Source organism: Anastrepha ludens, chromosome 2, assembly GCF_028408465.1.
Source record: "Anastrepha ludens isolate Willacy chromosome 2, idAnaLude1.1, whole genome shotgun sequence".
NCBI lineage: Eukaryota > Metazoa > Arthropoda > Insecta > Diptera > Tephritidae > Anastrepha > Anastrepha ludens.
Window position 1 is genome coordinate 164,411,251 of NC_071498.1, and position 117,713 is coordinate 164,528,963.

Consider the following 117,713-nt stretch of genomic DNA (forward strand, 5'->3'; position numbering starts at 1 on the left):
AATACAAAAACATTTAAATGGAATTATTCAAAATTGATATACAAATGCTATATAATAATATAAAGTAATGAACTCGTAAATGTGTATAAGTGTAAATCTGAAACAGATAACCTTGAAGTTTATGTATGTTATAAATAGTTATGTATGTTTCCAAATATTTCAAACTCCAATTCAATTCCCTTACCTATACTTTTTAACCATAAAATTACACAAATAGACAAATAGTTATAAGCATTTCCATCGCGTAATTTCTCCATTAAGCAAAAACGAACTGTTTTCGTTAGTTATTTTTGGCGCGTTTTCGCTGGCAGCCCGCCATTTCGCCTATCAGCTGGTGAATCGCATTCAAAATCCCATAAGGTGTGAATGCTGCCAAGTTTTGAAACGTCCTCATGGGCGCGCTCTCTTTCAAAATGAAAGAGTTTCTCATCTTATTATCAGTGTTCGGACTTCTACCACTAAAGTGTTTTTTTCCGAAAATTTGAATTTCTACCACTTTTACCACGCAAGCTTAAAAATCTACCACTTTTTTCAACTTTTGAAGAAGTCAATCTTTTTCACACACTATTTTCCAAAATATTATTATATGTTATGAATTACAATATTATATTAGAACTTTTATTCTACTAAAAAAAGAAACAGGGCTGGCAGCACTTTAAAATATCGTCAAATACTTTGCGCAATGAATGATGTTGGCAACAGTGACGTTTGACACATAATTTTGCGTCACTCATTTAATATTGTTGCGTTTTCGTATTTGTTGAAGATGGAGAAATTCCTAAAAAGGTAAACTTTTTTAATATTGAGATTTGTGTACAGAAATATAAAATACAAACTTCTTTAGAAAATATACTGCAGAAAACGTGCCTGCAATGACTGAGTCGTCAAATAATAATGAGCCGACAAAAAAGAAATCTAAGTACAATCAAAAATACAAGCAGGAATGGGAAGATGGTCGGGAATGGTTAGAAAATGCAGGCTTTAAAGCATTTTGTAAATATTGCAAAACGTTTCTTGCAAATGATGTAACATTATTAGACCGGCATGCTAATACTAAAAAGCATATGAATGGCGTGAATGTTAATGAAATAAAAAACGATCTACTTAAGTATTATTTATGCCTATGTGACGAATTATTAAAAAGGTTTGACTTTAAAAGCGAAAGATTAAAATTACTTGAATATTTTAACCCTTTTAAAATTCAAAAAGGCGATATGCCAACTATTTTACCCTTGTTTAAGGAATTTCCATTTCTTGGATTTTCGGAAGAAATATTAAACAATGAATGGAGATCTTTCATTGTTTTCAGCAAAGAAAAAACTAAAGATATATTCGAAAAGGATATCTTTCGAGGATAGAAAGCTTTAAGCAAGGAGGAAAATATTTATAGTGAGTTTATGTTTAGCAATTTAAGTAAGTATATTACATGTGCAATTTGGCAGTTTTGCCACATAGGCAGCCGAACGTTTGTTTTCAATCGTGAAAATTATAAAAACCGAAAAAAGAAATGTGTGATGGTCAAGAAATATATATTCCTTCCAGAAACTTAATACGTTTTCGCAATAGCTTCAAGCATATAGATGGAAATTTTGTTCCAAAAGCATAAGTTTTTTATATTTATATGGTTATAATAGCTTTAAAAAACTGAAGTACAAATTTTTTTTACGAAATCTTATGTGAAATATTATATTTATGTTTGTTATTAAATAAATAAAGCATATTTAAGTTTTACCTTAAATCTACCACTTTTTTCATAAATCTACCACTATTTTTTTTAAATTCTACCACTAAACGAAAAAAAAGTCCGAACACTGCTTATTAGCTATGATGGTGACATTCGGTTCAGTGGTACAAAAATGAGTTTTGAACAAATAGCTAATATCAAATTTTGTTTTAAAATCGGTAAAACGTTTACCGAGACATTTGAATTGATGGAAGCAGTTTATGGCGATGACTGTCCATCTCGTGCCAGAGTTCATGAGTGGTTTACACGTTTCAGAGATGGTTGTGAGGACATAAATGACAATGAACATACGAGTCGCCCGAAATCAGTAATCACGGAAAACTCCATCGAAATTGTTCGTAAATTTATCAAAAATTAACCGAAATCATTGTTGAAATTCGTAGAATCGCAGTTGAATATCTCCACAACATCGATTTATCGCATTTTAACTGATCATTTGGGCTTACGAAAAGTCTGTGCACGTTTTACTCCGCACAAGTTAATTGAGGACCTAAAATTGCTCAGAATTCAACACTCGAAAGACCTCATTAAAGAGACGAGAAAAGACGAGAACTTCCTTTACAACATTGGAATTGGTGACGAAACGTGTTGTTTCCAACATAAACCCGAAACTAAGCGTCAAAGAGCCGAATGAAAGGCCTCAGCGAAGCCATTACCCAAAAAATCGCGTTTGGCGATGTCAAGAATCAAGTCGATGCTCATTTGTTTTTACGATTCCAAGGGAATTGTCCACAAAGAGTTCGAGACAACGGGCCAAACCGTCAATGCAATTTTCTATCTTGACACTCGTCTAATTCATCCTGAATACCGCGAAGGAGGAGGCTGGCGCTTATTGTATGATAATGCACCATCTCATCGATCCACTCGAGTGACTGATTTTTTGAGATCGGATTTTAACCATCATTCACTCACAGTATTCGCCTGATATGGCTCCCTGTAACGTCTACCTATTCGAAAAATTGCATTTGGCCATGAAAGGAAAACGTTTTGCGTCCGTAAAGGCCATCTAAAAGACTTGTACCGGCATCCGGATGGACATTCCGGTCAATGATCTGAAACATTCTTTCGAAAAGTTTTAGATCGCGCAAAACAGTGTATCGAGGCCAGAGGGGACTATTTTGAATAAATAAACTCGAAGTTATCAGCACAAAGCTCCTGTCGTTTCTATTTTAGCTCAGTCTTGTTTATTTTGGACTTCACCTTGTACCTATGAAGTAGGTGTGGTACTTAGCTGATAAGCTACCGCAATATTACAGAAGTTATTTCGCGTTGAACTATCGTAGGTATACAGACAGACCACAACTTGCTAGCGGCACACGCATACAAGAGAGGGATTACAAACAACGATATCTGCAGATTTTGCAATGAACTGAAAGAGAGGGAGACGCTGGAACACCTTCCTTCCCTGCGTTAGCTAGAACCAGATTAAAATGCTTAGGAGCTCTACAATATGAGAAGTTAGAATGCCTCTCGGGGTTAGAGCTTCAGAGCTTACTTAGATTCACAAAAGGCGCAGGCTTATTACAAGAAGCCTACAACAAGGAATCGTCAGGTTCAAACTCCATCTGGTACCAATAAGAACCAATAGGTCTATGTGATGGCTTTCAGCCAGCCCGGTCAACTTAACCTAACCTATTTCGTGCCGAAGTTGTTGTTTGAAAATACATATAAAGGGTTTTTTAATAAGGGCGGGTAGATGTGCAGAATGTCAATCGTGGCGTTTGCTGTGTGGCACGTATTGCCGTCCTCCTGGAACCACATGTCGTCTAGGTCCGTATGGTTCAATATGGGCCATAAGAAATTGGTTATCATCGTTTTGTAGCGCTCGCTGTTGCCGGTGACCGCCTCACCAACGTCGTTTTCAAAAAAGTACGGACCAATGACGCCGCCGGCCCAAAATCCACACCCAACGGTAACTTTTTGAAGATGCATTATTACCTGGTGAACCTCGTGTGGATTGGTGTCGTCCCATATACGGCAATTTTGTTTGTTAACACAGCCATTCATCCAAAAATGCGCCTCGTCACTAAAGATGATTTTTCGCCCAAAACTGGGGTTCTCTTCCAAACGATTCGAAGCCCAGTCAGCGAACAAACGGCGTTGTCTATGGTCATCAACTTTGAGCTCCTGGGTCAGTTGGATCTTGTACGGGTGTAGGCCCAAATCCCGACGCAAAATTCGCCAAGTTGAAGTCTGCGAAAGGCCAAGTTCTTGTGCACGGCGAGGAATAGACTGCCTCGGGTTCTGCTGTACACTTTCACGGACCGGGGCAATGTTCTCGGCTGATCTTCCGTTCCTTGAACGTACGGGTGTTGGCTGATTGTTTACTGACCCGGTCGTCTCAAATTTGGCCACCAAACGGTGAAGAGTCGACTTTGAAGGGCCACCACGTCTACCGAAAAATGGGCGCAATGCGCGCAACGTTTGCGTTAATGAACACTCATTTTGATAATAAAGTTTTATCATTTGAACGTGCTGTTCAATCGAGTAACTTGCCATGATGATTTGACATAAACAACTGAATAATAAACAAAAGATTTGACAGATGTCTCCAAAACAAAATGGCTGCCACAGGGCGCCAAAATCGACCCGCGCCAATTGAAAAACCCTAAAGAAATTTAGAGCAAATCTTACTCGATAACTTTCTTGTTCCTTTCGCATGCAAACTCTTCGTCAAGTTAATCGAGCAGAGAGATAGCGAGCGGAGAAATTGCGAATAGAAGAGTCCCAATAATGAAAGGTCGTGCAAAGTTTGACAGCTGATTTCGACTGTCACTTAATCCATTGATGCAACTTGGAAGTAAAGAAAGAAGGGTAATACGTTTATCGTAAAAAATTTAAAAAGGTCAATGTAAACCATATAAGAGGGTTTATGTAATTTTATGATAGGTACTTAATTATTTATATTTTTCCCCCGTGGATTTGTCCATGGGATGAAAAGCCCCGGACCTAACACATACGGGTTAAAATTTCATGATATTCCTTAGTTCGTGAGTTATTGTGCTGAAGTGACGCTACTTTTGTTATTTTTAAAACAACGGATCAAAAAGAATTTCCTGTTTTAATTTCACACTGCTTCTTGATGGAAAAAAATACCGTTCAAGCGAAGCAATGGCTGGAAAAGTGTTATGGGGACTCCACTCTATCAGAGACAACAATAAAACGATGGTTTGCTGACTTCAAACGTGGTTGTAGAGACACCGATGATGCATAATGCAGTGGATGTCCAAATGAGGCGGTTACTCCAGAAAATATCAAAAAATCCACAAAACCGTTTTGAATGATCGAAAAGCGAAGGTGCGTCAATTAGCTGACATCGGAAAGCTATCAAAAGAACAACTTGATTTTATATTGCATGAGCATTTGACTATGAGAAAGCTCTGTTCAAAGTGGATGCCGCGTTTGCTCACTGTTAACCAAAAACAAGAACGTGTTGATGATAGCAAAACCACATGAATCGAACATCAAATTGCCCCCACATCCACCGTATTCCCCGGATTTGGCTCCCAACGACTACTGGCTTTTCGCAGACCTTAAAGAATGTTTGCCGGTACGAAAATTCGCTCGAGTGAAGAGTTTATCGCTCAAACATAGGTCTATTTTGACGCAAAATATAAATCGTTATATAGAAGTGGTTTGGAAACGTTAGGGCGGATTGCGTTGTTCTTTATGGAAATTACGTTGGTGAATAAAGCTAATTTTTAAGGTAGTAGCCCGGTGTGACGGGTTGAAAAAATCGAATTTTTTTTTTACATTTTTCGGAATAAAAACATCTTAAAAATATACTATAAAAATTTCAGACAGAAATTTTAATTATTTTTAAAGTTATAGCTAAAATAAGAGAGCGCACCGTAGTGTGTATGAAAACGTGTGACACCCAGCAGCAGCTGTTGTCGAAACTTTAAACGCGTTTTTCTCAAAACCATGTTTTCGAAATTTCGGGGAATCACTGACTCAAAACTATTCAACAGATTTGGCTAAAAATTTAACCCGTTATTCTAGACACACATATCTACATCACGGACCTTTAAAACATTTAATTTTTTAATAATAAACTATTTAATTTAAACAATTTATGAAGAAAAAAATTAGATTTTGAGAACTTTTATCACAAGTCCGCCATTTTTTTTATTTTTATGTATATTTTAGGTTTGGGACCTAAAATAAAGTCTACATAATAATAATCTCTTTGAATGTTTTATTTCAGATGACTTTGGAAGGCTGTGTGTTTCCCCGAACCAACTCATATTTTTTTTAAGGACTCCACTTTGACGTCAAAAATTTTAAACAAACTAATATAAAATTAACTTAAAAAAAAATTTTTTATATACTTCAAAACACCAATAAAAACATGTAAAAACTTTAAAACGATCGCATTTTTTTCTTTTTAAAAAAGATTCATGAAAAAACGTCGAAATTTCGGTCGTTACACCGGACTACTACCTTAATAAAAAAAAAAACACGCATTTTCTTGTGTTAGGCCCGCGACTTTTCAGCCCATGTGTTAATATAATATAAAATAAATATTTAATCATAATCAATCATTGTACATACTTTTCTGAGTTTTCGACTTCTAGCATGCGAAAAAAACATAAATATATTTTAAAATTTAATTTGTGTTTTATTTATTATTTGTGGATTCCTAAAAAAATCACATCAATGCCAATTATTTGTATACAAGTGAGTCTATCGAATGCGAAACAGTTGCAGCATTCCTTCTTCTTTATGTTATATTTTCGTTTTAATTATTTGATCTTCCCAATATTTAGTAGTAACAAAATGTTTGCTAACTTTACGTAAAATGCTAATATTTTTCGTTTTTGGGAATGATCGTTTTCATTTGTTGTTCTATTTTTACAATACGCATGTAATTATAATTATTTTCTTTTGTCTAATTTTGAATCGCTACTTAATTATTATATTTTCGAAGGGATCCTCTTAACAATATAATTTTGCGCTCAATACTAGCTGTAGCTTTTCTACATATACATATGTTTCCTGATAAAAAAAACGGTCGTTACATATACATATACGAGTATATAAATGTATTAGTTAAACAGTTGAATAGAACCGCTTGTTTATGTGTATTGAGATGCTAAGCTAGCAAGTCTAAAATTTGGTAATTTTAACATATTCAGCAAGATGGCATCACTTTAAGGCGTTCGAAAGCTGATTTTTCGAGCTTTTCACGATGATCGGGATGACTGATTTGTATGAGTTCATAGGCACGTTGGCGCATATTTTTGCCAAAGAGCGAAGCGATACCATACTCAGTGACAACATAATGCACGTGAGCACGGGACGTGACCACACCAGCACCTGAAAAGCACAAACATCGATAAAAGACTGACCATGGGTATGCAGTATAAATGACTAACCTGGCTGCAAAATGGGCACAATCTTGCTCTGGCCCTTATTTGTTACGGATGGTAGTGCAATGATGGGCACACCTTTGCCATCAAGTCCTTCAGCAGCACCACGAATAAAGTCCACTTGACCACCGAAACCCGAAAAGAAACGTGTACTAATCGAATCGGAGCACACTTGACCAGTTAGATCGACTTCAATGGCTGAATTGATGGCAGTCATGATTGGTTGCTGCTTAATAACGCTAGTATTGTTCACATAATCGATTCCGTACATTTCTGAAAGAGTTCAAGTTTTTTTGATTGCTGAAATTTTCCATTCTTTGCTCACCACTCACCAATGAAGGGATTATCATTGACAAAGTCATATAAAGCTTGATTCCCGATCAAGAATGAGCCGACAATACGTCCCTGATGCATCTTCTTTTTGCTGTTGTTTACGCAACCCTTTTTCACCAATTCCACCACACCGTTGGCAAACATTTCCGAGTGAATACCAAGATCCTTGTGGTTATGACAAGCATTCAACACAGCATCTGGAATATTACCGATACCCATCTGCAGCGTGGCGCCATTGCAAATCAAATTATCGGCAATCAATTTGCCAATTTTGTTTTCGACTTCGCTTGGTGGCTTGCCGCCATGTTGTGGCAGAGGTGAGTCGACTTCCACGGCAAAATCGAAGTGTGACGAGTGAATGCAGGCATCGCCAAATGTACGTGGCATTTGCTTGTTAATTTGGCCTGAATATCAAAAATTGGAAACCCTTTTTAATTTAGTGTGCAAATAAAAAAAAAAAGTTGACTCAATATTTACCAATAATCAATTTTGAGTGATTGGCGGCAGCACGCACACAATCCACACTAGTACCAAGCGAACAGAAGCCGTGACGATCTGGTGGTGACACGTGCACGATCGCGACATCGGGTCTTACGATGCCCTTGTAGAAAAGTTGTGGAATTTCGTGTAGGAAAATCGACATATTATCACCACGACCCTCGGCTACGGCCTTGCGCACATTGGCGCCCATGAAGAAAGAGTTGGAGCGAAAGATATCCTTGTTTTCGGGCGCACAGTAATCGGCTGGGCCTTCGGTGTGCATGTGACATACGGTGACATCTTTAAGATTTTTTTCTTTGCCGTGCTTTGTCATGGCTTTGAGCAAATCGATGGGGGTGGCAGCGGCGCCGGAAGCGAAAACAGTGTCACCTGAAATATAAAAAGGAGAAAAGTTGTACAATCAAAGTGCCAATGAAAACTTAACTGTTTATTGTAATTTGGTTTAAAATTTATTAGAGTTACCGAGATATTTATTTTTGTGGGAAACTAAAAAATATTTCAACGGAAAGTTAGTTAAATTTGTATAGAAGGTGAGATTAAGGTTCATTCGAGAGCAGATGTTCGCCAGGCTTCTTTTCCAGTTTGTGGTAGTCGCCCATATTAAGTTTCATGGTAGAATTTAGTAATCCCACAGTTGGATTTTTGATTTAAGATTTATGAGAAGTACAGGTGAGTGAACATAACCGGCTCAAGACGCATCAGAAAGGCTAGCGCGAGCAAGGATTGATCGCTAATCCGAACGTATAGTGCACATGAAGACGCCAAAAACGTTAGGATAGAGCAAATGGAAGATGAGAATTTTTTTCGAAGTCTGTAAGATGCTGATTTTACTAGCTGGCATCCTGTAAAAAAGCAACTGTTGACAACGAAAATGCGCCAAAAGCTTAATATTGAGCAAACAACACCAAAATTCGGCTTTGACTGCTGGGAGAAAAGTGATTTTATGAGCCTAAAATTATTATTTTTGGTTCAGATGCCATATCGTACGCAAACAAGCGAACCGGTGAACGCAATAGGGACGTGCCTGTTCAACGTGCCGTTTTTAATTTATTGCATTGAGCAGTTACCGAAGGTCAAAATCGAGTAAGCGATTATCGCGCCATCCAATAAGAAGATACCATAGGTTACTAGATGAAAGTTTAATCTCGTTGATTGGCGTTTTTGTGCAGGCAAATTAGTTCAGATATTTTATTAAGACGCAAATTTTGTTTCAGAAATAGGTATGACCTGATTATAACTCCGACTTAAAACCATGGAGAATTTTTGACTATTTTTTAAGGATTTAATGAAGAGAATACGTAAGTTTGGTATAACGGATATCCAGAGGGGACACTATGCATTTTAATTAAAGGGCTAGGCCTTAGTCGAAATTCTAAAAAAAAACGCTTTGTTTTTGCTTAAGGGGCTACATATGTACGTTCAGAATTTTCAAAAAATCGATTTTTTTTTATATATATTAGTATAGTATAGTATCTTAAGAATATACTGTGAAATTTTCATGCGGAAATTTCCAATATTATAGCTTCTACATCCCATTCACTAGGTAGGGAGCGGTCCGCGCGCTCCTGTAGCTCAAACTTTAAAGTCGTTTATCTCGAAACTACTTTTTTCGGCACGGTCTGCATGATATCTCAAACAGGTTTTAATATTGTTCGATGCGGTTTTTTTTTTAAATATTCGAAAGTGTTTTCTCAATAGATTTGATTTTTAATATTTTTATAAAAAAATTTTATAAACATAATTAAAGTGTGACATTTATGACGTAAAACGCATATTTTTATTCTAAATGCCGTAAATTGCAAAATTTTCGAAAATCGAAATTCAAAAATCCGCCTCAACAGACTATAACTACAACTTTATTTTACAAGAAGTTTTTTACAGGTCCGTTAACATTTTAAGGAGAAATGATGCAGACCGTGGATCAACTTTTTTCCATTGTGCTTTGGGTCACGTGATTTTTTATATACTAATTTTTGTAAAGAAAAATTAAAATAAATTTTTTTATAAAGTCTAAGTACTAATAAGCAATGTATAAAGATTTTTTATATTTATTTCCATTGTTATCCCTTCTAAAAACAGTTTTTCTTTTAGCGCATTTTTGGCGCTTCTGGAAGTATGAAAGAGACATAAAAATTATGTACTTTAAGGTTTAAGGCGACAAAAAATCATAAATACTGATATTGAATTTTAGCGTTGCCTAAGTAACGTCTCAGAAACATTAAACACATTTTCCAAGTCAGCCGAACTCATCAATTCCAAAAAATCTTGAACGATTTACTTGAAATTTTACCTGTACATTCACAACTCCTGGTTTTTTATACACTTTTTCCAACCGGATATCATATTCGAAAATAAATGCCATGAAATTAGCTAACAGATTATAAAAAAAAAATCATTCCAACAATATTTCTTTTATTTAACATTTTAAGTTCTCAAGCTCTTAAAAAACACCCTATACAAGTTCAAAGATTGATAATATTTATTCTGAAAAAAAATTGTAACAAGTTAATTATTACAGTATGAACTGAAAAAATTAAAATGATTGAAATGTGCGCTTGCAAAAAAAAAGTAAAGCAACAACAACAGCAATTGGTTGGTGTCCGGATTTGTAAGCCAGCTGTAGGGATGTCAATCCTGGCTTGGTTGATACGAGTTCCGAAACAATTTATTACTTTCTTCAAGTTAAATTATAGACAAATACTTGCTAGGCATAAAATATTATTGAAAGAAAGTAGACCTTAGTCCAAATTATAGACTTTTCCCTTTTTGATAAGCAAACAAACAGTTTTGCGTAGAATTTTTGACCAAATGGGTTAGGGGTAGTCAGAATTTTCGAAAAATTGGATTTTTTTTGCATTTTCTTAAAGTATAATATCTTAAAAATATTGTGTGAAAATTTGATATAAATAATATTTTTCGAGTTATTTGACAAATTACAAAGGGCGCTCGGTGATGGAAACTTTAAATGCGTTTTTCTCAAAACTATGTTTTTTGAACTGGTGATCACTGTAACTTAAAAACCGCTTAGTAGATTTCAATCAAATTTATACTGATTTTGAAAAACATAAAAACTCGTGCCTGATCTAAGGATTTTTTTTTCAAAAATTTCGATTTTTTTTAACAATTAATTGTCGGTTTTTTCTTGAAAATCTGAAAAATATTTCCTGAGGCCACCATATTGTTAATTTTGAAAAACAAAAAACTTCGATCAGGCACAAGATTATCTATTAATAAAACTAATTTGTCTTGTCCGATTGATTTTAGATGAATATCCAAGGACTTGTGATGATCACCGCAAAGGACTTCTGGAGAAACGGACTCCACAGAAATAGCCATAACTACAATTATAAATTTTTTGTTTTGAAATTTTGCTTAAGTCAAGTCGAAACAAGATGTCTTAATGCTATGTTTTTTTTTTTGGTAAAATAAAGGAATTGCCTGTCAAAAAAAAAAAAATATATATTGAAAATAATCATTTTTTCAGGTCTCTGACTAACCTTAACCCCTTAAAACTGTTTTATGGTCCAACTTTAGCTCCTGGACGATGCTACGACTACTAGCGTGCCGATCTACTTTGACTATTTCTGTGATTTTATCGACATTATCGACATTTTTTTAACTTCAAAAATGCCTGAATGAAATCGTCGAAACCAAAATCGCACGTAATTGGCTATTACAGTATCGGGCCATTAACACGATTCACAATTTCAGCGGCTTTCAGCCTGGCTTGTATTTTCACCTTTATCAAAGAAAAACTGTAAAATGTACCGAACTTTCTCTTTGTTGATTTCCATTGTTGACACCCTGTAACTCACAACTGAATGGAATAAACAAAAAACAGCAAAATATTTTTTTGTTAGTGTGAGATGTCATCTTGACAACGAACATAAACTTTAAACTGTTTAATCGATACTTTACGAGATATCGATCACTACAGCCATCTACCGAGAAAATAATGGATTTCTTTTCCTTCTAACTAATATTTCGTTTGAAGCATAAATTATGAAATTTTAGATAATAAATCGTTTTCATAAAAATATTTGATGTTCCATATCTTTCAATGTTACAACTCTTAGAATCATTAGTTTTTACCATAAATTGAAGTTTTGAGAAAGTATAGAACATTTGTCTATTTGAGCGATGTTTCCACGTCTAAACTTAAATAAATGCGATTAAAAAACATATTAATTTAGATATAAGCTAGTTCCAAAGGCAAACCTCCGAGTGTATTTCTGCGATGAAAAAGCTCTTCACAAAAATTATTTGCCATTCGGAGTCGGTTAAAAAGTGAAGATCCCTCCATTTGTGGAAAAACATAACGAAGCATAACACAAAAAAAGGGTGTTTTTTTAGAGGTTAGGTTTTCAAGTTGGCACTACTTTTTTCGTAGATGGTCTTTTTGACAGCTGTCACTTGATTTATGCTCAGTTTGGTTTGCCATTTCATAATGAATTGACTTACACCTGAACAACGTTTGCAAATCGTGCAAATTTATTACGAATATAATGGTTCGGTTCGCGCGACGCATCGCGCGCTGCGTCCAATATTCGGTCGACATAATCGTCCATCAGAGTCATTAATTCGATTAACCATGGATCGGTTTCGCACCACGTTTGCTCTAGTGGATAATACGCATCCTCAGAGACGTCGTACAGTGCGCACCGAAGACGCTATTGCTGCGGTGGAGCAGAGTATCGAAGAAGACCCGAATGAGTCCATCCGCCATTGCGCGCAGCAATTGGAGATGTGGAGATCTTGGTTTGCGGGCTTACAAAATCCAACTCGTTCAAGAATTGAAGCCGAACGACCATCAAGCGCGTCGCACGTTCGGTGAATGGGCCCAAAACGAGATGGCCACCGATCCCGATTTTCACAAGAAAATTTTGTTCAGCGATGAAGCTCACTTTTGGTTGAATGGGTATGTCAATAAGCAAAATTGTCGCATTTGGAGTGAACATAATCCACAAGCCATTGCTGAGACGCCGTTACATCCTCAAAAAGTCACTGTTTGGTGTGCTCTATGGGCAGAGGGAATCATTGGTCCATATTTCTTTAAAAATGAAGCCGGCCATAATGGTACAGTCAATGGAGAGCGCTATAGAGCCATGATTAATGACTTTTTCGTGCCTGAATTGGACGATGTTGATGTGGACGACCTTTGGTTCCAACAAGACGGCGCTACATGCCATACAGCCAACGCAACAATCGATTTATTGAAGGAAACTTTTGGTGAGCGCATTATCTCGCGCCGTGAACCTGTGGCGTGGCCTCCAAGATCGTGCGATATAACACCGCTGGACTATTTCTTGTGGGGCTATGTGAAGTCGCTTGTCTACGCAGATAAGCCCGAGACGATTGACGTCTTGGAAGAGAATATTCGGCGCGTTATTGCTGACATACGGCCCCAATTGCTGCAAAAAGTGGTCGAAAATTGGGCCTCTCGGCTGGAATTTATTCGAGCCAGCCGCGGCGGCCACTTGCCCGAAATCATTTTTAAAACACAATGGCAAACCCTTATCTTTATAATAAAGCTAAACTCTTGGCCATAACATTAAATTATATACGTTTTATTTCATCTTGAAAACCTAACCTCTAAAAAAACACCCTTTAGGAAGAAAAATTGGCCAAAAACCTAACAGAAGTGCACGCGCCAATTATTATTTGGTACAAGCTAAGCCCAGCTTTAAGAGTTTTTTTATTCATTAATTTTGGTGTGAACTAATTAAATAATATTCAACAAATTGTTATCTTTAAATTTCGGAATTGTTTTTTTAATAACATGGCATGTTGAATTGCCTCTACCTAGCAACCATTGCCGCTAATATTGCCAGCATGTCTACATACTTTGCAAACATATTATTATTTATTTATTAAAATATAATTAAAATCACAGATTATTCTAATGTAATCGCACTAGCGACCTGGGCTATCGGCTAAGCAACTGTATATGTATATGTTATGTATGTACATATGTAGTCATGTGTAACAGTCAAATGTAGAGGCAACAGAATGTTGTGATTTTATGAGACACCCTCCAACGGTAATTCATACATTGTAAAAGTGTTTGTAAGCATGTGATTGTAATTGCAATTGCATAAGAGAATGGCAGGGAGAGAAATCGGGTGCATACTCGTTATTAATAGCAACCGAAACAATCGCAGAACGCCATAAACAATGTGAAGTGAGCAAAAGTGTGGGCGTGGCTTGATAAGCTGATAAACCAACGATAATCGGTGACCAAATTACTCTAATCAATCGATTTATTTCGCCATAAATTGCATTGTATCTATATATTACCAGCTTATCAATATGAGCTTCGAATGACAATATAATTTTATCACACATTATGATATGTTAATAATACTAAATAGTCCAATTTGCATTCTTTCGTTACACACACATGCACATACACATAAAAAGTATTAGCTAATTAGCATATTTGGTGAGAACGAGACATGTGAGCGAGTTACCCCTTAATTCGCTCAATTACCGATTTACAGTTTGCCTGACGATAGCCCAGGAAGCTTGTTTGTTTTCACTTCTGTTACATTTCAAAGATAATACATTCAGTTCCATGTAAAATTACAAAGCAATAATGCAGTCATTGTATTATAATATAAGCAGGTCTTAGGCTAATTTAATTCTTATAATGCCAATTTATATTAACACCTGTCCATATAAGAACATCTTCCATATACACATACGAGGTCTGTTAGAAAAGTATCCGACTTTGTTTTTTCTTTCTAACACCTAACTAATTTTTCATACGCGCGCTTGCATAAGCAGACCTGTAACCTTCCTGCACATATGTGATTTTTTTTCCCGCCTGTCGCTAGCGTCAGTTGCTGTCAAGCAGTGTGAACGTAACAAGGTATTATATTTAGTGCTATCGTCGGTTTTTGAATACGTCTTGGTGACTTGGAATGTTTCCACTGTGACGACTGCATTTTGGTTTCCGGGTCGTACCCGTACACCGAAGACTCATCACCAGTGATAATGCTGTTCATGAAGTCAAGATCACTGTTTATGGAGTCCAGCATGTCCTGTGAGACTTCAATACGAAGTTCCTTTTGCTCCGCCGTCAGCAGCTTCGGCAAAAATTTAGCCGAAACTCTCTTCAAGGCCAAATCTTCGGTCACAATGGAGTGAGCCGAGAGTCACACGGCAATGACATGCTCATTTCGGCATATTGATGGCCGACCAGAGCGTGGCTCGCTCCCCGCCGATGTGCGACGGTTTTTAAACCGATTGAACTCCTTAATATGTGTGATGCCCACAGTATCGTCACGGAAAGCCGTCCGAATCATTCGAATGGTTTCCACCTAGCTATCGCCAAGTTTCTGCAAAATTTGATGCAGTAACGCTGCTCCAATCGTTCCGTCATTTAGCTTGTATTGAAAAACCGATGAGAGCACTAAATACCATGTTACGTTCACACTGCTTGACAGCAACTGACGCTAGCGACAGGCGGGGAAAAAATTCACATATGTATGTGCAGGAAGGTTACAGATCTGCTTATGCAAGCGAGCGTAATACCAATTTGTCAGGTGTTAGAAAGAAAAAACAAAAACTTGTTCTAATTCTGTCTACTTGGAAAGATTGCCCTGGCACGACCCTCAAACTCCAGTTTGCGGATAAAGAGATCTGTCGAAAGTTCAGAGAAATAAAAAAAATTGTACCATGCCCCTTGAAAGATTGCCTCCAAAGCCCTTATTGCACTTTGAGCAGCGATGGTAATCCCCTTGGCGAGAGTCACAATTATCAGTAATGCAAGTTGTTTTCTTTGTGCCACCGCGTCCTTCTGTGGATTTTTTGGGCTTAAGGGTATAAAAGTAACGAAATTTTTGGGCCATTGGACGAGCGATAAATTTATACGATTTTTTTTTTTTTTTTTGATTTTCGAAGATTGACAACAAACCTCCGCTGCTCAACTGAACTATTTAATTCGCTACTTACGTTACCTTCAATATTTTTCACTTATTAGTTCAAATGCAAGAGTTATCTGCAAATGAGCTGTTTTTGGGACCACTCAAATTTATACTTTATGAATCTATGCAATCAATAACGCAACTTAATATAACGGGTCCTATAAATTCACTACGAAACATTAACGCCATTTGTAAAAAAAAAACAAAAAAATTGTAATAATAGCATTAAATTTTTCTGAGCGGCACAAGGAAATCGATAGATAAAGGCAGCGTACTCATTTTGATAACCATATCTGTATACGACGAGTATCCATTTGATACGCTTTATTGCATTGCTTACAAAGTGGCTCATTGAGACGGTCAAAGCAGAACTGTATATAAACATAAATTATACTGACCGCTTCAAGCTGCAGTATGCAAAAAAAAATAATTAGATGCTTTCTAATAAAAAGTAGCAGACTGGTCCCCGACAGCCACGTTATAGTAAGCTCAAATAAATACCTCAAGCATTATTAAACTCGTTTACTAAAATAAGTGAAAAAAACTCGATTTTAGAAATGTTTAAAACGCTGTAAAATAATCATTTAAAAAATTCTTTCGCATCGATACTCGTTTGCGCCTGTCGGCTGGCAGAGCAAAGCAAGCAATTTTTGAAAAAGCCTTAATAACATAAATTGGCGACCTACTCTGTGGGCAAAAAGTAAGGTGAATTTATTTGTCAAACTTCGCGGGATTAAATTTCGCTCTAGTTATTTTTTCATGAGTTGGCAGCACTGTTAATAACATCTGGGTCAACTTTCATGTGCATGTCATTATCAGTAATATATTTACGCTTGTGTTTACCAAACGACCAATAGCGCATTTTTCGATTTTTACAATGTTTGATTTGATTGAGCAGAGAAGTGCCATCAAATTTTGTTTGCGGAATGAAATTTCGGCTGCGGAAACGCTTAGCATGTTGCAGAAGGCATTTGGTGATTCGACCAAGTCGCGGAAAAATGTATAGGTGGTACAAAGACTTCAAAGAGGGTCGAGAACGTGTTGATGACTTGGAGCGCTCCGGACGACCATCGACGTCAACCGATGACCAACACGTCAATAAAGTGAAGGAGTTAGTGCTCAAAAATCGTCGGTTGACTGTTAAAGACTTTACTGATATGATCGGAATATCAGAAGGATCTGTGAAAACCATTTGGGCCTACGAAAAGTCAAATCTCGTTTGGTACCGAAAACTCTCAATGTCTTGGAAAAAAGTCGTCGCATTGATGTGTGTGAAACAATGCTTTCAGACTATCAGGACAAGTTCAAATGCATCATTACGGGAGATGAGACTTGGATTTATGCTTACGACCCTGAAACAACCGACCAATCAAGCGAATATCGTGCTAAAGGCGAGACCAGACCGAAACGAGCACGTCAAGGTCGTTCAAAAATAAAGGTCATGATGACAGTTTTTTTCGATTTTCGTGGTGTGGTGCACTATGAATTCCTTCCACCTGGCCAAACTGTTAATAAGGAATATTATTTAAGCGTTATGCGTCGTTTACGTGAAGCAATTCGTCTAAAAAGACCAGAATTATGGGCCAACAACTCTTGGTTTTTGCATCACGATAATGCACCGTCTCACACGGCACTCGTTCTTCGTGACCATTTCGCCAAAAATTCCACGCATATCGCTCCGCAACCACCGTATTCGCCTGATTTGGCTCCGTGTGACTTCTGCCTATTCCCAAAACTCAAGAGACCACTCCGGGGAACGCGTTTCGAGTCGATTGAGAAGATAAAAGCTGAGTCGAAGAAGGTGCTGATGGCTATACCGGAAATGGACTATTTGGCATGTTTTGGGGATTGGAAAAATCGTTGGCATAAGTGTATTTCATCGAGAGGCGATTATTTTGAAGGGGATGAAATTGATTTACAAGAATAAATAAAGATTTTTCATTTTACAACCAAATTCACCTTACTTTTTGCCCACAGTATACAAAGTGAAGTCCAAAATAAACAAGACTGAGCTAACATAGAAACGACAGAAACTTTGTTTTGATAACTTCGAGTTTATTTAAGGAAAATAGTACCCTCTGGCCTCGATACACTGTTTGTCGCGATCTAAAAGCTTTTCGAACGAGTGTTTCAGGTCATTGACCGGAATGTCCTTCAGGATGTCGGTACAAGCCTTTTGGATGGCCTCTACGAACGCAAAACGTTTTCCTTTCATGGTCAAATGCAATTTTCCGAATAGGTAGAAGTCACAGGGAGCCATATCAGGCGAATACTGTGAGTTATTGATGGTTAAAATCCGATCTCAAAAAATCAATCACTCGAGTGGATCGATGAGATGGTGCATTATCATACAATAAGCGCCAGCCTCCTCTTTCGCGGTATTCAGGATGAATTAGACGAGTGCCAAGATAGGAAATTGCATTGACGGTTTGGCCCGTTGGTACGAACTCCTTCTGGACAATTCCCATGGAATCGCAAAAACAAATGAGCATCGACTTGATTTTTGACTTCTCCAAACGCGATTTTTTGGATGGTGGCTCGTCTGGAGCCTTCCATTCGTCATTTTGACGCTTAGTTTCAGGTTCATGTTAAAAAACCACGTTTCGTCACCAGTTCCAATGTTGTAAAAGAAGTTCTCGTCTTTGAATTCTCGAATGTTGAATTCTGAACAATTTTTGGTTTTCAGTTAACTTGTGCGGAGTGAAACGTGCACAGACCTTTCGTAAGCCCAAATGATCAGTTAGAATGCGATAAATCGCTGTTTTGGAGATATTCAACTTTGATTCCATGAATTTCAACGATGATTTCGGTTCATTTTTGATAAATTTACGAACAACTTCGAAGGAGTTTTCGGTGATTACTGAACATACGGGCCGTTCTTTGTCATTTATGTCCTCACAACCATCTCTGAAACATGTAAGCCGCTCATGAACTCTGGCGCGAGATGGACAACCATAAACTGTTTCCATCAATTCAAATGTTTCCGTAAACGTTTTACCGATTTTAAAACAAAATTTGATATTAGCTCTTTGTTGAAAACTCATTTTTGTATCGATGACACAAATATACTGACTCTTTAGACGCAATAACTTCACTTCCACTCAACCGAATGTCACCAAGCCTTCACTGGAAGTCAGCTAGGGATGTGCCTTCCAACGCAGTAACTCGTTAACAAGTTGGCGCCATCAAAAACATTTTTATGACGCCAGTCTTGTTTATTTTGGACTCCACCTTGCATACTAATTCTTGCATCAGACTCTTCAAAAAAAAAAAAATAATAATAAAATGCTTTGCGTTTTTCCCACAACCCACGTTTGTAGGAATGTCGAGGATTATTAGCACAGTTGGCAATACACTTGAAATTTATAATATTTATATGTAGGTACTATGTACTAGGTGTCATGCGTCGCCCGTGCTACTTTTAATATTGAATTCAAGAATGAATATTCGAATGCGTTGGAGAGATTGACTTTTAATTTATGTGCCTGAAAATTTTTTTATCGTGCACCTCCATGTATATGCTCATGGGGGCCTGCCAGTCCCTTCGTTGAGAGTTTGGTATTAGGAGTTGCGATGCAAAATACTGCCATATACCTATCTACCTCTTGCAAAATGTTTTGAATATTGTGGAATGCAGCGGAGAATATGGAACAATCCAGCTGCTATCGTCTACGATGAACGTTTTTACGTTCTCACGACAGCCGGTTCTTCGTTATCGGAGTGACCAGGATTTATATCCTGTAAAGAGCTGCCACTCCAGGAGCATTCCCCGCATATGTAAGGAAAATGTTTATGCTGCTACAACAACTACAACATTTTTTATAACCTTTAAGGTTATCGTTTTGCCGTTATCTTCTACAAAACGGGGAAGTTTCAAAGGATAACCATAATAACCTGTAATTATGTCAGCCAATAAAGTACGCGGATAACATCTCGACTATTTGTTTCCCATCAAACATTTCGATTCCTGGTTGTTATTGCCACTCGATCCATAAATCACAGGTTTCACTATTTTGTACAACTCTGGGACGGTAGCGGAATCAGGGATTCCTGCACAAATGATGGCATCAATTTCATCCGGCCTTATTTTCTCAACCATTCATCTTATCTCCAGTAACTTAATTATTATACCTTTGAATGCAATTTGTAAAATTTCTAATGCGGAACGGACTAGGATGTTAAATAAATTTTAAGGTTTGGTAAGAGGGCATTGCTACTAGAATACTATTATATTTTTTCTTATGTCTTCATATGAACCTCTGTGAAGCTTCGTTTCAATCTGTCAAATCACTCTTTGTTTATAAGCCATTTAGTATCGACGTATCACAGAATTTTCTACAATGGAAAAAGTCAAGTACCGCGCAGTGATTGAACTTTTATTTTTGGAAGGTTTATAGGCAAACGAAATTTAACGAATGTTGAAAGTGTATAAAAAACCTTTCGCCATCAATTCGTAAAGTAGAGAGATGGGTTGCTGAATTTAAACCTGGTCGTACAAACTTTGAAAACGCTCCGTCAAGGTCGTCCAAAAACAGCAACGATACCAGGAATCATAGAAAAAATACAGGATGTCATATTGGAAAATTGTCGAGTAATTGAAACAGATTTAATAGAAGCCCTAGGCATCTCATTGATCAGTGTAAGCAATATTTTGACTAAAGTATTGGGTGTAACACAATAGGTGCCGCATTCGCTAACAATGGAACAAAAACACATTCGAATGCAACATTAAGAGCGTTTTCGAAAGGATAAAGTGGATTTGGTGCGTCGATTAATCACTACGGATGAGACTTGGATCTATCTCCATGATACTAAATCAAAACAAGAGGCTAAAGTGTCATGTATACCTGGTTCTTCGGTTCCGAAACGATTTTGTGTCCAGAAATCGGCCAAGAAGGTGTTAGCATCAGTTTTTTTGGGATGCGAAAGGAATTTTGTTTGTGGATGACTAGCAAATTGGTAAAACAATAAATTCTGAATATTATTGTAACCTTTTAGACCAGCTGAAGGAAAAAATTCGTGAAAAAATACCCAGTTTGCAAAAGAAAAAAAATTATTTTCCATCAGGACAATGCAATAACTATAAATACAAAAAAAAAAAAAAGAATGAGTCGGATTGCACACCGTTCTAAAGTTTTAGCGTTGCATACATTCACAAACCAAATAATTTTTATTTATAAGAAGCTTTGCATAATCCTTTGTTAGACCTTATGACTACAATTTCAAAGTCCGCATGCACGAGTGTTCCACTGTAAACAAGTTTGCACAGACAAACTTAATAATCTTGCTACATAGTATAAAAGTACACTGTTACACACATACATATGCACATGGGTAAATACTATATGTGCGTATGTATGTGCATCTATTTCTGAATTTTCATTGGAGGTCTACAGTGACTTGGGTGTGTCTATTTTTAATTTGATTTTATATGAACTATGCTATCATTTTATTATTTCTCCAATAAGATTCTCATTGATTTTCTTTCTTTTTTGCTAAGATTTAATGGATTGCATTCATATGTATAATATATAAATTTTTCATATTTTTGGAATTATTTTTAAGTAAACTTTATAAAGGTGTGAAGTAAATTATTCAAATTTGTATTTTCTTTAAATTTTAATTTTTATTATTTTAATGTCTGTAATAATGCGTGTAATCTACATATAATAAGGAATACACACTGGTAGCCTTCCTTGTTATCGAGGGCGCATTCAACAACATCCCACCGCATACCATAATAAAGGCACTGCCTGATTTCGGGATCTCCGAGGCTCTGGTTGAGTTCATCAAAAACATGTTCATGAGCAGATTTGTGTTCGCAACCCTAAGGAACTCGTTGATCAAGAAAAGAGTCAGTAGAGGAACACCTCAAGGCGGAGTGCTGTCTCCTCTCCTTTGGGTGCTGGCAATAAATTTCTTGCTGAAGGGCCTAGAGGAGAAAGGGCAACATATCGTAGCCTATTCTTATGATGTTGCAATGGTAGTAAGAGGGAAATTTCCCAATACACTTTGCAAAATCATGCAGGATTCACTAAACATGGTTGAAAACTGGTCAAAAGCAAATGGGCTAAGCATCAACCCTAACAAAACTGAACTCATCTTATTTACTAGGAAACATACAATTCCTGAAATAACTCCTCCGACTCTGGGTGGAACGGCACTGCCATTTAATGATGAGGTCTGCTACATAGATCTAATAATAGACGAAAAAACAGATGGAAGTCAAATGTCGAAGATAGAGTAAAAAAAGCGACAATAGCACTCTACTCTAGTAAATAGTTAATAGGACTAAGTTCCCCTTCTATCGTATATTGGCTTTACACAGCGATAGTAAGACCAATCCTAATTCACCGCATACTAGTATGGTGGTCAGTCTTTGCATCTGTGGGGCCCTGAGGACCACACCCACTGAGGCATTAAAAATTATGCTTAACCTATTACTAATAGAGCAATTCGGTAAGCAAACAGCTGCCAAGTCAGCGCTCAGATTAAGTGAAATCGATCTACCCAGAACGAACTGTAGATGGTACTCTTCAATTTTAGAAAAATTCCGCTGCATTCCTGGTACAACGAATTTCTGTAAGACCAAGGATATCAACTTAGATAAATCCTTCGTCACAGTATTTCCTTCGAAAGAGGAATGGAATATCGAGCTTATTGTTAAAGTAAATTATATAGGGTAGGCCATGTAAAATTTGCTTTTTGAATCGGCTATAAAAAAAAACTAAGCAATATTTTTTCAAAATTTTTTTTTTATTTTGAAGATTGAACATTGTCATTTATGAATGAAAAATAATATCGTTCAAATGACTGCCACGACTGGCTATACAGTAGGCCATTCAACCCAATTTTTAAGCACATTTTCGATTGTTTCGAATATAACAGGGAACTCCCAGGCAGATGAATTTGCTCGAATCGATACAACTCTTGTTATCCAAGTGGATAAGTCGCTGATACATATGCCTATAGCCACTGGTAAACTACTAAACGATAGGGAAACCATCTTCAAGGTAAATACAAGTTAGCTCAATTTGCGAACTAAGCAGACAGACATGGCTGATATGGAACAGCGGTCGAGCAAAAAGCTTGTTAAGATTTAACAGGAAAGTTATTCGAAACACGATAAGGGTATTAACTGGTCATTGTTTAATAGGCAACCACGCCAGAAGGTTAGGACTCCCATACTATGATTTCTGTAGAAGCTGTCTTAGAACACAGAAGAAGAACAAACAGTCAGACACCTTTTATGTGAGTGTGAAAGCTTATCTACTCTTGGTACTCAAGTTCAGCACTCTTGGTACGGCTTTTTAAACTGATATAGGGGACATAGCACATCTAAAACTAACGAAGCTTTGCTCGTTTATTAAAGCTACCGGATGGTTTAAAAAGGAATCTATAGCGTAAATAAGTTCCAGTGGCATTATAATGTGTCTACGACAGGCCTAAGTGTGTCATGGCGACAGCCACCCTACCTACCTAAGGTCTGTAATTTGTTTAAAGGTTTAGAGGTAAGATACTTTTCTCAATAACTATTATAGCTCTAACCTTAACAACAATTACAAGTATTGTAATAATCTTAGCTTCTATTTTATTAAAAAAGGTATAGCAGATCGAGAAAATTGCTCCCCATTTGACGGCGGATTCGATCCGAAATCATCGTCACGTCTTCCGTTCTCCATACGATTTTTACTAACTGATAACTATTTTAGAATTGTTAGCCGATGTTAAATGGGCAAGTTCATCTATTTAATTTCCAATATCCGGGCTAACTGCCATAAATATAGCCTAATCAGGTAGCTAAAAAAAAAAACAAATTCTGCATCAAAAACTTGAAAGTTTTGTATTAGCGGGAGTCTAAACTTGATAAGAATCGATAAGCCTTTCTCCCGGTATGAAGCAGTTTATGGTGATATAAAATGGAATTGGTCAAAAATCTTAAAGAAAAAGTAGTAGAGAGTATTAAATGCCTTCGTCTATGTAAATATGTACTTATATGTATTTTCTTTGCAAATTATTTTAAAAGTTTCATAAGCCATCGCAAATTGACAATGACACTGCAAATTATGACCTTTTTCCCCTGACTGTCTTAAATTATGTACTATATGGCATACCATATGTACGTCATACCCGCTGAGTTGTCAAGAATTATTTAGTTTTGGCATTCGAAAGCATTTGTTTGGCAATACATAGAATCGCAACTCATTCCTTACAGTTTTTCGCAACAAATAAACCTGTATGCAAAAACTAGATATACATACATACATACATATATACACATGTGTTCGCAAAAATATCATTGAAAAAGAAAGGCGCGTGCTAATAACACTTATAAAAAATAAAATATAGCGATAAGGCCGAACAAAATATAAATTTCTGTACAGTGGTACAGCAGTGAACTTTTAGCTTGAAAAAAAAAAGTTTACAAACTTTCAATAGAGAACTCACTGCACCATATCTGCGCCAATTTGGTTTGATTGTTTGCCCTTATCTTCAAGGCGAAAAAATGGGAATAGACAACGGTACAACAAAGCTGTTGCACAAATGACTATAGAATTTAGCAAAAAAATTATCAACCTGTAAATAAGCGTGCTTTTGAGAGATTAAGTAATACTCTATCTTATAATAGGTTCACATATAAGTAGATTATCTACTTTTTCGAGCTTAACTCCCAATTCGTAATTTAAAAGCCAGATTACCCATACAAAATTGGTCACTCGAAATATGAGATTATTTCAGATTATAAATATACTTTTTGATACACATCCCTGAGTTTTCTGTGTTATCGATAATTATTATATTATTACGAATGTAAGGAGGAACGCCGAATAAGAACTAAATGAAATGGATGGCGGCAAAGCAAACAGGTCTTTAAACATAATTCTAATACAATTTTTGTTAAATATTATCAATTAGGGATTCATTTTACAGAAAAAAGCGTGTGTTCATAAACGTTTTGTCCTCTTATTACTTACTATAAAATGTAATATCGAATTTCGCATGCATATCGCTGCCATAATTTTTTGAAACCTCAGCAAACGTCGTTTACGGATTTCCTCCAATAGCCCAGTGAAATTAGGTAAAAAAAGGGGTCAATGATGACAATGAATTGAATATTTTAGAGTGACAACAAGAAGAAGATAACTAGCTTCCATTCGCTATTTCATTCGATTCACAAATTATTTTAATATCTAAACTCCCTTTTAATAAATGTATAAAATGCCATATTTAATGATAAATAAAGGTATATCTAAAATATATTTCCTTACTGTCTTTTTATTTTAAAATATAATTAAAATAGATAATCCAGAATTAATAATATACTATAGTTAAATTATTAAATATAAATAATTACTCTACAACTTTCATGATAGGTGAAATTATCATTTAAGCAATAGGAACCGAGATATTCGCGAAAAATCGTTTTTTGTGACCGGACGCGGACACAATAGCATTTGTGACTTTTGATACAATATTTAGGGCGACCAAACAAAGGTTTTTACCAATTTCCAGCTTATTATCTTTCATTCCGAGGTGAAACCTAATATGCCTGGGCTACAACTGTTTATTATTAGCAGCCAATTGCGGATTAAATTACCTATTCCTTCTCCTTGTCTTTTCTTCATATCGTTAATAACAACAAAATAACCAAAAAACACCGAAATATTCCACCAAAATAATTTTAATGAAGAAAAACCTTTCAAAACAGTCTTGACAGCTGATTGCCAATTTTGCAGTTAATCTGTCATATGTGAACGGGTAGATTAATTTTTGTGGATGTATTGCTAACCACTGCATATTGCAACAGTTCACAGAATTTCTCGAAAATCCCTTGGGACATGCTTCTTGCTTAAGGATGTAGTCTGGTCAAATACTTATTTTTTATAGATATTTTTTAGGAATTTTTTTTTTAAGAAAATAAAATGCAATAGTTTTCATTTTATAGTATGTTATTATTGACATCAAGTAGTATACAAATATAAAACTGGATCATTTCGTAAACGTTCAACACTTTGATGCGCGGCTGGCTTGAAAGGTGCCAATCGATCAGCTGATTTGCATTTTTAAGCACAAACCAAAAGTGGGTCATGTAGTGCAGTGGCTCGCAAAATGAAAGAAAATAAAGAAATATTTGAAGGTGCAAGCATTTTTTCCTCTTTTTTGACGCTCTGCTGATTTATTTTTGTAAATCCACTGCAATCAGCTGTTGTAATAATTTGACGTACAAACGAGATAAAGGAAAAGTACATTCACAGTTAAGTTTTAGCGCGCTGCCATTTAATAAATTGGCAAAACAACAAAATCTGAGTGATGGCTCTTCATATTTAGTTTCATTAAAGTTATCTTTTTGTGTTTTTTACGATAAGGGGAATATGACAATTTTGTTGTTACTCCAATAGCAACAGCATAGAAAGTCTCCATATATTTGTGAGGAATGCTACTGAAATGCCAGTTCTTTGCCGAGTATAAATAAGCGTCGTTCCGTTACAGCAGCGGCGACTATCTAAAAGAACGATCCTCACTTTTAAAAGCAATTGGCTGCTTGACAGTTTTATAGGTTTTAACCCGAAAAGTGCAGCAATAGAATGGGGTTCAAAAACTCTGCCATGAAATACCAAACAATGTAAAAAGTTTTTTCTAATGGCGCTCGCCCCTCAACATGAGAGAGCTCCTCATAAAAAACCATTTGCCCTTCGGATTAAAACTGTAAGCCCCTCCATTTTGCGGAAAACATTAATATGCACCCCATTAATAGGAGGAGGAGCTCGGTCAAACCGTAGCAAAGGGTATAAGCGACAATTATATGTATATAGGTTAGGATTTAAAATTATATACGAAAACAATAGAAAATAGCGCAAACGAGAGGAATAGGTTTTTTGAAATGGATTTGTTTATATTTTTACTATGTTACACGGACATGCATATGTAAATTTAGCGGAACTAAATTGTTTACATAACTTAAGTATTTTTATTCAGAATAGTTGACCGTATTAAATATCAAAAGTAAATTGAAAAATCATGTACATACATACATGCCATACATACTTATGTGCACTCATACTTTCATTCATGCCAGTTTGTTGAAAGAATTGTATAAGAAAATTAAACGCTTTATTGGTGTAAGAAATTGAAAGGAACAAAAGATAATGAAACACTGAAGACCTGCATATTCATAAATGGAGTAATCGTTATCACGAGCCATTTTAAGTAAGTGTATGTACGAACATACATATGTATATTAAAAAAAGTTTAGAATGCCGGTCAATATGTTTAATCGCTTATGCACGTGTGGTGGTTTGAAATTTAGTTGTTGTTGTTGTAGCAGCAATACTTTGAAATTTAGTATACACGTCTGGTGATGCGTTAAGACTCTGTGGCAAGCCTGAAAGTGTTTCCATATTATATAAGCGCGCATCTAAAGTAAAAATATGCATAATGTATACACACATACAAATGCAACTAACCATTGAAAAATGAACATTGCACTGGAGAATTGTATAATGCACATTTACAGTAGTAAAATTGAGTTAATATACGTTTTCTTACATATTTTATATAAATTGGAAATTATTTACAAATTATATACTCTAAAATGCAACTTAACTTTCCCAATCTGCGTATAAATATAGAAAAATAAACAACAAATTAAAAAAAGTTTAATTAACCCAATGTATGTACATTCTACTCCTAAGTATGTATGTAGTCAGTCACTGATAATGGAATGAACAATGGAAGAATATATGTACATATATATACGCATATATTAAATTTATTACAGAGTCGCAACACTCAGATTTGAATTACAATTAATTTACATAAATTTACTCTTCTATTTAAGTGAAACGAAATTTTGTTTTTACTATATTGCGTGCTACACAGAAGGAGTCCAAAGTGCAAATTGATTTGTTATTGTCAACCAGCGATATTTGGGAATCCTCATAAGAGCTAATAACATATGCATGTATGTACGTACATATATATGTCTGCAGATTTTTGTTGGAAGTACCTATTACGATATGACAATTTTCCTTGTGAAGCAAAATTTTAAGGACCTATGAGTAAAAATGTTTGATATTTACACGAGATCACGTGGATAGTTGCTCCCATATAAGGGGCATACATAATAATAAAAATATATAAATTTGTTAAAACTCAAAATTCTACTCGAAAAGCATCTAATTAGGCAATCAGTTGATTAATGCCTTTTAAAGTAGGAGCCAAAATATAATTTGCATTCAGTTGTAGTGCTTTTGGTGAGCGTTTTGTCTTGCTTAATTCAGTTTCAGTTAACATTCTGCTTTATTTGCATAATTTCAATATTTGCACTTATTTACATAAGCAAACCAATGCCCTTTCATCTACTCTATTATACTTTCTCAATGCCTTTCGCTGTCCTAGTTTGAGTGTTCACACGAAAAGTGTCAGCATTAAAGTTACATAACCTCCAGACGTCGGCTCGAATTCCGGCCCTTCCAGTGGCCAGCCGAACCTCCCGACCTCTTTCAAATCTATACATATTATGCATATATTAAATGATTTAGAGACCGCAGTGCGAAGCTTACCAGATTTTATGCATGCAACCGCTTCTTCCGGACACACAATATTAAGCTTCTTTTGCAATGGGTGAGTGATTTCTCTATTGGCGGTGGTGAAATGGTTAACCAAGACTGGAGCCATCTTGCATGGTCCAGGCAGGCGGTTGAATTGCTTTCCGATCATCATAGCCATATTTGTTTTTGTAATTTAGCTTTGGAAAAATTATTATTTGTTCCTTAATGCCAAAATATTTGAGTCGAATCGAAAGGCCACTATTTACTTTTTAACGAAGCCTTAAGCAATCACTGCTTTATTTTGCTAAATTTTATTAAACACTATAAATGAATTTAATCCGAATCTATAAATTTATGGACAACGTAACCACAAACTAATCGAGGCAAAAACTTCTCGCACCAACCGAAAAAATTAACTAAATTTGTGTGAAAATGCTATAGCACAACACTGTCGGAAAGTGGAGACTTGCTTCAATTGTAAATAGACTAAGGCGAATTTATAAAAAGGGGTAGCAGTGGTACAAAAACCAAACTCTTATGTAGTGTGTTATTGCAATTTAATTGTTAGCAAATCAAAGTTAGATGATTACTTTCAATGAAATCTACGAATTTTAATCAGAATGCAAGTAAAAAGATCACTTTGTCGTTTGAATGACCATAATAATACCAAGAGGGCAGAAAAAAAAAAAACAAATCAGCTGGTCTAGTTACTTCACCTTATATGAATTCGCCTTGGTAAATGGACGGCAAATGACGAAAGGGAATGATGCCACTTATTTCACATGCTAAATCAACAACCTAAATTGTTAATTAAGTGCTTTAAATTAATGAAATATGTTCAATATATTGAAAGTTCCTTAATTTATTTAAGTTATAGAAAATCTTTTTAGTTTTAAAATTAAGTGAGTGCAGCCTCTGTAGAAAATAAAAGTCAATACATATCAAAAAATCTTTTAAAACATCAATACTAAACCGATTGATATAATAAAAAATGTTCAACTACTTTTTTGCTATGAGCAATTAAAAAAAAATGTTTCTTATATAATTAAAAAAAATCGATTTTGAGCCGAAAAACAAAATTGCCGATAAGTCTTTAAAAAAAATTTTTTCGGGCGAACAAAAATATAAGTATCTCATTATTTTGACCAGAGAGCAACATATTTGAGTTACATCGAAATCGAAGAACATGAACCGAATAGCCCGGTTGAATTGAAATGGAAAGCATCAGTTGCAATTTGTCAAATACTCTCATCATTGGAGTAAGTTTTGGTAAACCACATACGGGGATTCACCTATCGAAATTCCTTTTCCTCACTTGTATCTTCCTCTTTGATGTTAACAATCTGGAGGTGACTGGTGCCTCAAAGCGTCATGCCACAAAATTTTCAATTCAGACTTTTCAGCATCATCGGTTCCTGTTGCTCCCACTGGAGCATAGGGCCTCAGTAAAACACCTCCATCTGATACTATTTTGTGCAAGAAGCTTGATTTCGTTTCAAGTTTTTCCTGACTTTTCAACTTCAGTTCTCCTCCAAGATATTTTTGGACGGCCAACCTTGCGAGCATCTTGTGGATTCCAACCCAGTGCTTGACGATAGATTTAATTTGCGTCCTTCGCGGCGTATGCCCAATCTACCTCCACTTCGAAATTTTATCATGTTAGCTACCGACTGCATTTCGCACTTCTAGATCATCATTACTTATGGTGTTGGACCACCAGACCTTCAATATCCTGCGTAAACATCTGTTCACACAGCTTTGAATTTTGTTTTCGATCCAATTCAGACATAGAACAAATTAATCATCTGGACCAAAAAACTTAAGTGTAATGTAAAAATGGTTTGCTGCTGCTGAAATCACCTGTCCAAAATTCAAATCGCTCCATGCACAAACACACTTCATCAGTGCAATAAAATTCAAACATAACATTTTTGTTTACCCCACAAGACTCCATATTTAGTTTTAAATCTATTAGAGAAAACTGGTAATTTTCCTAAATAGGATTTCCATAAATGTAAGCTGACATCTTGTCTAGAGGAATGTATGCGTTGATAAGTTTATACGATAGTAAAATAAGTTGAGAGAATAAATAAGATTGTATATTTCTCGTACCCGCCACTCAGTTCTCAATGAATTTGTGGTACTTAGATTTTGAGCTAACGTCATTTTGAAGATATGTATACATATATTTTATTTTGGTTAAACAAATTTTTGTTCTTCAATTTTGTATTCGTAATCGATCTCAAATCCAATTCAATCTTCGCAATCCTGTATTCAAGGCGTCTTCGATTCGCCCCTTTCGCCCTTCTCGCCTGATTCGCTCGCTATGTTTGGGCTTTGCTCTTGACGAAAAATTTGCATGTGAAAGCACCAAAAAAGTTATTAAGCAGGGATCGCCCCTAGCCATATTGGTTATACCTCATAAAACTGATACGACCCAGTATTTTCAATGCTTTGGCTGACAGTAAAGTATATTTTATGTATTTGAGTCGAAGGCGCCACATACGTGTCGTACGCCATGCGGAAAAGTACAAAAGTTGGCAACTTCCTACTTCTGCCGTACGTCAAGTGCGGCGAAAATTACAAATGTTTAGAGAAGAACAATTTTGTATCACACAAATTTGCAACGATGGAGTTTTTTATTATACCAAATTGAATGCAGAAAAAAATGTAATTTAAATTAATTGAGTCAATTCAAATGCACCCTTACTTTTTCAATAAAAGTTGGAAAGAGTAAAGCAAAGGCTAGGCTTTACAAAGTTGTCCTGAAATATGGGTGTGCTCCCCGATCCCGAAGTTATGGCCGCACCCACCGTCTACGACTACCATATATTATATTAAAACTCTCTTTCGCTACCATAAGCATTAAATTTAGTAAATTTATGCACTTAGCAGACTTCAGTTCTGAGTTTGTTTTTGAATTTTCGGGGGAAAGGTGCACTTTTTCTCTAGTTCGGCATGGAAGTAAGATAGGTATTCACAGTTCGTTACAAATTATTTCGCTATATATAAATTAGTTCCTCGTCGATCTATAAATATCTGCGCATTGCTTATGGTAAAAGTCAATATGATTTCTTGCTCAATTTTCATCGTTACCCATAAAAATTATTATTGGAAACTACTCTAATAATACTGCAATAATGCATTAACAAATCTAGCGCATTCTGGAAACGCAGCACACTTAATAGTTCTCCTTTTTCGATTATATGCGGCATTTTAATATTGCAATGAAAAGTAAATATCTCTTACTTTCGCAAAATTTTCACAGCAAATGTGAAAATAAATAAAATGGCTAAATTGTTACACAGAAACAAGATTTGCCTACGCCAGTAAAGTTTCACAACGACACCAGGAATTTATGTGAACAATCCTTTTTGTAACGAATTGTGAATACCTGAAATATTTAAATGAATTTTCATTCGGCGAATTATTCTTATCAGCAGCGTTCGTGCTGCCACTCAATTAAATTTGGACATAAGGTCTCCAAGTAATTTATACTAGGGCTAGACATCTCTCCGCTTCAAAATTTAATTCGTAAAGGCAAATTAGAAGATTTTTTGGAATTAGCACAAATTACTTTGCTTTTTGGACTTTTTTAATGTATGTTTGATATCAATTCCTCAATTTTTTGCATTTTTTTAATTAGTATTTGTTCACTCGCTAATTCTCATTTATTCTCTTTTTTAGAGGCAATCATTCTAATTCTTACTCTTTCCCTTTAAATTATCAGGTCGTAAAAAATATAATTAAAAGTAACAGGTTTCAGTATTTCAGAGATTTTTAGGTTAAGTTTCTTTCTTCGGATTGACAGAGTTAGCCGAAGTTTTTTTACTGATATCAGCAAAATATTGGGGTTAGTTTGACGTGTATTATTAGATCACAATTACTGGTAAGATTAGGTCTTATGGCCTTCATCTGAATATGATAGAGATGTGCACTGCACTAAGAAAAAATGGGCACTGATAAAGAGTATTAACATATTTCTGGTATTTAGATGCACGGGCATTAGCTGTCTGTTCGTTGGCTAAATGACGGTCCAGAAAATCAGTAATGGATTTCAAACGTAATAGAGTGATTGCATTATATTTGGCTGGAAAATTACAGCCAGCGATTGTTCGCGAGCTCGATCACCTTAAAGTAAAGAAAGTTTTTATTTATCGCACCATTACTCGTTACAATGATACTGGTAGCATCGCGAAACGTCATGGAGGTGGTCATCAAAATACTACAACGCCACGCGAATTGGTTCAAAAAGTGAAGAATGACTTGAGCGAAACCTCCGACGTAGTGCCAATCAAATGGCTAAAGAACTGAAAATATGTGACCATAGCATCCGCCGCATACTGAAAAATGATCTCAAAGTCAAGCCTTACAAGATCCAAAAGGTACAGTTCTCAAGTCAGACTAAGAGAGGGAAGGAGGTACTTCGCTTGACCGAAAGCGGTCAATTTCCGAACATTGTGTTTCCTGACGAGAATTTTTTTCAAATTAAGCAATTCGTGAACTCCCAAAACGATAGGGTTTATTTAACCGATCGTTCCTACGAGAATTTGAGCCACAAGGAGGCAGCACCCACCACAGGTAATGGTTTGGGCCGCTGGCACTGCAGATGGGCGCTCTCCAATCGTTTTCATGAAGCCTGGCGTCAAGGTAAATGCGAAATATTATCGGAAAAGTATTCTGGAGGCTGCATTGAAGACGTGGGCAGACTAACATTTCGATGGCAGACCATGAACCATTCAACAGAACTCGACACCGTCTCACAAAGCTCGAGTGAACCAAGAATGGCTAAAGAACAACATTCCGAACTTCATAACGTCCACACAATGGCTCTCAAATGCACCAGAAGCAAATCCGATGGATTATTCTCTTTGATCCGTTTTGGAGAGCTAGGTCCGAACTAAGAGATTCACCAGTCTCGAGGAGCTGAAAATAGCTATTTTCCGCGAGTGGCCCAAAATACCTGCAAGCCACATTCGGGCACCTTGGGACTCGTTTCTGGACCGTCTCAAGGCCATAGTCAAGACAAAATGTGGTCATATCGAACAAAAGTAAATTGATTCTTAATTTTGTATTATTTTCACACAAATAAATAGAAGTAGTTTTCTAAACTAAATCTATGACCTTTTTAATTTGTTACACTTTGAGTGCCGGACTCTGTATTATTACTATTGAATTTTTATTTTTTATTTTATTTCATTATTTATTATTGAATACCCAATAGAAAAATCTATATATATAAAAAGAAGTTACATTTCCTTGGTAATCTTATAACTCAAGAACGGGCTCACCTATCCAAACCAAATTTTTAGGCTTTGTTTGGACTATTCAGTAGATGGTTTGTGTTTTAAAATTTTAAGAATCGGATACCAGGGTCTCGAGAAATAGGCCAAAACGTGAACCCGGGTAACCCTAGGATGTGTTTGTACAATATGGGTAGCAAATGGAAGCTGCTGATGATTCTATAGTATAGAGTATTTTTGATGCCACTCCGTGACTAGGGTTTCGAGATATCGCCCAAAATGTGGACCCCGATAACTTAAGGATGTGCTCGTACAATATGGGTAGCAAATGGGAGCTGTTGATGATTTCTATAGTATAGAGTATATTTCATACCGTTCCGTGACTAGGGTCTCGAGATATAATCCAAAACGTGGACCCGGGTAACCCTAGGATGTGTTTGTACAATATGGGTAGCAAATGGAAGCTGCTGATGATTCTATAGTATAGAGTATTTTTGATGCCGCTCCGTGACTAGGGTCTCGAGATATCGCCCAAAATGTGGACCCCGATAACTTAAGGATGTGTTCGTACAATATGGGTAGCAAATGGGAGCTGTTGATGATTTCTATAGTATAAAGTATTTTTCGTACCGTTCCGTGACTAGGGTCTTGAGATATAATCCAAAACGTGGACCCGGGTAACCCTAGGATGTGTTTGTACAATATGGGTAGCAAATGGAAGCTGCTGATGATTCTATAGTATAGAGTATTTTTGATGTCGCTCCGTGACTAGGGTCTCTAGATATCGCCCAAAATGTGGACCCCGATAACTTAAGGATGTGTTCGTACAATATGGGTAACAAATGGAAGCTGTTGATGATTTCTATAGTATAGAGTATTTTTCATACCGTTCCGTGACTAGGGCCTCGAGATATAATCCAAAACGTGGACCCGGGTAACCCTAGGATGTGTTTGTACAATATGGGTAGCAAATGGAAGCTGCTGATGATTCTATACTATAGAGTATTTTTAATGCCCCTCCGTAACTAGGGTCTCGAGATATAGACCAAAACGTGGACCTGGATAACCCTAGGATGTGTTTGAACCACATGAGTATCCATTTCGGCAAAAATGTAAAGCACTTATGGATTTAATTGTGAAATTATATGTATTTGGGGAGGTGCGTTGCCATATGTACTCCATCGAATGGCAGAAGAGGGGATTGCCGCACGCACATATACTAATTTGGCTGGTACATAAAATAACTCCAGATCAAATCGATAGCCTTATATCAGCTGAAATTCCTAACCACACTGCTGATCCTGGGTTATTTCAAGTTGTCGTTATATATTACATTTCCTTGGTAATCTTATAACTCAAGAACCGCCGAACCGATTGACACAAAAATTTTAGAGTTCTTTTATACCTTTGAGGAGGTGGTTTGTGTGAAGTTTGATTGAAATCGGTGCAGCTATGATATTTTATGTGAGTAATGGTTTCCTCTCATACGAAATGCCTGTATGGGAAAAACAATAACAAATACACAGCCGCTTATGAGCGTTTCTGTTGTACTGTTGTGGTTGTAAGTGTATTATGTTAATATTAATTTTGGGCGAAAATATAATAAAAACTGGATCGTTCAAGGAACTGGAAAAACATTTTTAACTTTATTTATTTTAGCATAATTTATTTAGTGTAAAAAATTGAAATGGAAATTAAAGAATCAAAGTTTAATTACAAGTTTTTATCGGCTCTTTCACCTTACCTGTATATAGGTGACCACCACAATCAAATTTTAAAAAAGTACAGAAAAGGCTATTGTGACATCTTTAGAAAGTATGTTGAATGAAAAAAATCAACTAATTCAACTGTTTAAACATTTTACGAGTTCTATAAAGAAAACTTAATATGAAAAATTTCTTGCGATATAAAAAAAACATTTTATGTATGGTGGTGCGAAGCCCACTGGGTGATGCTAGTATAAAAATAAAAATATTTAACTTGCATTTCTTAAAAAACAAAACATTTGAAGCTGCATGCTATGCATGCCCGATGTCTTTACTGAGCCACTGTACATATGTGTTAAATTCGATTGAAATAATGCACTAAAAAAGAAAACAACAATTGTAATATGGTTTTAATAATTTATTTGTATTTTTGTATCGTTCTATTGCAAGCAGTACGCGATTTTTTGTACGTTTTTGCGATATAATAAACAAATTTTCATAACAATTACGGTAAAATGATAACAAATGTACATATTTAGTTTGCTTATAATAATATCTTTATGTATAGTACAAAATATTGCGTTAGTTAATAATCCATAACAACTAAATATCGCACACGCTGGTCACCTAAAACATGTTTAATATATGTATGTACTTATTAATTATTTATCCGACTAATTCTAAGCTAACTAACAAAAAAATTAGTTTTAAGATATTTGTTCAAAAACAGTTTTATGCGTTTCCGTGTCTTAAAAGCACGCGACTCTTGGTGAAAGGGGTTGCATGCTGACTAGTCAAAATCCAATTTTCAAAATCGAATGCTAATTTTTGGTAAATGAGTTTGTTCGAGCTGCAAGTAATTAAAGCTAAATGTGTAGAACACCAGATCCGGTTGAAGCACCACAAATTAAAGCTCAGCTTGTCTAAACTTAACTTAACTGAGGAAATTGGCAACGATTACGCAGCACTTGAAAGTTTTGTTTTTTGTATCTTCTGTTATATAGAAGGCGAATTCGCTAAAGAAGGTGGCACTAGGCCAACAGCAACATTTTGCACATTAGAGTGTAGCGTTAAAGTAGAGAACAAAGATGTAATTTATTTATTTAAAACAAATTGCGCACTTCGTCATTATTTTATTTAATTATAAAAAAGCCATTTGAAGACAATCTTCCATTTACTTGGACAATCCTCAAAATAATTATGCCCATATCAGTTCTGGTTGAATGCATCTATCGATAGCCAAGGGGCTGCTAGGGACCATTTTTTAATAAAGAAACATGTGGAAGAATTTAATATCCATTTGATAAAAACCACGTAGTTGAAAAAATATACGTGGTCTTAGGCGCATACCCAGCGAGCGCCTTCGTTTTTTGCAGAAGAAGTTAAAAATTCTTGGAATTAGAACCTTTGTGTGAAGGTTGAAGGCACTACCGCTGCTTAAAATTTTCAACTTCATCGACAACCTCACGGCCAATCAGGCCTAAGCCTGCGAACCAGCGAAAAAATTAGCACACCGATGTCCGTAAATAGCAGCCATACGAACTACTCTACATACCTATAACATCACGGTCGCGCTAGAGGTGGACATCGCGCTTGTGAAAAGTGAACTATACACGAATTGGCATTCAACTCAAATCCCACAGCTACGGAAATAGTTAAGAGCAGAAAGACTAAGTAACTTTGAATCTGTTCATAGCTGTAGTGACATTTAGTTGTAACCTTATGAAGCCGCACGCAGTAAATTTATTTGAATGCTCATTTAGTAAGACTAAAACGTAAACCGGTTGATACTGACTTAAGGGGAGCTGGTGGTCTAGAAATTTCAAAAAATCGATTTTTCGAAAATATAGTATCTTAAGAATATACTGTGAAATTTTCATGCGGAAATTCCCAATATTATAGCTTCTACAGCCCATTAACTAAGTAAAGTGCGATCCGCGCATTTCTGTACCTCAAACTTTAAATTCATTTATCTCGGCCTGGTGTTGTCAAAAAAAAAAAAAAACTATTCCACCGAATCGTCTGAAATCATCAATGGGTATCGCACGTACTAGAATCATATTATTATTTCAATTATTTCATATTTTTTTGATTAAAAAACTGGAAAAAACGAGATTTTTCGAGTGCCAAATCCAAAACCGCTCCAATTTGTGAATTTTTTTTATTCTAATAACGGGATGTAGCTACAGTCATACTGATTAATAACTTTTTTGGTTTTTATGTTTAGATAAATAGAAGAACCAGAATGGATAACACCATCCAGGTAAAATGGGAATTAAAATTGAAAAAATTTAATTTTTTTATTTCTGTATGTAAAAGAAGTTAAGTAAAAAGCCTAAAAAATTTAAATATCATTTTTAATTTTTTTATTGTAAAAAAAATTCCTGAAAATACCCTGAATTTTCGAGCTCTAGACCATCGGCACCCCTTAAGATGTTCGTTACAGAGCATCTCACCAGTCAACTGTCGATAAAGTTCGCGTGTCTACTATATGGATATATTTTTTGGGACATAATGTCGAATATGTCTGGGGAATGAGATGTCTCAACGCATTTTAAGGGAAGGATCTGTTTTTACTGGCTTTAGATTGAAATTTTCTAAGGAAATTCTGCTTCTATGACTGTTAGAAAATCGGCTGTTAATGACTTTTAAGGCTTTGTTAGCGGAGTCTGAGATTGCGACGAGTATTAAGTTGGCTAGATTATATTTTTAGGAACGCCAAAAAATCTTCTAGGTCGCATGGCCCTTCTATGATGTATTACTCAATATCTTAAAATAAAAAGCAAATAAATAATTGGCGCTTACACTTCTGTTAAGTGTTTGGCCGAGCTTCTCCTCCTATTTGGGGCGTGCGTTGCGCACAAACCCATTCTGCTACGGCAGCCGAAACTAAGGAGTTTAAAATTTACTTCTAGGTTTCTTGCGTTAAGTGTTACTTAACCGCTAACACAGCTCTCCAAACAACAGATTGGGTAAAATATTACGTTAAGTTATGTAAGACTAACTGAGCTCTAAGATGTATTTATACTTTTATCTCATTTACTTAGGCCTAGTTTTTCAGTGCGGGCTTAACTGTGGTAAATTTTGAAACTAAGTTTAACCCTTTTGCATTATTCGACGGAATAATACGCGAACAAAAACTCGATTAACCCCAAGAGCGGAAAAATCCGTAATAAATTATTTGTTTATTAAAACTTGAGGGAAATAAATATGTAATTATGATAATCCTGTAACATTCTTTTCATTAGAACAAACAGTAAAAGTCTTACCGATGCAAGGTTTTTTGAGCGCATTTCGAGCGGTGATGCAAAAGGGTTAACCCTGCAAAAGCGAGCTTTTAAAGTTACATACTTTAGCTGAAAAGCGGCCTTAATGGGTTAGAGGTAGCCAGAATTTTCAAAAAATTGGATTTTGTTTTATATTTTCTGAAAGTATAATATCTAAAAAATATTGTGTGAAAATTTAAAGTGAATCCGATAAATACTTTTTGAGTTATTCAACAATTATTAAAGGGCGCTCGTGCGTTCCGGAGCAGATTGCAAAACTTTAAATGCGTTTTTCTCAAAACTATGTTTTCCGAACTGGTGATCTTATCTTAACTTAAAAACCGCTTGGTAAATTCAATAAAATTTGTACTGCTTTTGAAAAACATAAAAAAACTCGTGCTTGATCGAAGGATTGTTTCTTCAAAAATTTCGATTTTTTTTTATACCATTAATTGGTCGTTTTTTTCCCGAAAATCTGAAAAATATTTCCTGAGGCCGCCATATTGTTAATCTTGAAAAGAAAAAAACCTTCGAACAGGCTCAAGATTATCTATTATTGAAACTAATTTCTCTTGTCCGATTGATTTTAGATGAATCTACAAAGAACTTGTGATGATCACCGCAAGGGACTGCTGGAGAAACGGGCTCCACACAAACAGCGATAACTTTTACAATTATTAATTTTTTTTTTGAAATTTAGCTTAAGTCAAGTCGAAACATGATGTATTAATGTTATGTTTTTATTTTTGTAAAATAAAGCAATTGATTAGCAAAAAAAAATGATTGAAAATCATAATTTTTTCGGGCCTCTGACTACTCCTAACCCCTTAAACTTGCACTGAAAAACTGGCTTCTAGTAAAAACTTAATCAATAGTTAAAGTGAGCGTAAACAAATTTACGAAGTTGAAAGGTTAAAGGTTGTGGCAGCGCTAGGATTGTGAAAAATCAAAATTCATTAATATAGAAATGGAATTATAGAAAATTATATTGGGCTATTCAGAAAGTAAATTCGTTTCTTCCCGACAGAGGATTTAATAGTATTTTTTCACAGCTAACTTCACACTGAAGTCGCAGTGTCATTATATGTTTTGACAGCTGATATAGCAAGGCTTGTGTGTGAATAAGTTCAATTGATTTTATGCAGTAGTTTTTGGTCGATGCCCTTTTAAATATCGGGAGCAATAAGCAGCATTTTCGACATATTTTACTTTTTTACTATAGAAAAGGTACAAATACTGTTCAAGCCGGAAAGAAATTAACCGATTTGTATGCAGAAGATGTGTTGACTGACAATACGCCAGTGCCAGAACTGGTTTGCAAAAATTCGATCCGGCAATTTTGATGTCGAAGATACAACACGTTCTGGAAGGCCGGGAGAAGCTGATAAACACGCGATAAAGGTATTAATTGATGCAAACCGGCGAATAACAACATGTCAGATCGGTGAGAGCTTGAACTTATCGAATTCAACTGTTTATGACCACCTGAAAGGCCTGTGCTTAAGATCATCTTTCATTTTCACCACAACCAAAAAAAAATGAAATTACTTTCCGAACAACGCAATAGAACAAAAATTATTTGCTTTTCTTTACAAATAGTTAGGTTAGGTTAGGTTACTCAAAGGTTGACGGTTACCTAACCTAACAAATAGTAAAAGTAACGTATTTCTGAAAGTGCTTCCGAAATTGTGTATTAAAAAATAGAATTTATTTTTGCAACGCCAATTAATTCTTTCCAATTTCTTTTTTGTTTTTGTTTTTCTGTTCAAAATGCGAAACGAAATTTTTGTATTTGGACGGAAACTTAATTTCTAGTGTATATTATTTTGATGTACGCGCACACATACATACGCATGTATGATTATTTATTGCATTAGAATAAGTGTATGTCTGTATGTCTAGTCAAATCCTTATAGTTCTCTATTTTCTACTACTAATTTATGACAATAAGATTTGGTTGGCTTAATTTTTTTTGTTGTACAAAAACAAAGTTTTACAGTGGCATTTTTTGTGTTTTTTTGTGATTTATGCTACAATACATAATTTATGTTCGTTATTCTTAACAGTAAATGTTAATTAAAATATGACTAGATGTATTTTCAGTACTATATGCATTTTGAGATTTTCCGATTTCCTTTCTCTGTATTGCAATGCGGAAAAGTTTGAAATCTTTTTTTATTTATATTGACCTGCACAATGCCATCACAAAAATGCCTGTGCATGCCGGTTAGTATTTGTTAAAGTGATAATATTTAAAATAAATAGTTAAATTTGAGATATTTTCAATGTAAAAATTCTGTACATATACACATACATATATAATTATGTACTTATATGTACATATGCACCATTTAATTTTGTGGTTTTTGTTGTTTTTTTGTTGTAATTAACAAAAGATATTGGCATTGCTTGTGAGTAACATAGTGTTTTTTCATCTATTTATTAAAGGGGTTTCACTAATTCTTATTGCAATATTCCTATGAAACTATTCGTTTACTTTTTCGTAGTATCAGTTTTTAGCTACACGGGATTTGGATAATATTTAAATCTACTGATATTTTTATGAACCTTTATATTTATAGAATATCTAGAATTCGAATTTAAAACTTCAATAAGTGAAAAATCACATAATAGCAATTTTAACTATGAAACCTACAAAAGAAAATACAACTCTGAGATTCTCCACTCATTGCTTGGTACATTTAAATGTATTTATATGATCCTATGATCAGTTGAAAACTGTTAAATGTTGTATGTATGCATATTAAATGTTTCAATCTTGTGTCCGGTACAGTTCATGGGTTCGATGTGTAGCCCCCCGCTTTTAGGTTAGACAAAGACTAGTGCCAGTTTGGATAGTTTAGAGGCAGGCATAAGCAGGCTTATAACCATTATTAATTATTTACTAATCTATTTAAAATGAATTTTAAATTGAGATGAAATGTTTTAATCTAATTTCTGATTAAAAAAAAATAAACAAATTGTGCTAAGTGCCCATTTACACAGAGAAACATTTTGAAGGGAAACATTTTGTTCGTGGGAGAAGGGCGGAAGGGGAAGAAATAGAGGAGTTTGTGCTCGTATTCGAGGTTTGCTTCATTTTAATACCTGCGAAAAAATGTAGGGAAGAGAAAACCGTCTACAGCCATCCAGTGCTGTTGATGCAGTGGAGGAGAGAAAAGGAATATAGGCTGGAGAATTTCTTTAAGCCATCCCCAAAGGGCACGCTAAGGAATCTCAAGCGCCTAGCTGCCAGAGCCAGACATTTGAAGAGAAAGTGCTCAACAGTCCCTTTCTCTGCAGGATCACCACAGCTTCTGCAATAGGGGTTGTACGGAATTCCAAGCTTCTCAGCATGAGTACCGATCACCCAGTGACCAGTGAACACCGCAATGAGTTTGGAATTTGAATGGTGGCGGATTGCCATCACTTTAAGCGTTCTCTTAATATCGTATTGAGGCCATAGTGTTTTTGAAATAGCACACGATGAGACAGACCTCCATCTGTCTTACGCTTTTTTTTTAGAAAGAAATTGTGAAGTTTCCCTTTAACAACGGTCAAGCGGACACCGATGTCTGAGAAGGGGACAATTGAAACCTATTCTGTCGACCCCTTCCTGGCAAGCTGATCGGCATTTTCATTTTCCTCTATATTTCTGTGCCCAGGAACTCAGATAAGGGAAATGTTTGCTGCACGTTCGAGACGTTTGAGTTCCTCCTTACAGGTGTTTACGAGAAGAGAGCTGCAATACGGCGACGACAGGGGCTTGATTGTCGTTTGACTATCGGAAAAAATATTAATGTCTCCCTCCCAACAGCGATCCCAAAGCATTTTGCATGCTTGCAGGATCGCGAACACATCTGCTTGAAAAACGCTGCTCCTTTCCGGCAATTTAAAGGAGACCGAATATTGGCTGATTTAGAGAAAATCCCCGCTCCCACTCCAGATCCATCTTGGATCCGCCAGTGAAAACAGAAGTACCTATATCCGTGCTGACTCTGCCCTCTTTTCAATCTTGCTTGTTCGGAAAGATAGCCCTAGCACAACCCTCAAAACTCAGTTTGCGGATGTAGAGATCAGTGCGAAGTATAGAGTAGGAAGGGGAGATCTGCTTCAAGATGCTACTATGTCCTACAGGAAGTTGCCTCCAGAGGCCAATCTCCTTCAACCAAACAGCGCTCTGAGCAGCTGATGGGCGCTCTCCAATCGTTTTCATCGAGCCTGGCGTCAAGGTAAATGAGAAATACTATCGGAAAAGTATTCTGGAGTTGGTTGCTTTGAAATCGTGGGCAGACAAACATTTCGGTGGCAGACCATGGACGTTTCAACAGGACTCGTCAAGAGCGTCTCACAAAGCTCGAGTGAACGAAGAATGACTAAGTTAACAGTTGACAGTTAAGAACTTCATAAAGTTCACACAATGGCTCTCAAATTCACCAGAAGCGAATTCGATTGATTATTCTCTTTGGTCCAATTTAGAGAGAAAGGTCCTAAAAAATACCTAAGACTAAAAGATTACCCAGCCTCAAAGCGCTGAAAAAAGCCATTGTCCGCGAGTAGGCCAAAATATCTGCAAGTCACATTCGGGTAGCTTGCGATTCATTTGTGGACCGTCTCAAGGCCATAGTCAAGCCAAAAGGTGGTCATATTGAGCAAAAGTAAATTGATTCTTAATTTTGTATTACTTTCACACATTTTTTACTTTGAATTGAATAAAAGTAATTTTCCAAACTAAATGTATGGCGTTTTTAATTGGTTACACTTCGAGTGCCGAATCCTGTCAAAGATTTTCTACTTGAAAATAAACCATTTAATAACTATTGTTTTAAATCAATTTAAGGCTCTGTTAATAGTAATAAATCGGCACTTAAGGCCTCAAAGATGTTAAGGCCAAGTTTCTACTCCATTTCGGGGTATGCGTTTTAATGTTGCACTACTAATGGGGAGTCCGGTCCTTACATTTTACGCCCCTTCAAATGATAGTTGATTTAAAAAAAAAAATACTTTTCAAGGCAAAACACTTTTAGAGGCTTGACCATTGACTGACGAGGCGCTAACGTATTTAAAAAAAAGGTAATGTTTAATGTTTGCAGTCTACATCGAACCCATGACCAAATACACTGCCTTAGTGCTCCAAAAAAAAACCTCTTAAATTATTTAGCTATAACTGTGATATTTCCTATACATACACATCCTCGTTCCGCATTGTGCACTAAATAACCTTCTAATTGATTATTATTTTTCTTGCGTATTTGTTAGTGTCTAAATTTTGCTAATTCAGTGTGTCTTTGGTGATTTGGTTTTAATTCAACTTTCATTACTCGATTTCGTCATATTCATACACAATTGATGATCACGTCGATCGCCCCATCCGCCGTTACCCTTACGCAGTTTGGTCTTCTTCACTAAACTTGCCGCTGTTAGCGATAAGCTGCGTGGAAACAGCTGTTTAGACTTACGAGCTATACGTAAGACTTGTTGCACCTTCGCTATCACTTGATTGGATTCACAGTTTTTCTTCTTGTGATGGACGCCGCTGAAAAAAAAATTGAAATTGAAATTAGTAAAAAGAAATTGCTTGTGTAGTTCTTCAAGTTATTTTTCATCAGTCCCTAGCTTACCATTCGCCAATATGGAAGACTCTTGGACCTTTAACGATCATTGCATGCAGCTTCTTCTGCAAGCACTGCTGGGACACATAGTGCAGCGACCAGTCCCAATTGTAATCGTCGTAAAAACAGAAATGTTGCGCGCACTTTCGTATGTTGGACCAGGTGCTGCGATTGAATGCGAAACCCATATTATGTTTACTACTTATCCAGGGCATCACTTCGACCTTTGTGGAAAAGAAAACAAATTATGTCGTACTCTCAATCGGACTGGCATTGATTTCTCTATATTTCTTGTACGCCTAGATAATATATTTGTATGTATGTAGCCAAACATTAAAAAGTTTCGAACTCTGAAGCATGTTTTCAATATATAAATATGTACATATGTACAGTTTTGAAAATTACTCGCATTGTTATAAATTATAATTAAACCATGACATTAACTAAGCATAGAACGAAAAAAGTGAATTGGATGCAAATGGAGGAAACACCGAGGAGGAGCAGCTCGAATCATGCAATTTTAAGACGAATATTTTAATAAATTCTTTTTTAAAGCTTAAGGCTAGCAATAATTCAATAATAAAAATGTGGATAAATCACGCATCTTACTAACTTTCTTTACCACCGGCAAAAACCATAAATATTTATCCCAGGACTGTGTACAGACAGACACGCGAGTTTTGGTTATTTTATGCCAGCGATTGCTCTTTTGATGCTAGCACCAGGCAACTCCGTTGGCTGTGAAACAATTGTCAAACTTAAAACTCAGTTTGTGAAGACTGAACTTAACTTAACTTAAGAAATTTGCAACGATTGCGCAATACGTCAATGTGTTTTTTCTTTTAGACTATAAAACTGTTACATCTGTTCAGTCTGACTAATAAACGGTGATCAGATTGGAGGTGCTTCTTCCAAAAGGGGGTTTTCGACACACCACGCGTGACTATTGTCAAACTAAATACATATTTTCTCAGTATTCATTGACATTTCATCATGGAAAGACTTACGCCTCAACACCGTTTACAAATCATACAATTGTCTTACGAAAAACGACGCTCTGTGAAAAGTGTTCATCACGCGCTCAGGCCAACTTATGGTGTACATAACCGTCTTACCGAACGAACTATTCGGCAAGCCATCGGGAAAATTGAGCATAATTTTACATTACTCAATGATACTCGACCGATTAGACCACGTATAGGTCGATGTTTGGGGAATATTGCGGCTGTAAATGAGAGTTTTGCCGAAGGTCTGGAAGAATCGATTCGGCGCCGATCTCAACCACTTGACCTACCTTATGGTACTACTTGGGCGATTTTACGCAAATATCTAGTCCGCGATTTGAAGCCGGCGGATCTTCCAAAGCGTCATAATTTCCGTCGTTGGGCTCTTGATCCGATGATCCGCCGATAATCCGAATTTTGTTCAGCTATGAGGCTCATTTTTGGCTTAATGACTGCACCAATAAGCAAAATTACCATATTTGAGTTGAAGAGCAACCCGAAGCTATTCAAGAACAGCCATTAAATGCATTGAAAACAACCGTTTGGTGCGGCCGATGGGTTGGAGGTATCATCGGCCCATATTTCTTCAAGGGCGAGGCTGGTGTCAATGTAACAGTGAATGGCAAATGCTCTCTCGCCATGATATACGACTTTTTGATGCCAGAAATTGAAGCCCGCGATCTTCACAACATTTGGTTCTAACAAGACGGTGCTACTTTCCATACAGCCGGTGAAACAATGGATTTACGGCATAGTCGTTTTGATGAGGAATTTAAAGTGCGTATCGGACCAGTGGATTGGCTACCAAGATCGCGTGATATCACCCCTTTCGACTATTATTAGTGGGGGTATATAAGGTCTAAATGATTTGTGGATGTTCTCCAACGAGGAGATTTGTATAAAACTATAAAAGATTGGGTTATTAAAGTTTTCCTTAAACTTATTTTCCAAAAATAGATAGAATAAGTAAAAAGTATCAGAAATATTATTATGTTGATTCTGTTGATACAGTTTAAAAACAAATGTAGGAGTTATTTTTTTGGCGAAGGTAGGTGAAATGGATGAAGTACCACTTGGCACTCCTGGCACTAAAGCGCCGTTTTGAAACTATTATGAGGACTCAACATTCAGCCGGATACCGATGATCGGGTAAGAGGTCAGTCTCCTTCCTGGCAACCTATGTCCTGGAACCCAGTTCAGAGAAATGTTACCTGCAGACTCAAGAGATTTGATCTCCTCCTTACAGGAGTTGACTAGTTTGGATCTGCACCACGGCGTCGTCAAAGCCTTGATCGCGGCTTCACTATCGGGTAAAATGTTAATATCTCCCTAGCTTCCGCGTTCCTTAAGCATTTTGCATGCTTGCAGGAAAAACACTAGCAGTATTCGACAATTTTAAGGGAATAGAGAAATTATAAATTGGATTTAGAGAAAACTTCTGCTCCGACTCCCGATTCCATCTTGGGTACGTCAGTGAAGACAGAGGTATCAGCTTCGGTGCAGATTTTTGGAAAAAATATTTTAAAAAATTCATTTAATTTATAAAAACTCCATTTCTGGAGTTACTTTCAAATCGGTTCTTTAAATTTTTTCGAAATATTTTGGCAGAAGTATTAAAATATTGGGTATTGGAATAAGTTTGCGCCCTCGTAAAAGAGGTGACCCTGCTTATACTATTTTTGTGTTCGCTCTAGTAATACTATATGACTTGAAGGTGTATATGTGAGGTTTCGATCGCAGTAGTTGACATTCCTTTGAAGCGTGAAGATCCTTTTATATCTGGCGTCAAAAATGTCGACGTTTGTCCCGAAAAAATAGCATTTGCGGGAAGTCATGCCTCATTATTACCTTTTAAAGAAAAGTGCAGCTGAAACGAATTGTATATTGATCAATATTTATAGTAATCACGCTCTATCAGAGTGGTTTCGACGCTTCCAAAGCGGCAATTTCGACGTGAGCTATAAAGATCACGAAGGGGCACCGAAAAAAATTCGAAGATACTCAACTACAACAATTATTGGATGAATGTGCATGTCGAGCTCTTGATGATATCTCTAAAGAGTTGAATGTCGACAGAATAACCGTCGGTAAACGTTTACACGCGATGGGGAAGAAGCAGATTGCTGAATAATATTGAAGGAGGCCGTTTGATGTGACAGGTGTTTTTTTTTGTTTTATTTATGGCAGCTATTTAAAGCAAACATAAACAATCGTTGACATCCGATTGGCATAATAGCCTAGACAGGGGAATGAGAATCGATGGCAACATTGCCGAAAAATGACAGTTAATTGTGAATGAAAAATAGTGAAACTTTTAAAGAGAATTACAAGAAGGACAGGATGCAATGCTAATTTGCACTTACACATTCGAAATTTCATTAATACATAGTTTTGATATTTCGGAGCAGTTTGAGAAATTGCAATTAAAGATTTTCTTTTAATGAATAATTATTTCTTAATATGAAAGCAACTATTTGCCGCCTGCGGTTCATCTTTTACTGACAAAACTATTCAATACGCAAATCAGCTGTTATCTAATCCGCGTAACAACGGTCTGTCACACTAAAATTTTAACTAGAATTAACTGCCGGTAATCCCGATTAATGTCGTCTTCTGCCTAAGCTATAGCGCGCTTTGCTCTAAAGGCAGATTCGCCGTTCTTGTGCGGGCAACTTTTCATTTGTTTTCAATAATTTCTAGTCCAAAAGAGTTAAAGAGAAAATGGCAATCTAATCATCAAGTTGTTCGGACAGAAAGTCAGATTCAATTTGATTCGAACTAAACCATATTTTTGTCGCACTCTCATTGAGGCAGAGTAAGAAAATTAGCAACTTAAAGTTTCTCGACAGGAGTTGTGATTCCGATTTAAAGCTGAACAAATTTCTTAGCTCTGATCCTCAAGTATACGACAGGCAAGACATCGCGCCAGCTATTTTGAAAAATACAGTTTTGATTTATGCAGCAACAAGAAAGTCTATTCATCCATCATACCAGACGACCGTTAATGCCACTTAATGCTTCTATTGCCCGCGCTCTAAGAGAATTTAATGATCTCTCGAGTTCTATTCCGCTTGAATTTACGGTGTCAAAGATTGAATTTTATAAATTTCTACACTTTTTTTAAAATCTATTTATTTAACTATTTGTACTAATTTAGCTCATCTTAGCTCTAAATGGTCTGTAAAAACTATAATTATGTTTTATACTCGAAGTAAATGAAAACGAAAACAAAAAAATAAACATCAACTTATTTTTAAGCATATATTTTTTACCAAAAATTACTCAATATATCCTAGCCTAAATTTTGATGGTTTAAGGGTATTTACATATATCGAGTTTCAAACAACAGTCAGTAGTCACTTTACTGCTTGCTAGCCACTAATTACTGACTGCTTACGAGTACAATCACTAAGTCCACCTATTTCTTATTTAAACTATTCTCTGTACTACACTTGAAAAAGTAAATATAATGTCCTTTTCCCTAAATTAATTTTAACTTTAGCTTTCAGCAAACAAATGTGCACATAAAATACGGATTAGTAGATACCTCACGAAATTTATTTTGTGTTGGTGGCTTGGACACGTGTGATATACGGTACACAACCTAAACAATTAGAATACGTAATTTAATATTTTATCCAAAAAGTTTTTTCACACGCATACACAAGTACACAACAAAATGGCACGCACACACATATACACGTATGTACACATATAAGTGATATAAATGATAGATTCTTAGGTCGAATTAAGCGGCGTACTAAAGTGGGAAACATGCATACATGCATACAAGCATACATACGAAGGTACTATATGAAAATAAGCGTTTCAAGTGCATACTACTGGCATAGTAATTAACTATTTTTATGGTAATGAGATTTTATGTGAAATAATCAGAAGGTTGATATAAAACATTGAAAGGCACTTGAACTTCGAAGCTTGATATTTCCGCTCCTACACCTGTTAAGTGCACCTCTTATATACTCGCAGACGTATTTATTTTGTCTTCACAAAGTGTGCACAAGGTTTCATAAAAAATGAAATAGAATAAAAAACCGGTTGCTTTATCCTTAAGGAAGAAACAAAAGGATAAAGGGCTAATAAAATATGGACGACGATAGGAAAAAAATTGTAATAAAATTATGATTTTCTCGAGCTAGAGAATATTTCGATTAAAGAAAAAATTATTGAAAAAAAAATATGAATACTGTTGAGCAAAATATATATAATACAGGGTACATACGGTACTTGAAGACATGCAATGTTAACCCTTTGGGGATGGCGCCGGTCGACGGGCGAGCGTCACTGAGGGCGAGAGGTATTGGAGTGCGCAGTAAAGAAAATAAATACGTTGAACGTTCTAAAAACTAAAGATTTATTTAACAAATTTTTCATAAAATCAAAAAATAATTATAATCAAACTACTATCGCTGCTAATGTTGAAAGCCTGAGTGGATTCCTTATTGCACGGATTTCACCCCAACTTGCCGAAGTAATGCCGTCATATTCCGTCTTATCAGATTCAAAGTAGTATTCGTTAGATCTAACGTATCATATCTAGGTCGCTTAGCCATCGTGCGTAGGATAAAATATAAAATATATAAAAAGCCTGATGTATCCTCTGGAAGTGACACTGAGAGACTGAATCGAAGAACTGAAATTCGTTCTGACTCTACCGTTGTCTCACATCGTAAGTTTACATTACAAGGAAGATAAGACGTCAATTAATTAATGGTCCCTAATGTCTTTGAATGAAAACGTGACTCTAATTTGGGCAGCTATATGCCGACACGCGTTCGGAACGGTAAACGGTTTGGGCGGCTATATATAATGCCAAGCCCTTTTGGAGTTACATAAAATCCAAGAAAAACTGCTCAAATATAGCTGATTCGGTTTGTCTTAAAGGGTCTCAGCTAATTCTATTTCTGCTGCTGCCAATCTTTTTGCTAAATTTTTTTCTTCGAATTTTATTTCAGACAATACTGATTTTGCCTTTGCTTATGAAGGTATCCTGTTCAACTTATATACTTTCATCAACTTTAGGAAATTTAATTTGACTGACGTTGATGTGATTGTTTAAACCAGCTTAAGCTAATACCGATGTTGACGGCCTATCGGTTATCCGAATTAAAAGTTGTTCTGCTTTGATTACGCCTTTAAAGCATATTTTCAACATGGCACTTTCTGCTGGAGACTTCATTGATGACTTTTGAACTTTGAACTTTTATTACGCCTATACTTAATATTGAAAATTATAGGCCGATTTCAAGCTAACTACAGTTTCTAAATTTTTTGAGTGTATAGTCAAAGACAAAATATACTTTGCTGTTAAAAATTTGTTATGCCTCAATCAAATTGAGTTTGTGCCTGGCAGATCTACGTTAACGAATTTAGCTACCTTAATGGAAGTTTGTTTGGATGTCTTTTAAAGGCGTTTTCAAATGGATGCAATCTATACAGTTTTTTCTAAGGCTTTTGATGGGGTATCTCAACCAATATTGATAGCTAAACTTGAGGGTTATCGCTTACACTCTCCACTTCTTGAGTAGTTAATTTCCTATCATAGTAAGAGACACTGCCTCGACACTATATATCTATCAATAATCAGTAAGCGTACTGTTTGTTGATTAAATAAATATAAAAATATATGGCTATAACTTCCCGAAACCATTATTTTTCTTTTTGCTCTTTGTCAGATAAGACATGGAGGACTGCAACTTATTTCAAGAAATGAAAAGACGTGCAGTTATCGTCACTAAATGTGCAAATCACACCGATTTAGAAATCTCTATTTTTCTTAATTGCGCCCGTTCATTCGTTCATAAGGTTCACCGTGAATTGGAAGCATCAGGCGGCGATGCAGAATCTGTTGCAAAACGTAAAAAACCCCATCCAATCTGCAGAATTCATTGAATAAGCTCAAGCGATCATTGACAAGGACTCTTCAAAATCATTGGGGCCCTTGCAAGGGAGGTTAGTTCTTCTGAGGGCCTTATCCGTTACGTTATGCGCAGAAGACAATTTATACCGTAGCAAACACGATAACAGTGAGTTATCCGATCAAACCGTCTTCTAAACAAAATTAAACATCCTGAAGCGACTGAGATGTTATGGTTTTTTTGTGACAAAAAATTTTGACCAAGACCAAAAGACCAACTGCAGAAATGACAGATTTCTATGTTTAAATACTACAGAGATTCCAGTTTTCATGCACACAAAGTTTCCAGCTACTGTTGTGGTTTTGGGTATTGTGAGCAACAAGGGAAGTGTCATACCACTACACTTCTTTATTCAAAGATTTTGAGTGAATTCTGCTACATATATTGACGTTCTGGGACAGTAGTGAACCCCTGCTTACCTTTCAGCAAGTCTTTGCTCCTTTTCTCAAAGCGATGACGACCCTAGAATGGATGGCTGAAAATTTCCATGACCACAACACATCGAACATATGACTATCCATCTCTACAGACCTTAATCCCCTGGATTACGACGTATGGGCCGTAGTTTAACGTGAAACCAATAAGCATTCTCATAACACCATATCTTTTCTGATGGTTAATATGAATAAGGAAACATGAAACGTTTCCCGCAGTGTCGCATTAAAACGACATAGTACTCAATGTACTTTACCGTTATATCATTAGGTGAACTTGTGTCTTCATTTTTACTTAGAGAGGCATAGCAAATTGGATATTGAAATTGAAGCCGTTTTTCACAAACCTTTAATATTTTTAGTTAGGACGTTCTTGCAATAAACGAGCGATACGTCTCGGGAAATATAAATTTCTCAAAGGTTGAAGAACAATGTTTTTGGTGTTTGTTCTGAGAGAAACGAACTTTTATGATCTGGGATTAAAACAGACATGCCCAACACTTGTGCTCGCGAACGAAAATAGCCTTTGTATCTTCAAGTGTACACATGTGGAGCTTATGTACTTTTACCGCACATGACAGATCGCGTCATGTTAGAAAGCAGTCGTGTAACCCCATACCAATACTTTCTACTAAATGCGTCTTTTTTTCTCCCGATTACTTCTTTGAGGAGCATAGAATCTTTACAAAGCTTCTCTAACTAAATGTGTTTTAACATCTCTAAAATTTCTGTTTTGACTTGATTCCATTTTCTCATGTGCGCACCTTCCAGTTTTTATAATTCATTTTCAAAATTTAATCAAGCAAATCGCGGATCGCTGTATTCGACCATGCAAATCGTTCGATAAAATGAAAACTGAGTTGCCAAACTACGAAATGATAGCTTATGTTAAGACAGTAATGGCAACGTTACCACCACAGTCGGTTTAATGTTACCCGAACGGCCGTATTTATATCCAGCCAAGGACTATCACTTCAGCAGCATTCCTCGTACATGTATGAGGAATGTACACACTATTACAACAGCAATAACAGTGATGGTAAAAAATTTGGTAAGGCAGACAACAGTAAAATTCGCGGTCTCTATCTGACATTTCTGTTTTAACAGAGCTTTTTTAACATCATCTGTAGAATGTGCAAATGTACGGTAATGTCTGCAGTCGGCTTTCGTTTGCAGCCCTCACACCATCACACACTTGACTGCCTGTCAAACTCTGGCCTGTCAAAAGCTAGGGGGAAGAGTGTTTTTACTTGTATTTTTGTACGTGAACAACGTACAATTTTAATCAGAATTACTGCGCCGGTAATCCCGATTAACGCCGCTGTCTGTCTAGGCTGCTTAGAACGGTTGCTATAAAAACCAGTCTCTCTAAAATTCCACCAAGTAACAGTTATTTTTACAGTAAGGTTATTTTTAAAATTGTACACATTTTAAAACGCCTTTGTTCAAATCACAAAATCTAATTTTAGAGTCTATTTGAAAGTTACATAATCACAAGTATGTTTGTGTGAATGCATTAATGTGTGAATGTGTGTAGAGTTCTTGGAATGAACCGTTAAAAGGAATGACGTCAAACAGTACAATGCAAAAGTAAAGTTAATACTTTTAATTTTTAATGCGACTTCCACAAACGCAACAACTCAAAATAGCACAGCTTTACATTTTCGTGCAAATGGCGAACAAATTAAAGTGAAAACTTGGACAGTTCGGCAGTCAGCAATAAAAATGGCGCTAAATAAAAAAGGGGAAAAGGAGAAAGCAAGAAGCAAGAAAAAAGGCATGGGATATTAACTAACAGCCCCCATGCCAACACACACATAAAAAATTCTCCACATAAAAATATACAAATAAACAAATGCATGAAGACCGCATAGCAAATGACGACAAACAGGCCATATCGATTAATGATTTAACTAATTTAGTTACTTAAATACAAAGCATACAAATATAATACAAATAATTGTCAGGGCTATATGACAGCATGGATAGGTTACTTTGTAGCTATTTTTATTTTTAGTTTTGTTTGCATTTTTTCTATTAGCCCAACTACCTTCTGATAGACAGAATACAGTGATGGTAGCACGTGATAACTCCACGATTGCTGTGCGGCGCTTTTATCTGTTGTGGTTGTGGTGGAAGTGGTTATGGTATTGTGGTTGTTAATGATGCGTGCGTTGTTGGTGTTGGTGATTGTATCACCGACATACACTTTTTCTTTATTATTTTCATTAAAATACTTTTTATTAAAACTATTCGCAGCTGATGTGGACGATGACGATGACGATGCGTGCGATGACAATTGCTGTGAGTTTCTATTTTTATTGCGATTATATCCTAATAAATTGCTGGAAGTGAGCAGCGAGGAAGCATATTGGCTGCTAAGGGATTTCTTATTAGTCTGTCGCCAATCAAAATATATATTCACAAATGAAACGATCCATTAAATTAATAAACAAATAAATTGGGGGAAGTATTTGTAGCGCAGTGATGTGTGAAGTAAAATCGAACGAAAATATATTTTTGTAATAATAAAAAAGAGAGAAAGAGAGAGAAATAGGTTAATGAGCTCAAAAGCAGTTTGAAAGCGTTAATTTTAATATGCGTTCTGTTATGTTGTTTCTTGAAAGAATATTGTTGAATATCCTTGGAAAAGAATAATTATTAAGCACCCTTAAGTTTCAAAATAAATTTAGTTTGTTTTTTGTGAAATTCAAATACTAAAACTTACTTTACTGTTATATGTATAGTAGTTGAATGTCTTTAAATATGTGCCCAGCGAGAGTATATCGCAGTGCGGGCATAGACTACCTATTGAAGACTGCATCATATCGAGGAGATAGAGAAAGTCTTCGGCTACGTAATGATCTTCCTCTAGGAACAATACCAGACCTGCAAACAGAGTTCAGTTTTCATTATTCAATACGTCACCATTTTCAATTAAAGTATATTCATAAAGTAAAGTATAAAGTATATTTTTGCATCGTAACCAACCTGTATGATAACGGGTCACATCCAATTGATCGAATACTCGATTCGCCTTCCACCACCAATGATGTTTGGTCTGTGTGAATTTCGCTTCCCTGTAATGGCCGTATAGGTCTGGGTACAGCGCATTGTTGCATTTTCGTGTTATGGCTCTGTTAAAAAGAAATTGAACAAAATTGCTGAGGAAATGGTAAGGATAGATAGAAAAAGTGTGATTGTTAAAAATGTGGCACTCACTGATCCTTTTTCATGTCACGCGGACAGTCGTTCGGGTCTACGCCGGGAAACTCATTCGGATGCGTTTGTATAGAGTAGGGATAAAATATCTGCGAAAAGGAAAAAAATAAATACACTGTTTTTGATCCAATAGTGGAACTTGAATGATTTCGTGTTTTAGTTACCTGAATCACCTTACAAAAATCTATAGTTTGCACCAAATCATTGATGTCATCGTCGTAATAGTCATGCGAGAATATTAATAAAGTCTTGGAAATATCCCTGGCCTGCGCCAGGCTAACAATCAAATGGCGTAGATAGGTTATACGTGTATGCACCTGAATTAAAAACAGAAAATATATATGTATTTATGTATTTCACCTAAAATAAAATGAAACAAAGTGGTACAGAAGCAAAAAAAAAAAATTATAAATTCTTTTAAAATAAATACATAGAAAACTAAAAAATAAATATATAAAAGAATATAAAAATATAAAAAAAAAATAAATATATAAAAAAATGAATAAAATAAAGTTAAGTGAAATAAAATAATATCCCATAAAATAAAAAAAAGAAAAGTAAAAATGTTTTAAAAGAAATAATATTATTAGACAAAAATATTAAAAAACAAAAAAATTACAATAAAACGAATTAAAAAAAATTATATTGAATAAAAAATAGTTCTAAAAAAATTAAATTAACAAAAAAAAAAAAAATCAAAGAAAGTGAGTTAAAATAGCAAACAAAATAAAGCAAAATGCAACAAAATAAAATAAAATCAAAATTCTTTACTAAAGGTGTAGTAAAATTAAAAAAAAATTTAAGTAAAAAAATTAAAATTAAATTAAGAAAATATAATAAAATAACAAAACATGAAATAAAATGTAATAATGAAGTGAAAATCAACTAAACTAAAATAAAATTAAAAACAAATTGTTTTAAAGAAATATTGGAATATTAAGAAGAAAAAATTTAAATAAAATAAAATTCAAGAAAAAAATTAAATTTAGAAAAAAAAGTTTTTAAAAAATATAGAAAAATTAACAAATTAATTAAAATAAAAATAAGAAAAAAATTAAAATAATATAAAATAAAGTGAGTTAAAATAATATCATATAAACTTAAATGAAATAAAATAAAATGGACTAAAATAAAATTAATTGAAATAATACATACAATAATATCAAACAAAAGAAATGAAATGAAGCAAACTGGAGCAAGATAAAATAAAATAAAATTAAAAATTGTTTTAAAATATACAGAAAAATTAAAAACAATAAAAATATTATTAAAATAAAATTAATAGGTCTATTTATAAGTTCGTGCGGTTTTACAACAGATGGCGTAACTTGATTATTATTCCATCGATCCACATTTCCAAACATTCATTGGAGAGCTACTGTCGTAAGGCACAAACGTCAGTATAAGTTTTTTATTTGAAGCGTAAACAACAATATTTTTACCACACTTGAAAATGTCGAATTTCGTGCCAAATAATGTGTTTTTGCGGGGAATTCTTCTTCATTATTTTAATATGAAGAAAAAAGCAGCCGAAAGTCATCGTATCTTGGTGGAAGTTTATGGTGAGCATGCTCTATCTGAGCGAACGTGCCAGAAGTGGTTTGCACGCTTTAAAAGTGGTGATTTTGGCTTGGAAGACGAAGAACGCGAGGGTGCGCCGCCAAAGTTCATGGATACCGAATTGGAGGAATTGCTCGATCAAGATCCGGCTCAAACGCAAGAAGAGGTTGCAAAAACTTTGGGAGTTGATCAATCAACCATTTCCAAACGTTTAAAAGCCATGGGAATGATCCGAAAGGTAGGCCATTGGGTGCCGTATGAATTGAAGCCAAGAGACGTTGAACGCCGTTTTATGGCATGCGAACAACTGCTTCAACGGCACAAAAGAAAGGGTTTTTTGCATCGAATTGTGACTGGCGATGAAAAGTGGGTCCATTACGACAATCCAAAACGTCGGGCAACGTATGGATACCCTGGCCATGCTTCAACATCGACGTCGGCGCAGAATATTCATGGCCTGAAGGTTATGCTGTGTATCTGGTGGGACCAGCTGGGTGTTGTGTATTATGAGCTACTGAAACCGAATGAAACGATTACGGGGGATGTCTACCGACGACAATTGATGCGTTTGAGCCGAGCACTGCGAGAAAAACGGCCGCAATACGCCGATAGACACGACAAAGTTATTTTGCAACATGACAATGCTCGGCCACATGTTGCACAAGTGGTCAAAACATACTTAGAAACGCTCAAATGGGATGTCCTACCCCACCCGCTGTATAGTCCAGACCTTGCGCCATCCGATTACTATCTCTTCCGATCGATGCAACATGGCCTGGCTGACCAGCACTTCCGTAATTACGATGAAGTCAAAAAATGGATCGATTCGTGGATTGCGGCAAAACCGACCGAATTTTTCACAAAGGGAATCCGTGAATTGCCAGAAAGATGGGAAAAAGTAGTAGTAAGCGATGGACAATATTTTGAATATTAAATTTGTAACCATTTTACGTCAATAAAGTTTCAAATTTCGAAAAAAAACCGCACGAACTTATTCATAGTCCTATTAATAAACTAAAGCAAAGTGAAATAAAATAATATCAAATAAAATAAAATGGAATAATATAAATTTGGTTTTAAAAAAATTTAGGAATACCAAAAGACAACAAAGTAAAAAAAAATTATTAAATTGAACAAAAAATGGTTATAAAAATTAAAAAAATAAATAAATTAGAATTAAGAAAATAAATAATATAAATTGAAGTATTTAGTATAAAATAAAATAAAGTAGTGACCTAAAATAATATCAAATAAAGCGAAATAAAATAAATCAAAATGGAACAGAATAAAATCAAATTAAATTAAATTAAAAATTAAAAAAAAAAATATAGAAAAAAAATTTTAATGAACTAAAAATGAAAATTAATAAAATAAAATAAAATGAAGTAAAATAATATGAAATAAAAAAAAATTAAAAGCAAATTGTATTGAATGAAAAATGGTTTTAAAAGTACATATTAAAAAAATATAAATATAATAAAATCAAGAATATACAATAATATAAACTCAAATAATATAATACATAATAAAACAAAAGAAAAAGGTAAAATAATATCAAAAAACTAAATGAAATTGAAGCAGTATTTCCGCGCAGAGAAAGAAAAACTCGTGTCGATGTAATTCACGTTTTTATTCTAACTGCCGTTTTTACATTTTTTGTCATAGCCTACTATCCAACGTATAATTGTACAAGTTCAAAGTTCCATGTAAGTGAACTATAAGAGAGTAGGATTGGTTTGCAGAGTTGTATTTAGAATTCAACAAACGCCCCTTCAAACCAAGCCTGTACATTTAAAAATTCAAGTTTACATTTCAATATTCATTAAGTTACAATTCTCAATATGCTTCTGCTTCCCCAACGCTTTGGTAAGTATGTCGGCTGCATTCTCATTTGTCGGAACATACTCGACCTCAATTTGTCCGCATTCGTGTTTCTCTCGTATATAATGGTATCGAATGTCGATGTGTTTGCTTCGTTTCTGCACCATGGGATTTTTCACCATAAATTGCGCACTCTGGTTGTCACACAAAATCAAAGTAGGGCCTCTTGTATATTCCAGGTAACCCAACTCATTCAACAGACCACGAAGAAAAACTATTTCTTTAGTACCTTGGCATAATGCTATGTACTCAGCTTCCATCGAACTTAACGCAACCACAGACTGCTTTCGCGACTCCCAAGCTATTGCTCCACCAGCCATTGTAACAAAATAACCTGTATAGGACTTCCTGTCCAAGCTGTCGCTACCCCAGTCAGCGTCTGTGAAACACACAAAATTCTCAAAATTAGCAGAAAAAGTTAATTTACCATAAGGTGTTTTCTTCAAATATCGAAGAACGTATTTTGCCGCCTGCATGTGCTCTGTATGTGGATGTGAGTTATATTGAGATAACTTTGACACCACATGTGCAATATCCGGACGAGATATGACAGCCAGATACATCAGCCCGCCAATAAGACTTTGGTAGTCCTTCGCCTTCAAGTCACTGCACTGCTTGTCACATTTATGAAGCACCGTGCCTGGAGCCCATGGAGTTGCCGCTGGTTTACAATCTTCCATGCCCCATTGTTGAAGAAGTTGCTCGACATATCGCTTCTGATGTATAGTGATGTCACCTCGATCACCATCCCGTTCAACTTCCATCCCCAAATAAAATGATATCTGCCCGCGATCGATCGCTTCAATGTATTGATTCAACGCCGCTATTATACTCCGCATCTCATGCTTGTTTGAGCATGCCAAGATCATATCGTCTACGTAGAGAGCAATAATGCTAACATTCGCATAACTACGACGAATATAAACCGATGGGTCCGACTTGCACCTTACGAATCCCATCTTCAGCAATATTTGCGTAACTTTCCGGTTCCATTCTCGACCGACTTGCTTCACGCCATATAAAGCCTTTTTAAGTCTGCATACCTTATTAACATTTTTCGAATCTCCAAACATGGGTGGCTGACACATATAAACCGTCTCCTCCAAATCGCCGCTCAAGTATGCAGCAACAATGTCTATGTGATTAACCAGCAATTTGTGTTTCGCTGCCAATGCCAAAATTAGGCGAATTGTTGAATGACGTACCACCGGAGCAAATGTTTCGCAGTAATCCACGTTGTATTTTTGTGCGCAACCCATCGCAACTAGCCTCGCCTTAAACTTCTCAGTTGAGCCATCCGGATTACGTTTTATTGCGAAAACCCATTTACAGCCGATAACATTTTTATGAGCTGGTCGATCCACCAAGTCCCATGTTGCGTTCCGCACCAACGATTCATACTCTACTCTCATTGCCTCTTTCCACCTGTCAGCATCTTTAGAGTTTAGCGCCTCACTGACCGTGTTCGGATTTTCAATAACAGAGTTCAGCATCTCCGGACCAGCCTCTGTACAATAGACTTTTCTTGGCCTTCCTACACCTCCTGTACGCACCATTCTTGGCCTTCCTCGCTTCCTCTTGTTATTGTTTACAGCAACAGCTTCCTCGTAATCAGACTCAGTCTCAGCTCTTTTGTTCACTAAAACGTTAGGACCATATATGCCATTTTCCAATGCACCAGTAAGAATTGTTTTTTTGTTTTTGTTTTGCATCATGGCATTATTTTCTGTAAATGTGATGACATTTCCACTCTCTGCAGCTTTAGCGATTGAAAAAAAATTGGAATGTAGATCAGGTACATACCAAACGTCTCTCAAATTAACAGTTGTGTATTTTGTTTTCAGATTAACCGTGCCCTTTCCGCGTGCCTAAACGCAAGCACCTGAAGCTAAAACTATTCTATGTTTTACACAAACAAGAGAACTAAACAATTTAGCATCTTTGCACATGTGAGACGTTGCGCCACTGTCGATTATCCAAGTCTCGCTCAAATTCTCCGCTTTCTCTACTAACGACCAAGCTTTATCATCTACGAGTGAATTATTAGATTGAAAACTGCACTGAGAACGTATATGACCTCTCCGTCCACACTTAAAGCACTTTATGTTTTTGTTGTTGTACCTGCTGGAAGTTGTGCTTTCGTTCGCTGTTCCATTTTCCTTTTGTCTTGTTCTGCTGCTGTTGCCGCTGCCAGCGCCTCTGTCGCTACCTACACCAACCTCACTCCTTACGCCTCTGCCGCCGCTGCTTTTATTTCGAAAAAATCAAACGCGTCTTTTCGATTCGTTTGCCGAAAAAGCCGTTTCTGCGCTACTGCATTTGTCGCCGTGCCTTTGCTCCTCTTCCAGAATTTTCGCGACGAGATTATCCAATTTGGGTAATGCGTCCCTGCTCTCGATTGCCACCACAAAATTTTCCATTTCGTCTGGTAATGAACAAAGCAACAAAATTGATAAAAAGTCGTCCTCCATGGATATGCCAACTTCTTTTAAGTCATCTACAATACAGCAGAACTCCTTCAATTGAGCTGAAAACTTCTCGCTGCTTCTGAATTGAAATCGGATCAGTTTTTTAAATAGGTTCACTTTCCTACACGCTGTATCTGCCTTGTAGAGCGTGTTCAACGTGTCCCATGCACTTTTTGCTGTGGTACAGTTTTTAATATGTATCAGTTCACTTGGCTTGACGCTCAACGTTATAGTAGCGAGAGCCTTCCTGTCGAATACTATCCAGATGGTCTTTCCAGGCTCCTCCTCCGGACACTTATCCACGACTGCACTCCACAAATCTAGAGTAATCAGTAAACTCTTTAACTGAATACACCAAGTGGTATAATTTTCCCCACTTAACTTTTCGATGTTGGCTAAAGCGTTAGCCATTTTACCGCGACTATTGCTTTTAACACCGGATAAGCAAATCAACCGAATTATTACAACTTCTATTTATGTATGTTGACCGTGAACTTAGAAACCCAAGTCGATACCTGGGCCCATAACCATTTGAAGCAGTATTTCCGCGCAGAGAAAGAAAAACTCGTGTCGATGTAATTCACGTTTTTATTCCAACTGCCGTTTTTACATTTTTTGTCATAGCCTACTATCTAACGTATAATTGTACAAGTTCAAAGTTCCATGTAAGTGAACTATAAGAGAGTAGGATTGGTTTGCAGAGTTGTATTTAGAATTCAACAGAAATAAAAAAAATAAAGTGGAATAAAATAATAACAAAAAAAAAAACATTAAAATAAAATAAAAATTAAAACAAAACAAATAAAATATAGTGAAATAAAATAAACTAACATAAAATGAAACAAAACTTGATTTGGAAAAAAATTTGAGTAAAAAAAAAAGAAAGTTAAAATAAAAGAAAATGCCAAAACAAAAATTTTATTCAATAAAAAATGGTCTTAAAAAATATTGAAATATTGAAAAATTTGAATAAAACGAAAATTTAAATAAAATTAAAAACATAAAATAATATTAATCAATATAATGTGTAACAAAAAAAAAAAAATATATATATATATGAATATAAATAAATAAAATAATACACATTTGTTATTAGAGACAAAATAACTTGTGGGTAAAGATCTAAAATAAGTAAGAATTTTTTCCAACCATAATACACTTTAACCTCTTCTAACGGACGCCTCTAACAGATGGGTATTTTCTTAGGGATGGGAACAAATTACCCTCTCTTGAGCACACACTTCATTGGGGCGAACAAAATTTTACTGACCGTGAGTGTTTGCCATCCCTTTTTGGAGCCGCAGTTATACATCTCGCTGTATTTCTTCCCTAGTCTTGTTGCCAACATTTTTTTAGACTCAGCTTTTTATTTATTTTTGTTTCAGCAATAATAAAATAATTACAACATCAAAAAAAATGAGCAATACGTATACATATATTAAATAGTTTAGCTGTATATACATATATACGTTCGGTAAGTTCTGGATTTGAGGGATATATATATGTAATATATATATATAAAATTGGCGCGTATATGCTTTTTGGGTGTTTGGCCGAGTTCCTCCTTCAATTTGTGGTGTGCGTTTTGTGTTGTTATTCCACAAATGAAGGGACCTACAGTTTCAAGCCGACTCCGAACGGCAGATATTTTTATGAGGAGCTTTTTCATGGCAGAAATACACTCGGAGGTTTGCCATTGCCTGCCGAAGGGCGACCGCTATTAGAAAAATGTTTTTCTTAATTTTGGTGTTTCACCGAGATTCTCTGTGAATTCCGAATGGTAGTCACGCACCAACCCATTCGGCTTTGATGGATACTGGGTTCATTAATAGGTTTTTCCTAACAGCGGTCGCCTCTACGGCAGACCCGACACATCTCAGAGTGTACATTTGCGGTGTAAAAGCTTCTCATGAAAACCCTAATAACTGCTCTTTTCTGCCAACTATAAATCGATAAATAGTCTTCTATTCGCTAAATAATTTTATGTAAGGGAAAAATTAAATTTTTTTCAAAATGCTTTCTTGATGGAGCTTTCGTTTCTTGAACTGAATTATAAAAGCTTGATAGTGTGCAAGGAAGGAAACGTCGTCTATTGTAAATCATTTTTTTTTGGCTTACAAAGCCAATCTGTATGCACAAAAATAAGTATTTTGCTTAATAAATAAATGAGTTGAAAGCGTAAAAGTTATTTTTTTTTTTTAAATCTAAGTATTACTTGTTTTTTCGATTCCTCCACTTGAAAGGAAATAAGTTGCACATTGACCCGTATTCAGTTGCGGCTGCACTTACACTCCACTCACTGCATCTATGCAGATATGTACGTATGTACTTGTGTATTGAAGCAATTTAATTCTAATTTTAATACACCCGAACACTAGCGCATTAGAGCAGTGCTTCTCAAACTGTGGTGCGAGTGGTATGCGAGCCATCTGAAGCTGAATGAAAGTGGGGAGATCAAACACAACACACCTGGAAAACTTAATGTGCCACTTCACCAGTAGAATGTGTTGCGTGGGAATATGAAAAAAAACTTTTGTAAGGTCCAGAGAAACTGGTGCCAAACAAAGCAAAGCATATAGTGGAATGTATTTTGGGTGAAACGTTTATTAAAAAACTCGATAATTAAAAAAATTGCAAACCTCGTTTGTATGCAGGAGTTGAGCAACTAAACGTTTTTCTAAGGTAAACTGGTAATGAATGGCACTTGTTTGATCCACATCGTATATATGTACATACCATACATGGTTTGGGAAAAAAATGAGAATCACTGCACCTGTGGCCAGAAGCCTTCAAAATTGACGAAAGTATCGAGAAATTGGACGATTTTAATGAACTTCGCTTAGGGGGTTTTTGGGGCGCTGGTTACAAATCTGAAGTTAATTAATCAAAATAGTGGATCTAATATGGAGGAGGATTTTTAAATACAACCATTTGATTTCAACTGGATTTAATTAAATTTCGTATGGAGGGGTTTTGGGGCGCTAATTACGAATCGGAAGTTAGAAATGCCGAATACAAAAAAAAAAAAAAAAAAAATTAATGGCGTATATTAGTGTTGTGTACGGGCCCTTTAAGATGGAAAATGAAAGTTCAATTTAAACTTAATAAGTCGATGATTACGAATCTGAAATTAATATTTGCCAATATTCAAAATGGCGAATCTAATATGGCGGACGAATTTTAAATACAATCATCCTATTTTAAGTTCATTTTGTGTAGCGGGGGTTTTTGAGCTTTAGTTAGTCAAAATTAGATGTGCCGAATACAAAAAAAAAAACAAAATTAATTGGGCATGCTGATGTTGCATACGGGCTCTTTGAGATTAAAAATGAAAGCTCAATTTAAATTTAATATGAAAAAAATAAGACTTTTTTTGTTTTTGTTATATTTATCACTTTATCTGCATAACGTTTTTTTATTTTTGTTTTTGTAATTTTAATAAGCACTCTAAAATAATAAAATAAAAATAAAAACAATGTCTCTAATAAAATTATACACTGCGTTAAAGAACTATACCGCTTCGCATTAAATTTTAATAAATTCTTAGCACATTTATTATACCAAAATTCAATGTGTAGCCGATACCCTAAATTGTTATTAAAAATGCTGGGGAAAAGTGTAAAATTTTTATAAAAAATTTTTGAGTTTTTTTAAACTTCGCAGTTTGAAGTTAGTTTTTCAAAATTCGTAATGCAATTTATGTTGTTTTTGTATGTAGGAGAATGTAATATATTTTCATAAAAAAAAAATTTTAATTAAATAAAAAACAAATAAATTGTAAAAACTTGTCTATAAGTCTTATTCCTTTGTTATTTAACGCAAAATATTTTATTAGGGAAAGATCAACATCAAAATCAACAAGAAATTACTTCTAATTATAAATATATGAATTGGTTGTAATAGTAAATATTTTGACTTTATTTAGAAAAATTTCGAGAAAAGTAAACCTGCCACGACATGCTGAATTTTTCCTACTTTTAGATGCACCCTGAAACCACTTCTGAAATCGCCTCCTTTCAACGGTCTTATTTGTTAAGCGCACCTCATGTCTTTTTTCAACCAAAGAACTCTCTAAATGTTACACCACAGCAACCAACAGCTGCACAGGGCCGCATTTCTATTTCTATAAGCGCTTTCGATTCACTACTTCTCCGTTCGCTTAATGAAAAATTTGTATGTGAAAGCAGCAGCAAAGTTATTGAGCAAGATTAGCCACTAGCGAGTACGGTTCTACCTCATAAAACTGGCATAATCGAGGTTGATAGAATACAAGGTTGCGCCTTCCGAATTCGCTGTGTCGTCAGGCTCCATGAATTAATAAAAAAAAAGAAAAAAGGAAGGGAAGAGGAAGAGCAGGCGAAAGCAATAAAAACTAGCAAAAATAAGAAATTGAACACACACACACCTTGCCACGGCGTCATCCCTATAAAAACGGGGAAAAATGCATTTGGAGCCTTATATTTATTAGTGCTTTCACAATTTAACACGCGGCCCTTCGTTTTTATTAGCGGTTAATCTCACAACTCACAATATTATCAAGCCACCCACCGAATTTGTACAAACACGTAGCTTCTTCTGTTGTTGTTGTAGCAGTGAGACAAGCCCCGTCAGTGTAGAGTATTTCACTGGTCGTCTTCGTCTAGCTCATCTAAAGGTAGTCCCAAATTTCGACAGGTTGGGTCCAGATGGAGAGGGGTATAGGGTAGGTTTGATAGGGCATGTAAAAAGGTGGTTAGTGTCGTGCGGGGTGGCTTCCCATGCCGGATATATGTTTGGTAGGTCGGGGTTAATTCTGGATAAATATCCAGATCGTAATTGTGCCAGCGTAATTTCTCCTCTTGTTTGCTTTGTTCTTTTGTTTGCCTGACGTCAGACTTGTCAAAATCGCGAAAAATAAACTGTTCTGGGCAGACGCCATCTTCAGTACTAAATCAGCTTTGGTTATACCTCATACAACTGGTATAACTCACTATTTTCAATGCTGCAAAATTTCTTTTCTGATACTAGGCATTAGTCCGCATTCACACCGAGCAACTTTCGTTGCTTCAACTTAGCGAATTCTCTTTTGTCGTTGCGCGTTATGTCATTGCACGAATTGGAATTCATGCTATTCGTGCACCATACAAGTGTTTTGCAAGATATAGGGAATGCCCCTAATATTTGTACGAAATCTTACCTGTATTACAATTATCACAGAATCATTTTGCAGCGGACCATAAGTGTCCTCATTTAAAACTATTTGCAGTTCATTATACTTGGCGATTTGCTGCTTTATCTCCGAAATATTTGGTGGATGATAATAATCCGCGTAGGAAGCATTATATCTACCAGCACTCGTGCTATTATGCTGCACTGCAATTAGAAGGAGGGGAAACCCCAAATTTGATAATTCAATCATAGATTATTTTCTCTAACTTACTATGTGCGGCTGCTGTTTGGTTTCTAGATTTCGGCGTTAGAAACTTATGCAACACCGATGGCACCATTGAGAGCATCGCATCGATTGAATCATTTGTTGGCTCGCCAAGCATTGACAATTCACGGGAATCAGCTGTTTCATGAGAGCAAGAAAATAAATATTTATAGCTTTGTTTATAATTTATAATTTATCTCTCTTTAGAAATGCTTAAGTACCCATAATAGGCGTAACGGATCGCCTCGTACTTACTGTAATTAAATACGTGTAACTGCATTAGGGCGAATACGATAAGCGCCACACCAATGATTCCACGTATGTAGTAGGTATTCCGTTTTCGATGCATGAATCCGGTGTTAGGCAACGGCAGGGGTATTTTGCGTACTGTGAAGTTAAGTGGGCGAAAGTAAAAAAAGAAAAATGCATTAAAAATACTCTCACGTAGCAGGCAAGGTAAGTGGGCAGCTGACTTCTGAAAAAAAAAGAAAAATCATTCAAAAGAAACTTACCCCTCATGTTGGATTGTGCAGCTGTGGCTTTCGCCGCTGCCGTTGCTGCCGCTGCTGCTGCTGCTGCTTTTGCCTACGATTAATTACACCTTAATGATCAATTTGTTATGGGCTTAGCAATCACCATTCTGATGACTATAAAGTTGTTCGTTAGAGAAGAGAAGAAGAAGAAGAAAAAATATCGTCAAAAATGTTTTACTTAAGTATAAGCATAAAATATTTTTGTATACACAATGGAATTTAAGCGTAATGAGTGTAATAAAATTAATTTAATGTATCGCCAATACGTTGAGGCTTAGTTAAAAATGTGGTACGTTTAGGCTTTTTTATGCGCCCGGGTGATGAACTGCTTGAAGCTGAGAAAATTTGATATTAACATTAACTGCGTGATGCTTGCGAGCTTTTTCTCTAATTTGCTTTATGCTTCCGTATTTTAATCTACAAATGGAGAAACCTAATCAGATTTAATATTTTCTCATCATAAGCCGATATTTTATAAATAAACACTTATGTAAGTAAGTTAACGGCACCAAATGCTGTATACAGGGTGTCCGGTGGCTGAATTAGGTTTTAAATTACAATATTCGACTTTTACGTGATGCCCCAAGTGAAGATTTAATTCGTTCATGGGTGTGAAGCTTCCGGGAAACAAGTTCGCTGGTAAACAACCAATAACTGGGGTTCAGTCGGACATCGTGAATAAATGAAAATATTGAAATCAGTTATACAATTTTGCACTATAATCGGTGTCAATGCGTGCTTAAAAGAGCGTCTGCCCTGGGACGTCCACAAACTGTTGTGCTTGAAATATTGAGTATCTTAGATTTCACCCCTTCGAAATTGAAATCGGGTAAGCGCTTAGGCCTAACGACTATAATTTGCGTAAAATTGTTTGCGAGTCAATACTGGAACGAATTCGTACGGTAAACACTATCTTTTGGATACCTGTAATACCATTTTCATTCAATGAAAGAAGTGTAAATAAGCAAAATTGCCGTTATTAGTCACCACAGGTCATTAACAGTCACTCCATAGTCCCAAAGTGACGGGTTTCTGTGCATTGTGAAGCAGTGAAATGATTGGACCATATTTTTTTGAAAATAGTAATTTCTGTGGACAGTGCCTTTTATTCACGCACGTTCAACGAACATTTTCTGCCAATTATTAGAGAACATCCTTCTGTCAATACACACAAATGGTTTCAGCAAGATGGCGTCACGCCGCCTATGAAACAAACTCACGCCCTCTCACACTAAAAGAAAATATCGTTCGCGAGTTTAAAGGCATACCGACAACACTTCTCCAGCAAGTGGCACGGAGTACCGAGGCCAGACTTCAAGAGTGCATTTGACATAACGGTCAACATTTAGAGGAAATAATTATTGTAATGAGCTTTTATCATTAGTAATCCTTTTTTAAATTAGCTTTTAATTAATAATTTTGCTCGGACCCACTGTACGTATGTATGTGTATATAGGTACATCCCTATGTTCAGCGAAAAGATAGTGGGCGCTGGTTTTAGAGAAAATACTATTAATATATACTATCGATTTTTTATTAAATATTATTGAGTGAGCTATTATACTTTCTTTTGTTACGAGGAACAAGAAATCTCTCGTACCTGGGAGGCTGTTAAAGCCAATAGATAGTCACTCAAATTACCATTTTCAAGGTTAAACTGTATTCTGCATAATCATAGTCCCACGATAAACCCAAGTTTAGTTAAACTGAGACTTAAATATTTAAAGCTGGACTTATCTTATTTTCACTTTTAATTATCTTAAGTTAATTTAGTACGATGTTTTAGTAAGAACCAGCTTTGAGACAAATCTATTAAGGTGACAGATACCTTTAGACGGCCATATTTTCCCTGATTTTCAATAATATTATTTAAAATGAAGAAGTCAATATATTTTTTTTTATCAAAATTGGCATACCGTTTATTTATACATTAAAATAATATAAAAAGTTTTTTTTTTATTTTAATCATTTTAAAATAGCGGATGTACATTCAGCTCTTCCAGGAAGGTCCCAGCGGGGCTTCTCAATTGGCGGGCATTGTAGCATCGGCGTCAGTGACCTGAATACAAAAAACCAACAATTTTATGTTTATTAATGTCATAATTTCTGTCTGTATTAAAAACATAAGGGGGAAAAAATTCTCGGAATAAAATGCTTACAAAAACAAAATTAGTTTTGGGGCAAATTTTCCTACTATTTTTGCTTCGAAAAAATTAATTTTTCGAAAAATTTTCGAAAACTTGTAAATTCATATAGAAAGTAATATCATCCAAAAAAGGTCTGCAACATTTCAGGGATATTGGTCAATAACTTTTCGAGTTATCGTGTACGCCAATTCGAAAAATATAGTTTTGAGAAAAACGCGTCTAAAGTCGGCAACGTAACTAACTCTACCTCTCCCAGCGCTCGGACGCAAAGAATGGAGTCGTCACGGTTGACGACCTATAATATAAGAAATACTTAAATTTACGTTCTAAAATTTTTTTGACATATTCTTAAAGGATTATATTAACATTTTATAAAAAAAAAACATTTAAACAGGTATCTCCCCCTTAAATTGCACTTATTTGGGTTTGTCTGCTTACTTTTAAAATTAAAAATGGTACAAGCGCAAAAAACAACAAACTAATGTTTTTATATAATAATTTATAATATATTAAGATATATGTACATATTTAACAAATTAAGATCGAATTGAGCACATGCATGCATGTACATATGTGGCTATAACTTCCCGAAACTATTATTTTTCTTTTTCCTTTTTTTCAGATAAACCGTGGAGGACTACAACTTAACTCAAGAAATGAAGAGCCATGCAGTTATCGTCGCTAAAGGTGTAAATCACACCGATTTCGAAATCTCTATTTTTCTTAATTGCGCCCGTTCATTCGTTCATAAGGTTCGTCGTGATTAACGTTCTGACACTATCCAATCTGCACAATTCATTCAACAAGCGCAAGCTATCATTGACAAGGACCCTTCAAAATCAATGGGGGCCCTTGCGAGGGAGCTTAATGTTTCTGAGGGTCTTATCCGTCGAGTTCTCTATGAAGATCTCCGGTAGAAACTCTACGTTTTGTGCTGAAGACAGTTCATGTCGTAGCAAATACGAGAACAGCGAGCTATCCGATAAAAATTCCTTATAAAAAAATTTAACTTTTCCGAATTTGGACGAGGAGGTCATTGCAGCTAATGGAAATTTTAATGAATGATTTTATATATATTGTATTATATAAAAAAGCTATTGTTGTGTAAAACATTTGTCAAGTTTCATTAAGTTTTGTTTCAAATACAATAAAATCAATTAGTTTTACTCTCAAGTAGTCTTTAAATCCTGTGCGCACCCTGTACTCCAAGTGCTCTGCTTATAGGTGCAAGAGAAAGATAAGCACACGCAGATAAATTGGATTTTGACATTAAAGAACTTTTCGGGGTACATTAAAACTAATCAGCCCGAAAAGTTCAGAACAGTCAATGGAACCATTGATTGCTTCGTAAACATAATTTAGTTATTCTTTCAGTATTATTCTCCTGCTTGAAGTGTCTTTAAACTAATTAAAAGCCAGAACTGTGATTGCGAAGTGGCTCTTCAAATTTTATCGGTTGGATTGCAAATCGGTTACGTTGCACCCTTTCTATTCTAGTAGCATAGATATTATAGATCGGGTTCCATATAATAGACGCAAACTCAACTTTTAAACGGACTAAAGAGTTGCGGTCGCCGTAGCCGAATGGTTTGGTGCGTGACTACTATTCGGAATTCAGAGAAAACGTAGGTTCGAATCTCGGTGAAAGACAAAAATGAAGAAAAAGTTTTTTCTAATAGCGGGCGCCCCTCGAAAGGCAATGACAACTTCCGAGTGTATTTCTGCCACCAAAAAGCTTCTCATAAATAATCATCTGGCGTTCGAAGACGGCATAAAACTGCAGATCCCTTAATTTGAGGAGAAACATTAAGACGCCCCCCACGAAATTGTAAGAGGAGCTCGGCCAAAACACCCAACAAAAGGGTGTAAGCTCCAATTGTACAAGGTGAAGTCCAAAATAAACAAGACTGGCGTCATACAAATGTTTTTGAGGTCAGAGGAGACTATTTTGAATAAATAAACTCGAAGTTATCAGAACAAAGCTCCTGTATAAAGAGTTGTGGAGAAGCTTCTTGGTTTACGGACCTCTGAAATCCTTTGAGTGGTATAAATAAAGGGACATACATGTTTATGTCCCCTCCGAACGGCAGATGATTTTTTATGAGCTTTTTCATGGTGGAAAAGCACTCGTAAAAGCATGTTCAGTCATTTGGTGTTTCCTGGTACCAGGACTATACTGAATGGTAGTCACCCCTAAAGTAGGCTAACTTATGTCATGCTAAAATAAAAGGTAATTCAACGCCTGTCCATGTAAGGCCAGGCGGTTGTATTCACAAATCCTCATGAATCAAACTGGATGATAACTCTAACAGTGGGTCAAGCATCCATCCTGTGCTAACAATTTCAAGGACAGTGGGACGTTGGTTCTACATTAACGGAGCGACCTGGATTTATATGCGGCCAAGGACTTTCACTCCAGCAGCATCCCCCGTACATGCATGGGGAATGTTTATGCTACTACAACAACAACAACAGTGGAACTTATACGAGCCACATATTTGACTGGTGTTATTTGCTGTGGTAAGTGAAATTGAGTGAAATTACGGCGGCCGCCGTAGCCGAATGGGTTGGTGCGTGATTACCATTCGGAATTCACAGAGAGGTCGTTGGTTCGAATCTCGGTGAAGGCAAAATTAATAAAAACATTTTTCTAATAGTGGTCGCCCCTCGGCAGGCAATGGCAAACCTCCGAGTGTATTTCTGCCATGAAAAAGCCCCTCATAAAAATATCTGCCGTTCGGAGTCGGCTTGAAACTGTAGGCCCCTCCATTTGTGGAACAACATCAAGACGCACACCACAAATAGGAGGAGGAGCTCGGCCAAACACCTAACAGAAGTGTACGCGCCAATTATTTATTTTTTTTTAAGTGAAATTGAGAACAGAGCGAGGTAGTTTTTGCAAAAAGAAGTTGTCTACTTAGGATTTATGAGTCAATAGCGTAATTTATATTAACATAACACACACAAAATGGTGAATGCAAAACTTCTACTTTTTCAAGCACAAGTTTTAGTAACCGACACATTTCTTTGATGTCTAGATTCCTAAGGTATACAAATCTAAGATGGGAAATACATATAAATATCACCATATCCACCCTATTGGAATTGCGATTTTGAATTTTGTAATTTGAACTTCAGATTCAATAGGTATTTGTTGAGGTTGTCTCCACTTGGAGGACTCACTTTCTCTATTTGACATCCGCAATTTCGAAATTTAGATCTCAGATTTGTGTTTATTGATACCTGAAACCTCTTGGAACTCATTTTCGTCGAGAATAGTTTCATTTAATGGTTTCTGTTCTCAATAATATGGCGGCAATTTTGAATTAGGAAATTCTAAACTCAGATTTTAGTCTGTCAACTACAAAAATTGCACCTGAAAGGGTTAAAGCTGTACTTGAAATGATCTTTACCTGCCTAATCAACTGTTTACATTAATAAAAATGTCACGATTTATGCCAACGATATGCTTAAGTTCGCTTAGCAAGCAATTAGTACTCCACATGCACTCAAGTAAAGTAGATTTCTAAAGCACGTACGCTTATTTGGCTATACTCGCTTCTAAGTGAATGTGCAAATTTCAGAAAAGTGCTAAGATACATATAAATACCGGCACGTAAATAGATTTGCATGGAAAAATTCTTATATTTGTGCGAAGTTAAATGTACACACAGTCACTCACAACTTATTCACACCAGACAAATATAAGAAAATATGACGATTCTTGAAGAGTGCAGCCAAATTAGTCTAGAATACATATGGTTGACTCCTCACTACGTGGCATATGTAGACTTCAAACCTTAATTCACAATGAAGGATACCTAACAAAGTACTAAATGCCTTAAAATTTTAAAAATAGTTCAATAAGTTGTTGCTCTTTTCAAGCTCTTCTTTAAGCTGCGGCGTGAATTCTCTGGCTGTTTTTTGTTTTTTTTTGAAGTGAAAACTTCTTTAGAATCGTTGGGAGTGATTTGAGAAAAAGTGAAACGAAAAAAGCGACACTCTTGGCTACGAATATTACATATACACGTAGCGACGAACTAAATAACTTTTAGGCCAGCGCCGACAGCATGGCGCGATAGCCGAGCGGCTAGCAATGTGAGCTTCCGATCCAAAATCCTTGGTTCGAATCACAAGGAAAAAATTTTTTTTATACAGTTATTTTATTTTATTTTATGATATGTTTATGAGGAGCTTTTTTTCATGGCAGAAATACACTCGGTGTTTTGCCATTGCCTGCTGAGGGGTGAGCGCTATTAGAAAAATAGTTTTCCTTAATTTTGGTGTTTTCACCGAGATTCGAACTGACGTTCTCTCTGTGAATTCTGAATAGTAGTCACGCACCAACCCATTCGGCTACGGCGTTTGTTTAATTTTACTGATGCAAAAATGAGGAAAAATATATGAATAAAGTTTGCTTACTGTTTACACATTTTCCAAAGGTGACGGAGAACCAAAAAAAAAAGTCGATTTTCAAACAAATACGAGTGCATATGTGTAATTGTGTTAGAGTTTCGGTCACGCCCCAGCAAAACCTGCGTGCATATGTGTTTGTAACATTCAAAAAAATGTAATTGTGTTAGAGTTTCGGTCACGCAGGTTTTGCTGGGGACGCTCATAATAGCAACCGCGTGTGTATTTTTATATTCGTAAATATTTTCATTTTTAAATATTTACCGCAATTATGCCGAAAAATAATGCAGAAAAGTGTCGTGAATATCGACAGAAAAAAAAATCAATAAATAGCATCACGGAATTCATTCACGAAAATTTAATAAAGTATACACCAGAAGTATCGCGGATACTTAGAAAAGATTACAATAAAGTTCCAATGATTTTAAGTGGCGATTTTAACGTAAATTTTGCATTGGACACAGCGGTTCCTTTAATTGACGTTCTCAATACAACATTCAATTTAAAAATGTGTAACAATCGCACTGAATCGACAACACGATCAAAAACAACCATTGACGCGGTATTTCAAAGACATGTTGACAACATCGAAACCAAAGCATTTGTATCATATTTTAGCTATCATAAGCCACTCGTATCATTCGTTGAAATTGAAAACATTGAGGATGAATAATAATAAAATGAAGAAAATAAAATATGAACTTTATAGCAATATTATAATGAACCTATAATTATCTTGCTCCTAATGCTGCTTTCGTCTTATTCTCTCTCAGTTTGTTTTACGGAAGGTTTCACTTCTATCGCGTCTAACCGTTAGACTGGTATTTTTTTCTTTTTATTTTACATTGAAATGAGTAGACACATTTTGTATTTTATGTTGAGAAATGAAATCAAAACAAACAAATAAAATATCTGAGTCAAACCACGACAAGTGGGCCCCGAATTTTCTATCAAATTCCCGATTTTAAAGTCAAATGCATTTTTGGATAGAGAATTTGTCACATAATAATTGCTGTGAATAGTTTTTTTTATTTCGTTTGTTTTGATTTTGTTTATGTTATTAACAATTGAATTTTTTTGCATGATATTTTTGTAAAATCAATAACTCAGAAACTACAATTGATAATTTGATGAAATTTATTTCGGTTACCGAAAAATGTTTACTTTATCGATTTAACGTTCATAGACTGTGTATTTGTTGAAACAATAATTTTTATAAACAATCACAATTATTTTTGCGTTCTTCACGCTCTAAATGGACTGTAATAGTCAGATTAAGCGCACAATGCGCACCTTTAATAATCTGTAAAAGAAATTTTGTTCATCCAATCCGTTCTGAAGATATCGAATTTTTTGTCAAACTGTGTAAAGTTTTGTTTTGCAATTAAAGATTCAAAAATGAGGTGTTTCATTACTAGAATTTTTATTACATACATCCATATCTACATGAAAACATACAAAATTTAATTAGTAATAATACTCTCGAAACAAGATGTGTCCTCGGAGAAGATTTTACTTCGAATCTTTTTGTTACTTGCAGGTTTGAAGTGATGAAATTGCCGCGTTTTTTTGATAGCTATTGCCTTATTGAAGCGTTTGGAACTTTTTTTTCCTGTGCATCTTGATCTTTTTGCGAACAAAAAACGAAATCTAGCGATTTAAACGCATCTTTGGCCCACTCGAAAAGAACTTTAGCATCGCGAATATGATTTCCAGCAACACGCTGCAAACTTGCTTTTCGGGCTAGCCATTTAACTGCTCCGCCTACCCCATCGCACGGGAAGAAATTCCATTCGGCTTCTATTCCGTAATCTTTTTTGTGGTAATATAGGTTCAAAAAGTTAGATTTATTCTTGTACTGCGATGCAGCTCCATCAGAAAAATAAGAAAACTTTTTTATATTTCTGGATCCAAATTTGCTTTTAAGATATTTAACAAGTCTTTTGTTGAATAAGTGAACCGAACTTGTATCGTGGGTTAGTTTTTCAGAAATGATAACAAAGCTTAAATGATGCTGTTTACCATCGATACAATAGTAAATTACATACGGGTGAATGGTCACTTGGGTATTTGACCAGTGATGAGCTTGGATCGCATCTTGCACTTGAATTGTGTAGTTTTCTGCAAAATCTAACGTGACAACGAATTCCCCATCACTTGCAATATTTTTTTTCTAACAAAGTAAGTTGCTTGGGCTTTTGATAAAAAGTCTTGCTTTAACACGGATGCTAAATATTCGCTTAACTTTTCAAAAAATTCAGCTATCTTATCCGTCGTTTGTACTATATCGCAGCTGCAAAAAAAAGTGTACAAGAAATTGCACTGCTAATTCATTTAAAATTTTTTAGTTACCGATCAATGTTGATCCATTGAGTAACGTTATTTTCAGTCACTATTTTTTGCAGTTCATCAATGATCGGGGCCACTCCAGGACATTTTTTACATTCCCCAAAATAACAAACTGACGTTGAATTATTGCACATAGAACACTTTATGTAATCTCGTAAAGCAGACTTTTTATTCTCCACGAATGCTGAATTCAAAATTTTTTTTCCTTGTACATATATTCATTTTTTTTTTTCGTTTATAATTTCTGCTATTATCTCTTTGACATTCCTACCACGTAATTTTGGAAAACGTCTGTCTCCGAGGACACATCTTGTTTCGAGAGTATTATACTAATTAAATTTTGTTTTCATGTAGATATGGGTGTATGTAATAAAAATTCTAGTAATGAAACACCTCATTTTTGAATCTTTAATCCGTTTTTATGCCACTTTTAAGTGCTATACGTTTTAGCGTATGATCCAATGGAACAATGCAAGGCCAACTGCGAGGCGCGGCGCGTTGCACCAGACTATACTGCGCATCAAAACTTTACACAGTTGGACAAAAAATTCGATATCTTCAGAACGGATTGGATGAACAAAGTTTTTTTTACAGATTATAAAAGGTGAGCATTGTGCGCTTAATCTGACTGTTATATTGTCCATTTAGAGCGTAAAGAGCGCAAAAATAATTGTGATTGTTTATAAAAAAGTATTATTAAAAATTATTGTTTCAACAAATACACAGTCTATGAACGTTAAATTGATGAAGTAAACATTTTTCGGTAACCGAAATAAATTTCATCAAATTATCAATTGTAGTTTCTGAGATATTCATTTTACAAAAATATCATGCAAAAAATTTCAATTGTTAATGACATAAACAAAATGGGAAATAAAAAAAACTATTCCCAGCAATTATTATGTGACAAATTCCCTATCCAAAAATGCATTTGATTTTAAAATCGGGAATTTGATAGAAAATTCGGTGCCCACTTGACGTGGTTAGACTCATCTGCATACTCGGTTTTTCCATTTTCGCAAAATTTTGTGAAATATCGACCACTTTACAAAAAAATCGTATCTGTATCAAATAAGGTGTGAGTGACTGTATGTTTAACAGCCACTTTAGTACAATTGCACACATTTACTTACATATTTATCTAGCTATTTGTCAGCATACAGTTACATATGTGTATTTAGTACATATGTACTTATCATGTAAAAATATTATTATTTGTGCACCTCGTTAGCATCTCGCGAGAAGTGTGAATTAGAATCTCAATCTACGTGAATTCGCGTTTAAAATATGGATTGTATCGTTGCATGAAGCCTGAATGACCCAGGTATGCTTGTTGAGGGCATGTATGTCAACTCGGGATATATTTAAAGTGTTTCCGATTTCTAATTCCCACTCACTTTTGATTCCATTGTACCTAAACAGTCAGAATATTTAATTTGAAGATGATTGGTTAGGTTAAATTTATCGCTGATCAGTTTAAAAATCAAAAACAGTGTTCATATGGCGAAGACTTTAGAAAAGGGAAGAAGGAAGACTTTAGAAAAGTCTACAATTGAACAAAACTTTTTGAAAGTGGAGGAAATCAAATATCGCTAACTTAGATTTAAAACTTGTTTAGTCCACTTTTTCCAAAAGAATTTATTTCAAAAAACAACAAAAATACGTTTTCTTAAACATCACACTACCTGATTTATTTCTAACCATTTCTATTCAGGGATAAGCTTTTTTACTTAGTCTCAAACATTCACCGAAAATGTGGCAAGCCCCAAAGAATACAAAAACTGGAGGAAATGTGGAGGAAATCGCTTCGTTAAAATAACTTAGTTTGGAATATGCGAAATTTTTTGCTTGAAGAAAATTACTTTGAAAGATTCTATTGTACGTTCTGTATATTGTAATTGTAATCTGTATTTTATACCTTCTGTAAAATTTAAAAATACTGGACTTAGCAACTTTTCCCTCTAAACTCTTCTTCTTCTTTATTGGCTCAATAACCGCTTACGCGAGTTTGGCCGGGTTTAACAAAGCGTGCCAGTTGTTTCTACACACACCTAGTGAAGTCAAGTCCTTCTCCACCTGATCTTTCCAACGCAGAGGAGGCCTTCCTCTTCCTCTGCTACCACCATGCCGCATCGAATACTTTCAGAGCCGGAGCGTTTGTATCCATTCGGACGACATGACCCAGCCTGTTAAGTGAGTAGGTTTGATAGTTCATGTGAATAGGTTGTGAGTGTCATGTGGTGTGTCTTCACATGCTGGACATATATTGTGTATCTCGGGGTCGATGCTGGATAAGTAGGAGTTTAGTCTGCTATAGTATCCAGAACGCAATCGGGACAAAGTTACGCGGCTCTCGCGAGGCAGCTGAAACTCTTCGTCTGCAATAGGTGGTGGTTGGACTTCGATAACAGCACACAGGGGTTGGGAGTGTAGGAAAGTGGTAAGGGTCTCGCAAAGAATGACATTTATTGTTTGTCTGTATCCAGTCCGGTCCAGTAGGTGTAATTGGGTTTTGTCCTGGCTACCTTCGGTAGCACCCTAGAAGAAATTGTTTGCTGAGCATTTTCTGGTGCTCTTTAACTGGGAGTATTGAAGCCTCATTGTGGAGGTGTTGCAAGAGGAGGACATCAGGAGGCATCCCGAAGCTGTCCTGATTGCAGTATTCTGACATGTCTGGATCTTTGTATACTGTGTCTCAGTAGAGGCACCAGTGGGTGGCAGGTGACCAGACACTTGGTAACCGTCAAATTTGCCGTCTTATGAATCGCATTGTCAGCTAATAAATTTAAAAGTTCTCCAGATTTGCCTTTCTTTCCTGCAAATTTATAGTTCGCTTTCTGCTAAGTTTGGTTAACTGTTCTATTCTTTGAAAATATTGACTTTCAATGTTTCAATAAGCGACTGGTTATGGTGGTCGCTTACAAGTTTTTATCAACCGCTGTCTAAAGATTATATTCCGAATGTTCTGGCCAAAAATAATGCCACATAAGCAATTGCGCGAAAATGCCAACATCTAGCCGCTAGACATTTGGATTAGTAGACAGGAATGGAAGTGGATTGATCGCACTTTACGTAAAGAAGATGAGAACATAGTCGAGAAGGTAATAGAATGGAACCCACTCAAAGCGAGAGGAAGAGCGCCTGGCAGGCCAAGGCAAAGCTGGAAAAGAACTGTGGATCCCGAGACGGCTTGAGTCGGGTTAAGTTGGAAGCAGGTGGAAGCGTTATCCAGTAATTGGACGAGATGTCGCGTAGGTGTTGTTGGTGCCCTATGCCCCGCTAGGGATTCACGGAAACAATGATGAATGTTTACATACTTAATCTGAGTTAAATGATGTTCCCACTGTCTTGTACGCTATCCGCAGCCTATTATATGACACTTTTTAAATAACGGGTGGCGCAAAATTAATCGGGTGGCGCAAAATTAACCATTCAACTTTTTACTAAAAAAAAAAATTATTTTGAATGACGGACACAAGTGTCAAATATGATTGCCGTAGGACGATATTTGCAAATATTATAAATCTTTCCATAATTGATTAATTTTGCGCCACCTGTTAGTATTAAGCATTTTTGTTCAGTAGGCAGTAAGAATTTTGTTCATTTAGATGCATAAATAAATAAATAATAAGACCTGATTATATTGGATTTTATTTAAATAATAAAACCCCCCCGCTATAATTTACATCGTTGGTAGGCTTCCCAAAGTAGCAGAGCATTTCTTTTTTTTTCAAAGACACCAAGAGCAAATTCGCATGCAGTTTCGAGATTAATGTATCTACCATAAGCCCAAATGACTTTTTACATATAAAGCCGTAGATGTGCATTTCTTCTTAGTGCTTCCCATCGTTTGTGTGCGAGTATTTACTTTTATATTCCCGCGGCAGTGTCTCCTAATTAGCTTCCGTAAAGCTTTCCGCACAAAATTCCAAGTACTACTGCACGTACCTACCTACTCAGAGTAAGCCTTTGGTTTCCTCAAAATAGACTTTAAGGTTTTATACTCACTTTTATGTTTCGAAATAATGCAAGATAAGATTCATTTACCCATACATATGCATCCGCAAAGAACATCTGCTGCTTATATGCACAAAGCTGTGCCAGAATGTGTGCACACTGTCCTTACTGTAGTTGTGATGAGTGGCACATTTATCAACGGCATAAATATACTGAATCTCTTTGAACTATATTTACAGCCATATGAATGGATATCTGCATATGTACATAGATATTGCATGTACTTTAAGTGAATCTGTACGACAAATTTTTTACTTTGTATGAGTTTTCTTCTTCTACGTATGAAGGTAAAAATATTTTAAATTACTTATATGTATGTATGTCCGACTATAAAATAATCTGTTTCTAGTTTCTTGCAAAAAAGTGAAATATTAAAAATTTTTTTTTTTTTCAAAAACCCACTAACAGCTGCTTCACCTTTTTCTAAATTTGATAATGCTCTTATATACATAAGTGCATATCGAGCCCTAATCGCGAAAATAATCTGAGCGACATTTCTTCCGAAATTTACTTTTTAATGCAGAATGATTCTAAAACCCATAAAACGCCAGATGGTGAAGTATTAGGTCTGTTTATGAAGCAAATAATTTGTGACAGTTGTTAAAGAGCTATCAAGTTTTGGTGTTGATGTATCAAACAGCCTTGCAAAGTAGGGGAAAGTGAGACAGCAAAATGACATTTCATTTTGAGGGGAAATTGCAAGTACGAATTTGCAACTGAGAAGAACAGCTGATCGCAAAGTAGAAATAAACACGAATTCAAATTTGCGAATTGAGGCAAAGTTCTAAATTTAAATAAAAATGGTAATTAAAATGGAGAATGTAAGTAAATATGTTTTAGATGAAATGCATAAAGTTTATTTGAAGTCATTAAATATTAAATAGAAATCGACCAATGATATAGTTGAATGTACTTCTGAACCACAGCCTCCAGTCACCGTTGCTGCAGTTTCCGAAATACAAATCGAAAGTATTGAAGGTGTATTTTGTGTTTTATGCTTGTACTCCTTGGTGATTAACTAATTTGGCATTATAACTATATGTACGTATGCATACATTCTGTCAAAAAAGTACCGGGAATTGTTCAATAAAACGTAAAATAATTGTTGAATCATCAAAATGTATTTTGTCGCCTTCAAAATAGGCTCCATTCGAGGCAATACACATATGCCAACGATTAGTCCAGTCATCAAAGCACCTTTTAAACGCGTTTGAAGAGACCTTCTTCGGCTCCTTCAGCGAATTCTCCTTAATGGCCTCTATCGACTCAAAGCGGAGTGGCAATTTGAGTTTTGGGAAAAGGAAAAAGTCACAGGAGCTAAATTCGGTGAAAACGGTGGTTGTTCGATGATATTCGTCGAGCTGTAGGTAAAAAAATTGTTCACAATATGAGCCTTGTGAGACGGTGCGTTATCATGGTGCAAGATCTTCGTCGCATAACTTCCAAATAATATTATTTATTTATCGTAGAACCATTTGGAACGAATTCCGAGTGCACTCAAAGAAATGAGTATCATGACTTTCACTTTTGACCAACTTTGACGTAGTTTTTTTAGTTTCGGCTCATGTGGATAGTGCCACTCAGCCACCTGTTGACTTAACCTGGTTTGCCTGTCAAACTCATGTACCCACGTCTCCTCACCTGTTATGATGCGCTGGATAAACGTTGGTTCCGAATTCACTTGCTCAAGCATCTATTCATTGAGTTGTTTGAAAGAAATTCAACTCTCTTGGAACGAGTCGAGCAGCCACGCGTCTAGGCGTCTCATGCTCAATTGAAGGTGTAAAATGTTGCGAATTGATTCGTGAGACACGCTAAGGTCACGAACTACCTCCCTCAAACTTAAATGATGGGTTTCCAGCACCATTTCCTTGACTTTGTTGACGTTTTCATCCGTTGAAGACGTTGATGGGCGACCAGATCGGGGCAAATCTTCCACGACTTCTCGGCCCTCTGCAAAAGCCTTATACCACTCGTAGACCATTGTTTTTGATAAAACACACTCGCCATAGACTTTCTACAACATTTTCATTGATTCGGCACACGAAATCTCGTTAAAAACACAAAATTTAAGAAAAATTTTTTGTTCGATATTTTATCCATAGTGAAAATCACAGAGCACAACTGCAGTGGACTGATATAATTAAATGCCAAAAACAAGGTAATGGACAGATGACGCTCAAACTCTGTGACGCTATAGTAAGCAGTTATACCAACATTCCAGCAAATAAAAATTATACATCTGCGCAACGCGCGCTTTTTATTCCCGATAATTTTTTGACAGAATGTATGCTTGTACTCCTTGGTCATTAACTAATTTGGCAATATACGTACATACCTACATGCATAGACGGAAGCAAGATATGTATGAAGAGAGCTGTGGCAGTCACACTCACAATACAATTGTTAATGGAATGCTCCTCATCTGACAGCGATGATGGAATGGAACAAATAATTGTGGACAAAAAATCATGTGATGCCCAACTCGTTATTTTCCATTTTATCATATTTGCTTTATTTATTTTTTTTTCATACGAGCTAGTTCATAAGAAAACAATTTTTCTCTTTGTGAATTGATTATTTGGTGTTGGTTGATGAATACAAATTAATTTTAAAGTTAACAACTGAAATATCTGCAATCGTTGACAAACCACGTGCCAAATAGTCCATGAAAACATAAAGGGCAAATAAAAAATAATGAAGAAGACATGCGAGCAATCGAACGAATGATTAAAGCTGACCCAAAAATCGGAGCACCCAAGATTGCAGAGAGCCTTGAGAAAACTGGAAGAGCACTTATTAACCCGCAAACCAGAAATCACCTAAAATTAAAAGGATGCAACAGATATGTTTCACGAAAGAAACCACTTATATCAGCGAACAATGTAGCAAAGCTATTGGAGTAAGCAAAAACCTACGTTGATAAATCGGATGACTTTTGGAAAGATGTTTTATTTATGGATGAAAGTAAATATAATATATTTGGGTCAGATGGGAAAAGTTTTGTATGGATAAAAGCGAATTCTGCGCTGAGGAAGAAAAACCATACTTCTGCGATCAAATACGCTGGTGGCTGTGTAATGGTTTGGGCCACAATGGCAGCGAACGCAGTAGGCAATCTTGCATTTGTGAAAAGTGCTGTGGATAGATTTCAATATTTATCCGTTTTAAAAGCTAATTTACAGCCAAATGCCAAAAAACTGGGTCTCGACTAAGATTTTAAGGTGATGCAAGGCAGTGACCCCTAGCATAATTCTGAGATTATCCGAAATTATTTGCTTTACAATTGTAAATCTGTGCTCCAACATCGCTTCCAGTCTCTGGATCTTAATCCGATCGAATATTTGTGGGACGAAACAAAAAAGTTGGTGCTTTCTATGTGAGGTCGACTTAAAAGTACATATAATTTATGGAAAAGTATACAACACATCCTATTGGCAACTTTTTATTTATGAGTAGACATTAGGCCGGGTCGATTTGTGGGGAGGCAAAAAAATCGCGCATTGCTCTGTGAAAATCGTATTCTAGGGATCAAAATAAGAAACTTTGCCGAAGGAACTATACCTTTAAAACGAATTCTGATGTACCCCAATTTGGGTCGAACTTTTAGTGTCTTTTGTGGGGAGGCAAAAAAATCGCCCATTGCTCTGTGAAAATCGTATTCTAGGGATCAAAATAAGAAACTTTGCCGAAGGAGCCATACCTCTAAAACGAATTCTGATGTACCCCAATTTGGGTCGAACTTTTTAGTTCTCTTTTCTAAATTAATTTTTTCATTTACATATGTTCTGACTAAATAAATTTCTTAAGAGAAAAAATACAATAGATATTATTATAAATAATAAATATTATTATAAATAAATAAAAATAAAGAAAAAACATAGCCATTTAGCTGATTTTTTCATGTAAAGGCCAAAAATGATGATATTTTGAAATGATTGTATGGGGAACCCCCCAGGGGAGTTCCAGGGGGTGTGCCACTGCCATGGGTGGATCGGCCGTCCAAAGTTAGTGGGGGTCGGTCATACATTTGGACTCGATTGGAGCACTCTAAATGGGTCAAAGTGGGATTTTTCGTTCGCCCCAAATTGAGGGACATCAGAATTCGTTTTAGGGGTATGGTTCCTTCGGCAAAGTTTCTTATTTTGATCCCTAGAATACGATTTTCATAGAGCAATGAGCGATTTTTAAATCGACCCGCCCTAGTAGACATGCATTTTTTCCTACTGTATTTACAATTTTTAAGATGCAAGATATTGAATATAATTTTGTGGTATTTTTATTATAAATAAACTAAATAGTTTTGTTGGAATTTTTTTGTTATTTTTGCCAATTACATATGTAAAAAAGAAATGCTAAAAAAATTATGATGGTAAACGTTTTAATACCAAAGTTGCGTTTTATTTTCCAAAGTTGCTGCTGTATTTACAATTTATTGATGCAGTGCATATGAATTTCAAATTTATCGTAAACGACACCCGATCTTTTCGGTTACTGCGAAAATAACCTAGGCGTCATAGCAGTTAATAGTGACACTAACAGGCTATTCTGGCTGTTACTGAAAATTTTAGTACCAGCAAACTTTTTTTATCGAAAAATTCTTACCACTTCTGTTAAAAGCGTTACTCTAAACATATTCTTATATGGAAGCAAATCAACATAAAAATGAATAAGTAAGCAGACAATATAGTAAACCATAGTTGCGTTCGATAACACAAAAAGTTGTAATAGCAATTCCTAACTTAGGCCAGTAATTCCTAATTTTTATCCATCACATAAAAAAAAGGTGAGAGTTCATTTCGAGCTAGAGAAATTTCAGCTAGTAAAAATTAGCATAGGATCAAACAACCAAATTTATATTTTTTGGAATCTGGTTCTTTGTACACATCTGGCCTTGCGCTGGCCGATACCTCTAAATTGATCACCCATTAGTTTTTTATATCTTGTTATAGTTTTTTTATGTTTATGTCACTAAAAGTCTTCATTTGATCCATTGACTTAATTGCCTTTCATCAAACAAATTTTGTTTTTTATTTTATTATTAACTAGCATCACCCAGTGGGCTTCGCACCACCATACATAAAATGTTTTTTTTATATCGCAAGAAATTTTTCATATTAAGTTTTCTTTATAGAACTCGTAAAATGTTTAAACAGTTGAATTAGTTGATTTTTTTCATTCAACATACTTTCTAAAGATTTCACAATAGCCTTTTCTGTACTTTTTTAAAATTTGATTGTGGTGGTCACCTATATACAGATAAGGTGAAAGAACCGTTAAAAACTTGTAATTAAACTTTGATTCTTTAATTTCCATTTAAATTTTTTACGCTAAATAAATTATGCTAAAATAAATAAAGTTAAAAATGTTTTTCCAGTTCCTTGAATGCTCCAGTTTTTATTATATTTTCGCCCAAAATTAATATTAACATAATACACTTACAACCACAACAGTACAACAGAAACGCTCATAAGCGGCTGTGTATTTGTTATTGTTTTTCCCATACAGGCATTTCGTATGAGAGGAAACCATTACTCACATAAAATATCATAACTGCACCGATTTCAATCAAACTTCACACAAACCACCTCCTCAAAGGTATAAAAGAACTCTAAAATTTTTGTGTCAATCGGTTTGGCGGTTCTTGAGTTATAAGATTACCAAGGAAATGTAATATATAACGACAACTTGAAATAACCCAGGATCAGCAGTGTGGTTAGGAATTTCAGCTGATATAAGGCTATCGATTTGATCCGGAGTTATTTTATGTACCAGCCAAATTAGTATATGTGCGTGCGGCAATCCCCTTTTCTGCCATTCGATGGAGTACATATGGCAACGCACCTCCCCAAATACATATAATTTCACAATTAAATCCATAAGTGCTTTACATTTTTGCCGAAATGGATACTCATGTGGATACTCGATATCTCGAGACCCTAGTCACGGAGCGGCATCAAAAATACTCTATACTATAGAATCATCAACAGCTTCCATTTGCTACCCAAATTGTACAAACACATCCTAGGGTTACCCGGGTTCACGTTTTGGCCTATTTCTCGAGACCCTGGTATCCGATTCTTAAAATTTTAAATCACAAACCATCTACTGAATAGTCCAAATAAAAATTTGGTTTGGATAGGTGAGCCCGTCCTTGAGTTATACGATTACCAAGGAAATGTAACTTCTTTTTATATATATAGAAGATTATTCGATTTGATTGCTTTTGTTTTCCTTCTATGTGCACAAAAATATGTACATATGTATTGGCTTGGGCAATAAGTTTACCGCGTTTTTATATTTTCTTTTATTTTACGACGATTTGCTTGCTATTTGGCAAAGGATAAGCATTCATTCGATAGAACTCTTTTTGCTCTAGAAAACTAAATATGTTAATTGTATTTTTGAGCTATTTCATTTTTTATTAGTTTTGAGACTTCAAAATGGAATACCCAAGAGGCAAAAATCAACATTTTCGACACCTGCTCTTGTTTGCTTTTCATCGAGGTCAAAAAGCCGCCGAGGCCGAAGCAGCCCGAGACATTTGCGACGTATACAGGGAAGGTGTCATAGGCGAGTCTACAGCACGGAAATGATGTGCAAAGTTCAAAAATGGTGAATGGCGACTTTGACGTCGCCGAAACGTTCCGCAGCGGAAGGCTTCTGAAATCGATGAAGAACGTCTTCAGTCACTTTTGAAAGGGAACGGTCGCCAAACCAGTCATGAATTGGCAGAAAAAATAAACTGTGATCATAAAACGATTCTCAATCACCTTCTTTGAATGAGACTTACTGAAAAATTGGGAGTCTGGGTGCCTCACGAACTCAACGAAAAAAACAAAGAAAGTCGCCTTCAAATTACTTCTCAGCATTTCGCCCACCATCCAGCAACACGCAGTCATAAACAGCGCTTTTTGTACCGAATCGTCACCAGAGATGAGAAATGGTGGCTATACATCAATATGAAGCAAAGAATGGAGTGGGTGGCTCCAGGATATACGAGAAAAAGCATATAGTCAAGCCGAATCTTTAGCCAAAGGAGATCATGATGGTGCATGGTGCACTGTGAAATGTTCGAAAAGAGTAGCACGGTCAACAAGGAGCTCTACGTTGCCCAACTACACCGCGTGAATGAGGCTATTCGACTGAATATACCTGCTGAACAAGTTCTCAAAGCTGCACTGCAAGAGCTCGAATGGGAGGCCCTTAAGCATCCGCCGTATTCTCCAGACCTTGCACCGACCGATTACCATCTTTTCCGCTCCCTGTCAAACCTTCGCTAACAAAGAGGACCTTAAAAACTGGCTCAACAACTTCTTTGACACCAGACCAAGCGATTTTTGGCAGAAGGGCATCAACAAATTGGCCGAGAGGTGGGAAGAGGTTGTTAACAGCAACGGCGAATATATAATTGATTAAATTATTGATATAATTATTGTTTTTTGGTTAAATTACAAGTCTTCGGTAAAATGCTACGAACTTATTCCCCAACCTAATAGTTATGTATCTGCATAATTTTGCCAAGTTTTTCTGACATTTTATAGATAAAATAGCGTAAGAAAGAAGGTGATTTTATACTTATATGTGTATAATAGGGCGGGTCGATTTAAAAATCGCTCATTGCTATGTGAAAATCGTATTCTAGAGATCAAAATAAGAAACTTTGCCGAAGGAACCATACCTCTAAAACGAATTCTGATGTTCCCCAATTTGGGTCGAACGAAAAATGCCACTTTGACCCATTTAGAGTGCTCCAATCGAGTCCAAATGTATGACCGACCCCCACTAACTTTGGACGGTCGATCCACCCATGCCAGTGGCACACCCCCTGGAACTCCCTTGGGGGGTTCCCCATACAATCATTTCAAAATATCACCAATTTTGGCCTTTACATGAGAAAAGAAACTAAAAAGTTCGACCCAAATTGGGGGACATCAGAATTCGTTTTAGAGATATGGTTCCTTCGGCAAAGTTTCTTATTTTGATCCCTAGAATATGATTTTTACAGAGCAATGGGCGATTTTTTTTGCCTCCCCACAAATCGACCCGGCCTAGTGTATAACCATCCCCTGACAAAAATTTTGGTTTCGTGCTGGTACATACATATATACATTTTTTTATATTTTTTTATTTACTAAAAAATTATTCAAAAACAAAATTAATTGGTGATTAATTCTGCACCACCTTGTACAATTTCAATTAAAATGCCCTAAGGATTGCATGACGGCCTGGCTTACGCCACGAGACAACAAAGATTTATATCTTGCCAAGGACTGTCACTACATACAATAGCACTACCCTACCTACCACTATTTTTTGGAAATGTTTTATGCTGTTCCAATAAAGTAAAAAAAGGAGTGTATGAACAGTAAACAACAAAATAAATAGCCATGAAAGTTGACTGCAGGACAGCTGGCATTTGGTGTTGTTTCCCGTTCTACATTGGGGTTAGTTAGGAATGGGAATACCTTAATAGAGTGGTTGATAAGTGAGCGTTGACATTCAGCTGTTAAATTATTCAGTAAGTTGAGGCTTGCCGAACGTGGGCAATCTACTAAAATATATTATCGAAACGTCGACGTAGTTGATAATACGAGGACTCAAATTTTGAGCAAATCAAAAATTTCTTGGGAGGGCCCATTTTTCTGCTCAGTAAATATACCAAAAGCAAAACTGCCGTTATTGGAATGAACACAATTCACAAGGCAAGTTTATATAGGGTGAAGTCATGGGGAAAGAAATTTAAAAGGCCAGCGTTTTGGAATCAGGTGTCCTCAGCTGTGGGCATTTTTTGACAACCAGCTGAGTGCGTTTTTATTTATGGATCTGTGCAATGATTGTTGTTCAGACGCCAGCGAAGCAACATTAGGCGAGGCTGTATTTTTTTTTTCGATCATAACCAACTCATAACTCATAACAACACAACCAAAAATAACTCAGTTTTTTCGTATACAAACCGCTGTCATAACTCTGGTTACGTGAGCTATTCTGATTCAGCTGAATTTGAAAGAATTTCAAATTTTAACACGAGCTTCTTAAACATATTTTTTAATAATTAATTGAAGATTTTTTCTCACCAATAAATATTTTTTTTACAAACATTTCAAGGCCGAAATTTTGGTCAAAAATCGATGTTTTTTTTGAAAGATTGCCATTTATTTATATATTTTGCTTATTCCTTCGATTAATTACTAATGTTTTTCCAATAAGAGGTGCTATTTTCCTATTTAAAGAATGATTTTGTTGCTTGTGTGGCACGTAGCGCCGTCTTGTTGAAAATAAACGTTGTCCAGATCAATACCATCAATTTCCGGTCATAAAAAGTCATAAATCATCTCTCGATAGCGCAATCCATTCACCGTAACTGTTGCTCCAGCTTCTTTTTCGAAAAAGTAAGGTCCAGTGACTCCGCCGGACCATAAACCGCACCAAACAGTCACACGTTGCGGAAAGAGAGGCTTTTCAACAATAACTCTTGGATTTTCTGAGCCCCAGATCCGACAATTTTACTTGTTGACGAAGTCACCGACATGGAAATGGGCCTTCAACGACCCAATCAGCAGAGACACGACGTTGTTGATGATCAGCCGGCTTGAGTTCTTGTGTTAACTGGACTTCATAAGCCTTAAGACCCAAATCTTTATGCAAAATGTCGTGTAATGACGTTTGGGGAATACCTAATTCCAAAGAACGACGAGGAATGGACAAACCTGGGTTTTCTTCAACACTTTCGGCTACAACACCGATATTTTCGGCTGTGCTTTAGCGACGTGCACGGGTTTTATTCTTCACATCACTAACTTGTCCCAACAGCTCGAATTTTTTCACCAATTTCTGTATTGCGGTCCGAAAAGGTGCTTCACGATAACCCAAAAATGTTCGAGTTTTACGAACCGTCTCTGCCAAAATTTCACCATTTTTATAGTGAGTTTTAATAATTTCAATGCATTGTTTAAGCGTTTATCGTTCCATTTTTATTAATGGCGTAGTTTCTACTTGTCAAATATCAAAAAACGACAGCTTCAAAAGTGTAGATATCAAATCGAAATATTGAAAATAACACCTGTTATCGGAAACCCCTTTATTTATGAATATAACAAATTCTTATAGGTTCAATTGACATATTTTAAGATTAATAGACATTAAAACAAAATAAAGTTAATTAAACCATTTATAATAAATATTTAAAAATATCAATCTTTTGAACAAGAAAAATCTATCTTTATAAATTTTGAGATAATTTATTAATTTATGAATTTTTTTCTTTTAAAGTATTAATTTATTAAACTGAATGAAGGCTCTAGTAATATGAGCATTTCGAGCAAAAAGAGATTTTAATTGACCAACATAGAAAAAGAAGAGCTCTGGCCGGAATATTAAAGAAAATCCTCTCAAAAAGCCTCAGACCGTCAACAGCACCACTGATCAAATGAAGAATGAAATACACAGATAAGATTATTTCTCTGTTCCGCAATGATTTTAAGTCAATAAGTTTCGCACTTCATATGTAGGAATCGGATGCGAAAAGCGTAAATAACGCAACGCGAAATGTAAGAATACTTTCTGGATTCGCTCAATTCTACCGGCATACACGTATAATACGGAGACCAGATGAAGGATGCATACTTAAGTTTGGAACATACAAACGCCGTACCTGTATACAAAAGCGTTAGCTAATAAGGGTCGGACAAATCAGAGTTATTACGCCTAACAAAAGCAACATGGCGTAAGATTGGGTAATAATCAAATTTATACTCGTATGACTAGCAAAAATAAGCTTACGAATCAAATACTACACCCAAGCCTTAAATTTCACTAACACCGGACAAGAGCGTGTTAGTATGCGATGAGATGTATGTATAACCGTGTGCTATATCTTTTTCGCGGATTGTATGTAAAGATCTTCACTTTCAACTGTTATATTTATTTTACATCAGGATTATTCCGGACTAGTACATATCCTTCATCATCATACATTCCTAGAGTTCCAGTGTGGAATATAGGGCCACAACGGATTTCTTCCATTCGGGTCTGTTTTGCGCCAATCTCTTAACTTCATTCCAGCTAAGTTGCATGTCACGGACAATTAAGTCCAATTTTCTTTTTCGGATCTCTGATAGTATTGGTTTTTGGCCCATGAGTCAGCATTCGAGATAATATTCAGCCAGAATATTTTGAGAGCTTTTCGAAGGCATCTGTTTACGAAACTTGTAATGAGCTTGTGTCAGCTGACGTCGCATTCCGCTTTTCACGACCCTTACGTGGGAGTTAAAAATTCGCAGTTTTGTGCGCCTTTGTGGTACTTAGTCTTAGTCTTCTGTGACAAATTCTACAATGCATACGGCGAGAACAAATTCGCAAATTCTCAATCTAAGAAAAAGAAGTGGTCGTCCTCGATTGACAACGCGTTTGAAGAAAATTAGGATCGACAGATGCAAGCAGCGGCTGCCGTGCGTGACTACCACTTGAAATTCAGAGAAAACGTAGTGAAACACCAAAATGAAGAAAACGTTTTTTCTAATAGCGGTCACCCCTCGGCAGGCAATGGCAAACTTCCGACTGTATTTCTGCCATGAAAAAGATCCTCATAAAAAACATCTGCCATTTGGAGTCGGCTTGAAACTTTAGGTCCCTCCATTTGTGAAAAAACATTAAGACGCACACCACAAATAGGAGGAGGAGCTCGGCCAAACACCCAAAAAGGGTGCACGCGCCATTATATATCTATACGAGGAGTGTTCAAAAAGTATCGCGAATTTTGAATTTTCGCAGGTTACGTATATTCGAATTTCAATTTTTTGTGGCGATATGTTGGTACTCATGTCTCTCTCTCATGCCGACGAGTTCGGCCATTTTGAATGTTCAGTTAATTGTTGACAGCTGCTTTGCTTGCACGTGTTTCGGCTCGTCTTCGATTTTTACCTATTCAAAGAGATGGATCAAAGAACCTGAATCAAATTTTGTGTGAAAAACGAAATGTTGACTGTGTCATACGGAGAAGCTACTTTGAACCAACGCAACGTTTATCGGTGGTACAAAATGTTCTCAGAAGGCCGAGAAGGCCGACTAAACACTTGCCGGACGCCCAAGCACTTCAACAACAGACGAAAAAATTGATGAAGTCGAATCAACGTTAGAGAAGACATATCGATTGGCGCGTGCCATTCGATTTTTGCCAATGATTTGGGCATGAGACGGGTCGCCGCGAAATTCGTACCAAAACTGCTCAATTTCGACCAAAAGCAGCATCGCCTGAACATTGCTAATGAGATGTTGGACTCTGTCCGCGACGACCCAAATTTGTTCCTGAGAGTCATAACTGGTGACGCATCGTGGGTTTATGGTTATGACGTGGAAACCAAAACTCAATCTTCTCAATGGAAGCTGCCGCACGAACCAAGACCAAAAAAGCGCGCCACCGAACTGGTCGAATATAAAAGTTTTGCTTACCGTTTTCTTCGATTGCAGGGGCGTTGTGCATCATGACTTCTTGCCACAGGGTAAAACGGACAATAAGGAATATTACCTGCAAGTTACTCGCAATTTGCGCGAAGCAATCCGCCAGAAAAGCCCGGATTTGTGGAAGAACCCAAATTGGCTCTTGCATCACGAAAACGCCCCTGCTCACATATCGTTGCTTGTGCGCGACTTTTTGGCCAAAAACAACACACTAATGAGGCCACAGCCACCGTATTCCCCAAGATCTGGCCCACTGTGACTTTTTCTTGTTCCCGAGACTGAAGAGGCCCATGACAGGACGATGCTACGCTACGATTGACGAGATAAAGAAGGCATCGAAGGAGGAGCTGAACAAGATAAAAAAATGATTTTTTGGAATGCTTCGATGATTGGAAAAAACGTTGGCACAATATCTCAAGAGGATTACTTTGAACGGGACAAAATAGATATTAATGAATAAATAAATAATTTTTGTTATGTAGATGCAAGCAGCTTCTTCAGTGGCACGCGGTCAACGGCCATGAAAATATGCTTTTCACAAATGAGAAAATGTTCACTGTTGAAGAAATTTTTACTAAGCAAAACGCCAAAATTTATGCTGAAACTTATAACTTGCTTCAAGGGTTCAACGTGGCCATCATTCAGCCACTGTAATGGTTTGGTGGGGAGTGTCTTGTAAAGGGGAAAAAGGGGTTAAGACCGGAGCAAAAATGTACCAAGAGGATGTCTTAGAAGGCGTGGTGTCTCAGTTGAGCAGTACTCTTTCCAATGGAGAGCGTGGAATCTTTCAGCAAGACTCCGCTCTAGCCCATAAAGAAAAAACCACCCAGCAGTGGCTTAAAACAATATTCCTGGGTTCATAGCCGCAGAAGATTGGTGGTCTGGAAGTCCAGATCTGAATCCATTGGCCTACAGTTTGTGGTCAGATTGGAGAACATGACCGTTCGAAGACCTCACAGAAATTTGGTGAGTCTCAAACAATCTTCAGTTCGAGCAGCAACGTCAATATCCATGGAAACCGTGCGTGCTGCAAAGCTGCATTGCCTAATCGTTTGAAGGCTTGTATTAAAGCAAATGGTGACCATTTCGAATGAAAATTAAAATTTGTTTTTGTTTTTTTACCTACATGATGAAATAAAACTAATTTCATTAAAAAAAAGTATTATAATTTCATATCTATAACATACTTAACTTATAACACAATTTATGGCAGTGTATTGAATTCAATTTTGTTTTAAATTATTGCGCCACAATCAATTATAAAATCAATTATAAAAAGTTGGCATTTTTTTTTGGAATAGAGTGTTAAATTCTCTCTGCGTTGAGAAGCTCGCAAAGAAGCTGAGTAATTTTCCACCGATACTGCGCGTATTCAGCCGGAAGTAAAATAATAACAAACTGTGCATAAAAATTCTGAGTATTTGAGTTACCAGCTTTTGCACGATTTTTATCGCACAAGTTGCTTGTAGTGCAACAATTCTTCAGAATTTAACATTGGTAGCGCATTTTCAATGAGGCTGAAAAGTAATTATTAAAACTTCGTTTACAAACATGGTAACCAGAAACCAAGCATCAGAATGCCGCGTGAAGGGCGCCGGATGAGTAGAAGCCCAAACAATATTATTTGCAGTAGTTAAAAGTGAATACGCTGCTAGTTTATTTTACAGTTCCACGAACACGTAGTTCGACTGACCAGCTTAACCCGTTAATGCGCGACTCTTTGTGACGATTGACGGTGCCCACACTCATTTTACAAACAAGTTAATCAAGATTTACCATTACGAGGAAAATTGAAGACTTATTCGAGAACACAGCAAGAAAGCTTAGTGAACGTATTGCAAAATTCGCACACTGTTCTCTGGCACTTGATGAAAGTTGTGATATTAGCGATACAGAGCGACTCGTTATAAAGGGTTTCCCAAAAAGAGGTGTTATTTTTTTATTCAAAGAATGAATAAATGATCGGATGTTTATTTCATTATAAAGAGGAAGGTATGCCGTTAATAGTGGAAATACTATGAATAAGTTCGTGCGGTTTTTTTTCGAAATTTGAAACTTTATTGACGTAAAATGGTTACAAATTTAATATTCAAAATATTGTCCATCGCTTACTACTACTTTTTCCCATCTTTCTGGCAATTCACGGATTCCCTTTGTGAAAAATTCGGTCGGTTTTGCCGCAATCCACGAATCGATCCATTTTTTGACTTCATCGTAATTACGGAAGTGCTGGTCAGCCAGGCCATGTTGCATCGATCGGAAGAGATAGTAATCGGATGGCGCAAGGTCTGGACTATACGGCGGGAGGGGTAGGACATCCCATTTGAGCGTTTCTAAGTATGTTTTGACCACTTGTGCAACATGTGGCCGAGCATTGTCATGTTGCAAAATAACTTTGTCGTGTCTATCGGCGTATTGCGGCCGTTTTTCTCGCAGTGCTCGGCTCAAACGCATCAATTGTCGTCGGTAGACATCCCCCGTAATCGTTTCATTCGGTTTCAGTAGCTCATAATACACAACACCCAGCTGGTCCCACCAGATACACAGCATAACCTTCAGGCCATGAATATTCTGCGCCGACGTCGATGTTGAAGCATGGCCAGGGTATCCATACGTTGCCCGACGTTTTGGATTGTCGTAATGGACCCACTTTTCATCGCCAGTCACAATTCGATGCAAAAAACCCTTTCTTTTGTGCCGTTGAAGCAGTTGTTCGCATGCCATAAAACGGCGTTCAACGTCTCTTGGCTTCAATTCATACGGCACCCAATGGCCTACCTTTCGGATCATTCCCATGGCTTTTAAACTTTTGGAAATGGTTGATTGATCAACTCCCAAAGTTTTTGCAACCTCTTCTTGCGTTTGAGCCGGATCTTGATCGAGCAATTCCTCCAATTCGGTATCCATGAACTTTGGCGGCGCACCCTCGCGTTCTTCGTCTTCCAAGCCAAAATCACCACTTTTAAAGCGTGCAAACCACTTCTGGCACGTTCGCTCAGATAGAGCATGCTCACCATAAACTTCCACCAAGATACGATGACTTTCGGCTGCTTTTTTCTTCATATTAAAATAATGAAGAAGAATTCCCCGCAAAAACACATTATTTGGCACGAAATTCGACATTTTCAAGTGTGGTAAAAATATTGTTGTTTACGCTTCAAATAAAAAACTTATACTGACGTTTGTGCCTTACGACAGTAGCTCTCCAATGAATGTTTGGAAATGTGGATCGATGGAATAATAATCAAGTTACGCCATCTGTTGTAAAACCGCACGAACTTATTCATAGTCCTATTAACATCAGGCAAATGACCACCACGACCACGCTTACATGACAATATCCTTTTCATGAAATTTTCCATAACCGAATTGCAAAGTGGCTGCCCTATGTCCTCGATAGCCTCACGAATTCCATCTTTGAAGTCTTGAATCGACCTTGAGCTGTTGGCGTAGACCTTCTCTTTCACGTGGCCCCAAAGAAAAAAGTCACAAGGCGTTAAATCACAAGATCTCCGTGACCAATTGTAGTCACCTCTTCGAGAGATAACACGGTTCGGAAACTTTTCCCGTAAAATATCAATGGTTTCGTTGCTTGTGTGGCACGTAGCGCCGTCTTGTTGAAAATAAACGTTGTCCAGATTAATACCATACAATTCTGACCATAAAAAATCGTTACTCACCTCCCGATAGCGCAATCCTATTCACATAACACCTGTTATTGGAAAACCCCGTATAGCGCAATCCTATTCACATAACACCTGTTATTGGAAAACCCTTTATTTTTACGTGGTATTGACTCCAAATTTAATATTACGAGGAATTGTGTTCACTGATTTCAACGCAAGGGCTGCAACAGGCGAAGATCTGCACGATGAATTAAAGTCCGAGTTGAAAAATTTTTAAATTTTATATTATTAGAAAAGATTGTTTGTATGTAAGGGTTTTCCAATAACAGGTGTTAGGTGTTAAACAGGAGAGATGATTAAGCTGGTCGTACAAAGATGGGCCTCGAGTTAACTCAGCGAGTGCTGGGCTATTGCGCAAACGTGCAAGGTCGCGCGATCCTTCTGGCCATGGGTAGTTCGAGGACGCCCGAGAGAACTCCTAAGACTAACAAAGCCCCAGGTTTCGAATTTGGTGAGTATCCTTACCGGACATTGTCCGTTAGGTGTTCATGCGGTGAGACTTGGGATTGCCTCAAGCCCGTTCTGCAGAAGCAGTCTTGAGGACGAGGTGGAATCATCTCAACACCTTCTTCTCAGCTGCCCTGCCCTCATCTGGCAAAGATTTAGACATCTGCGCTCTCATTTGTTTGCTACGCCTACGGATATTGCGGGTTTAAATATGATCAGAAAGTACCGGGAATGTTTAAATAAAACAAAACAGAGTTAAATTTCAGGCAAATTTATTTTATCTCCTTCAAAATATGAGCCGTCTGAAGCAACATACATGTGCCAATGTTTAACCCGATCCTCCATGCACCCCTGGTAGGCCTACGAAGGGCCTTCAGCTCATTCAGCTTCGTCGCATTATCTTTGATCTCATCTATCAACTGAAATCTCCTTCCACGAAGTGGTAACTTCAACTTGGGTAACAAAAAGAAGTTGCACGGGGCCATATCAGGTGAATACGGTGCTTGTACGATGATATTTACTTGGAGTTTAGTGCAATAATCCAGCACAATTTGGGCTCTGTGCGATGGTGCGTTATCAACATACAAAATCCAAGAATTGTTTGCCCACATTTCCGGCCGTTTGCGATGTACAGCATCTCTCAAACGCTTCAAAATGGATAATTAATATTCTTTATTGACTGTCTGGCCCGATGGAAGGTACTCATGGTGCACTATGCCTTGGCAATCGAAGAAAACAGTCAACATTACCTTCCCGGTACTTTTTGACCATAGGGTACATCTGGTTCATCGGTAGCTTGATGCGGCTAATTATTAACGTAAATCAGCTACCGTTGGCGTCGTCGTAAGTGCATGGTCATCATCCTCTAATCCCAAGGCTCCTTCTTGCTTCCCTTGTCCTTTCTCCTTTCCCCTGTATGATATCACAACGGACGAATTTCGAGTATTTGTCCAAATGGGCTTCAAGTTAGGGCAGCCATTTAACCTAACTTAACCTTACCTGCATATGAAATTTTTACTTTTTTTTAATTCTATTTTTTTTTCTCTTATGTTTATTATAAAAAACTAAAATTTTAAAATTAAAATTGGCCCTTTGATCCCTAATGCCTTATGTCATTGATCGATATTTGTGACCGATTTTGTGTTGAAATGTTACATTTTAACTAACAATTCACAGTATTCGCATGATTTGTATTTTTGAAAAAATGGGTTCTCCTTTGAAAAGAAAGCGTTTTGAAGATGTAGCAGCAAAAATTCTAGAGCCAATTCCGGAGTACAGTTTAAAACAATAATTTTTTAAGCTTTCCCACCATGAAAATCAATCAAATAGCTACACTGAGTTGGACTCAAAAAAACAAACAAAAAAGTGTTCTGGTCTATTTGTTGTTATTATTTTAAAAAGCCCGCTATTTACCTTGGAATGCACCTAGTGTAAAAATAAATCGCTCTTTCTCTTGTGTATCTCTCGCCCAACAGAGTAAATAATTTTGCAAAAATGCAAATGTGTATGGCTGAATCATGACTAATGCCATGTATATATGTACACACGGTGAGTGTAACTAAGGTTGTGCAAGTGTGACAAAGCTGAAATTAACAGCTTGTTAAATAATTGTAATGCAAGGTGAATAATAAAAATAATAAAAATCTAGAAGTCTACTTTTCTATGGAATTTAATGCATTTCGTCGAGACAATTCACGTCTACCGTTTCTCCATGGTCGATAGCAGCTAGCGCAGCTGCGGCGAAAACAGCGGGAAGCACAGACGAGCTGTAGGCCGGCCGCTATAGCTAAGTGGGTTTGTGCGTGACAACCAGCCGGTTGGCTGCGGATTCGATGGACACAGTGGATATAAAATATCAATTGATAAGAAAAGTTTTCTTCAAAAGCGCTGGCCTCTCGGCAGGCAATGCCAAACTTTCCAGTGTAGTTCTGGCATGAATAAGTAAAAATTTATGTATCCAATTGGCGCGCACAACTTTTATTAGGTATTGGGGAAAAGTATCTCACTCAGTTCACAAAAGGAAGAACCTATAGTTTTAAGTCGCTTCTAAAGGGAGATAGTTTTTATTAGAAATTTTTCTTTAATCTACACTAAACATCTACCCTCGACCCAGCTTCGTGGGTGGTCATGCAGCCAAGGTAGCAAAATTTGTCTAGGTAGCAGATATGACCTCATTGAGATGCTTTCGTTTTTCTAGCGTTGATATTAAAACCGGTACCTTCAAGCTTTTCCCGCATGGCTTGAGTAAGTAGTTTCAAATCGCAAAGTTTATAAAACTCCTGGCTCCTTAGGAATTAATTCTGATTTTCATTACGAAAATCAGCGCACATAACGTCCTCAATGTAGTTGAGTGTTTGCCTTTGCTCTCCGAGGACCATGAAAAAGCTAATCGTAAAGAGAAGAAGAAAGGGTGAAAGGGTGTAGGGTGAACCTCACCCAATAGACTTAGTAGCTAAAAGTTCTGCAAAGACGTCTGCACTTAGGCTATTGACAACAGCCAACTATTTCAAAGGCCAGATGGCCACAGGCGGATATGCAGAGATTTAAACGCTAACTCTAACTACGTTATTCTTCACCTTGATTGGCGCGATAACCGCTTACACGATTTTGGCCGAGTTTAATAAAGCGCGCCAGTTGTTTCTTCTCGTGCTAACCGGCGTCAGTTGGAAACACCGAGTGAAAAAAAGTCCTTCTCCCCTTGATCTTTCCAATGTAGGGGTACCGCATCGAATATTTTCAGAGCCGGAGCCTTTGTAGCCATTCGAACGACATGACCAAGCAAAGTAGACGCTGGAGCTTTATTCGCTGTGCTATGTCTGTGTCATCGTAAAGCTCATATAGTTCACCGTTCCGTCGCCTGCGATATTCGCCGTTGCCAACGTGCAGAGATCTAAAAATCTTCCGCAGAATCATTCTCTGGAACACTTCAAGAGACACCACATCATCGTCCAATCTTCTGCGTCATTCGTTAGGGCGGGCATGATGAGAGCCTTGAGAGTGTTAGTTTTGTTCGTTGAACTATGTTATTTCACAAGCGAATTTCAACAGGGAATCAAAGGTAGTATTAGAAAAGGACGGATGGCGGAAGGGATTACGGAACGCACAACACCTTTAACATACACATATACACAGATGGTTCCAAAGTGGAAGAGGGTGTTGCAGCCGCAGTATTTTGTTCGGAGTTAGGCTATGAACAGTCATACAAATTACCGGACTGCTGCAGTGCGTTCCAAGCAGAGATGTACGCAGCAACGAAAGCAGTAGACTTAGTCATAGAGCGCACTGTTCCGAACTCTCAAATAAACTTTTACATTCACAGCCTGGCAGGCATAAAAGCAATAGCAGCTGTAATGACAAACCCACACTGCGTGCGACAATGCCGGAACAGGATGAGGATGAGCTAAGAACTGAGAAATTAGTCACCATCTACTGGGTTCCAGTGCTTAAGGGAATTGAAGGAAACGAGAAAGTTGATATGCTAGTCAAAGCTGGTGCGGATATACTAGTTAGCGCGGTCGGTATACAACCACCTCCCTGCAAACAACGACTGGATATAGACGCAGCATTGATTCAAGAAGCAAACTCAAGAGGGGAAAGAACCAGCTCATGCAGCATCGCGAAAATCATACTACGCAAGCACAAGGCTAGGTCTATAAACTCTATTTCATCTCTTACCAGGAAAAATTGTAAACCTGTAGTCGCGAAACTGACACGACACTGTTTCGATGGAACTTTTCTTCACATTTCTAATGTTGACAATGGTCACAGAAGGCAAACAAGAAGCGCAACGAAGGGAATGAATGCCAAATCTAGTAAAACTCTTCTAAACCTTCTTAATTCTTTAAGATTACCCCTTATAGAATGGATCCCAGGTAATGCTGCAATATTCGAGATTTGATCTAACCAGAGAAAAAAACAAATTTCCTTTGAATTTCTATGTAGATATGACTCCTATGTCTTTTTTTTCACAAAGTTTTGTGAGAATGGTAGTATGCACAGCTCCAAGCTATCTGGTCTTCGGGCAGATCCTTCGGATCTTTAAGACAAATGTACTATCAGTACTCTTGTATGGAGGAGAACTATCCAGATGGAAACTGAAACGTCAGGGAAAACTTGAAATGAAATCAAGCTTCTTGCAAAAAATAGAATCAAATGTAGGTGTTTTACTGTCATCATATACTGTCAGCTACGTCCCCTATACGACAGTACATTTTCAAGTCAGACAACGCGATGCCATAAAAACGTATGAAATATCATTAACAAAAATGAAGAACAAGAGTGGCCTGAGATGGCTACCATCAGGTACATCTGAGGTAATTTTCATGGCATCAGATTTTATATTGTTCGTAGGAACGAATTGAGCTCTATCTGTGAGATAAGATGCAGCTGTGCTTACCGGTCATTGAACGGAAGAGCTAGGTTTACCATTTAACCGTCATTGCAGAAGTTTTAGGGACCTTTCAGGGAAGGAGACTGTTGAACACTTTCTCTGTAAATGTTCAGGTTTGGCAGCTAGACGATTAAGGTTAGTGGATGCTTCTTTCTTCGACAGTCTTTGGCAACTCTAGTGCTACTTGGGGACTGCCAGAGTGGTACTTCAACTATTTCACTTACCCACCTATCCACCGACGTAAATGTGTAATAAGAACTGGGATATGAAGGGTAAATGCTACAATGAGGTACTTGACATCAACGAACTTTGAAAAAAAACGTGGCTCTTTAAGACATAAATAAATATAAGAAAAACGTAAAAACGCCATCACTGTATTTTTTTTTTTTTTGAAATATGTATTTCTACTGAAATAATTGAAATTCTTTCTTAGCAAAAGTTTAATGATTTGTGGCGAGCTTGATTTACTGCCATTAATGTGGTACGTTCCGGCAGCTTCCTTGGCTGGGTCACGTTGCCCGAATGGATGCAAACGCTCCGGTTCTGAAAGAATTCCTTACGGTACCAGCTGGTGGTAGCAGAGGAAGAGGAACGCCTCCTCTGGGTTGGAAAGATCAGGGAGAGAAGAACTTGGTTTTACGTATGACGCACTTTGTTAAACTGGGCCAAAATCGCGTAAGTGGTTATCGCGCAAAGCAAGAAGAAGAAGAAGATGGTACGTTAGGGTGGTAGGAGCTGAGATTTAGTGGGTAAGCACTAGAACGGTCTACTTGAACAAAAAACCCTTGAAATAAAAAAAGTTGCCTTTTTGAGACAAAAATATCGATCAGATCCACAAAACGCCAGCGGATACTGGTGCGTCAAAGTTGTGAAAATGACATTATTTAAAAGGAAAGTGGTGGCAACACGAGACACAAATATGTCGCAATCGGAAGTGATACCGTATTTTTCCCAAAATAAGACATCCTCCGAAAATTAGCCCTAGTTAAAATAATGCGACAAAAATAATTCGTTAAAAATGAATACAAAACGAAAGAGCTATTCCGCCGAGTACAAAAACGGAATCGTGGAAGACTCCAGGGGTGTAAATCTGTAAAGAGAAGATGCTGAATCTCCCTATGGTTCGGAAATAGTGCGTGGACTACGATTACCTGTGCCAACTGGTGGGCCAAGGAAATGAGAAAAAACGCAGAGTTGGATCTGGTCGGCAGCCGTTATTTTCTGAATTGGAAGATGGCATCTGGTAATGGATTGCAGGAAGGAGGGCAATGGCTTTGGTTGTGCGCAGGACTGATATTCAAATATTTGCCCTTGAAACAGCAGTTGAATTTGACATATCCATAGAAGAATTTAAAGCATCGTCACACTGGTTGGATATCTACCTTAAACGATATGAACTGCCTCTAAGGAGATCAACAACATTGTTTAAGCTGGAAGATAATGAAGTCGTTAAGCGTGTACTTGCATCTAAGTTTTTTGTTGATAGCATCGATTTTTCGAAATACCAACTCTCCAACATGATTGCTATAGATGAGACCGCGGTATTCCTAGGCCAAGGAGGTCAAACGACAGTTTACCTCAAGGTTTCTTACTCAATTTACGTCCCTTCTACCATTTTAATCATTAAAGGTAAAAAATACCAGATTCAACGTGTTTCAGGTATTTACTATATGTCATTGAAAGTGAAAAAGTCTGGTGCACCCAAGCAGTTATAAAAAAGTGGCTTTATTTTATGCTGCCACCACTGTTGAGGGGTCAGAATAGAGGTTTACTAGTTTGGGATTCAGCCAGTACTCACCGCGCTAAAGACATGAAAAACTTTCTTGCTGAGAGGAAGATTGATCAAATAATAATTCCGACAGGAATGACTGGTTACCTCCAGACACTTGACATTGCAATAAACAAGCCATTCAAGGATCATTTGCGGATGCAAATTACTGAATATAGTGAAAACAGAATGGTGAGAAATCATGAAAATAATTTTGTAAATTCAGGCTTACAAGTAGTTGTGGATGAGGTAAAAAATTCATGGGACAAAATAACTGATAATGATGTTTCCAATGCACTACGAACAGGCTACTTAGACATGAAGTATTCATTTAACGGCAGCTACATCACAAGACATGAGAGATTCGGAGCAATGATTCAACAGGATTTGGATTTGGAAGAAAATCAGAATATAATTCAGAGTTTTATTTATGACGATGCTCCAGACGGTGACATGACTGTAATTGAATACATTTAAATTTCTGTATTCTATGTAAAATAAATATTTAATAAAAATATATACAGGGTTGGCCATATTCGACGGACCCATGTGCCCTTTGGGCCCATTCCAATCGACGAGGCTTGTCCGCAGGCAACAATCTTTACGTCAATTGAATCTTATACGGGAATAAATGCAAATTAATGCGGGTAATTCGTTGTAAAGTGGTCCGAGCAATGCCAAAATGCTGAGAACGGCGATTTTGGGATGTTTTTGGCGACGTCTCAAAACTGGCCCGTACAAGAGCAATATTCTCATCCGATCGCCTTGGTCGGTTTTGATTTGGCCTCTTTGGATTAGAAAGAGCATCACCAGTCGAAAACCTACGTTTAGCGGTGTTCTTAGAAGGCGCACTTTTCACATTATTTAATTTTTTATACGCACTTTGAGCTTTCACAATTGACTTCTTTTGTTGAATGTACATTTCAACAACTTGGGAGCGCTTGCGTGGCGTGTACTGTTCCATCGTAAAAATCTGCTTGAACTGACGCTTCCAACGCGGTATGTCATTAAGCGATCTGACGTCTCTGTCAAAAGATACAGGGCTGCCAGATGGGTCCGTCGAATATTAACAACCCTGTAAATATACTTTTATTTTTGCCCTCTCCCGAAAATAAGCTCTAGCGCGTATTTTGGACCAAAAAAGAAAGTAAGACAGTGTCTTATTTTCGGAAAAAGATGGTAGGAGATATGGTTTAGAAATTTGAGTCATCTATTCTTCTTTAAAACTGTAATATATTCATTAAAATTGAAAAAAAAACTTCCAGGCAAAAAAATGTGTCTTCTTGAGCCAAAAATATCGACATATCAAACTCTAAGATTTGACTATAAACGCCGAAGTTATGACGAAAAGGGTAAAAAGGTGAACCAAACGTTTGACAAAACAGAAATTTGTCTTCTAAGTTACCATGCAAAACTACTTTAAACTCAGCGGTGTAAGGCGAACTATTTTGCACCCCCTTGTAAAATGATAGGGTCTAATGTACACACATACATATGTATAAGTGTATAGGTGAGCGGCGCTTCCGTATGCTACAGATTACCAGTAATTATGCGCTTAAAACGTTTTCTCCACAGCTCGCCCCGCCACCTGATGTGATTAGCATTTTGTGTGTAAAGTGAGTTTTTAAATTTTGAATGAATATTAAATACATTTTGGATATTGTATACATATATCCCCTATAAATAATAATAATAAATATATTTTTTTTACCTGCGTTTTTGGCCGTATATACTTTTTGCCGAATTCGGTTGCGTCGAAATGTCAAGCCTATGTGATTTTCGTGAGCACATCCCCATCATTTTGACTGCTTTTCTTTCGTTGTTTTTGTAGTTTTTGTTGTTGTTGTCGCTGTTGTTGATGGTATGCCACCACCAGCAATGAGAAATCGATTTTCCCGAATTTCCCTTTTCCTTTAACCGTTGCGTGTTAGCCCACTTCCGTCGACTGCTAATGAAGCGCGTTTCTTTTACTTTTTTTTGTTTTCGATCAACGCGTGAAACACTTGAGACTAACACTAAATAGGCGCTCCTTTAGCGCTCCTTTAGCGCTCCACCAGCAAACTCCAATTTGAGCAGCGCTCTTCAGCTTTATCCACAAGCTTTGCTATTACATTTATGGAAGTTCGTACGCTATTTGTGTCGACACTTTTTACTGGAGCAAAGCGGCCTGCTTTTCTAGCCTGCTTGCTACATATTTTACTGGCTGCGTTGACACACGACTCACTTATTTGAGCTGCCGCAATCTTTGTTGCGGATTTGATTGCTAGCGAATGCGTTCAATTTGTTATTGTACTGGTCAATTTATTCAATTAGTTGCGAAATTAGATAATGGCTTGAGATTTTTTTCATCTCCGCTTTGTATGTATGATTTTGTAAACTGTAGCACTTTGTTATGCACATGGAAGACCGATCAACCGACCGACCGACCGTGCCTAGCTGCCAAAGATCACAACTCAACGAATCGCAATGAATATTTAATTTTTTGTTTTCCACTTTGCTTATGATTTTGTGGCTGACTATGCATGCACTGCCGAAGCTTTTGGCTCGCGGCCATATATGTACGTATGTATGTAAATATGTAAATACGTAGTACATAGCACACTTGTACGCACATTCATCCCACTGGCCATGCCCTGTTACTTCTGCTCATTTCGCCACATAATCGCTGCAAATTCCTTAAATTCACTACAACTCAACAATTAGGCACAGCTTTAATTTTCAATTAAAATTTCACTTATTTATTCCATGCATCGCCCAGCACAATATGAGTGTCCGGTGAAAATTGGGCGGTCATTTCTCCGCGTATTCGCAGCAAAGTAAATACCGCACGAATGCGAATTTTTCGTTGAAATTTTTTTATAAATACACAAACGCGCGAATTTATTGCTCCAATTTCAGTAGCTCTACTTTTACTAGAAATATTTATCACCACTGCACCACGGCAGCATTGCACCACTGCATCAATGAAACCACCCCTTTTTTTCCTTGACTTTTGGTTTAATTTTTTAATGTTTGTTTTTGTGACTGGGAGTAGCGCGCACCGCGGAACGCCACACTCGTTCGACTCGGCTTTCGTGGACAAACTGAATGCGAGAATCTCAGCGCGCCGACGAATCCGAAAATGCGAGACTGCCTTTTTATTTTGTATCTGTGAGATACATACCCGCTCGTGGCGGCACTGACGTATCTGTTGACTTCGTTGTCATGGCGCTTCCACTCCTCCTTGGCTGTTCGTTGTGTGTATGACATTTAGCGTTGCTATGTTTGCTTTCTCCATTTGCATCTTTGTTTTGTTTATTTTACACCGCATTGTTTTTAAAAGTTTTATGAATGAATCTCTCTCTCTTCTTGCTGTTGTGTGTGCACGTTGAGCAGATGAAAGCAAGTTGGGCACCTAAGCGATTCGATAATCGCGCTACCAAAACAAATGCCCTAGCTTTCGGCTTTGTGTTGTGCGAGCTTTAAAAGAAAAACTACACAAAATGTGCTTTTCGACATTCGTGCACACATACACACATACATACGTATGTGTATATTAGACAGAACTTTGAAAATTAAAAGCCAGTTAAAATTCAAACAATGTCGTAAAGGTATGCCTGCTCCTAAGTGAAATAGCTTTGTGAAAATAAGAAAAACACAGCTTGTCTTAGCAAAACTTGATTTTTACAACAAAATTCATTTGGCAAAAGTATTTTTGTTTTTAGATTTCGGGACTAAGTCTTTTTCTTGCAAAAATATTAAGTTGCGGAATAAGTTTGTAGCGTTTTACCGAAGACTTGTAATTTAAACAAAAGACAATAATTATATCAATAAATTAATCAGTTATACAGGGCCCGCCATCTAGCGTTACGGATTTGAACTAAGTATTATTTGAAGAATGGTAACACTTAGCTGTCATCTGATTTGACAGAAAATTAGTTTTATTCTTCCGCTGAACGAAAATGGTTGTGTATACGCTCAAAGAATGTTGGGAAATATTGCGACCAATGCGTTTTCGCTTCGCTTCATGGGCTTGGGATCGACTTGAAGAAGATGAAGACTTTTACCGAAAAATCATCTTTTCGGATGAAGCTCATTTCCATCTCGGCGGGTATGTTAACAACTAAAATTGCTGCATTTGGGGCTCAGAAAACCCGCACGCACTCGAAGAAAAGCCGATGCATTCACAACGAGTCACTGTTTGGTGCGGATTTTGGTCGAGAGGCATCATTGGTCCATTTTTCTTCGAAAACAAACGAGGAGTGGCCGTAACCGTCAATGGAGAGCGTTACCGGGCCATGTTTAACGAATTTTTGTTCCGAGAAATTGAAGAGGAGGATATTGGTGGCATTTGGTTCCAACAAAATGGCGCTACTTGCCACACAGCGAATGCGACGATCAATCTTTCGCTGTCTTCGAAGATCGCATTATCAGCCGAAATTCTGATATCGTTTGGCCGCCTCGGAGTTGCGATTTGACGCCGTTGGATTATTATCTTTGGGGTGCCGTCAAAGACGAGTGTTATGCCACCAAACCAGCAACAATTGATGCACTGAAGACCAACATACGCGATGTCATAGCTGAAATACAGCCGCATACAATCGAAAATGTGTTGAGAAATTGGACCGATCGTATGGGATGGTGCATGGCTAGCCGAGGCAGCCATATGAATGAAGTTGTGTTCCATCATTAACCGGAAGGATTGTACTTCAAAAAAAAAAAAAAAAAACAGTTTGGAAAAATATTGAGTAGTTTCTTTTTTATAGCATTTTTAATTCCGTAAAGTTATATGGCGGACCTTTTATATGTATTCGCCTTTGCTTTTTACAACCTTTCCCGTTCCGCCAAAAAACGCTTGGTCTGGTTGAACCAGTTTTTAATTACCTCTTTGTTATCGAAGGCTTGGGAGCGGAAAAGATGGTAGTCTGTCGGTATAAGGTCTGGAGAATGCGGCGGATGCGGAAGGACCTCTTGTTGTTGTTGTAGCAATAAATTTTCCCTCCAGTGTAGTGTAGCCACCGATCGTCTTCGTCTAGCTCGTCTAACGGTTGGTTAAGGAAACTTGCTGTTTCGACAGGTTGGGTCCCGAGGAAAACGGGTGTTAGATGAGTGGGTTGGATGGGGCATGTGAAACGGTGGTTGGTGCCGTGCGGGGTGCCTTCACATGCCGGACATATGTTTTGTATGTCGGGGTCAATTCTGGATAGGTACAATATCCTGAACGTAATTATGCCAAGGTTACGCGGGACTCTCGGGGAAGTTGGAGTTCTTCGTCTGCTTTAGGTGGTGGTTGAACTTCGATCACGGCATTCGGTGTTCGGGTGCTTAAGAAGGTGGTGACGGTCTCCCGATGAATGTCGTTTATTGGCTGCCTAAACACAGTCTGGTCCAGTACATGTCTGCTAGTATTGTCCTGGATCTCGTCGGCGTAGTTTAAAAGGTGTCTCTTGACGTACCTAGGAGGCGGCTCTGGCACAAGCGGGTGTCTGCAAGGGTGAAACCTGCGGTAGCACCTTAACAGGAACTGCTTGCTGAGCAGTTTGTTGTGCTCCATTATAGGGAGCATCTGTGCCTCATTGTGAAGGTGTTGAAGGGGGGACATTAGGAGGCAACCGGTCGCTGTCCGAATGGCAGTAGTTTGGCATGTCTGTAGCTTTATCCACTGCGTGTCACTGGTTCCAGGCGACCAGACAGAACCGGTCTAGCAACAACCGGATAGCAACAATTCTTTATCTTTGCCCCAAGTGCTGCCGGCAAGCAATTTGAGACCTTGATGCGATTTTGGACTTTAGTGGCAATTGCGGTTGTGTGCACAGTGAAGGTGAGCAAACTGTTACACTCAAAATTTTGGGATTGTTAACAGCCGGAATTGGTGTGTCATCCACTTTTACCTTGAGTTGGGGTTTGACCTCCTTTTTCCAGGTGGGCGCCGTGAACGTAGTGGAACCACCCTCTGGTGGTTGGGGGAACTTCGATAGGTAGAAGATGAATAGCAAAGCTGAAAGGACCCCACCCTGTGGAGCACCTTGCTTGATCTTCCTCTGTTTGGATGTTTGGTCTCGAAAAATCACTGACGAGTGCCGACCGCTCAGGTAGTTTGCAGACCACCTCTTCAGCCTTGACGGGAGTGTCAACTGATAAATATCATCTAGTAGTGTGGAATTGCTGACTGTGCCGAAAGCCGCCTTCAAGTCCAACGCTACTGGGACAGTCCTCTCGCAGGGTCGGTTTGCGTTAAGCCCACAGCTTATCTGGGCGTTTATGACATTAAGTGCTGTGGTGGTGCAGTGCTCACCAATCGAGCCCTTGGTGTGCAGCTTTGACGACTTGTGCAACATGATGTCTGGCGTTGTCGTGAAGGAGTATGGTTTGACCATGTCGATCAGGCATTTCCCGTCGAATAGTCTCATTCACGTGGTGTAGCTGGGCAATGTAGAGCTCCTTGTTTCCTTGTTAACCTTGGTACTCTTTTCGAGCATTTCACAGTGCACCATACCCTCCCAGTGCCACCAAAAACATATCATGATCTTTTGATGAAAATCCGGCTCAGCATATCTCCTGGAGCCACCCGCTTCTTTCTTTGCTTCATATTGATGTATAGGTACCCTTTCTCATTTCCCGTGACGATTCGGCACAAAAAAGCTGTTTATGAGCGCGTGTTGCGCGGTGGCGGGAGAGATACGAGAAACAATTTGAGGGCGACTTTCTTTGATTTTTTCGTTGAGCTCGTTCTTCTTTATGATTTGAGACGTTCTTCATCGATTTCAGAAGGCCTTCCGCTACGGGCCGTTTCGGCGACGCCAAAGTCCCCATTTTTGAACTTTGCAAATCATTTCCGTGCTGTAGACTGGCCTATGACACCTTCTCCGTGCACGTTACAAATGTCACGGGCTGCTTCGACTTCGGCAGCTTGATCTCGATGAAAAGCAAAGAAGAGCAAGTTTCGAAAATGTTAATTTTTGCTTCCTGGGTATTCCAATTCTAAGCCCCAAACTAATGAAAGCGGCAATACTGCTGCACTGATGACAATTTGCAACACTGTTGCAATTGCTCAACTGATACTTTTCTGATGTTCGGCGTTTATTTTGCATACTGTAGATTGATAGTTGTTGATAAAAAAAAATATATAAAAGGTTATGGAATTTTCTGTAAATATATTATTTTGCTTGATAGTTTCGAAACGGACGGAAATTTTCTAATGATAATGACAAAGAGAAGAATGAAACGCACAAAGAAAACAATTTGAATGTGGAAGGAATTGTATAGGAGAAGAAACATGACCAAAATGGCTAGCTTTTTTAAAACTGTTAAATTATACTGAGAAGGCGTTTGTTTTAAACATTTCCGGTTGTCCCGTGAAACATTTTGGGTAAATTGGGTGGCTTTGATTTGGATATAAAAATTACAATAAAGGTTTTCATGGAAATTGAAGACTGAACTGAAACCATTTTTTCCAAAACTACCTGTTGAGTGCTCATTAGAGCAAAGCTTGCGTGCAACATTATGGTAATAGCAGGGTCACCTATCGTGAACTTTCAGACAGATTTGGTTTAGGAAAGGCGCAGTCCACAAATTTTTTTTCAAAATTGTTGAAGCTATATGCGAAATTTCATGGCCCTCTGTTTCACAGCAAAAGAAGATCGCCGAAGACTTCCAAGAAACTAGAGTAAATTGTTTTCCATTTGTAGTAGGGTGCCTTGATGGAACCCATTTTAACATAAACACCCAGAGAGCAGTGTGTGACGTCACGTTTTTCCGAGTTGTGCAGTATTGCCAACCATTTGCTCTTCGCAATAAATTTAGTGCTTTTTTATACCGGAAATTGCGAAAAGTTTCAAGTTTCGTGTTTGTTTCTTTTTTTTTTAATTTAAAGCTACCGAAGCTACCTACCTACCTAAAGCTACCGAAACTTTAAGTTAAAAAAAAACTGTATTTTTATACAAAAGAAGGTTAAAACAGGCCACTCCGAGAAGAGTTTAGTGCTAATGAAAATTTGTTAGTTCTTATAAAATTTGATATTTTGAAAGTGTGAATTTAATTTTTTGCTCCTTTTAAGGTTATGCAAGAATATTAAATGTTCTTCCCTCAACTCTTCTTAAGATTGAAAACCTTTTTACTCATTTTAATAAGCGTAAAACCATGGAGGTGTATTCGTTTTGTCCGGTTCTCAATCCTTAGTGGGGCATAGGGCATCAAGAGGTGTACGAGTATTCACAGTAAAAATAAGCAACAAAATACTAGAAAATACTTAAGAACATTTTTACAAAAAGAGTACCTTATCTTGTTACATAACCTCAAATATAGCAAAAAAGTCGTTCCCTTAACAAAAGAGTTTCGCTTAACAAAAAAAACTCATAAATTAAATTATACGTATCCGTAGCACATTAAAAAAAAAAACCCCACATTTTGAAGACAATTTTCACGCACCCACAGTTCTGTACTTAATTCAATAAAAAATTGGTATTATATTTTCCTTAAATTGGCATTTTAGTGCATTTTTATAACCAAAGCTAGGCAACAATGCAGTAGCTAGAGAGAGATTTGACTGCTGAAAGTAGAAGAACGCCAACAACACCATTCTTTTTATTTTACAAAATTATAAACGTTACATTTTAATTAGAACAGGCTAGAAAAATGTCATGAAGAAAGAACTAAAACTCCGAACCTAAATAAGAAAAAAGTTCTAAATGAAGCTACGAAAATGGTAATCTGGCCATACTGGTGCTAAAATCACGGAACTCGTTGTCAAATTCGCTGAGAGCAAAGTAACGGGACCACGATAGGCGCCATCTCACTATTCTTTCCATCATGCCTTAAGCTATTATGCTCGGAAAAGAAGTTATTCTATTATTATGCAGGTATGTGTTTCCTATATTAGTTTTAAACTTTATATAAGTTTGTACCAAATTTTACCCTATGCGACAGCACTTATCGCTTTCTGGATGTGTTTATCGGCTTTCCTATATTTTACTATAAATAAATATTTTTCCTCTTCCATTGTAAACGTGCAAACAAAAAATTTTTAATGCCAATTTATTTGTATTCGCGCACAACATTTGCCGAATTTTTGACACTTCGAACGTGATGCTTTTGACAATGGTGCTAGAATTTTACATCGAACGTGATACTTTCACAAATCATGCAACAATGCGGTTGCGATTGAAGCTCGAACAAGCCCATAGTTTTCTAGAGCAGAAAGAGCTCTACCGAACGAGTACTTACCCTTTGGCAAACAAATCGTTGTAAAATATTCGAAAATATTAAAACGCTGTTAACTTATTCGGCAGCTCAATATAAGCATTGCACTCAAATTACACAACAACCGGAGCAAAATGGTGTAAAAATATTTAAACTCAAATTACACAACAACCGGAGCAAAATTTGTGTTGACCATAAAATATTTAAACTGAAATAAACCCCATAAGTAACGTTACATAATCCAGCGTAGAAAAATAATATGCCGCGGTTGATTTATTTGTTGGCATGTACAATAAAATTTAACGTCAGTTTTTGTTTTCTGTTTGCTTATGATTAACTCGTAATTATTTGTAGTTATTATCATTTCCGACAAAAAAATAAGATTACATGTGTCATCAAGATATGGGCTGTAAAACACGAGAGGCGCTGTTGGGGAGGTGTTTCAAGCGGAGATGTATGCTATTCAAGAAGCAATGAACTTCGTTGAGGAAAACAGATGGAGAGGCAGATCAGCAAATCTGCGCTCATGGCCTTAGACAGCCCTCCAACCACTTCAAGGGTAGTTGGATCTTGTAAACCTAGGCTGCGTAGTATGTTGGTAGGCATAATATCTTGATGCTAAAAACAAAATCTCATTCCTCAAAGCCAAAAAAAAAAAAATAAAAAAAAACATATTATCCTTTTCATCCTTACTTCCGCACAATAGTCAGCGCATTATTTGCACTGTGGCTGCTAAAACACACAGATCATGCAACAACAACGGCAGCAAACTTGAGGGTCACAATCTTCCGCCACAAGGACATCCATAAATAAATTTGGATCTCACCCAGTGGGACGATGCCAGGAACAGACGAGGAGCCAACATAGACAGCGACCACGAGCTAATTACCGGTGACGTCAAGATCAAGCTGAAATGCAGTAAGATAAATTATACACCACGCAGGCATAAGCTACTCAACGTCCAGCTGCTGCGCCATCCCGCGACCAAAAAAGAAACAACTAGCGCCTTTCGCGAGAAGCTGCTCACCAACCACAACAACACTGATTGGGAAGCTACAAACGCTACGCTCAGGCAGATCGCTCAGGACAACTTGGCACAATAAAGACCACCAGCGGGAAGCCAATGATCTCTGAAACCACTTGGGGCATCATTCAGAACAGAAACGAAAGCGAGCCCCTCTCAGCCTCTAGATGGACTAAAATTGATGTTACCTTTCTATTTTCCACTTTTTTTGAGCGAAGAACATGGAAAAGGTAGGCATCTCCGACAGTACATTCTGCCCAGCATGTGGAGAGGAGGAGGAGACGACGGACCACTTTCGATGCATCTGCCCGGCCTTTGTTCGACTCAGGCATGAAGTCTGATGCGTTAAGAAGCGACCTCCTTGGCACCGCAAGATCCACTCAGATTTCTTCGAAGAACGAGTAGATGTAAAGAAAATTAAAAAGGACACCCGAGTGCAGTACAATGGCAAAAAGGTTCACTTGTTAAATTGTAAAACAGTCCATTTGTCACTTGTTTGAACTTACGTGTTTATGTCTGTCTGACGCACTTGCGAAGGAAGTGTCGCTTTACGGGGCAGGAAAAGGCTTCAAATCAGCATGAAAATAATCTAATCAATATAAAATTTTAATGTATTTATGAAATAACTCGAATTCACTAAAATACTTACTCAAATTCACGAATTCAAATGTTAGCGTATATGAAAAAATCAAAGAAATCAAATAGCAATGATGTCAAATGGCATGATTCAATGATAAAAGGTTTGCTCAGTAAGCAGCTTTCTCCTTCTCTCTTGACAAATCGGCTCCCTTAGCAAGACACTGGGTTGCTAGCTCTAGAAATTTTGACTAAGTGGAGGAAAAGTAAAATTTGTAGAAAAAACATTTCATTTTCAAAATGGTCTGCCTACGAGCAACAACTCGCTCAAGAGTATTCATCGGTATGTTCAGGACTATGGTTGTATGACATGGAATACATACCGCTTAAGTCAGGACATGATAGAGTATTGATGAGTGGAGAATTTACAAAGCTTTATTTCTTGTGATGCGTTGATTTAGAAGTAATTCATGTTTTGCAAAGAGCTAGCATTTCCCCAAGAGTTACGACAGGGAGAATAATTGGATAGTCCCGACGCGACCGATAATATTGCATACCTCATTATAAAAAAGTTGGGCTTGACGGAACTTGTTTCCAATGAGTCCACCTTACCATGGATGGATGAAGTGTCCAGAGGGGGATTAGCAAAGTAGAGTACCAGCATGAAAAATCTCCTCATAAAAAACCATCTGCCAGAATCGGCTTAAAACTGTATGCCCTTCCATTTGTGGAACAACATCAAGACACGCGCTTCAAATAGGAGGAGGATCTCGGCCAAACACCTAACAGAATTGTACGTGCCAATTATTTATTTATTTTTAACAAAATAGTTTCATAAGTGAAATAATTTCTTTTGTTATGTTTTGTTTTTTGTTGTTAACAGGGAATTATTAGATTCGATTGATTTGAGGTTTGCTCTTCCTCCTCATGGACTTTTGTGTCCTCTACTCATCAATGTACATCATCCAGACCCAGTTCCTTTATTAAACTCAGGAAAGAGCTAGACTGGACTGAGCATATGCGCTTTTCTTATGACAGTAATTGGCAGAGATATCTCAATCTTACCCGCGCTATAACGCTGCATCCATGGAGAAAGTGCATTGGAGTCTCCTGAGATTGGTCGCAGAAACGGCAAGAATCAGTAGACTATATCCTGACCATGTACAGTTAACTGCGCAGTCTGCAATTGCTTATGAGCATTCAAAGTTTATCTTTGGGGAGGGTTATAAGTTTTCTAAAACTCTTCTGGTTGTACCTACTTAGTAAGGTTTTTGCCTGCCATAGCTTCATAGTTTGTTGCCAAATAGAGATCAATGGTTATGTTCAGAGAACCTATTAACGGGATATCGGCACTCCTTCTACACCACTGGTTTAAAACCAGTGATCGGTAGCGGATCTGGATGGTACTTAGACGAAGACACTAAGTACTCCTAAGCCACAGGACAGACGACCACGGTATTCTTTACGGAAGTCTATGCCATCTTGAATGTGGCATACTGTATAATTGAGAAAAGTGGCGGGATAGCAGTATTGGAATTTGTAGTGACAGTCAAGCTGCACTGAAAGCCCTTGCTAACCCATGCTGTTTTTCGAAGTTAGTCGGTGAATGTAAGACAAAACTGAACAGTGTTGCAAAACACAACAAAGTTAGTCGTATTTGAGACAGCCTGGACATTGTGGTATTGCAGGGAACGAGTTAGCTAATAAACTGGCTAATGAAGGCTCTGCAAGTATGCCACTTGGCCCTGAACCCTTTCTAGGTGTCAATTCTGCATCGATTCAACTATGGATTGACGACTTCATGAGGTCTATCCATAGAGGACCTTAGTTTGGATTGAACTCGTGCAGAGTAGCCAAGTGCTTTGTGAATGAACCAAACAGGAAAATAGCGACCTTTCTCTTAAAACTCAGCAGAAAGCGCTTGAGAGTACTGGTGGGTGTAATCACAGGGCATAACGCCTGTGGTCAGCATATGGCTGGATATTGGGTTGCGATATACTGAATTTGGATAAAGTTCTTACTCTTCCTCTTCCAGATCTCTTAAGGGGAGAGATACCTGTAAACGACCATATTTTCAATAATTTTATTTAAAATGAAGAAGTCAATATATTTTTTTCAAAATTTGCATACAATTTATTTATAAATTAAAATAATATAAATTGTTTTTTATTTTAATCATTTAAAATGGCGGATGTACACTCAATTCTTCCAGGAAGGTCGTAGCGGAGCTTCTCATTCGGCGGGCATTGTAGCATCGGCGTCAGTGACCTGAATACAAAAAACCAAACATTTTTTTTTTATTAATGTCATAATTTCTATATGATTTAAAAAAAATGGAAGCAAAAAAAAAAAAAATGAATTTTGGGGCGAATTTTCCTACTATTTTTGCTTCGAAAAAATTAGTTTTTCTCAAAATTTTCGCAAACTTGTAAATTCACATAGAAAGCAATATCATAAAAAAGATGTGTGCAAAATTTCACGGAGATCGGTCAATAACTTTTCGAGTTATCGTGTAAGCCAATTCGAAAAATATAGTTTTGAGAAAAAACGCGTCTAAAGTCGGCAACGTAACTATACTCTCCCAGCGCTCGAACGCAAAGAAAAAAGTGGTCACGGTTGACGATCGATAACACTGCGTTACAAAAACGAACTTTTTCTTTTTGTCCTATGAACCAAATATACTTTTTCGGAAAGGGGAGAAAAAATAAAAATACACGTGTATCGGCGATTTTCATGTACACGTCAGAATTTTTTTTTTATGTATAAAATATAGAGCTCGTAGTCCGCCTGTGTGAAAAACTTTGCATACATTTTTAACCCTTTTTCCGTGATCCAATCGCGCTGAATTTCTGCAGGCAGACTCGTGGAAATGTTTTTATTATGTAAAATTAAAAAAAAAAAAAATTTATCAATTCTCAGATTTTCTTGAATTTTTTTTTTTCTAATTAAAAAAAAAAAATGTTTTTCTAAATTTTCGGCATAACTTAAAGGGACTCCAAATTTTTAAACAACTTATTAACCTTTAATTTATTGTTTCATACAACACACTCTGTGCCGTTTGTGTGTTTGTTACAGTTCCGGAAGTTCCGATCATCTGACAGTTGCGCTACTAGGAGACGTATACTTTGACAATTGTTTTAAGTTCTGTTGTGCGAAAACGTCTTTCTGTATATTTCATCTTACGAAAAATGCAGTGCCCGACTCGAAATATCTTTTGTTACGTTTGTGGCTTATTCGCACCAAATAAAAATTTTAAAAATATTACGAAAACAGTGGTTAATTCGTTTCAGAAAATATTCAAGACTGCTTATGTTCCTTACTTGTGGTATACTCCGGAAGTCGTGTGCGAATATTGCTATAGAAATTTATGCAAGTTTATGATGGAAGGTCAACAATAAAGTACTCTGTACCAACAATTTGGCTACCACGTACGGAGCACTGCAGTGAACTGTGCTACTTTTGCGTAACTTTTACTTAAACTAAAGGGTACCAATACTTTCGCCGCAACAAAATTCGCTACGCTAATGTAGAATCGGTTATTCCAGCCGTTCTGTACTCACCAGAAGAACGTATAGCGGCTTCAATGGAGATTTTTGATGATGCCCCCGAATTAAGGGATGGAGAACCAACAGTAGCACCAACAATGCTATCAACATTTCTTGCATCGTATGCGAGATGCGGGGAACCAGAAGTATCGGAATTTGTACCAACACCCAGTGAACTTGGGACTGCAGAAAGGTTCCATCAGGACATTGCGGCTATTGAAAAGCGCTTTAAAGGACAGGACATTACGCATATGCTTGGCGAATACTGTTGGTCTATTTGTCGCGATACTGACACAAATGCTTAGAAACGCAAAAATAAAAGGCCTAAGTTTCTTTAAAAGCATTAAAATTTTTAATGTAACAATTTTTAATTTTAATATAATATAATAAAATTAATAAAAAAGTTCGGGGTTTTATATCTCTATTGTAATGCGGAGTGAAATACCTTTCTTTTGATACCCACATCGGCATATCTCATGCAATTTTTTTTTTTAATTTCGAACAGGTGGCAACCCTGTGAAACATTGTTAGTGGCAACACATAGGTGAAAAGTCTAGAAATGTGATACACTATCTGTGTGCCCAGTTTCATTCAAATCCGTTAAGCTAATCCTGAGATCGTGTGGCTATACAGATATGCATACAAGAATTGCTCGTTTAAAGTTAAAAAATACAAAAAAAAAAAATTGTGACGTGTACATGAAAATCGCCGATACACGTTTATTTTTATTTTTTATCCACTTTCCGAAAAAGTATATTTGGTTCATAGGTCAGAATGTGTGTAACGCGGTGTAATATAAGAAATACTTACATTTACGTCCCAAAAATTTTTTGACATATTCTTAAAGGATTATTTTAACATTTTATAAAAAAAAAATAAAAATTTTTTTCGAAGTTTACAGGTATCTGCCCCCTTAAAATTCATCACCATGAATCCAAGAGATTTGTGGAAGAGTGCCCTCAAACTAATTTTTCCGTCCTACCACCCACATTTTATCTTTCCTAT

The 117,713-nt window shown here is 36.8% G+C and overlaps 2 protein-coding genes and 1 long non-coding RNA gene across 6 annotated transcripts; 1 reads left to right on the plus strand and 2 right to left on the minus strand.

Moving 5' to 3' along the window:
- Positions 1-6,342: 6,342 nt before the first annotated feature.
- LOC128855760 (4-hydroxybutyrate coenzyme A transferase) lies at positions 6,343-28,860 on the minus strand. Its single transcript, XM_054090921.1, has 5 exons — positions 28,442-28,860; positions 7,927-8,319; positions 7,449-7,853; positions 7,123-7,389; positions 6,343-7,063 (listed from the first exon to the last, which is right to left on the minus strand). Exons 1-5 carry the CDS (start codon positions 28,605-28,607, stop codon positions 6,879-6,881), a joined length of 1,416 nt encoding a protein of 471 aa, XP_053946896.1. The 5' UTR covers positions 28,608-28,860; the 3' UTR covers positions 6,343-6,878.
- A 12,711-nt stretch (positions 28,861-41,571) lies between these two features.
- On the minus strand, positions 41,572-105,647 carry LOC128855761 (alpha-1,6-mannosyl-glycoprotein 2-beta-N-acetylglucosaminyltransferase). 4 transcript variants are annotated; one of them, XM_054090922.1, is made up of 12 exons: positions 104,098-105,647; positions 66,690-66,824; positions 66,433-66,564; positions 66,184-66,315; positions 65,941-66,116; positions 55,020-55,172; positions 54,856-54,944; positions 54,625-54,797; positions 54,362-54,522; positions 53,684-54,031; positions 44,266-44,480; positions 41,572-44,180 (listed from the first exon to the last, which is right to left on the minus strand). In XM_054090922.1, exons 2-12 carry the CDS (start codon positions 66,694-66,696, stop codon positions 43,952-43,954), a joined length of 1,815 nt encoding a protein of 604 aa, XP_053946897.1. In that variant the 5' UTR covers positions 66,697-66,824; positions 104,098-105,647; the 3' UTR covers positions 41,572-43,951. The 4 variants fall into 4 exon arrangements, with proteins under 4 accessions (XP_053946897.1, XP_053946898.1, XP_053946899.1 ...); XM_054090923.1 differs by having other exon boundaries at positions 54,625-54,770; positions 104,098-105,646; XM_054090924.1 differs by lacking the exon at positions 53,684-54,031 and having other exon boundaries at positions 41,573-44,180; positions 104,098-105,644.
- Positions 105,648-111,726: 6,079 nt separating this feature from the next.
- On the plus strand, positions 111,727-113,249 carry LOC128860345 (uncharacterized). The gene is made up of 2 exons (XR_008454244.1): positions 111,727-112,161; positions 112,270-113,249. It is a non-coding gene; the product is annotated as an uncharacterized LOC128860345 (long non-coding RNA).
- The last annotated feature ends 4,464 nt before the right edge of the window (positions 113,250-117,713 follow it).

Excerpts from the sequence above, each read along its gene's own strand:
- LOC128855760 (XM_054090921.1), bottom strand. The coding sequence starts at position 28,607 with ATGGCTATGATGATCGGAAAGCAATTCAACCGCCTGCCTGGACCATGC. Across the intron at positions 7,854-7,926 it reads TCACTCAAAATTGATTATTG|GCCAAATTAACAAGCAAATG; the intron begins GTAAATATTGAG and ends TTTGATATTCAG. Across the intron at positions 7,064-7,122 it reads TGTGCCCATTTTGCAGCCAG|GTGCTGGTGTGGTCACGTCC; the intron begins GTTAGTCATTTA and ends TGTGCTTTTCAG.
- LOC128855761 (XM_054090922.1), bottom strand. Across the intron at positions 66,117-66,183 it reads CCAAACAGCAGCCGCACATA|TGCAGCATAATAGCACGAGT; the intron begins GTAAGTTAGAGA and ends TTCTAATTGCAG. Across the intron at positions 44,181-44,265 it reads GTCTTCCATATTGGCGAATG|CGGCGTCCATCACAAGAAGA; the intron begins GTAAGCTAGGGA and ends TTTTTTTTTCAG.